General features: G+C 31.9%; 2 protein-coding genes and 2 long non-coding RNA genes across 4 annotated transcripts; 1 reads left to right on the forward strand and 3 right to left on the reverse strand.

The window, feature by feature from the left end:
* Positions 1–734: 734 nt before the first annotated feature.
* LOC127711004 (atrial natriuretic peptide receptor 1-like) lies at positions 735–28,237 on the forward strand. Its single transcript, XM_052216942.1, has 21 exons — positions 735–1,813; positions 2,561–2,743; positions 7,726–7,887; positions 9,133–9,389; positions 10,248–10,332; positions 10,745–10,954; positions 11,473–11,560; positions 12,165–12,312; positions 13,208–13,288; positions 13,824–13,901; positions 14,530–14,634; positions 15,454–15,525; positions 16,075–16,240; positions 16,753–16,905; positions 17,909–18,086; positions 18,494–18,634; positions 19,231–19,354; positions 20,212–20,280; positions 25,381–25,749; positions 26,264–26,340; positions 27,687–28,237. Exons 1-21 carry the CDS (start codon positions 1,540–1,542, stop codon positions 28,105–28,107), a joined length of 3,441 nt encoding a protein of 1,146 aa, XP_052072902.1. The 5' UTR covers positions 735–1,539; the 3' UTR covers positions 28,108–28,237.
* Positions 28,238–33,693: 5,456 nt separating this feature from the next.
* Positions 33,694–65,863, reverse strand: LOC127712666 (serine/threonine-protein kinase Chk2-like). Its single transcript, XM_052219253.1, has 16 exons — positions 65,689–65,863; positions 59,453–59,577; positions 57,024–57,102; positions 54,718–54,783; positions 53,630–53,720; positions 52,733–52,841; positions 51,788–51,841; positions 51,126–51,190; positions 49,747–49,846; positions 48,204–48,242; positions 45,878–45,925; positions 42,552–42,715; positions 41,874–41,989; positions 40,645–40,730; positions 37,681–37,755; positions 33,694–35,504 (listed from the first exon to the last, which is right to left on the reverse strand). The coding sequence occupies exons 1-16, from the start codon at positions 65,804–65,806 to the stop codon at positions 35,403–35,405; spliced, it is 1,437 nt and encodes a 478-aa protein (XP_052075213.1). The 5' UTR covers positions 65,807–65,863; the 3' UTR covers positions 33,694–35,402.
* An 11,162-nt stretch (positions 65,864–77,025) lies between these two features.
* Positions 77,026–87,947, reverse strand: LOC127712668 (uncharacterized). The gene is made up of 5 exons (XR_007987235.1): positions 87,892–87,947; positions 82,777–83,264; positions 81,766–81,941; positions 78,977–79,064; positions 77,026–77,530 (listed from the first exon to the last, which is right to left on the reverse strand). It is a non-coding gene; the product is annotated as an uncharacterized LOC127712668 (long non-coding RNA).
* A 19,675-nt stretch (positions 87,948–107,622) lies between these two features.
* Positions 107,623–114,405, reverse strand: LOC127712667 (uncharacterized). Its single transcript, XR_007987234.1, has 4 exons — positions 113,173–114,405; positions 111,701–111,848; positions 110,706–110,790; positions 107,623–107,662 (listed from the first exon to the last, which is right to left on the reverse strand). It is a non-coding gene; the product is annotated as an uncharacterized LOC127712667 (long non-coding RNA).
* Between the last annotated feature and the right edge of the window lie 29,774 nt (positions 114,406–144,179).

The raw sequence follows: 144,179 nt of genomic DNA on the forward strand, positions 1-144,179 counted from the left end.
GTTTTTAAAGAAGAGACAGGGGAAAGTTTCGAAACTTCCGCATTATACGAGATTAATGTTGCAAATAATCTTTTTGCAAGCTTACTATTTGAACTTGTATCAAGTTAAAGATTCACTGAGAATATAATAATACGTGGTAACAGTTGAACATTAAGAATGAGTATCCGGACAAGAGAAATATCACTACTCGTTGTAATACAAATCTTTAATTTCGACACTTTAACTTCTAGAGCCTTATCTACGGATCCATATAAACAACGAGATCTATTCTAACCTTTTTGACCATGATAATTCATTTAAAAGTTAAATAGTTTAATCAATAATAAATAAAAATGTTACACAGAAGTTCGATAAGTTAACAGTATCACTGACATTATAATAATTTAATTACCACACATTTATTTTATTTAAATGTCCTACTTCTTCGAACGAGAAAGTGAAAGATTGGATAACAAGATTCGCTATTTCATATTTAGTATAATAACATATCTACATGTATATGTATTTAAAATGAATGATAATTGTTGGATTAAGAACAAAATCGATGATGTGTTTTTTTCTACGCTGCTAAGTAATAAAATTTTATTCTTAAAAAGATAAAAGGATTTTGAATTTTCGCACATTGCTTAACTACCACAATGGGATCAAAGTTCAGCTAAATCTACATCAAAGAAACGAATATTTGTTTCTAAATATACAAAAGTGTCGTTGTTAATTTTTGTATATAATGAGGACAGAGGCATTTTAAAGTGTTGCGATAAAATATCTAACAATACTGTTGTTGTGGTCATTGGAATGTTTTATATTTATATACAACTGGTCAACGTGATATGACTACAGATACACCAAACTTATTAAAACACGAGAAGTGACAAGAGAACTGATAATAGAACCAAGGCTGACTTTTGTGAAGACAAATATTTTATCAAATATTAAAGGAAAACATGCAATACCTTTGTTGACTTGAGTAAACAATTGGGCATTGTTTATCGTTAAGTATCCTTATACGTAGCCAATTTTGGTAATCATAGATTAAATTTAACACGCGAGAAGATGTAGTGCGTACAGATTGACATTACTGGTATCCTGCTCAGCATGGATTCCAGGTTATGATGTAAAAGCCAACATGACTTGACGTGGAATCCGTGTAAATAAAAAAGGGATATAAAAGATTATCTGCTTTGCCCATGGAATACACAAATTCATTTTAAATTGACTGATTTTGCGATTTTGTTTATTCTTTATAGTGTCAATGGAATTTAATAGAGAAGTAGGGGGAAATTGGATTATTTTATTTTAACCGTTTAAAACTTATTGTAATAATTCGTAGTTTGCAATTGAAGTTGCCGTGGCAGGAATTTTTACAAATATATTGCAATTGAAAAAAAATTGTTTCGGCTGCCTTTTAAATATTTGTGAAAATATCTTGCTAGAGGGAATTACAGCAGATTTATTAAGTGAAGAATTTGGGCTTATATTTAAAACCATCACGAAATTATCAATTGTGGCACTAATTGCACATTTTAGTGGATATTAGCAATGAACTTATCGCTTCAAAACTTTTATTATGTTCTGTGTCTCATATCCATTACACGTGGATTTAATATAGGATTTCTTATTCCGAAAAATTCGACAAATATCAGTCTTCCAAGTTTTAAAACTTCAGGAAAAGCTTTTTTGTTAGCTGTTACACAAACTAGTGCGAAATATGAATGGCGAGACAGCAGATGTAATGATGCTGAGGCACTGAATCAGTTCATCAATCTCAATACAAGTAATATGGACATTATTGTGGGGCCTGTATGTCAAGGCGGTAAGTACATATTACAGGAGTATCGTTTGTGTGGGTGCGGGGGTGGGGAGGGGGAGGGGCAATATTCTTAGGTGGAGGAGACAGGCTTATGCAAGTGAAAACATGTAGTAATCATTGGGGCTGTGATACATTACTTTTTCTCATGTTTATAATTTTGCAATGCAAATATTGATTTCATAAAAAAATAAATTTAATACAATTTCAATTTCAGTTTTATAAATAAACTCAATTGCGATCATACACGACGGATGATGAGACAAAAACAATGGTACTGATCTTGGACATATTGTGACGTCGAAAGCCTGAACAACTTTTAAACCATGAAATTAAAAAAAAAAAAGTTCGAAGTGGACATTTTGGCTGGAAGCTTTGGGCTAACACTAGTCTTGTCTCTTTATTACATTTTGTTTTACCAGTTATGGTAGTCATTCAGTTTATGAGCGACCAACTGTTATGACAAAGTAATTGGTTGATTGGTAGTTATTTTCAATTCCAGTGACAAATATTTCAAACATAATCAGGACGAGTACAATAGAACAAAAAAATAAGCAGTGTTCGATTATCTTAAAAGTGGGTTTAATGAGAAAGAAATGTCGGAAATTTGAACTGCCACAGGAAAAAGACGATACATTTTGGATACGGTGAGATTTTTTTTTCTTAAGCATAGTTTCTCTTTTAACAATTTTTAAAACTCAGATCAAATTACATAGTTGTTATATTTTCGCCATATTTTTGTTTGCTTTGTAGCAATCACTTTTGTGGAAAAAATGGCAACTCTGTGGAATATACCATTTCTAACATGGACCCCAACAGATGAAGCCCTTCATACAGCTTCCAAGAACTCCTCGTTAATCAGTACATTTGGTACTTATCAGGACCTAACCAAAGTACTGGCTACTGTTCTAAAGTACCATCAGTGGAACAATATAGGTTAGTAAAATAATAAGCAAAACAACTCATCAATCATAGACAAAACTAAAGGACTGATGTAGGTTTTATGTTGGTTAGAAAGCGACCTTTGGCTAGAAATCTTAATTAATGGAACACAGTGAAAGTGATTGTAATTAGATTCGTGAAGGTGTAAGATTGTTTAAAAGGCATGCAATACTTTTTATTCTAAACATAAATAGATATAGGAAGATGTGGTATGAGTGCCAATGAGACAACTCTCCATCCAAGTTACAATTTATAAAAGTAAACCATTATAGGTCAAGGTACGGCCTTCAACACGGAGCATTGGCTCACACCGAACAGCAAGCTATAAAGGGCCCCAAAATTACTAGTGTAAAACCATTCAAACGGAAAAGACTAACTTATAAATTTGCTTCAATTTACGTTAATTACAGGAAATGTAAAATCTATTTGAACGGGGTTAAGTTTCGAAGTACAAATTCATTGTGCTGCTACCGACAATGCAAATATATATATATTATTTCATAATGTGAGCAGCGTCGGATAGAAATCGACCTTATGCAAATGAATATCATTACATCTGTCAACCTATTTCCGTTTGAAAAAATCTCTACTGTAACTGTTCGAAAATTGAGTTGTTATAAGAAGCCTACAAAACAGACCAACATTCATCTTTTATTTCGTATTTAAATGCTCCAAAATCAACCAAAGTCTTATACATGTACATGTATATGTGCACTTGCATAAGGTCGGTTTCTAGCCGACACAGCTCATGTCATTTAACATTGGATTTCTTGATTGTTTTCTTCGATCCTTAAAGATATTGACATCACGTTCACGCAGACCACGCAGAGCCAAAAGGGCTAAAACATGAACGGCGATTTTAACGTTACTCCCATAGAAGCAGGATACTGTGACCGCGAAAAAACTTATTCAAATCTGGTTTTTTATCTGATATAGGACATGAAGACTTGTAGTTTATTTATTTTAGAAATTTTCCATAATTCATACTTAATATTTTCTGACAGTTTAGTTTAGAATTCGAATTCGATATTCGATGTTTTTTTAAGAACTTTCTTATATTTCATTTTTATTTTTTTATGATTGAGTAATTCACTATCTGTTTCTAAAATGTGTGAAAAAACAACTTCAAGGGGATACTGTTTAATCCAACCAATTCAGTTCATTTCTTGCTTTAATCCATAAATGATTTTTTTCGTTTATTGACAATCCTTTCAATATCCCTTTTTCATCAGATCTTGTCAAGGACATGTATTATATATAATTACAATGACATTAATCCGGTTTTTTTCAATCATAGTTGATTATTACTCTTTAAATGTTCTGTTTTGTAAACTTTCTCACTTTTATTGCCACATAATCTTATTTCTTTGTTATATCATTATCTTTCTTTATAGTTGGCATTAAGTTAAGTCTTCAGTCCGTGGGATCAGCCTTTCGATCTGACACCATTCGTTATCATTTTGAAAGTGAAAATAAAATTCCATACTGAAACTCATTGTTTGTAATCGCTCTACCAGTCCGTAAGTTAGTTCCGCCAATGTGTTTGTGTTATATAGGCAGGAAACCATGCGGTCGTCGGTCCGTGCCTTGTGTTTCGGCATCTTTGCCTGTTTCCTCAACATAACCTGTTGCAGACTCATCTGTGGCGCTCGAAAATATTTTTTAAAGGTCAAATAAAGTGGGACGATGAAGAGCATTCGGACCAAAAATTTCGAAAGGTTTTTCCAAATACATCTATGGTAATCTATTCCTGGGGTAGAAAATCCTAAGTATTTCGAAAATTTCTATGTTTTGTAAACAGTTGATTTATAATTATGATCATATCAATAATAATGCATGAATTCAGATGGAATACAACAGATTTTGATGTATGTAAAGATTTACACAGGTTTAACATTTTTCAAAACCTATACGCATTAGAAAACAATGGGTTTTAATTGAATTTCATTGAAATATTTGAAGTCCCGTTTTAAACACTTATGCTGGTACATGTTTACTCCCCGATGGTTTCACCAGCACAGAAGTGATGCTTCTGTGTTGACATGAATTATTAACTGTTAACAATAGAACGGAAGCACTGACTACTGAGTTGATTATACCCTCAGAGACTAACAGTCCACCAGCAGTGGTATCAACCCAGTGATAGTAAATGAAAATAACATAAATTTCGTGCGTTCTAAGTGCTATTCTGGATTTACTTTCATCAGGAACACTCGAACCCAAACATTGGAAAGCCTGAAATTGAGAATGGACTGGGGAATGTGTCAAAGAGACAACAACCCAACCAAAGAGCAGAAAACAGCACAAGGCAACCAATGGGTCTTCAACACAGCGAGAAAATCCCGCACCCGGAGGCGGGCTTCAGCTTGCCCCTAAATAAAAATGTGTACTAGTTCAGTGAAAATGGACGTGACACTAAACTCCGAAACATATAAATGAACAAAAATAAAAAATAAAAAAAAATAACAAAGGCATATATAGGACCTAAACACTTGAAGAGATATTTGACCAAAAGGTATCAAATTCATCTAAGGTCAACTTTGCCTGAGGGAGTTGGAACCTTAATTTATTGATTATTTCTTAATTCATAAACTGAAAAATTACGAAAACTTTTTAATAAATCATTTTAGTAGTACCGAAGCAATAACCATAACTTCACTAATGTAAACAGCTGGTCCCATATAGAAATAAGGAGATGTGGTATGATTGCCAATGAGATAACTATCACCAAAGTAAAAATGAAGTGGATGTAAGCAATTATAGGCAACCGTACGGCCTTCAAACAATGAGAAAAACCTATACCGTATAGTCGGCTATAAAAGGCCCCGACATAAAAAAAATATGAAACAATTCGATTGAGAAAACTAACGGCCTGATTTATTACAAAACAATTTACGGAAAACAAATATGACAAACATGAACCAAAGACAACAACTGAACTACAGGCTCTTGACTTGGGACAGGCACATATAGAATGTGGCGGGGTTAAGCATGTTTGAAGGCGCCAACCCTCCCCTAACCTGGGACAACGGTGTAACGGCACAACACAAGAACAAACTATGCAAAACAATAAACGAATAACAAATATGAATTACAGAAAAACACGACAACCACTGAATTACGCGGCTCCTGGCTTGGGACAGGCACATTTAGAATGTGACGGGGTTTAACAAGTTTGAAGGCGCCAACCCCTCCCCCTTAAACCTTGGACAGTGGTGTAACAGTACAACATAAGAACAAAATATAAAAATCAGTTAAATAGGGCTTAACTCATCAGATCGATACAAAACAGAAAAACATCTAACAAAAACACAGTCCGGACAAGGCAGATATGTATTCATCCTAAAAAAACAAAAAAGAAACAAAGTACATATCTGAGAGTACTCGCAGCTTGTTCAAAAAGCAACTAATAAACAAATCATGTTTCTAATACCATACCCGGTTTAACAGGAGAAGTGGAGTAATTATTTTTTTTTAAATTGATTGGCGCAATCGTATACATGTACTTCATTTTTTTGTGCAAATGATTCTAGGTATATTTTAAAAGTAGTGGCGCAAATGAGTTGTGGTGCAAAAGGACGCATTTTTGTCGCAAACGAATTTCTCCTAAATATTGGACTTACCAATGTAGTCATAAAACGTGGATTTTATAAAATGTACAATATTGTAAAATGTTATATCAGTTCTATGACAGGATCTTGCAATGCATTATCTGTGATTATCATAAGTGAAGATCATGTTGTTGTATTTTCTACATTTTTAGTGTGTTGAAATTTGATGTCTATTTTTGTGTTTGATAAATTTAGTTTAAACATTCTAAATTTAATTTCTAACATTTGGTTGAATTTTTAAAAGTTGGAGGCCTTCCAAAAAACTACACAGCTTATCCCCAACATTTATCAATTTCAGTCATTTAAAAATTAAACAACGTCAATCAAACATGGCTATGACTTTGAAACTGATCAGGTTGAAATTGATTAGGTGATAAAATGTAAATATACAATATGTCACAATTGTTTTGATATTGATAATGAAAATTAAACATTTCTTGTCTTTTTCAAGTATCTTTGTGAATCAGTGATGATAAGACGTAAGGGTAACCAGAGTAGAATAAATTAGTTACCAAGTTTATGAAGTACGGAGAATTAGATTATATTATAAACTTTCCTGACGCACCAAATCTGTTTATATTACTTTGATGGAAGACATTCCAGGGGCGGATACTGCTATTTTTAAAAGGGGGTTTCTACCCAGGATAAGGGGGGGGGGGGGGGGGGGGGGGGGCTCCAACCATATGTCCCCATTCAAAAGCATTGATCGTCAAAAAAAAGGGGGGTTTCAACCCCCAGAACCCCCCCCCCCCCCTGGATCCACCTCTGCATTCCTTTTGAAAGTCAAGTCTTAAATAGTTTTGTTTTAATATATATAACAAGAGACATGATGTATGCACCAATGAGACAGCAACCCCATGACAAAAATAAGCAAATGAAATCTAGAGGGCAACATGCAGTCTTCAACAATAGACAAGTGCCAAGCTCCTTATATAGAAGAATAAGAATAAGAATAAGAATAAGAATAAGAATAAGAATAAGAATAAGAATAAGAATAAGAATTTTATACAATGTGGCAAGCTCTTGATCGTCCCGAGTCTTAAAAAAGTTTCCAAATAAATTAAACAGAAACAACCAAACCCCTAGCTGCGTCATCAACATAAAATTCTACAACAAGAAAAATTAAGGTATGATTTTTTAAATATTAGATTTTTTTTAAATCCTGTATAAAACGGCGAAGTTTGTTCCAGTTGTCAACTCGTGTCATTGGATGCTAACCTTAAAGGTTAGTGAAATTACAATATTTACCTATATAGCGGTTATTCTTTGACCCCACTAGAATTGCTTCTCCAAATACTATATTTTCATATTTTATTAATGTACAGTCCAACACGAAATTCAAAAAAAGCTTTTTACTATTTGTAGGAATCATAAGCAGTTCCGATGAAATTAGACAAACTTTCTCCAAGGTGATGAATTCAACATTTCCAATGTCCAATATTAACATAAGACGGGAAAAAGTTATTACGCGTTTCACAAGAGGAGACATGGAGAGTGCTATCTACGATTTAAAGAGCCAAATAAGAGGTATAACTAAGTCAGACATGCATGATAATTCCGGATTTTTTTACCGTTTTGATTTTGCATTTGTAAAAGGAATTTCCGTTTTGTATGTTTCTTGTTTGAGGATTTTTGCTGCTCAGCAAGTTTTACTGAAAACTTCCTTCCGTTTTTTTCTCAAGTATAAATAATCTCCAATATTTTAACATACAAAATGATTCAAATACTTGTTATTTTCTAAGGTTTTTTTTGTAAGTGTAATTTTTTCCATAGGTACTTGGGGGCAGGACAATTTTTTTTTAGCCCTCCCCCTTTTTTCCAAAATCCGTTATTTTTTTGTTTTCCATTAATTTATATCAGTGACAGCTGTGGATAGAAAACTTGGAATTGATAGTAAATAGCAAATACAAGTTATTTCTAGTATATTTATGTACATATTATACAGAAAAACATGAAAATAATGGAAATTAATGGAAAACAAAAAAAATAACGAAAAAAAGGGGGAGGGCTAAAAAATAATTTTCCTGTCCCTAAGTACCTATGTTTTTTTTCCTGCTGTGTACTCCCATTGGTATTTCATTAACAAAAATTCAACATGCCGGAATGAAAAAAAAGGAATTTTAAATTCTTTTTTGTTTTTCATAGAATTTAATGTGATTTCTTCCTCTACATTTCTATATGAAAAGTCGAGAGAATTCTATCTTAGGACTCTTGAGATTATTCTAAGTTCTCTCATCATAAATGGGGCTCCAGTAGGGTACCCCTCTTAAGTAACAAGGTCACATTTAAAAATTGCCTCAGGCCACCTAAGCAAACTATACAGATGTTCTAAACTGATGTGGTTTTGAACACTTTTTGAAGTTCACAGGTCCTTTTAGATTAAAAGCCACGTTGCAGTTTAGATTTGACTATCATGGTGAAGCATCATATATGTATATATATATAGACAATTTCTTGGATTACAAAGCTGCATCAATCCCCCTCCCCTTAAATTAAGTCCCCCTAAATGAAGCAGAGAATGGGAATAAATGTGTATGAAACAACACCCCATCAACAGCTAATTAAAAAATTCAGGCATCTACTGATTTAGGAGTCAACACTTTATATATTTCAAGCTATATGAAATAAATTGTGCTGTAATTTAAATAGAAATTACCAAAGTTATGTCATAGACTCCATATTTCATACATACATAGATCGAAAAAACATGATGAAAAATATGCCAGTAATGTTATGTTAAAGTTAATTCAGTTTCTTATTGTTTTTTTCCAGTTTTCATTCTATCTTTTCCTGAAAAATACATAGATGATTTTATGAAGGTGGCCTTTGATAAAGGACTGACCAGTAGTGGAAAGTACATTTTCATCCATCTGACATTTGGAGCAGGACTTAATCATACCAGTAGCCAGGATGATATCTTTAGCTCTTTGTTAGAAGTTGGCCCTGTTTCAACAACATATTCAAAGTTTGAGAATGACTGTAAAAATTTTTTGAAACCATCAAATCTGTCTGTACCTCTCAGTAACCAGGTATACTCCTGTTAATGTTGAATTTATATTTATTTATAATTTACCCCTCCAAAAATACAGTAAATAAGTATATCTAATACCAGACAAATTATTTTGAATTTGCAAAAAATAAAAACCCATGTAGATTAACCTATAGAGTGTTTTTGACTGGTATATGACTGTAATCAGCGTTGTGAGTTTTATCAGGGTGAAATAAAAAAAGCAACATTGGATTCAAATTTGCTTTAAATAATGAAAGGTCTAATTGAATTTTCAAATGAAAAGGCCCTCCTTTAAAATCAAAAGTTCTGTATAAAGCACCAGTGTATTTTAAGAATGGGAGGTCCTGGACTTTTGGAATTGAAAAATGAAAAGCCCTTTCCAAAAAAAAAAATGGGTTTAGGACCTCGGACCCACCCTAATTTGAACCCCTGAGCAAACATTGTTATTTTACAATTATTAAGACATTGTGACAAAAAGATTAATGTGTACTTCTAAATTCAGAATTTAGAAATCCATTAATTTATTTGCCATACCTGTTTATAATATTTTTTTATTTTAATAGCTAGTTTTTATAAGACTTAGTATAAGATGTACTTGAGAATTTAGGGAACAAAAATTGTAACATAAAATAGTCGTAAGAAAATCTATAAAACAAAAAGATGTGCTGTCTATCATTTAATAGTTTTGATATGCTATAACAAAAAATAAAAAAAAGTATTCAAATTACAAACTTACTAATTATGTTGAATCATAACTGAATTTAAGGTAAGTGAGTTGTTGGTTTTTTTTTTTGCAATTTAATCTATATTCTGTACTAAATATTATGTATGTCTCCTCTTGCAAACATTAGATAAAGTGTTTTTTTGTATTTTACAGATAGATGATTTTTCTGCTTATTTATATGATGCCATTGATATGTTTAGCCATCACAATCCAGTCACAAACAGCAAAAACTATACAGGTAGATTAGCTTGTTTGAATATTGTGCTTTTTGTTTAATTTACTGCTTTTTAAGTTTTAACTTTCTATATAAGAATAAGAAGATGTGGTTTACGATTATTGCCAATGAGACAAACCTCCACTAGAGAGCAAATGACGTAGAAATAATCAACTAGCATAGTACACGTGTATATACTATGATTATATCTCAGTGAAGTGTATAAATATGTCTGCCTTAAAGCACATGATAAAACTTTTCTTTGGATGGAGATTTGTGTGACCTTTTACATGCATAAGTCAGGAGCCTGTAATTCACTGGTTGTCATTTGTTGCTGTATATCATATTTGTTTTGTACATAAATCAAGCTGTTAGTTTTCTCGTTTACTCATCCACACTGAGAAGTATTTTCATCCTCACTTGATATTTGTTTCAGGTTATTCCGGTTTTATAGAGAGATTTGTTGATAACAAAGCCATCAGACAGTATCATGTGACCCATTTTCAACACAGTAGTCATCAGATAGTTGCAAATATAACTAACTTGACAGATTATCGGGAGAATATTGCCGTAGTCTGGACTGGTGGAGAGAGACCCTCGGATACACCACATTGTGGATTTTCTGGAGATCACTGCACAAAGGAAAGTATGTATTGTATAATTATATATGTGTTACTGTTACAGTTTATCTGAAAAATACAGCTATTTTACTATACAATACTACATATGTTTTGCTTCCAATAATTATTATCATTTACACTTTCATTCATTGGCTTGTTCATGGTTTGTTTATTCCTTTGTTCCTTTGTTCCTTGGCTCATTCCTTTGTTTGTTAGTTCGTTCATCCATCGTCGGACTGTCAGAAAAAGACTAGTTTATGCTATTCTGCATGAATCATTAATTCATGTTACACCGCCACATTTTCTGGTACCATATATACTGTGTACTCATGCTAATTGCAGTTTTCATTCTTTAACATGCACGTTAAACATACTTGTGATGTCTTTAACTTCTTCCCTATTTTCAGGTAAGTACATTTAATTTTGTGGGTCTTCCATCAAATTCCAAGGAAACTTCAGGTTAGTTGGTTTGCAACATATAATTGTCACAATATCTATGCCCTATTTCGAACAACCCATTAACCCTGTGACCTATTTATTTCAGAAGATGATAGGACAGCAGTCATAGCCGGTTCCTGTGTTGGTGTGATTCTAGTCCTGACTATCTTAATCACAGTTTTCATATTGTATAGGTATAGTAAAACAATTTTGATACTTATGATAACCATTGAGATATTCCATGTTTTATACAAAATAGCACTTTTAATAAACAAAGAACTGCTGGACCAATAATGCCTCCTAAATTTTGTGCTGGTAGAGTTCCCTTAACTGGATACCAGATGGTATGCAGTGTTGTCAGATCAAAATATCAAATACGACTAAATTGACAATAATACTTAAGTAAACTGCGAAACATGTCGACCAATATAAGTTGCAGTTTACTTATTAAATTAAGTGTTGTTGTTGATTTAGCGGAAAATAGCATTAAGTTAAATTAACACTTTTTGTGAATGTACTACTTGGATTCATTATTATTATTGGGATAATTGTGGATTTCTTGGGTAAAGGGTTAATCACGAATTTAAATGTTCAATGGAGTAAAAACTTTCTGTAAGCTTGTATGCAGACTTTGACAAAACCACGAAATCAAATATGCTTGAAAATGCAAATTTTCCTCAATCCACGAAAGTTAGTGTCAACGAAAATAAATGAATCCACAATAACTACAATTTTCAAATATTTGCAGTCCCGCAAAAAGCAGTTAATGAATATCATCATGTATTTGAATATTTGTAGAAAATTCCGCTTTGAAAAGGAACTTATGGGAATGTTATGGAAAGTAAATAAAAATGAAATCAAACTTAGAAAGAAAAATGGAACAGCGACTGTAGTCCCTGCACAAGTCAAAGGTCAAATTCATCCAAAGAAAAAACTTGTTAGAATGGTAATTATAGTATTAAGCTTCTTGACAAATGATAATTTAAAGTTTTTAACACCTTTATTGAGTAGGTAAATTAATGTTTAGCACTTTTTTTCAAGCTATTGTACTGTGGAAAAGTCAAAGTATTAATAAGGCCACTTCAAATTGATTCTTAGTTTTATGGATTCACACACTCCAAAATGTTGGAAACTTAAAAAAAGATTCTTTGGAGACTTTTTGAATAATTGCTTCATTTAAATGAACCCACAACTTCTATTTTAAAATGTCTTTGCTTGTCCCACAATTCTCAGTTCATTTACAAAATTTCTGGTATTGCTTGCTAAAATATTTATTTCAGAAAGAAACAAAATAGTACATTAAAGTCCAATGAACAAGCATGTAATTTGGAGTGGCCTTAAAAGGAAAATAATTGCTGTATATTACACACAAAAGACTATAAATGAATAATAATGATTAGTAAGGCATTTCAAAACAGATTACTAAATTTATTTTGTATACTCTTCAAATTTTCATGAATTAAACCATGAGTGAATGATATACATATTTTGAATTTCCAACCTAGTTGTGGTAATTCTTTACTAACATATAAATATGTTCATATTAATTTGAGAATCGTTACCATAAAACTTGAGTTTTAACCCTTGAAAATAATTTCTGATAAAAATGATTTCAGAAATATGTGATGAGCTATGGATGAGTTTGCTTTTGATATGAAATTGAAATGTTTAACAAGTATTTTTGCCTACATTTTTATCGTAATTAAGATTTCAGAATATATTTTGACCTTTTTTGTGTTACTTTTATTCATTTTGGAATTTTGGAATTGCAGAAAACCTTGCAGCATCAAACAAAATTTTTTGCACATAAAATTATAGCAAACCTATATTGTGTTTTATAGGAAACAAGGAATACTTTAGGTTTTGGATCATCTGTGAGTTTAGACAGAAATTTACTATATACACCTATAGGTAATTACAAGGTAAGTCAAATGGAATTCGATAAATTCTGAAAGTTTAAAAATATTTTCATTATAGCTCAAATAGCAACAGGATAGGTTTTGCAAAAGTGAAAATTCCCATTTAATTTTGATAGCAGTATTTGTAGGCACCATTGAGATAGAGCTACAAAATTTTGAAAAAAAAGGGGGCAAGAGGGGGGGGGGGGGGGCAACAACAATCAAATAAAGATTGAAAGGTTCAATATGAATACTATTCTCCATGATAAATGCTGTATGGTAATATTTTATTTTAATTTGAGTAAATTTGTGTTTATTTGTAAGCTGTCCAACAGATTGTTGATGGCCCTATGGTGACCTATCGCTGTTTACATCCTTGTTCACTGAACCTAGAAATGTGATATGTGCGAGCAGGGCATGATGTCTTCTAAATACATATTCTTGTGACCGCTTTATTTCTAAAAATTTCAATGAATTTCTAGCAACTTGAAAAGTAGATATAGATTACATGGAAATAGATATTTACTAAAATTTGCTGATGTATCTTATTTCCACATAGGGAACAGTTGTTGCGGTAAAAAGTATACAGAGAAGATCTATAAGACTGACTAGAGAAGTTCTTCGAGATTTAAAAACTGTAAGTTGACATATGTACAGTTTTGAGACCGAAACTGTTGGATTTTCAATCTTTTTTATATGCCCGTTTACAGGACGTATTATGGTATACCGTTGTCCGTCCGTCATCAACATGTCAGACAATAACTCACAAATGCTTTAACCAGTTTGCATGAAACTTTGGTGAATTGTTTATATCTATTGACGTCAGCTCCCTTCCAATTTTTATATATTTAGATTTTAAGTTTCAAAGTAGTAAGATTTTATTCATAAAAAAGGGGGATTTTTCAGTTTTCTGACAATAACTCAAAAGTGCTTTCAGCAGTTTTCATGAAACTTTGGTGACTGGTTTATATCTATTAAAATAACCTCCCTTTAGTTTTTCATAGATTTCTGAAATGACATTAAGGAGTTATGGAACTTTATTCGTTGAAAAAGCGACGGGTGTATCATGCACTCATGGTGCAGCTGTTTATTAATAATGGTACTTGGAATATTTTTTCACTTGATTTATGGAAATGTTAAACTTTTATATTACCATTTATACATGTGTGCTTTAATATATTTAACACTTTAAAGATTCAGCTATTAACATGAAGACAAACATTAAAAAAAAATTAATGTTATAATTATTGAATTTTCATTTTCAGTTAAGAGAATTGCAACATGACAACTTGAATCCCTTCGTAGGAGCAAGCCTAGAGCCAAACAATAGTTATATACTTACAAGATACTGTGCCAAAGGAAGCCTACAGGTACAAAATATTCTTTATGAAATATATAACACCTATTTTTATGCTGTTAATACTAAGTTTTAATGGTCTGAAAATTCACGACAATATTAGGCCTATAACCCCACCACATTCTGTATGTGCCTGTCCCATTAGTCAGGAGCCTGTGATTCAGTGGTTGTTGTTTGTTGCTGTGTAAAATTTTTGTTTTTCGTTTATTACTAAAATTGTACATAAATAAGGCCATTATTTTTCTCGTTTAAACTGTTTTACATTTGTCAATTCAGGGCCTTTTATAGCTGACTATGTGATATGGGCTGTGCTCATTGTTGAAGGCCTTACGGTGACCTATAGTTGTTAATTTCTGTGTCATTTGGTCTCTGGTGGAGAGTAATGTCTCATTGACAATCATACCACATCTTCTTTTATTTTTCTATATATGTAACTATGGATGATTGGTTTTTGATTTTATCTGATGTCATACAATTGTTCAAAAGCCAACAGCAGTCTGGTATAAGTGAAGAATTTTGCAGGCATAATAGAGTTTGTGTTTTACCATTACTTCCAAAAGGTGTCCAATGAATGAGGATATTACCCTATTAAAGGTTGATGTTAAAGTCGTGTGTTATTATATTTATAAATATATTGAAAATAAAATAATATTTCTTAACCTCCAGTCTTCATTCAGCTTACAATTGTTCAGTGTGACAGTGGTTTTTTTTACTGTTAACCTGGTTTAAAACCAGGATCCAAGTTGATTTCGAACTGTTGGACATTATTAAGTATAGCAAAGATTCAAAATGTATAAACACTGTAAGAATTTAATTGTTTTTTCCTTTTTAGGATATTTTAGAAAATGATGACATAAAGTTGGATTGGATGTTCAAAATGTCTTTTGCGATAGATTTAGCCAAGGTTTGTATCCTTGTGATATTCGATTATCTCCCCTTTTTAAAAATCTTGACAAAAAATAATTTAAGAGTTAGGGCTGTTCCAGAATTGATTGTATGAGGGTAGGATGGTACTACTTTGAAAATTTGATGGGTGTTTTTTTTAATTTTTGAAAGATATCTTTACCAATTATCAGAAATAATCAGTTAAAATTTTATGCATGGCTTGGTAAAAAAAAAAATCTCTTCTGTCCCCCATACATATATTTCTGGAACAGACCTTACATTTATACACATCAATCACATATGCAACTACACAATCAAAAAAAAAAACGACTTAGTTGATGGAAAACCATATAGCTTTTTAGTTACTCTACAACTTTAATAGTACAAAATTGAAATTTTCAAGAAGCAAAAATTGATGTTATGTGCTCTGGGAAGATTATAGACATATCTACATTGATAAAAGATTTTTCTGGATCTATAATTATTTGATAGTTTGCAAAGTTTGAATAAAGTATTTTAACTTATTTTTTGAAGGTTTAGATAATTCTTATTATTGTTTTACTCACAGGGATTGGAATTTTTGCACAAAAGCCATTTGCGTTCCCATGGCAACTTGAAGTCCAGTAACTGTGTTATTGATAGTAGATGGGTGCTGAAAATAACTGATTTTGGTGCAATAACTTCTCAACCTGAGGAACCAAGTGAAGAGATAGGGGAACATGAATTCTATAACAGTAAATCTCAGTAGTAGTGATCATAGAAACAAATTTTAGATTTTGTATAATTTTATGTCATTAAAGATAACCGAAAAATGCTTATCTAGGACTTTATTAAATTTGATATATTGTAAATCCCAAAAATGTTGTGTTATTTATGTTATTGCAAAATTTGCAATGGAAAAGGTGAAGCAAGATTCAAAAATCTCATTTTAAATTCTGATAGCATTATTTGTATGGAGGATTTACTGAAATTACAATGGCAAATCTTACATTTTTGTTCATTTTTCAAAATTAGCAATAATATTAAAATGCCCACACAAATTTCTGAATTTACAGTACATATAATTTATTTTATTTTTTATTGTGATCAGAGTCTTCGAAATATAATATTTCTTTGTTTTATCATCCTTAAAAAGAACATTTATTTTGAAATTAAAACATAAATTTTTGAAATTGCTACAAAGTTGGCCAGGTAACGAAAATGGAAATTGAAAACCTAATTACCGTATTTTATTTTTTTCCTCCAGGAATGCTTTGGACAGCACCAGAACTATTAAGGCAACATAAACAAGACACTAAAGGAACACAGAAAGGAGATGTATACAGCTTTGGAATTATTATTCAAGAAATACTGCTTAGGTGTACCCCATATTATTTCAATAATGTGAGCTCATCTAAAGGTAAGGGAGACAATTAACTCACATGTTTAAAAAAAATAATGAATTGTGTCCCATGACAAGGGATTGTTAACTGAAACATTTGAATGGATAATCATAGTAAGGATGTTCGCTCCTCTTGATTTTGAATTTTTACCAGATATTCGGAATCCTCTGGTTTTATCCATGCAGTGCCATAATTTTGCCCTCAAACCCCTACTTTTCTTTTCATGTCTTTATAACATATAGTTTAAAAAGCCATATTTAAAAATCTTATAAAATCCTTGTTATTTTTCCATAGCTTTTGAAAGAAAAAAGGGGCCAATGTTAAGTGTATGAAAAATCTAGAGAGAATCACTTCCCGCCAAATTTTCAATGGCTTATATCTTGAAAACAAGCACACGGACCCTTCATTTTTTTCTGCTTTTTTAGTTCCTTTATTCATATATTTTCAATTTATAACAGTCTTTTAAAAAGCTTGTTATTTTGAAACGGAGTATCGAACATCCTTAAGATTTGTTTCAAGTACAAACTTATATAGTATAAATGTTATCCTATTCACTCTATGTCAAATATCATTTCCTTCTGAAAAAGTTTGCTATATGTAGTAAATGTCATCAGTTAAAACACAAAAAATCTATAACTGGATGATTGATTGATTGTTGGTTGCTTAACATCCAGTGGCATATAATTGGATGAATAAGTGAAAACATAGAGTTTTTCCTGCTGTGTTGAAGACCCTTCGGCTGTTGTCTGCTCTTTGGTCGGGTTGTTGTCTCTTTGACATATTCCCCATTTCCATTCTCAATTTTATTACCTTTTCATAAAATTATTTTGTCACTAAGGGAATTTTAATAATTTTGAAAAACATAGATTAACTTTCGGTCTCAGTATTTTTGATCAAAGGATTGGAGAAAGTCGGTTGTGTCAAGTTTATCCCCAAGCACTGATTATGTACAAATGTAATATGATTTCTTAAAAGGATGTTGTATATAGAATAAGCTGAAAACAACTTAATTATTTACAGAGATAATAAATCGTGTGAGGAAAGGTGAGGATCCTCCATATCGGCCACTCATACCAGATAATAGTAACATCCCAGACAAGGCTTACAATCTAATGACGAGTTGTTGGAATGAGAATCCTGACTTCAGACCAGAATTTAGTAATATCAGAAAGAAACTCATAGATCTCAATGGTGGCAAGTAAGACATCATGCAGTTTTATACAATAAAAAAGTTTGATTTTTATTCCTTGCAATTTTTCTTAATGTATAAAATTTTAGTTGAAGAAACATTCATCATCTATTTTAAAAACATTGTTTTTAACAAACCTTCTTATATTTTCAGGTTCACAGATTGTTATTATTTTTTTCTAACTGCTAGTTTAGTATTTATACTGCAAAAGATGAGAAATAATGATAGACTGTGGAAACAAGTTTCCTTTTGTCTTTTTGGATTATCAATTTTATTAAACCTATGATTACTTTGTATTGGAAAGAATGAACAAAAAGGAATAATGGTTCTTTTGATGAGTACAATTTGGAATGTAAGTCGCAAATACAATTGAACAGTTGAACTTCAAATATTGTTTATATTTATATCTCTCCTAGGAAAACCAATATAATGGACAATATGATTCACATGTTAGAAGCCTATAGTAACAACTTAGAGGCCTTGGTATCTGAGAGAACAGAGGAACTGGCCAGAGAGAAACAGAAAACTGATTTATTATTGTATCAAATGTTACCTCCGTAAGTTGAATTAAAAATTTTGAAATTACCAATTAACACCTTTCCTTACCAGTTGTTTGTTAATTAATTATGGAAAATAAATTGTATTGTTAGAGCTTGTTTTTGATACATGAGGTGTTTTATGCCATTATGACAGCAGGATAAAAGTGATGATACCTAATCATATCACAATATATATTTTTTTGTTTACATTAAAAGGACATTCATGTTTGACTTCATGCATGATGTAAAAAGAGCGAGAAGTTACCAATGGGGCCTTCAAAAACATCATGTAGGCCAAAAACAAAATCAATTGTCTTCAAAACACTACAGAACATAAAGATTTCAACACGAACCCTATCAAAAACAAGGGGTGAAGTCAGTGAAGGTGTTCTTGCTCCACTAGGGGCACCTGCCATGTTACTCATTACAATTAGAAACATGGTGATAATGTCACATCAAGTAATGTTACAATCCAGGAAAAGAGGAGGTGGATTGTATCAACTGATTATTCAAAATCATATTGTGGATAATTACATTTTAAAAATCTTTTTCTATTCATAACTTGATTTATGTCAGCTACATGTAATTATTCAGTTCATGTCACTTACTTATAGGTCTGTTGCTGAGCAGCTGAAGAAAGGGGAGTCAGTTTTACCAGAAACTTATGAAGAAGTTTCTATATTCTTCTCTGATATTGTGGGGTTCACCACTATCTCGAGTACTAGTGAGCCATTAGAGGTATGTATTATTGGTACATTTTGCATGTTCTCAGTGAGGATATAAAATAAAACTTTTTTCCACACGATACATGTAATAAAATGAAACTATGCAAAACCAATGAGATATTGAGAGAAGTGGAAGATAGCAAAGGGATATTTAAACTCGTATGTCAAAAATAAACTTACAAATTTATAATATGAAGATGTGGCAGGATTGCCAATGAGACAACTCCCCACAAGAGACCAAGTGACACAGAAATTAACAACTATAGGTCACCGTACGGCCTTCAACAATGATTAAAACCCATACGGTATAGTCAGCTATATAAAAGGCCCCGAACTGACAAATGTAAAACAATTCAAACGTCAACCACTGAATTACAGGCTCCTGACCTGGGACAGGCACATACAGAATGTGACGGTGTTAAACAAGTTTGCTGGTGCCAAACCCTCCCCATAACCTGGGACAGTGGTGTAACGGCACAATACAAAACAAACTATGCAAAACAATAAACAAAAAACAAATATGAGAAACAACAAAAACAACAACCACTCAGTAACAGGCTACGAATTTGCATGTATACTCAGGGGAGTGGGGTAGATAAGGTTCAATCTTTTCTTCGATGTAAAATGAAATGATGCAAACCCCTAATGAGATAAGCACCCAGAATTCTTCACTGTCAGTGGGAGGAATGTTTCAAGTCATATTTTTATTACCTTTCTTAAAAAAACCATTTCATACACTTTACAGTAGTAATTACAGTGCTTTAGATGTATAGTGCTTGTTTATTTTACCTACTCTACACACTGTTTAATGCAGCTAAGTATTAATGTATAAGAACTCTGACATTACCAAATGTAATATATCTTTTCTAGGTTGTTGACCTTTTGAATGATCTGTATACAACCTTTGATGAGATTATAGCCAAACATGATGTCTACAAGGTATTATTCTACACACTTGCTATTGTGGATTCTATACACCTTATCGCTATTTGTCCGCCATTACTGGACATCACAAAAGTTCCTGTATAGTTTTGACGTCATAATAGAAAATATCTGATGCCACAATGGAAAAGTGATTGTTGTATGACGTCAAAAGTTCAAGCGGAACAGATTTCCAAATGGCGATAAGGTGTATTTATTTCATTAGAATCACATTTGGTGGTTGTATAAAAATTTGCAATTTTAAGGGTACTGGGGATTCATTTATTTTCATGAATACCAAATTTTAGTGGAATGAGAAAAAAATGCATTTTCGTGGATATTTGATTTCACGGTTTTACCAAAGTCCTCTGTTGTTTCACAACATGCTTGTATATTTTTTATGCCCCCGTAGCAGCAAAGGGGCATTAAGAGTTACCCTTGTCCGCTGTACGTACGTACGTCCCGAAATTGGTTTCTGTTCTCGACCAAATGTTATGAAACTCATACACAATGCTTATGACCATAACTAACAGATCAAGTTTGAATTTCGGGGGGCTTCACTTTTACCGTTCTTAAGTTATGTCCCTTTATAACATTATATGCAATCAGGGGCATCATCTTTGTCCCATTCACCATTTATTTTATTTTTTAAATAACAAAATGCACTTATTAGTATAATCAGGTGTGTGTTTGTCTGGAAAAAAAGGAAAAAGTCTACTAGTAAACATTAAAAAACAAATGTTACTCCACAAAGATAAAGATGAAGACCAAGAATAAAATCATTTTGAGTTTAAAAGCAATAAATACTTTAAGAATTGTGTTACTTTAAATCTATCAATTGTGCATATGACCGACAAGGATTGCAAGATTCATAGACAAAGTTTAAACTAAAGGTGCTGTGGGGTTACATGTCTTTGAGACAGTAGACCAACAACACAAAAAACCAGAAACAACACCTAGAGGTCAACATATAGTGTTATTTAACATTAGATAATTACCACAAATCAAGCTGTGAATCCCTTTGTCTAGTCAAAATATCAAAAAATTTAACAAAGACCACTAAAGACCTGCAATATTATAAACACCAACTTGTCAAAAGGAAAGAAATACTAATAACTATATAGGTTGCATTTCTGTAAATATTGACAATGCAATTTCCCATAGGAACTCCTTTTACGGCTAAAACTGTACCACTTTTACTATGAAGTTTTGAACAAAATCTTATCCTAGAATTGAAAGTTCATATGCACTACAATTTTTTTCAAAGGTCAAAATAAAGGGCTGTGCGGCATATTTTCAACGTTTATATGCCCTGAACTTTTCAGAGTTTAAACTAACACTAATTTTCTTAACTACCCCTACCTCGAATGAAGGGTTACCACAGATTTCAATGTAAACAATATGCACATGTATATTTACTGGTAACATTCCCAAGTTATGTCTCTATGAGATGGAACACAGAGAGCATAGATGGGAACCAGTATGTAAACAAAATTTATTTTCTATGAATATTCTAAATCTCCCCAAAAGAGGCGTGGTTTGAGAAACAGCTGTATTTACAAAGTGCAACCTATACAAACATTTATTCAAATAGAAAACTCTCTAAAATCAGTTTTTCTCACATTAATACTCATTTATAAGAATTATAGCCCGAAAGAAATCACTGTGTATACTCTAAGTTTTTTTTTACTGAACATTTTATACCCCTCCCCTGTTTCAATTTTTAAAAGAATTTGAAAACAAGACTTTAATTATTGCCAGCTTACCCTATTTGCATATTTTCTGATATAAAATGCCTAGAACCTGTTTAAAACTGTTTTGATAACATATTGAAAGCATATCAGAATACTATAAATGTTATGTTTAGCAGTCTATCATTACAACATTCAAGATTATATAAAATATCTAATCCTGCCTCTGTCTCCAGTCCACATCTTACTGTATGCCTATTTGTCAATTAAAGTTCACATTTTCTACCTCAAATGGTCAATTTAGAATTCTTGTCACAACAGTATCATCTGTAACCATATATCTGACACAATTTACCTAATAAATATACTAGAAGTGTTCAAACAAAGCCTGGATGATATTTGCAATAGTTGTATGTATGCAGATACCAGTCTGAGATATAAATTCACTTAAAATGTTATAGAGATGACTGCTAACATCTAATTTTTGCATAACTTCCAAGCATAGTTATTGTTTTCTATATCAAGAACTTAAAAATCATAAAATCATAGCATTTACAAGTTAAATTATCTGTTTTATGACCCAGGGGGTAGGCAATTTTCTCTGTTTTTTGCCCCTGAGGCCTCAAATTTCCTAAATTATTCTGCTGTTTCTAGCAATTTGGAATATTTAGTACATATTCAGGATAGAACACACTATTGTAAGTTTTGTTGAGATATTTTTGTATTTCTAGCTTGTATTTTTTATGCCGTGGTGACAAAAAAGCAGATTTAGGTGTTACGGCTTACTTTTGGGTTAATGACAGGACACAAACATCGCATAAATAATATTCAGGAAGGATCGATGAGTTTCAATGACTGCGAAGAGTAAATATAAGCACTTCTTAACAATTTAATTTACAAACATGCAAATATTATGAATTAATTTTGTATTCAGGACTTTAAGTAAACTATGCATACTGTAAACTGTGAATTTATGCTGAGTCATCATATCTAAGGCCCAGGATTCTATCAATCTTCATGAAATATTTATAAAACTTCATATTTGAGTTAATTTCTTTAAAATCTGTGAGATAAAGCAAATTTGTTTAAATTCTGAATGTTCTCTTTTTTCACCCTATATAGGTTGCATTTCTGTAAATATTGACAATGCAATTTCCCATAGGAACTCCTTTTACGGCTAAAACTGTACCACTTTTACTATGAAGTTTTGAACAAAATCTTATCCTAGAATTGAAAGTTCATATGCACTACAATTTTTTTCAAAGGTCAAAATATAGGGCTGTGCGGCATATTTTCAACGTTTATATGCCCTGAACTTTTCAGAGTTTAAACTAACACTAATTTTCTTAACTACCCCTACCTCGAATGAAGGGTTACCACAGATTTCAATGTAAACAATATGCACATGTATATTTACTGGTAACATTCCCAAGTTATGTCTCTATGAGATGGAACACAGAGAGCATAACTGGGAACCAGTATGTAAACAAAATTTATTTTCTATGAATATTCTAAATCTCCCCAAAAGAGGCGTGGTTTGAGAAACAGCTGTATTTACAAAGTGCAACCTATACAAACATTTATTCAAATAGAAAACTCTCTAAAATCAGTTTTTCTCACATTAATACTCATTTATAAGAATTATAGCCCGAAAGAAATCACTGTGTATACTCTAAGTTTTTTTTTACTGAACATTTTATACCCCTCCCCTGTTTCAATTTTTAAAAGAATTTGAAAACAAGACTTTAATTATTGCCAGCTTACCCTATTTGCATATTTTCTGATATAAAATGCCTAGAACCTGTTTAAAACTGTTTTGATAACATATTGAAAGCATATCAGAATACTATAAATGTTATGTTTAGCAGTCTATCATTACAACATTCAAGATTATATAAAATATCTAATCCTGCCTCTGTCTCCAGTCCACATCTTACTGTATGCCTATTTGTCAATTAAAGTTCACATTTTCTACCTCAAATGGTCAATTTAGAATTCTTGTCACAACAGTATCATCTGTAACCATATATCTGACACAATTTACCTAATAAATATACTAGAAGTGTTCAAACAAAGCCATATTTGCAATAGTTGTATGTATGCAGATACCAGTCTGAGATATAAATTCACTTAAAATGTTATAGAGATGACTGCTAACATCTAATTTTTGCATAACTTCCAAGCATAGTTATTGTTTTCTATATCAAGAACTTAAAAATCATAAAATCATAGCATTTACAAGTTAAATTATCTGTTTTATGACCCAGGGGGTAGGCAATTTTCTCTGTTTTTTGCCCCTGAGGCCTCAAATTTCCTAAATTATTCTGCTGTTTCTAGCAATTTGGAATATTTAGTACATATTCAGGATAGAACACACTATTGTAAGTTTTGTTGAGATATTTTTGTATTTCTAGCTTGTATTTTTTATGCCGTGGTGACAAAAAAGCAGATTTAGGTGTTACGGCTTACTTTTGGGTTAATGACAGGACACAAACATCGCATAAATAATATTCAGGAAGGATCGATGAGTTTCAATGACTGCGAAGAGTAAATATAAGCACTTCTTAACAATTTAATTTACAAACATGCAAATATTATGAATTAATTTTGTATTCAGGACTTTAAGTAAACTATGCATACTGTAAACTGTGAATTTATGCTGAGTCATCATATCTAAGGCCCAGGATTCTATCAATCTTCATGAAATATTTATAAAACTTCATATTTGAGTTAATTTCTTTAAAATCTGTGAGATAAAGCAAATTTGTTTAAATTCTGAATGTTCTCTTTTTTCACCCTATATAGGTTGCATTTCTGTAAATATTGACAATGCAATTTCCCATAGGAACTCCTTTTACGGCTAAAACTGTACCACTTTTACTATGAAGTTTTGAACAAAATCTTATCCTAGAATTGAAAGTTCATATGCACTACAATTTTTTTCAAAGGTCAAAATATAGGGCTGTGCGGCATATTTTCAACGTTTATATGCCCTGAACTTTTCAGAGTTTAAACTAACACTAATTTTCTTAACTACCCCTACCTCGAATGAAGGGTTACCACAGATTTCAATGTAAACAATATGCACATGTATATTTACTGGTAACATTCCCAAGTTATGTCTCTATGAGATGGAACACAGAGAGCATAACTGGGAACCAGTATGTAAACAAAATTTATTTTCTATGAATATTCTAAATCTCCCCAAAAGAGGCGTGGTTTGAGAAACAGCTGTATTTACAAAGTGCAACCTATAAACAGACGACTACTGACAAATTTACAAATTTGGGACAGATACATTATAATGTGTTTCAGTTAAATCAGTTTTTGAGTACTGAAACTTCCCCTTTATTTATCTTGATAAAATGAAGTTACAAGATAATGCACAATAAAAAACATTTAAGTACATTGCATGATATAACAACAGGTTGAGACAATTGGAGATGCTTACATGGTAGCCAGTGGCCTGCCTAGAAGGAATGGAAAAAGACATTCAGGAGAAATAGCAAACATGGCATTAGATCTCGTCAGTGGAATCACAAATTTTAGTATTCGCCACATTCCAAATGATAAATTACAATTACGTATTGGTCTCCACATGGGACCATGTGCTGCTGGAGTTGTGGGCCTTACCATGCCTCGCTACTGCCTGTTTGGGGACACTGTTAATATGGCTTCCAGAATGGAATCTACGGGAAAAGCACTACACATTCATACGAGTGCTGCCATGTATACAGCATTAGAGGAATTGAACTGGGGTTTCATGATGGTGGAGAGAGGGATTGTTGAAGTGAAGGTTTGTACATAGCTTCTTTCTCTGTATATTTATTGCTTTTTCAAGAAAAAACAATGTTTAAAGTTCATAGAATTATGTGAATTGAAAAGAGTGATTTATAAAAAGGTTTAAATGGACAAATTTTATGGTGTTTGAAATAACCTATCTGTATCATCCAGTATGTCTACACAAGTCTTGTACATTTAATGAAGAACTAACCAGTAAAACTCATCAGTAGCTAGTTATCCATAGCTGCTATTATACCTACACTAGTTTTCATAGATTTACCTTGTGACCAGTATTCAGCATATACGAATTCATATCAAAGAAAAACACTGTTACCCACAAATAGAAAAATTTACACAAAGTGAATCTTAAAAAAGCATTGTCACTAAAGTTGATTGTTGGTGTTTAACCCCACTTTAAGCACTCTTGGCAATGACTTAAAGTAGCCAATTTTTATAGAGAACCACCAACCTTTGGCTAACACTGAGAAGAAAGTTGTTTATGTAACTTGTATAATTTCCATCTACAGGGTAAAGGTTTACAGAAAACTTATTGGTTGATAGGGAAGACTGGGTATAACAAACCTGTACCAAAGACCATTAGAAGGTAAGTACTGTAGAAGGGGGTCTGGAGGTATAACAAACCTGTACCAAAGACCATTAGAAGGTAAGTACCGTAGAAGGGGGTCTGGAGGTATAACAAACCTGTACCAAAGACCATTAGAAGGTAAGTACTGTAGAAGGGGGTCTGGAGGTATAACAAACCTGTACCAAAGACCATTAGAAGGTAAGTACCGTAGAAGGGGGTCTGGAGGTATAACAAACCTGTACCAAAGACATTAGAAGGTAAGTACCGTAGAAGGGGGTCTGGAGGTATAACAAACCTGTACCAAAGACCATTAGAAGGTAAGTACTGTAGAAGGGGGTCTGGCGGTATAACAAACCTGTACCAAAGACCATTAGAAGGTAAGTACCGTAGAAGGGGGTCTGGAGGTATAACAAACCTGTACCAAAGACCATTAGAAGGTAAGTACCGTAGAAGGGGGTCTCGAGGTATAACAAACCTGTACCAAAGACATTAGAAGGTAAGAACTGTAGAAGGGGGTCTGGAGGTATAACAAACCTGTACCAAAGACCATTAGAAGGTAAGTACTGTAGAAGGGGGTCTGGCGGTATAACAAACCTGTACCAAAGACCATTAGAAGGTAAGTACTGTAGAAGGGGGTCTGGCGGTATAACAAACCTGTACCAAAGACATTAGAAGGTAAGAACTGTAGAAGGGGGTCTGGAGGTATAACAAACCTGTACCAAAGACCATTAGAAGGTAAGTACTGTAGAAGGGGGTCTGGCGGTATAACAAACCTGTACCAAAGACCATTAGAAGGTAAGTACTGTAGAAGGGGGTCTGGAGGTATAACAAACCTGTACCAAAGACCATTAGAAGGTAATTACCATAGAAGAGGGTCTAGACAGGGTCTACCAAATAGAGAATAACTGGCAACAAAAATAAATGGAGAAAATTGACCAAAAATTTAACTAATAGAAAATTAGGAGTTCTGATATATAGCAAATAGAGAATAATGGGCAAAAAAGAAATAAAGAATTGAGAAAATGCATAAAAAGATAAAACATATAGAAATGAAGACTCCTTGGTAGAGAGCTTTGTTGAAAATTTCAAAAAAGACTCAAATGTGGATTCAAAAAATTATTTAGTCAAAATTTTTTAAAAAGAGTAAAAAAAAAGGGCCAAATACCTCTGCTTTTTAGTTGGTTTACCTACATGTCTTATCTGTGTACTTGAAATAGAATTGTCAAAAAGACAAAATTGTCAACAGATGAAAAAAAAAAAAAAGAACATTCAAATAATACAAGAATATATTTATGTTGTGGAGCATTTTGTATAATTTCATGAGTTATACTACAGAACAGTCCACTGTGACTTTAATTTTTCAGATTGCAAGCAAAGTACAAGAAAGCGCTAGCTGAAGGTCGTCCAGCTTCCCCTACAGAATCACATATCTCAGCAGGGGACCAGAGTGATAGCATGTATGGCAGTGCTTTCCGTAAAACTTCTTTAGCTGTACGCTTTATCAGGGCCCTTTCTACAGAAAGTATTCCAGGTGAATCAAGGTCAATGTCAGAGTTAACTGTGAGAGACCTTAATTTATCATGTGATAGTATGGAGGATCCAACTAGTCCTGACCGGTTAAGTCCAGTTTTGTGGAAACCATTAAAACGAGTTAAGAAAGACAATGAAAAGTCCTCTAAATCAGAAAAGATAGAAAATGGTGCTAAAAATGGAAGTGATAGCGATTCACCAAGAGACAGGACAAGAAAATATGCATTTGTTATACCAAAAATAGAAATAACATGATAGTGATTAAGTTGTGTATGAACAAATTTTAAATCCGTCCATACAATTATAATGGCATCAGTTGAAATATCATAATGGGAAATCATTGTTAATATATTTATCTGTAAATGTCCATTTAAATTTTATATAATTTTTATATGTTACATGATTTTTTGCTACAAAATGAAGAACATTTCATATTAGATATACTTAAAAAAAAACAGTTGTATCATGTTTATTAGCCTTTGTAGCATGACAGCTATCCATCTGTATTATAATCAAGTATCCCAATCAGTCAAAAGCAGGATTTGTTATAAATATAAAAAGAAAATATGGTATGATTGCCAATGAGACAATTCTCCACAAGAGACCAAATGACACAGAAATTAGCAACTATAGGTCACCATACGGCCTTCAACAATGAGCAAAGTCCATACCGCATAGTCAGCTAGCTATAAAAGGCCCTGAAATGACAAATGTAAAACAATTCAAACGAGAAAACTAACAGCATAATTTATGTACAAAATAATATAAGCTTATATCTAAATTCTTTACAATCCTTGGTTAAAATTTGTACGTTTTTGACAAGGCAGAACACTGCTTTTCATACATGTACATTGATATAATTTCATGGCAGTCAGGAATTTACCGGTACTATGAGATCTCGTTGGGAGGTTGTGAGTTATGTCTGCTGCACTGCTGCAGGTCAGAACTTAAGATGGGTATTTTTTACTGCTAAAAACACACACTTTTGCAATTAAATTATCTGTTGATAAATTAAGGTCAATGAAGAGTAAATAGGCTATGTCACAGGTTTTACTAAAATTTTACATACAACCTAAGACAGCTCGTTGAACTATAACTTGAAATCGAAAAAATAATGCATTTATCTCTTTTATTATCTGAAATATTACTGATTGAATTCTTTCAAAATAGGTGAACATTTGTATAGAAAGCACATAAAATTGGCGAAAAACTTTCATAAATTTGTCTTAAAATCATCAAATCTTTAATTTCCAATACATAGATTTTTCTTAAAAAACTATATGTTGTTGATACATAAATTTCTGTTTTAATGATATAAAATAATCATATGGTCACCTACTTCATTTTTTGTCTAATAACCAATCTGTTACCTAGTGGGTAGTGAAAAACGTCAAACATTAATGTTTCCTGGCCTGCAACGCGGTGACATTACAATTATTTCTACATTTTGTGGTATTTTTTCACATAGAACACCACTTTGAACGATGTATACTGTAAAATCAAAGTTAGTGACCCTATCATTATTTTACATCATTCAAACAGAAATTTATGTATCAACAACATATAGTTTTTTTATGAAAAATCTATGTATTAGAAATAAGAGATTTGATGATTTTAAAACAAATTTAAGAAGGTTTAAAGCCGATTTATGTGCTTTCCATCTAAATGTTCACCTTTTTTGAAAGAATTCAATCATTAATATTTCAGATGATAAAAGAGATAAATGTATTATTTTTTTCGATTTTCAGTTATAGTTCAATGAGCCAGAGTTTTATGCAAAATTTAAGCAAAATCTGTGATATAGCCCATCTACTGTAACTTGACCTTAAGGTTCAAACTCCCACAAGCAAAGTTGACCTTAGATGGATTTGGTAATTCTTTTAGACCCATTTTGATCCTATAGAATTTTTCTTGTTAAAATAGTTACACATCTTTGGCTTTCAATTTTTTTGGAGTATGAGCCTTCCAGAAAAGCGCTTCAGACGCAACATATTTATTAACTGCTAAAAATGCAGCATCTATCATCTTTATGAGTAAGAAAATGCATTGGAGTAAAGTGACCAGTCTTCTTGCAGACTTTTACCTTGATAGCTACCGATTAAAAATCCATTTCAGTATATCTGTGTAGTACAAATCATAAAATTGAGAATGGAAATGGGTAATGTGTCAAAGAGACAACAATCCGACCAAAGAGCAGAAAACAGCCCAAGGCCACATACACATGTACTACAATATTTTTTGTGTTGATTAAGCAAGTAATATTTCATACTGAACACAAAGAAGCCATCAGTCATGGCTGACAGTTTTGATAGTGGAGAAGAAGAGTATACCTGAAACTTTTGAAGTATGGGAACCATATTTGAATGTCCTAATCGAAGAATTGAAGCTAAATACATTAACTGTACCTAGAATTCTATACAAGTTGCTACCCTTCTGGGAATAAGTACTGGTTCCCTGCAATGAAGAGCAAGGGATGGTAACTTCCAACAAAATCAATATAATGTTTTACAATTTCAGGACTTCTGACATTGTTCATACTTCTCCAGGAAGAGGATTTATTAACATGATGTTTAGCAAATGATTTTCTGGACTGCACTGATCACAAACATAACACAGGTCTAATAAAGTCACTGTACCATGAAAAATTAAGCCAATGACAAACAAAATAAATGGTTTACGTCTTCTTACTTTTCCACGTAATATTGCAAATTCAATTCATCTCGGAACAGTCTGACAGTCCCATACAGAACAAAACTACAGTTTTTACTTTCAATCTTTACTTTGTACTAATATTTCATAGAACAATTTACAACACAACCACTTAAACAATAAAGTGAATAATACCTAACTGTTATATCTTTGCACATTTACCTAATGTATACAAAATTATGAAAAACGATAGTCATATATCCACCCCCCTCATTCTACATAAATTTCATCACCAATTTTAATTAAAAGCAATTTTAAACATATTTTGAGATTTCTTATCAATTTTTCCTTTTCCATTTTTTCCTAATAATTTTAACCTTAATAGCCATCAAATATAAGCAATAATAGTCTTGTTCTCTTGTTGAAAAATGACAATATACGAATAGATTCAGTCAAACCAGTAAATAAAGGCCACCCTCAAAACTATAGAAAACTGACCTATTAAGAGAGGTGACCTTTCAACTGAGGTTCAAAATGCAAAAGTATAATATCACTACAGGAGGAAAAGAAGAATTATAGGAACAGGAACAGTCAAAAATGGTTTCTAAATGACCATATTTGCTATGCTAAACTGAAAACTGTTTATTCTGATAACAACTGACTGTTGTGGAGACTTTCCAAAGACATTGGTATATAAAACTTGTTTCAAAAAATAAAATTATAGTACTAAGTTAAAGAGAAATACTTGTAACATGTCTATAATTGTTTACATGATAGCTAACATGCATGTTAAGTAAAAGTATATCCTCTTTGACTAAACAAAGAAGGCAGTGATAAAACCAGTCTCTGTAGATGTCTTTCATATAATCATATTTTGCATATTTCATGAATTCTTTCCTTCAAAAATAACTTTCATTTAAGACTAAAAATATGTACAAATAGTTTGAAAAAGAATTTCAGATTTAAATTTATATACAAAAAAAAAACATCCAGTGTATAAAAAAAGTTTTTCATAAAAAATAAATAAACTAAACTTGATGTTTTGTATCTATCATTATTTTTTTAAACACTCAATTTTGTTGAAATTTTGAAGTTCAATGTAAAAATAGAAGAAATTCAAAGTTTGTAACTCAAAATTAACTCCATTTGAATTCAAATAAATCTTCATTAGCATATTTGTATAAATATGTGGAGAGTGTCTGCATAAAGTTCATAATAAGGTGTAATTTTCCCAGCATAGTATTTTTTACACATCTAAAGTTTTAACTTTTACTGACTTGACGCAGTTTAATATAGAAATGCCCATTCCACACACAATATTTCGTTATTGGTAATCTATATAACTTTTTTTTAATCTAGGGACTATTCAGATGTACTTAGATAAAGATTTTAGTACATTTAAATGATCAATACCATATAATGCTCTTCTGTAGATTCAATTTTTTTTCTCACTTTATCAGGGACAAAAACAAACATTAAGCATTATAAAATGAACAGTAGTAAAGGTCAATCATAACACATTCATAATATTAGATTCATTTTTATCTCACATACCTTTCCAAAGTATTTTCTAATAAGAGCAGCATAAAAATATTTACAAAATCTACATAAATGCCATAAATCTGTATGTATCAATACAAATTCTGAGGTCACACTTCAATCTATAAAAATCTGATAAAAAAACATGTACACATACAAATTTTAACACTATATATAGCTATACAGGTTTGAGGAAAGATAATTTTTGTAAATTAGAAAAATTTCATCATAATACTTGTATAACCATTGTCAAATTTTACCAGAGTTATCTCCCATTATTGTGTAGATTTCTCATACAGAACAATTTTTAACATTTATTTCAGGTGCATTTCATTAACAAAATTTGTCATATTTTTATTATTTAAATAGAATATTTCTTTTAATAAAAGCTTCACTACTGTGGAATTTTAACTATTACTCAAAATGGAGATAACCCCTTATTGATGACAGTAGAAAAAAATACATTTTTCTTTCATTTTAAACTCACTATGAGTTATTTCCCTTTCTGAACAGGTACCTTCTTGAAGCTTATAAATCAAATTTTGAACTTGAATTATTTCAATAACTGTGTAGACATTAAATAAACAAACAGATACAATTTGGATTTCAGATCTTCGTACAATAATGACAATTTTGCTAATTTAGAAATTTTCTGGAAAAATTGGACGCTGCTATATCATGACATATGGGACTCCAAAACTGATGATCAGCTGAAAAATATTTATAATAATAGGCTGTGCTAAATATTTGCCAAGATATAAATTGACTGACAGTCATGTTATAAATTCTGTAGTTTAATCCATGTATTTTTTTAAATGGTCAATTACAGTATGGAATCCTCTTTTCTTTTTTAATATTTCTTAAATATTTCTCATCTTTATTATTAATATTATATGCAAATTTTAAGAAAAGAATTCAAGGAAAACTCTTTGAATGACATAACAATTTGGTTTTTTACAACAATCTTTATCTTAAGGATCATACAAATTTTCAATAAACACACAACAAAGTATGCATTAGAACTAGCATCTAGATTAAGGTATTCAGGCAGTGTTTAAAAATAATGCCAATAAATGTTAAACATGTTCAACAAAAGTTTTTTTTGGCTACTGACTTTTATCTAACAGTTTTTTTTTTTATATGATAAAAAAGTTATTGTGTTTCAAAACAAACAAAAAACAATGAATTGTAAACTCTATTAATAGTCACATGCTCAATAACTAGCAAATTCAGAAAATGGACAAAATGTTTTCTAAAATATTGGAAATTATAAACCATGACAACCGGAGATTATGCTCTTGATAACATTAAATGCAGCTACAATTTAGGAGTTGTGGGGATGTGTCAATGAGACTGCAGTCATTTTCATGTTCTTTTTTTAACTAAAGGAATGCTTTTTAACATCATTTATCAATAAGAAGCTAGTATCTAAAAGTTAAAGTAAAAGTACGTAAGTGATCTGTTTATACAAACATTAAACCATTCTATCAATACACAATCAAAATCTGTTTGTATCAGTTTACCAAGATTTTTTATTTTTTTAAATTTATGCAATATAAATATTTTTATAAATTCAAGCGTTGACAAAATCTACCTTGAGAATAAACGTATGACATATATGAATAATACGTCCCGTAAACGGGCGTATAAAAATAATATCTTTACTAAATTGTAACAAACATTAAAAATCAACTATAATAGGCCCGATAACACAATTAATATAAAAAAAACAGCACCTGCGCTTTCTCAATAATATTTTCAGTCTGGTGTATTACTTTTCGAGACAAATTATAACACAATTATAGAAAACCTCATCAGCTCTAACTCAAAATATGAACAATTTTATGTTCGGGGGTCTTGAATTTAATTTAACAACTTCTCATATACTAATTTTTGACCTTTTTCAAATGGAACAAATCACTTCTTTACTTTAAAATACATATCCCAAATTTCTTAAGTGTAATTACAACCCCTTACATGCTATTTGAGGCATAAAACATGAAGAAATCAATTTAGGAAGGTGTATGAAAAATGTTTGAAAGTAATACACTGTCCACACTAGGGACTGTATTTGTAGACAAAGAAAATCAAAGGGCTATAATTGTGTCATTGGGCCAATCGCTATCACAAACTTTTATAAAAAGTAAGCAATTTCTATCTACTACTTGGATTTACAAACTAGACAACTCTGCTTCAAACAAAAAAAGCTGCCTTAAACAAACAATTAAAAACATGGCAATATACAGGTTGTAGTAAAAATTCCCTTCTAACAAATTAAAAGGAGTAACTCATTACATTGAAACAACAATTTTACTATTTGATATCTAAACTTTGTAATCATTAACAAGTACATGTAATATAGATCGATACTAAATAATAATGATACAGGATATAAAAATGAATTCCTGTAATAACAGCATTCAAAAAAAGTTTCTTGGACCAAAATGACCAAAACTACAAAAGTCTTTTAGCATTTTAGTGAATAAACATTCAATCTTCATAAACATGATAAAAGAGAAGATAAAATCAAATATCAGAAATATATAGCCTAACAGTGCAAGTGAAAGATAAGTATGTCCTGAGAAATATAATTCAATTTTAATCAATCACACAAATTATACTGAATTCCACAGTGAACACCCCACCCTCCCCAAAAGTGCTCAAGAAAATTCAAAGATGGGCCATTTTAAAAGGCAGAAAGTTCATCATACTGTTCCGTTTGAATTGACATGTCTGAGTGGGCACTTGAAAAATACTCAGATCACTAAGGACTGAATAAATCTCAGTTTGAAAAAAAACCCAAACTCAAAACAAACAAATTAAAATATGCTGCCACACTTTAAATGACAATTTAAATATCCATTATTCATAGGTGTTCCATTAAATCATACATCTTTAGTCAGGGAAGGCACTGAAAATGTGGTTACCATCCACTGAGGCAAATTTAGGATTTGTTTTCCATTTTCAATGTCTTTAACACCCATCCATAACTGAGACTTGTAAGTGCCTTCCCTAGGTCATATGTATGCTTTTATGGAACGGCCCTAGGGACGTGAAGTAAGCATTGGTGGTCTATCAAGCTTTTCTACTTTGGATTAAGACGTCGACTTAAATTGGGGAGAGGATTTTGAATAGCACATAATGTTATAATTATGTGTTCATGGGAGGTTGTCTCCAATGAAATATTTAAAAAGAAACATAACATTTATAAGTACAGTCTACTAAGTGGTCTCATGTTCAGTATCTTGGTCCGACCGAATATCAAACTGAACTAAAATGAGTGGACATTATTTTCTGCATCTATGTCATCATTTCATAGTGAATGATGACTGTCGACACTATTTGATGATTTCATTGGTTGTTCATGGAGTAGGCGTTTCTGGAGGTGTGATTGTCTCTGTGGATATTGTTCTTTTGGGGCAAGGGACTTCTGCTTCCTCTAGACCACGCTTTTTCTGACCAGGCTGAAAAAGTTCATAAAACATTGTATTACTACTAGACTAAGTTTGAAATCATAGTTACAATTAAAAGTATATTAATAAAGGCAGAATTTTCTTGGGCTGATATTTCTTTTTTGTTGTAGCCACAATACTGTTTTCTTTTCCTTTATTGTGACATCACAAAATGAGACTTATCACCAAAATCATAGTTACTGTGAGGAGCATGATGGGTGCACCATGTGAAGTGGGATCTGCCTACCCTTCAGGAGCATCTGAGATCTCCCCAAGTTTCAAGTGGGGTTTGTGTTGCTTAGACTTGTTTTCTGTGATGTGTTTTGTAGACCGTCGTTATACTTTTAGACACTTTTGTTTTTAGGTGTGGTTTCGTTGGTTTCTCTTTGATTTATAAACTTTGATTGTCCCATTTGGTACTTTCTGGCTCTTTTTTGACATAAAATTGAGAAATATATTAGTTGCCTATCCCGCAGTTACTATGGAATAGATATTCCTGTCTCTTGGATGAAACAATATACATATCCCGTTTTCAAAGGTTTTTAAAACTTTTTCCAAAAAATTATTTGAATGTTAAGAAAAAAACATCAGACACCAACCAGAATGTAAGACTAGAAAATCTAAGGAACCATCAAGTAAAACTTCCCAGGGATTAAAAAGTCCACTAGCCCGACGCCCGGGACCATAGCATTTAGGCCTCGGGCAACCAAAACTTGTAACCCAATATGCCCGACGGACTAGTAACAAAAAATTCTTGGTGTTTCCAAAATAGAAAGTGGAAAATCCCCTCATCACTATTCTATCTTAGCCAATCAGATTCAACTACGTCGTCCAGGATTCCCAGAATTTGAATTGATTTTGTACAAGTTTTAAAAATAGAACAAATAACTCTGGGTTGATCCCGTACTTTCAATATCAATTTGTCAGTACAGGGGGTATTGTACATTGCTTATGAAACCAAAGAAATATAATGTAAGCTGATTGTACCTCCTTCTGAATAATTTATTGCAATATAAATGTGAATCCCTTTTGACAGGAGAAACCTGACTTTTGTCAGATATAAATTTATAAATTTATAAATTTGTAACATGTGCATGATCACATGTTATGGACGCCATTTTGTTTTTGTTAACATACCGTGAAGAAGCCTCCAGAACCATGACCTAAACATTAACAGTCTTCAGAAAACTTAAACTTGATGCAATAATATTTCATCAATCATGATGTATAAATCTTCATTGATATTCAAATAAATTTGATTTCTAAAGAAATAAAATTTATAACTAATATAATTTCAGTTTAGAGACTGTACTCAGTTTGTAATCTATTTATAGCCCACAATTAGCTTTCCTGTTAAAAATGTAAATATGGACATTACTTCGTTTATAAAACAATTATAAAAGTCACAAACTATTGATGGTTGATATTTATTTTTAATAAATAGGATTTTAAAACTGAAAACAAATATGAGCATTACATATAACCAGCTGATAATTCTTTTACACAAACGTGATGATGTATCTGATAAAAATCCTTTTATATAACCATGTATAACAGTGGTCAAGACTTGTACCATCTCAGGATTTGGTCAACTCATTATTGCAGAATATTCAATGAATATACAATTATCGGTTAATTGAATATATCGGCTAATGGGATATTTTTTTGCTGACATAAGTTTTGGGTATATATCCGATTTGCCAAAATCTACTGTACCACGGATAAAAATTGTTAAGTTTATAGAATTCATTGTATTATGCAGCAAACTCTGAATTTGTAAGACATACTCGGGCTAGCAGGTCAGTTTTGATGGGCTTGTAGTTCTTCCAACAGGGCTAGTAAAATCCTGCTACCAATTAGCCCTGGGCTATTGAGCTGTAACAAAATTTCTTAACCCCTGCTTCCAGATTGGAAATTAAGACTTGGGTGTCGAGATTTCCAGTCTCTTAATTTGTAATTTTTTAATGTCTAATCATTATATGATATTATACCTCAAAACTCTTACTCCAGTTAATAGAAAAATAATAAGTAATTTGGTTCTCTTATAACAAAAGTAATTCTTATCAAGAAAAACCAAAAAAGGTTTATTAGTTCCACAGATTTCTTAAAAAGGGCTCAAAGGCAAAGTCAAGAAGTAACACAAAGCCCATTGATTTGAAAATACAGTAGAATATACTGTTATACTTACAGTGCCAATAGGAGGAATCATCCCATCAGAATCTGGATACATTAAATCTCTTGCTTTACTCATCATCTCTTCATCCTGTTCAATAAAATCTTACCAGTTATTCAATAATTGTAATATGCAATATCATAAACAAGAGGCTCTCAAGAGCCTGAATCACTCACCTGTATTTCAGAGGAGAAGATTTTTAAATGTTAGCAAACTTGATGAACAAATTGTGTAAAATTGTCTTTAAAGGGCAATAACTCCTTAAAGGGTCAATTGACAATTATGGTCATATTAACTTTTTTGTAGATCTTACTTTGCTGAACATTATTGCTGCTTACAGTTTATATATATCTATAATAATATTCAAAATAATAACAAATAAAATGCTTCGCTGGGCGCAGCTTGATACGACCGCAGAGGTCGAACCCTGAACAGTTGGGGCAAGTATGGACACAACATTCAAGCTTGATACAGCTCTGAATTTGGATTGTGATTAAATATTTGACACAGCATAGGTTTCTGACACAGAAAGAATGTGGTCTAAGAACTTCAATTTTTTTAATTTACCTATTATGATCCAATGTCAAAAATCAAAATACATGGTTAGATTCAGCATATCAAAGAACCCCATATATTCAATTTTTGTTGAAATCAAACAAAGTTTAATTTTGGACCCCAACTTGGACCAACTTGAAAACTGGTCCCATAATCAAAAATCTAAACACATGTTTAGATTCAGCATATCAAAGAACCCCAAGAATTCAATTTTTGTTAAAATCAAACTAAGTTTAATTTTGGACCCTTTGGACCTTAATGTAGACCAATTAAAAAAAACGGGACCCAAAATTAAAAATCTAAATACACGGTTAGATTTGGAATATCAAAGAACCCCAATAATTAAATTTTTGATGAAATCAAACAAAGTTTAATTTTGGACCCTTTTGACCTCAATATGAACCAATTTGATAGCGGGCCCACAAATAAAAAATCTAAATACATGTTTAGATTCAGCATATCAAAGAACCCCATATATTCAATTTTTGTTAAAATCAAACAAAGTTTAATTTTGGACCCTTTGGACCTTACTGTAGACCAATTTGAAAACTGGACCCAAAATTAAAAATCTAAATACACGGTTAGATTCGGCATAACAAATAAATAAATGTGGTCAAAGATTTTACAAATCTAATGCGCCATACTGGTCTTCCTTTATAAATATGCATTTCTTTAAACATAATTTAAAAGCAGTGTAAGGGAAGTAACCAAGTAACCAAAACGTTGTATTCTGATTACCTCCCTTACACTGTTTTAAATTATCTTAATTGTTCATTAACCATTACTTTATACATAATTTAAAGCAGTGTAAGGGAGATAATTTCAATGATGTATTTGATTTATCTCCCTTACACTGCTTTAAATTATGTTTTGTACTAAAGTATTTGTCCATTAATGAGGACAACCTTGTTTTTCCCCCTTTTTTGCCCCTAATTCTTAAACGGTTTGAGCAATAACCCCCCAAAAGCAAATCCTAACCATCCCTTTGTGGTATGGAAACTTGTAGTATAATTTCAGAGAGATCCATACACCGTTCCACAGTTATTGTCTGGAATCTAGAAAATGCTTATTTTTGGCCCCTTTTTGGCCCCTAATTCCTTAACTATCTGTACCATAACCCCCAAAATCAATCCCCACCTTCCTTTTGTGGTATTGAACCTTATGGTAAAATTTCATAGAGATCCATTCACTTAAACTAAAGTTAGAGTGCGAAAACTAATGCGTCTTCGGACGACGACGCCGGACGACGACGCCAATGTCATACCAATATACGACCACAAAAATTTTTTTGCGGTCGTATAAAAACTGCAAAATTTTGTTATAACTACCAATTCGGTGGCAGCAACCCAACAATGGGTTGTTCGATTCGTCTGAAAATTTCAGAGCTGATAGATCTTGACCAATTGAAGAAATTTACCCCATGTCAGATTTGCTCTAAAAGTTTTAGTTTTTGAGATATAAGCCAAAAACTGCATTTGACCCTTTGTTCTATTTTTAGCCATGGCGGCCATGTTTGTCGATGGATCAAAACTTCGGATACAATTTATAAACTAGATACCCTAAGGAACATTTAGTTAAAGTTTGAAGGTATTTGGCCCAGTAGTTTCAGGAGAAGATTTTTGAAATAGTTTACGACGACAGACGACGACGACAGAAGACGGACACCAAGTGATGGCATAAGTTCACATAGGGCCCTTCGGGCCACGGTGAGCTAAAAATTATGTTAAATTCAGAACAATGAAAAACGAAAATTTTAGAATTGGATATGTCCATATCGAAATATTTCAGAAACTTACAGAATGAAAATAAAAATGAATCACATATGAACTATAGAAAAGTAATTTTTGCTATTTAAAAGACATTTAATTTCCAAAGTACTAACCTTAAAGGGTTTTAGGTTGTTACGGAATATAAACACTAAATACATGTTAAGATAAAAAGTCATCAGAATTACCTCCCCTTATAATTCAAATCTTTACATTTTTTTGAATCAATAAGTTACAACCATATGACAAAATCTTATAAATATCTTCATTTAAAATGAAAAGTCCAACTACTAAATTGCTTTCCTGCATCAAACTTCATTAATTTAAGTCAAAATCTTTACTGATAATTTACAATTATCTGTGATCTAAGATGGTGGGATATGTCCATGTTACTCTTTTTGATAACAAATTTGTTTGTTGGTTTTTCAGAGATAAATATAAATTGTAACCATAAAATTGAGTTCAGAAAATTAATTTTTGGTGACCTTGTGTAGTTCTGATCTTTGTTTACATCTGTTATTTATGTATTTGGTTTTAAAGAGTTATGACATCTAATTCCTAAAATTTACCATTCATGAATATTGTTCGTTTTACAAGATCTAAATCAATTACAAGGTTCAAACACTTAAGGCTATTTTTTTCTGTTTTCTTAACTTACTTTGAACCATGGGTGACTTATTGCATCACTTAAGACAATTCTTTTCTTGACATCTACAGTCATTAGTTTCTTGATTAAATCAATTGCTGAAAGGAAGAAAAAATCATAAATCAGACAATTTTACAGCTCCCATATAGAGATTTGTAGACTAAGTAAATGAAAGAACCAGTATGCAAAAACAATCATTGTTTGGATAGTTGTCTCATTGGCAATCATACCACATCTCCTTATTTTTGTATAGCCTTCTACATAAATTAAGATTCCCGCCCACAGTGTTAAAGAGTAATGTGGATTTCATTTATCAGTTAAGTTATGAAAAATTAAAATAAAAGAAGAATATGTCGGAGGACACATATGCCCTCCCTCATGTTTTGAAACGAAAATAAGACAGACAGACAGAACGGAAAGACCAAAGGAATGAAAAACAGATGGTCAAGGGTAACACTTAATGCCCCAATCGCCTACAACGGGGGCATAAAAATTTAAACATTTTTCTTCACATGCTATTTCTTGATCTTAAAAAGCTTCTGTTCAACTTTCATAACATTCAATGCCGGTTAAACTGAGTCACCGATGTTGAAAAATGTTCATCCTGGACTGAATGTATATGTAAACTACAAAAAATTCAGTCCATCTATCAGTAAAATACTGAAAAATGTCAAAAATATATTTTCAAAATTTTGCTGAAATTTCATAAAATTCAAATAGATTTGAAAAGCTTCTGTCAAAGTTTCTGTAATTTCCATTATATTTTGACAAATTTGTTGACGTTAGAAAAACAATGACCTTAGACTGTAGCTTAATGTTGCTATAAACTAAAAAAAAATAAAGTCCATTTATCAGTTTAATAGGGAAACAAATATTTTCTATTTCAGTTGAAATGTACATGATCATTGTAACAAAAGGATTAACTTACATCCATTACATTTGAACTTTGATGGATAATTGTCTCATTGGCAATCATACTACATCTCCTTATTTTCATATTATCAGATAAAAGAAGAATGTGTCTGAGGACACGAATGCCCCCTCTCAAGCTTCAAACAAACGAAAATGGGACGGACGAAAGGAAAGACAGATGGACGGAAAGACCAAAGGATGGACGGTCAAGGGTAACACTTAATGCCCCTGTCGCCTACAGTGGGCGCATAAAAAAAGTAGAAAAATATTTTACTTGTGACCAAACAATGCTGAGGATTTTAATGTGATTAAATTAAGATTCAAATTACCATCTTCTGATATATTGCTCCAGTACTGTTTTGGGAATGTGAAGTGTCCACCAAGAATTTGTTTTGGTAGTTCCATGTCTTTTCTTTCATCAGAAAATGGAGGGTACCCTGATAAACTGAAAAATATTATAATACAACTAAATTTAAAATTCATCGTTTAGTTTATGAAAAGTTTAATTTTGAAAACACATCACATGGTAAAACATGCTCTCATTCAGCTTTTTACATGTTGTGGATTCTTTTATTTTCATGGGTACCAATTTTTGTGGTCTAATTAAAAACTGTTTTTTTCGTTGATTTTTGATTTTGTGGTTTTACCAGTCTGCATACAAGCCTATTGAAAATTCATACTTTGTTGAACATTTGAATTGGTGGAACCATTAATTATCAATGAACATTTGAATTGGTGGAACCATTAATCATCAATAAGTTTTTAAGAGTTGTGATTCATGGTTAACTTCCATGATTAAAAACTTGACATGTAACAGACAGTCTCACAGATCAAAAAACATAATGCCATACTGCTATCATAAGTGTGGTATAACATTAAGATTAAGCCTTACTTTATTTGGCCTTTTTAAAACTTTTTTAATTCAAGTGTCACTGATGCATCTCTTGTAGACAGACGAAAAGTGTGTTTGGCGTACAAAATTATACCTGGTATATTTTTTCACTTACCATATAAATAATATAACTCCTAAGCTCCAACAGTCTATAGCTTTTGTATACTGTCCACTTCCTGCTGTGATAAGAATTTCTGGAGCTAAATATGTAGGTGTTCCACAAAATGTCTTCATGATAGACCCTGCATCAACAAACTTTGATAAACCAAAATCTGTAACCTGTAATATATATAGGTATATCAATCTAAAATGACTACTGCAGAACAAAATCAATGTAAGATTCACTTCCATATTTTCATTTTTTTCTTCCAGCAGGTTTTATGAAATTAATTTCATATCTTTTTTTTATCAGTTTGTATCAATTTAGGATATTATATTTTTTTTCAAAATTTCATTTTAATACATTTTAACTGCTCATGATACTCAGATTGTAATGTTCATATAATGTTTATCTTACAGCCGTTATCCTAATGCTAGCAAGTTAAAGGTTTGGTTGGCTTGCTTGCTTTGCTTGTATTAAACTTTGCTCAAGCATTGTAATTAAGATTGACATCTGCAAACAATATAAGTAGGTGGTGTTAAACCTGTATATAGGTAAATTTGATTATTTGATAATGTCCAATCAAATTTAAATATAATGTATACAAGTTTAACTCTGCCTTTTTATATTGTTTTCATATGTCAATCTTAATTACAATGCTTCAGCAAACATTAATACAAACAAAGCAAGCAAGCCAAACCTTTAACTTGCTAGCATTAGGATAACAGCTGTAATAATAAGAATTTTTTAAAACAGTTAGAATAAAATATTCCATTTTCTTCTGACAGGGAATCCTGTGAAAAATATTTTGTGCGGACATTTGTCTCCTTGAAAATCGTACCACACCTTCTTGTTTTTATTTTGTGTGTTATTTAATATATATTTTCAGACTTGTGCTCATACAAATTACTGACAAGCTTTTTTTCAAAGGCACATAAAATTTTGTGGTTTAAATCAACCAATAAAATTCGTATTGTGGTTCACACAGCTTGTAGACAGACCCATCCTATATATTATGATTGTTTATGATCTGTCTTTATTATCATACATTGATCTAATGAAAAATAAAAGAAGAATGTGTCCCATACAGATGTCCCCACTTGTAAATACGCAATGTACAAATTCAAACCTATTGACATTTTGTTTTCTTTGAAACTTAATGACATCTGTTTCTGTATGTTGAGTGTGGAAATACCGTAGAAAGGCTTGTATAGTTCGCAGTGGTACATAGTCCGCACCCCCTTCTCCCCACGAAATTTTAGGTAAAAAAACTTTTTGTAACTGTTAGAAAAGGTCTAATGAAACTCCGGTAATTTCAAATCCTGTGCGGTCGTTTGCGGTATTTTCTTGGAAAAACTTGTTTTCCATCATCAAACAGAAGCTGAAACTGCTTGTTAATGATTCTAGAACGCTTCATGATTGTAAAAATAAGTTTAATTCACTTAAAAAACAATTTAGAAACTTGTGTATGTTTAAACAGGAAGTTTAAAAAGCACGTGTAAAAGAAGAAATTAACCGGTGAGAGTCGAAATCCGTACATAACAGATATCACTATAATACGACTTTGAAAGTAAAACAGTTCCATCCTTTTGTAAAACAGTCTTTAATATATCTATCACATTAATGTTTGAAGGGTCTTAAGCTAATACAAACCATATTAGTCAGTATGAAACACCAAAACGGAACGAACAATAACCGATTTCGTTTTGTAGTTTACAAATTCTAAGCTGGTTTACGGTTGTCTTTTTCACTATGTTTGTATCGTTTCAATCGAGCAGATACCAGTTTATTTCAACCAATGCATTGAAAAGAAACGAGAAATTTGTAATGAAAGGTTTAGTTTTTATATTTATCAGTATTAATTTGATATTGAATAGAAATAACTTATTAATATGGATGAGTTAAAATTATTAGTTTGAAAAATGATAAGAGCGCCCTCTACAATAGAAATAACAAAGATGGCGGAACGTAAACAAACCACCTCGACCGCGAAATTGAAATTTTTCTCTTATTTCTTGCTTATTGTACTCTATAGTCCGCACCCCGTCTGGAAGGTCCAATTTTGGAGAATAAAACCGCGGACTATACAAGCCTTTCTACGGTATCTTATTCACCAATTTTTCCAATTATAAAAGAGACATTACTCAAGAACAGTGAAAGTGGCAACATCCAAATTCGAACTTGATCTCTGTTTAATGATAATCTGCATTGTATATTATAAAGTTTAATAACATTTAGTTATAGCAAAGTAAAGTAAGAGAACAGAAACCAATTTCTAGCTTGCATTTCCTTTTATGATTTTCTTGATAGAGGTTTGCTGCTTACTAGCTTAAGGAAGCAAATGATTTAAGGGTTCCTACATGTCCTAGTTGTATATATAGTTGTAAAGTTGAAGTCATCGCTTTAAAAGTTAAACAGTCACCAACGTGATTTGGTTGACCATTATTGATATTCTGTGTTACAGAGGACACCCAAAATGTTCCAATATTGTTTCCACAACAAGCCTGTTCTTTTATCTTCTATTGTGACATCACCAAACTAGACTTGAAGCTGAGTTTGTAATTACCATGAGCAACACAATGGGTGCCTTATGTGGAGCAGCATCTGATAACCCTTCCAGAGCAAATAGGATCACCCCCAGTTTTTGGTGGGGTTAGTGTTGCTCAGTCTTTTGTTTTCTATGTTGTGTTTTCTATGTAGTGTTTTCTATGTGGTGTTTTCTATGTAGTGTTTTCTATGTGGTGTTTTCTAGATTGTTGTTATGAATTTTACCCGTCCCTTTGGTATATCCTGTCTCTTTTTCAGCCTGGTTGCACAGGAATATATGCAACTGAATATTAGGCAAACAACAAGCAATCTTTGTTTGATTTAATGATGTACTTAGGTCAGGTTTAGGAATTTTTGTCAGATGTTCGGACTCCTTGGTTTTTTTCCCCAAGATACAGGGTAAAATATTTTGCCCCATAACACCCATTTTTCTTTTCATATAAGTATAAGACTTCAATAGCTCATAAAAAGTCATTTACCAAAATTTAAGCAGATTCTAGATTTCTTTTCTTTCGATTTGAGACCCAAATAATACCAATGCAAATATAAGGTAAAAGTCTGAGTCACCTTTTTCCGCCATTTTTTAAAAATTAAATATCTCGAAAAGGAGCTCCATAACCTATCAATATTTTAAGCTTATTATGTTCCTCAACTAAGGCTCTTCTGACTTTTTGTATCAATTTTAAATTCTAGATTTTTTTAATTTCACCAAACTACATCCTTTACCAGTACAGTAATAGCTCTCTTTATCAGAGATCTAATAATAGTTTCAGTCTGACTTCTCTGATACTCACCTTGATCAATGTTTCATTTGCATCTGTCGCTAGTAATATGTTCTCTGGCTACAACAAAAGTAAAATATTACTTAAATACTATCACTGATGTGTGCATAGAGAACAGTTTTGTATAATGCCTATCTTAGATTAAATAGGAAATATATAATTTGTAAAAATTTCAAAAAGTCATGAACCACTGCATATTTTCATAGTGTTTAGCTGAATTTGAGACAACATCATTATAAATAAACTTAATGTTTTTTTGCATCTTTTTATCTATTTGTTTGTATTATGAATAATGGGAAGACAGAAGTCTTTAGGTCGATATATATGGTCTTGCATCATTTTCAGAACAATTTCTACTAAAATTGTGGATTACAAGTTTTCATTGAAATAAAACAACTGATGTGGTAGCTGTTGAGCAGACACAGTATAGCACTGGATAGTTAAGTGTACAAAAAGACAAACATGAAATACATGATGTATATGACACCAGAATAATGCATAAACAAACAAAGACCTCCTCATTCAAGACAGAAAACATGCATGCACGTTCATGTGCCAATCCAAAGTCAGGATCCTTGTCAGGGTTTATTTTTTTTAATTTCTTAATTTTTTTATGTTTTTTGCCATTAGGGCCATAAAAACATATATGGGACCCAGGGAAGGCAACTTAAATTTGCTACTACGGGTGGGTGTGAAATATTGTGTTGAACAGGTTTTAAATTATGCAGGACTCTAAAATCGCTTCTATGGGTGGTCACTCTGTTTTCAAAGTACCTTCCCTGGGTACCATGTATGTTTTAATGAAACAGCCCTTAGAGGAATTGGTTATGAGGACATATCTTTGTTGGTTATGAGGACATATCTTTGTTGGTTAATTATGAGGACATATCTTTGTTGGTTATGAGGACATATCTTTGTTGGTTATGAGGACACATCTTTGTTGGTTATGAGGACACATCTTTGTTGGTTATGAGGACATATCTTTGTTGGTTAATTATGAGGACATATCTTTGTTGGTTATGAGGACATATCTTTGTTGGTTATAGGACATATCTTTGTTGGTTATGAGGACATATCTTTGTTGGTTATGAGGACATATCTTTGTTTGGTTATGAGGACACATCTTTGTTGGTTATGAGGACATATCTTTGTTGGTTATGAGGACATATCTTTGTTAGTTAATTATGAGGACATATCTTTGTTGGTTAATTATGAGGACATATCTTTGATGGTCATGAGGACATATCTTTGTTGGTTATGAGGACACATCTTTGTTGGTTATGAGACATATCTTTGTTGGTTATGAGGACATATCTTTGTTGGTTATGAGGACACATCTTTGTTGGTTATGAGGACATATCTTTGTTGGTTATGAGGACATATCTTTGTTGGTTATGAGGACATATCTTTGTTGGTTAATTATGAGGACATATCTTTGTTGGTTATGAGGACATATCTTTGTTGGTTATGAGGACATATCTTTGTTGGTTATGAGGACACATCTTTGTTGGTTATGAGACACATCTTTGTTGGTTATGAGACATATCTTTGTTGGTTATGAGGACATATCTTTGTTGGTTATGAGGACATATCTTTGTTGGTTATGAGGACATATCTTTGTTTATTATGAGGACACATCTTTGTTGGTTATGAGGACATATCTTTGTTGGTTATGAGGACATATCTTTGTTGGTTATGAGGACACATCTTTGTTGGTTATGAGACACATCTTTGTTGGTTATGAGGACATATCTTTGATAGCCCCTGTTACTGTGGATTTCCTAGGTATAGGTGAACCACGAATGTCAATGTATAACCAAGTACAACAGACCTTGCCAAAACCACAAAATCAAAAAACTTCTAAAATACGAGCCTCTCCAATCCACAAAAATTGGTATCCACAAAATAAACGAATCCACAGTATATTGTTTTACAACTTACAAAAGCTTAACATTTTGTTTAAATACTAGTCTACTATTGAATATAAAAATAAGAAGATGTGGTATGATTGCCAATGAGACAGTTCTCCACCAGAGACAAAATGACATAGAAGTAAACAACTATAGGTTTCAATATGGCCTTCAACAATGAGCAAACCCATACCGCAGAGTCAGCTATAAAAGGCCTCGAAGATTGTATGTTGATAGGTCGATTCCTTTGTTTTTTCTCTTTGACAGTATACCAGAAATCTTGTATTAAGAAAGGCAAATGAAAACCAAACATTATCTATACATTTTTAAAGGACTGGTCGACTTGGTGTAGGAAGAAAATGTGGAAAAGTTATTCAAGTTCCCTTCTTTATATGCAAATTTCTCTTCTGCTTTCAATAAATGAATACCTTTAAATCTCTATGGGTTATTCCTTGATCATGTAGATACTGTAAAAATGAGAAAAAAGTATTTTATAAATAATCTAAACATTCAATTATTTACCAATACATAAATCTTTTATAAATCTGTGTCATAAACATTAGTTTTGTTTGCTTTAAAACTGATCTTTTAGGGGAAAGGAGCAAATTGACAATAAATATGTATAACATGAAATTTAAAATTCATTCATGGAAAAAGTTTAATGTCCTTCAATTTGTCTGTCAGATATCCTCATCAATATCTGTATACTTTGTCTCATAATTCTGCTTCGGCATGTTTATAGGTTATCAAACTTTTTGCATTTAATGATAAATTTCTAAAACTGCTAAAATAGTGTCATTTGTATTGAGATATTAACCACAATCTTACCAATAAACATATTTTGCTACAAAATATTGTATATAAAGATGTTGATATGAGTCAAATATGTTTGTGGGTAAGGTTGTGGCTCAAATTGTATTTTCCAAAACTATAAGTAATTTGAAAATTCTATGCTAAATATGTGAACTTCTACATGTTTATGACATCACAAATGACATTTCTGCACTAAAGGTTATACCATCCTATTCTGTTCTATATATTTACATAACTATCATAATTTTTAAAGGATAAAAGAATTATACCACATTTCCAATTTCAAGGACCAGATAATGGTTCATATATACTTCCTTTGCAAAATCAAATTTTGAATCAACAAATTTATTTTATTGAATGTATTCATTTTTGATAGTTTAAACATCAATGAATTTATAATTATTTGAGTAAAATAGAAACACTTAATCCAGACTGTTTGATGAACACATGCACAAAACAGCCTTGATTAATTTTTCATGAAGGGGCCTTTTATAGCTGACTATACAGTATGGGTTTTTCTCATTGTTAAAGGCCATACAGTAACCTATAATTGCTTTTATCTTCATTATTTGAACTCTAATGGATAATTGTCTCTTTAGCAATCATACCACATCTAGAAAATTGACAAAGAAGGTTGGTTGAAAACGAAACTTTACGACAAAAGAGATGATTTCAGCTTCCCAATTGTGTGAACTTTCCATTTCCTACCGAATAAGATATATCGCCGGATTTGTAATTGCATGAACAAAACGACAGGTGCCACATGTGGATCAGGCTCAGCTTACCCTTCAGGAGCACCTAAGTTCATCCCAGGTTTTTGGTGGGGTTCGTGTTGCTCAGTCTTTAGTCTTCAATGTTGTGTTTTATGTACTGTTGTTTGTCTGTTTATCCCTTTTTTTTGCCATGGCGTTGTCAGTTTATTTTCGACTTATGAGCTTGAATGTCCCTTTGGTATCTTTCGCCTCTCTCTTATTAATTTTATAATGTAAGGTATTTTGTAATTATCTACTCTGTGGTGAAAATTGTTTAATGAGACTCTTGTGCTGCATAATAACTGTATTTCTCTTTTCAATGGCAAGTTTTTGCTAAATCTAATTTCCATTAAGATGTCCCTTTAATTACATTACATAAGATTGAAATACTAAACAAATAACTCACCTTTACAGCACAAATAATCTGATAAAATAATAATTTAGCCGTAGGTTCATCATACTGTCCTATACTAACAACTTTATCAAATAATTCACCACCTTCTACTCTGTAAGAGAAAACAGAATAAATATATACTATAAAATAACTTCTAATGAATAATCAATATACAAAAGACATTCAGACGTGAATAATAGGAATATCAATATACTAGTAAAGATCCTTTTCTCTATTCATTATTTTTGTCCACTTCTACTAATGCTGCGTTCACACGTAATTCGAATTCGATTCGCATTAACTGATTCGAATTAGTTTAATTCGCATTCGAATCGTTTTACGTCCAAACGTTAATTCTAATTCGAATTGCAATACGCGTCAAATTTGCTTTACTGTCCGAACGACGTTAACTTTTAATTCGTATCAACAAAAACGGATTTCTAATGCGATTTGGTTAATGCGAATTAGCCAATTCGAATCAATTCGAATTAAAAAGGAAGAGTGTGTGAACGCAATTAGCGAATTCGATTCTCATTCGATTTGAATTCAATTCGAATTAAATGTACGTGTGAACTAGGCATAATACTAATAAACTGATAAAACTACATCAAGTATACATTCATAATGCATGATCTTCATTCTAAACTTAGAAAGAATGATGTATTTACCTTTATCTAATTCTTTGGCAATTTAACCCTTTCCAGACCCATTGTATAATAAATCTAATTAACGTGTGGTTGCTGATGATGTCAAAAGATGATTGGGTGAGTTTAAGGGTCATAACATTTATCAGCTCACTTGATTAATCAAACTGTGCTAACATGTGTTAATGAAATTGACAACTTTGTGGAATGTGGAAGGCACTCGAAGGGGATTTTCGTTTTTTTCATTTGAAAATTTATTTGATAATCATTAGTGAAACAGATTCTTACATAGTTACTTGTGGATTATCAGATTTATCCAATCTCGATAGTTAAATTATCAATTTTAAAATAAATTTGATAATCCACTGGTACCAATGTAAGAATCTATATGTCTTTTAGAGTGGAAATAAGCTTGAAGTTTATTGCACTCTGACACAAGCATGTCGGAGAAAATAGTATTGTACATTGTACGGTAAAACTTTAGAAATGACAAGAACACTTCGGGTATCTGCTGTTTGGTCATCATTATAGAGAGATGCTCCTACATTGTGTACTTCTTACGTAACATGAGTTGAATAGAAGCAGCAAATACACAAAATGACTTAACTCAGCTTACTAAATGGAAATTAGCCATTCAAGGAATTTTAGGAACAAAGACATGACTATCTATAATATAAGATTGGTATGATTTTTAATAATATATAATATATATGTGTAAATTTATTAAGAATTTTGAAATATACATACAATTCTAAAACTATATATAATACATCTGGCAGGTCTATTACATCTTCTATACCAATTATACATGGCTGAAAATCACATATCAATAATAAATGTATTTTTAATATTCAAATTTTACAAAATGTTTTGAAAAATTTGTTTGAATATTGAGCAAACAAACAATGTCCAAACAAAAGTTGTTATAAATTTGAAACAAAAATTAGACCCTAAGTAAATTGATGTATGCATCTTATGCACTAAATATCTAAACTTGCACCTCAATATTCTGCAAACCACATAGAGCTTTTAACTGCATTGTAAATATGTCAAATACAAAAGACAACTTGGGTTCAGATAATATGCTTTAATACATTTATAAGGGACTCCCATGGCGATACATATATTTAGCATCAGACGACATTAAGCAGTTATCAATCAACCTAAAACAGAAAATGTCAACAAAATAGCAATTTCTTACAACAGAAATTCATCTACAGTTTACCATGATTTTTACAACAAAAGGTTTAAGACTCTTAATGAAAAAAACTTGTGTCATTGGATCACTGTCTCGTTGATGTTTAACCAACATCTTCTAAATAAAAATTGTGAAGATTTTTGATTTGCTAGCATAAATTGATTGATTGTTATTTGCAGGTATTAAATGTTTCAATATTCTTAGTACTTACATGTCGTAATGCTTTCAGTATTTTCACCTCTGTCATAACTTGATTACTCAGATTCTATAACAAAATATATGATCCTGTTAATGTTGTTTCATAATTTTTTCAATGACATATTATTTCATGGGCTTTTAAAGTATAGTGATGAAATTTTGAGAGATCAAAAGAAAAAAAAAACCAAGCAACCTTAGAAAATCATTTTTTTAGCAAGATCAAACATTTCGCTTTGATATAATTTGCTTATATGACATGTATGAGTAAATCTGCCAATAAGCAAAAAGATAGTTTTTACTGTGGTATAACAATGTTTGAAGGCTTTTACAACAGGCTGTCAAAATGACAGCAAAAAGGCTTAAACCTATCAAGGGTCATCACCGAACAAAAAAAATGAAAATCGTAAAGATCAAACTTGACATATTAAAATTTGAAAACCATTGCATGGTTCCTAAATCAACATTATAATATTTTGTCCCAAAACAAACTTCATTGTTGAAAGCCGTACGTTTACCTATAATTGCTTACATTCACTTTATTTGAACTTTGGTGGATAGTTGTCTCATTGGCAATCATACCTCGTCTCCTTATTTTTATGTTCAGTTGTTCTTAGGCATTTATTTAGAAAATAAATATACTTTTATGAACAAAGAACTTTGCAATGGCAAAGGTTGCATACATATAAAAATTTATAAGTACTACCTTTTGAATGGAACCAAACATTACATACACATGTTAAAAGGTCTGGTAAGAGCCAACTTGATTAATTGAATGATGTGCTAGGACAAAAAACTTTTTGACAAATATTAAGCATACAATTCTTTTAAAACTGTATGCATGGGCAGATGTAAACCATTAAATGCTTCTTTACAGAAGAATAACTATAAGTTCAAGGGAACCAGGATTATTCTGTAGTGATAAGGCTCAATTGTATTTAATTTCCGTAAATGAACTTACAACTTGGTGTTTGCCACCTATGGAAAATTTTTTCTTTGATATAATTTTTACTGCAAACTTTTCACATGTTCCCTTTTTAAATGCTAACTTGACTTCTCCACATGCACCCCTGTAAAAAAATCATAGAAACATTCAATTAATGAAGAATAAACCTACAACCAGCATTAAAATATGTTGTCTGTTTTATACATACATTTATACATCAAATTATTACTTTAAAATTCAACAATGAAAAACCCTAACATTAGATTGTACTAACCATTGCTAACATTACTAAAGAGTTATCAATTTGTGTGTTTTAAATGTGTTTTGTTATTTGGAGAACTTCAGGTGGATAGTAAATCTTTGATAGTTTTGGCTTAATTTTTTAATTACTTCAAACTTTAAACAATTGATTGCTGAACATTTTCTATTAACACCTATTTATTGTTGCAGACGATTGTATGTTCACCTCTAGATATTTTTTGGCGGTTTTTCATCTCATCACAAATATTGGCTAAGACTACTTAAGAAGGCCACGGATTTTATATGTAAAAAAAGATATGCCTCCCTTCCAGAGCATCTGTACAACGTATTGGTTTTTATAGCATTTTGCGTTGCTCAATCTGTGATTTTGATTGAAGGCGGTCATAACATTTGTCTTTGTGAACATCTGCTAGTCTTAACAGCCTTTCAAAGCCAACTATGCGGTATGGGTTTTTCATTATTGAAGGTAGTACGATGACCTATAATTGCTTATATCCACTTCATTCGCATATAGATAGTTATCAATCATACAACATCTCCTTATTTTTGTATTAACCTTTGTCTTTAATTGTGTGTATGGGATGTCTTTGTTTATCATTTTCTTTACATAACAGGCCTACTTTACTAATCCTCTCATCTTTTAATACATACCTGCCTAGTGTTTTTGTTAATGTATATTTTTCTTTAATTTGATCAGGAAGTCCGGCTTCTTCATCTATACTCAGATCAAGATACATGAATGCTAAAATAGAACAAATAAAATACTACAACAATGTTTGTTACGTTAAATATATAACAGCAGAATTTATATAATAATTCATACCATTTACTGTAATCTTTAATTTTATCATCATTATTAAAAGATAAACCAGGTCTACTTTCTGAAATATAACAAAGTTTCCAACAAAATATCCTCTGTATTCTGAGGTCCATATACAGTATCAATTGTATACTAGAGCATTTCTATCAACATTAACAGGAATACTATGTATTCAATACAAAATGGATGTGACAATAAATGGGGAATGTGTCCATGGGACATAGATGATGCCCCCGCTTTCTTATAACTTTATAAAGGGACATAATTCAAGAACAGTGATAGTGACACTACCCAAATTCAAACTTGATCTGAGTTTTGTGGTAATAAGCATTGTGTATAAGTTTCATAACATTTGGTTGAGACAAACTTAAGCTAGAGAACGGAAACAAAAAATTCAGCAATTTTTCCATTTGTAAAGGGGCATAACTCTAGAATGGTAAACGTGACGCAACCGAAATCCATACTTGATCTGTGTTTTGTGGTAATAAGCATTGTGTATAAATTTCATAACATTTGGTTGAGGCAAACTAAAGTTAGAGAACGGAAACGAAAAATTTCAGCAATTTTTCCATTTGTAAAGGAGCATAACTCTAGAACAGTAAAAGTGACGCTACCAAAATTCAATCTTGATCTGTGTTTTACAGTAATTAGCATTGTGTTTAAGTTTCATAACATTTAGTTGAGGCAAACTAAAGTTAGAGAATGGAAACCAATTTCGGGACGTACAGATGGACTTACAAGACGGACAAGGGTAAAACTTAATGCCCCCTCCACTATAAATAAAATTGGAAATTTATATATCTTAAATCACAATTTTTTAAGTTTTTTTTATGGACAAATTATGTCTGTTCAGTACATTGATTCTATATTGGTAAAAGAGGTGATAAAAAGTAAATTGACCCTAGGTACATGTGTATACCTTTATTGTTTTTCAATGCCAATGCTATTTCATCATTGTTGGATAAAACCTGCTTGTTCCCTTTACCTGAAATTAAATAGATAACATTTGAAAGATTGTGAAATTTTCTAAATACTAATCAATATGTATGCTTGCAGTAAGGTAAACAACCACTCTGAAATATGATATGTACAGCTTATCTAAAAATTGAAATAAGAACATAATACATACAATCAGGGGTAATACTTATACAAGTCATGTTTATTTACTTGAAGATGTAATATTAACTTGTATAAGCAAATTTGTAAGATTTTAATTTTCTTTTCATGCTTTGAATAATCTCCCCTTAATCTTCTCCAAAAAAATTACTTATACAAGTGATTTAATCTTAAATTTTAAGTTTTGGGTTGTCAAAAGATGATGGACTAAGGACCCCAAGTAATGAGAAAAGCTCACTTGGCCTTTTAGGCCAGGTAAGCTAAAAAAAAATGCTTCTATGATAATCAGTCATCAATGATGAAGACATACTTTGAAAAGAAATGCAAAGTTATTTCAAAATAAAATGCTCCGCTGGGTGCAGCTTGATACGACCGCAGAGGTCGAACCCTGCTTGATACAGCACTGAATTTGGATTGTGATTAAATATTTGACACAGCATAGGTTTCTGACACAGAATGAATGTGGTCTAACTTAAATTTTTTTAATTTACCTATTCAAACCATATCATTATTATTTGCTTTTATATATAAATCAGAAATAACCAATTTAAAATGGAAAATTTTAAAGAAAAAAAATGAAAAAAAAAATCCCCCCTCAAATTTTTTGAACCCCCTTATGATTCATCACCCCAAACTCAATCCCAGCCTTCCCTTTGTGTTACAATGTATGGTGCCTTGCAGTACAATTTCAGAGAGATCCCTACACTTGAACACAAGTTATTGTCTGGAAACTAGAAAAATGCTTGTTTTTTTGCCCCTTTTTGGCCCCAAATTCCTAAACGTTTAGGGCAATTACCCCCAAAATCAAACCCAGCTTTCCCTTTGTGATATGGAACCTTGTTGTACAATTTCAGAAAGATCCATACACTTACACACAAATTATTGTCCTGAAACTAGAAAAATGCTTGTTTTTTTGCCCCTTTTTTGCCCCTTATTCCTAAAATTTTGAGGCAATTACCCCCAAAATCAATCCCAGGATTCCCTTTGTGGTATGGTACCTTGCAGTACAATTTCAGAGAGATCCATAAATTTGAACACAAGTTATTGTCTGGAAACTAGAAAAATGCTTATTTTTGGCCCCTTATTCCTAAACGTTTTGAGCAATTACCCCCAAACTCAATTCCAGCTTTCCCTTTGTGATATGGAACCTTGTAGTACAATTTCAGAAAGATCCATACACTTACACACAAGTTATTGTCCTGAAACTAGAAAAATGCTTGTTGTTTTTTGCCCCTTTTTTGCCCCTAATTCCTAATATTTTGAGGCAATTACCCCCAAAATCAATCCCAGCCTTTCCTTTAGTGGTATGGTACCTTGCAGTACAATTTCAGAGAGATTCATACACTTGAACACAAGTTATTGTCTGGAAACTAGAAAAATGCTTATTTTTGGCCCCCTTTTGGCCCCTTATTCCTAAACGTTTTGGGCAATTACCCCCAAACTCAATTCCAGCTTTCCCTTTGTGATATGGAACCTTGTAGTACAATTTCAGAAAGATCCATACACTTACACACAAGTTATTGTCATGAAACTAGAAAAATGCTTGTTTTTGGCCCCCTTTTGGGCCCCTAATTCCTAAAATTTTGAGGCAATTACCCCAAAATCAATCCCAACATTCCTTTTGTGATATGGAACCTTATGGTACAATGTCAGAGATCCATACACTAACACACAAGTTATGTCTGGAAGTTACAAATATGCTTATTTTTGGCCCCTAATTCCTTAACTGTTGGTACCATAACCCCCAAAATCAATCCCAACCTTCCTTTTGTGGTATTGAACCTTGTGATAAAATTTCATAGAGATCCATTCACTTAAACTAAAGTTAGAGTGCGAAAACCAATGTGTCTTCGGACAACGACGACGACGCCGCCAACGTCATACCAATATACGATCACAAAATTATTTTTGCGGTCGTGTAAAAATTGCTTTGAATTCTTTTTTGCAAAAATATGTTGCTGAACTTGGATTTTTTTTTTAAATAAATGAACTATAACAAACCAAACCTTACAACTTTCAGGTTAATACCCAGCAACGTAGAACATATATTTGTTTTTGCCTTTTTTGCCTTATAAAATATGAGGCCATTGGGTGTGTTAAATGTCTTACCAACTTTTTCTCCATTCACAAAAGTACCGTTACTGCTTGAATCTTCCAAGAACACATGAACACCAGTACTGGTATTTTTCTACAATGTATATAAATAAATCAACAACTTAAACACAGTACAAACAAGAGGTACATAAAATCATAATTAATCCAAGAATTTTGTACTGTTTGACATTTTAAATAAACAAATTTTAACTAAAAAAAATAACTTCTTACAATGTCTTATGGTATTCAAAATGATCGTAATGACAAAAATAGTGTTTCCTGCAGGAGGACTTGGCATGGTATGGTGTCCTGTCGTGTTTTCTTGACGCCCTGCCCTTTTTAGGAAAAAAAATTGGCGCCATGCCCCTTTTCTGTCGTATTTTAAAATGCCCCGCTGTATTTTAATATCGGTTCTGCAATTCATCTTTTAGCAAGACCATTTCGAGTTATTTCCCTTGAAAGGAAATAAAATTTTTAATGGTCGACATTTTATTGAATTTCGTAATTCTGTTTGAACAGTTTTGAAGCGACATAGTACAAATACGATTCATGATTGAATCTAATAAGGACAATATTGATTTGTACCTCTACGAATTTAAAATGAAGACAATTTAAAAGGGAACCAGGCGATAATTTGAGTTATAATTTTACGTTGCATGGGATGAACATTACCACTGATTACGTAAACAATATGATGTTTGTTTATATTTTATATTTATACTATTCGGTTGGTTGAGACGTCATATTGGGTGTAAATTTACCATGGCTTTCATACTGTTGTTATCTTAATAAAATTAAAGTTAAGAATGTAGCTGATATAGTTTTGAATAGTACAAAAAACCAACAACGTTTCAATAAAAAAAATAACACAAAAAAGCACAGATGGAAAAAAAGAATATGTATAGTAAGTCTTGCTATACAAATCTTTGAATATCCTAAAACTACTTATGAGCTAAGGTAGCTTTGACTGGTATAAACATGTGAGATCCAAAATGTATTTGGCACTTCCTTTGTGCATCTAAAAAGCAATGCATTGCATATGCTCTTGGTCATACAAAGTCCACTTTCAAAACACATCCTTAGACAGCCAGTCTCAGTGATCCAGTATTAAAGTTTATAATTGGAGTTATTGATTGAAATGAGGCAGTTGCACAATGAACATGATCAAGATTCTATTAGCTGAGTCTAGAAGTGATAATTTTATTACAAAAAGGAATTAAATTAACAACCTTTTATACATATCTTTATTTCTTACCAATAAATATGAAACAATGGTATATTCGATTAAATCCCTATCCATTACAGTGCTTCATATCTATGTAAAGAGTGCCCTAAATGTGTAGTCCTCTGCGCAAAGGGTGCCCTCCAAGTGTAGCCAAACACTCTAAGAGTGCCCTCTGAGAAAAAATTACCCTGCCCTTTTCAAAATCTGCAGGACACACTACAAGAACCATATTTATTTTCTTTGTTTTGATTTTGGCACTAGACATTTGGACTGGTGAATGACCAATATTTACCAAAATCTCAATCAGTTTAAAATGTGCTTTACAATAGGCCCAGAAACACTGGCGTTCTTCTTTATCCAAATCAGTGTAAAATATACTTTACTTTAGGGTTGGAAACATTGTTTTTATCCAAATCAGTTTAAAATGTACCTCTCTAGTTTTTGTCTCTTTGACACATTCCCCGTTTCCATTCTCAATTTTAATTACTTTAGATCTGGAAACACTGGTGTATTTTTTTTATCTGAACCAGTTTAAAATGTACTTTAATTTCGGCCTAGAAACACTGGTGTTTCTTACTTGAATCTGTTTAAAATGTACAATACTATAGGACTGGAAACACTGGTGTTTTTTTCATCTGAATCAGTTTAAAATGTACTTTACTTTAGGCCTGGAAACATAGGTGTTTCTTATCCTAATCAGTCATGTTAGTTTAAAATGTAGTTTCTTATAGGCCTGGAAACATTGGTGTTTCTTACATGTCTTACCCGAATCACTTTAAAATGCACTTTACTTTAGGCCTGGAAACATTGGTGTTTCTTACATGTCTTACCCGAATCACTTTAAAATGCACTTTACTTTAGGCTTGGAATATTGGTGTTTCTTACATGTCTTACCCGAATCACTTTAAAATGCACTTTACTTTAGGCCTGGAAACATTGGTGTTTCTTACATGTCTTACCCGAATCACTTTAAAATGCACTTTACTTTAGGCTTGGAATATTGGTGTTTCTTACACGAATCAGTTTAAAATGTTAGGCCATTATTTCTCACCCAAATCAGTTTGAAATGTACTTTACTATAGGCCTGGAAACATTGGTGTTTCTTACCCGAATCAGTTTAAAATGTACTTTACTATAGGCCTAGAAACATTAAAGTTTCTTACCCTAATCAGTTTAAAATGTACTTTACTATAGGCCTGGAAACATTGGTGTTTCTTACCCGAATCAGTTTAAAATGAACTTTACTGTAGGCCTGGAAACACTGGTGTTTCTTAGCAGTTGCTGTGTTAAATGGAATATCACAGTTCTCTCCACGTCCAAAGCAGTATTCCTCTTTTGTTAAATCTGAAAAATAGACAAAATTACAATTTTTTTCTATTTGGACTAATCAAATTGGAAAAAGTGGTACAAACAAGTCTGACAAGAGATCATTACTAGACCATAATGATGAATTAAACCAGACTTAAAATAAATGGAGAATGTGTCCCCATGGACACAGATGATGCCGCCGCTTGCATACAACATTATAAAGGGACATAACTCTAAAACAATAAAAGTGACGCTACCCAAATTCGTACTTGATCTGAGTTTTGTGGTAATAAGTATTGTGTATAGGTTTCATAATGTTTGGTTCGGGCAAACTTAAGTTACAGAACGGAACTAAAAATTTTGCAATTTTTGATTTATAAAGTGGCATAACTCGATAATGTGACGCCACCAAAATTCAACTTGATCTGTGTTTTGTGGTAATGAGCATTGTGTATAAGTTTCATAGCATTTGGTTGAGGCAACTTAAGTTAGAGAACGGAAACTAAATATTTTGCATTTTTTTTCCATTTATAAAGGGGCATAACTCAAAATGGTTAAAGTGACACCACCAAAATTCAAACTTGATCTGTATTTTGTGGTAATAAGCATTGTGTATAAGTTTCATAACATTTGGTTGAGGCAAACTTAAGTTAGAGAACGGAAACTAAAAATTTTGCAATTTTTCAATTTATAAAGGGGCATAACTCTAGAACAGTTAAAGGGGCGCCACCAAAATTAAAACTTGATCCGTGTTTTGTCGTAATAAGCATTGTGTATAAGTTTCATAACATTTGGTAGAGGCAAACTTAAGTTATAGAACGGAAACTAAAAAATTTGTAATTTTTTAATTTATAAAGGGGCATAACTCTAGAACGGTTAGAGTGACGCTACCAAATTCAAACTTGATCTGTATTTTGTGATTATAAGCATTGTGTATAAGTTTCATAACATTTGGTTGAGGCAAACTTAAGTTAGAGAACGGAAACTAAAAATTTTGCAATTTTTCAATTTATAAAGGGGCATAACTCTAGAACAGTTAAAGTGGCGCCACCAAAATTAAAACTTGATCCGTGTTTTGTCGTAATAAGCATTGTGTATAAGTTTCATAACATTTGGTTGAGGCAAACTTAAGTTAGAGAACGGAAACTAAAAATTTTGCCATTTTTCCATTAATAAAGGGGCATAACTCTAGAATGGTTAAAGTGATGCCACCAAAATTCAAACTTGAGCTGTGTTTTGTGGTAATAAGCATTGTGCATAAGTTTCATAACATTTGATTGAGGCAAACTCAAGTTAGAGAACGGAAACCAATTTTGGGACGTACGTACGTACGTACAGACGGACAAGGGTAAAACTTAATGCCCCCTCTCCGCTACCGCTGGGGAATAAAAATCAAAACTCTCTAGAAAACCACTTTTTCTAGTGGTCACTATAACAAGTTTAATTTAGTAGATTTATGAAGGAATTTGTGCACCTAGATCTCTAAAATGGCGACAAAAGGGAAGAAATTCTTACTCAAATTGCTTCAATCGAAATCTATCAATATACATGATATAGAATTATAAGAGAAAAGTTAAAAAAATATTTATTATCCTCTGAAAAGAACTCAATGTTTTTTCTGTATCAAACGTATATATTTAGTCATAATACATGTAATATGGAGACAATTCCCCAATAACATGAATAACAGTCAGAAAATCAATAAACTTAAAATCGGGTGTACACAACAATTTCCCAAGAACTCCAAAAAATATCAATATTAACCCGAGAACCGAAAATTCTATTTTATATGATGTAATACTGCTTTCATTGATAATAAAGACGATTAATTTGAGATATATGTCATTTTTACTTAATAAAAGTTCAACTGAATTTCAGGAACTTGATTTGTGTGTCTTAAGCTTGTATGCAAGTTCCTTGTAAAACAATATATCAGACATAATTATTCAAAAGGTAGATAACTCTATCTATTTTTTAAAATAGTACTGAAAGATTTGTTTCTTTAACAATTGGAATTTGAAGAGTAAATACATTATTTGGAAAACTTGAATTTAAAAAAATGATTAAAAGTGCTTTTTATGCTTTGATTTAGAAAGAATTATCTACCTTTAGAAATATGAAATATTATGTTCCCAAGGGACCTAAATACAAGACATACACATCGATTCCATGAAGTTCAATTGTATATTTATTTAGTAAAAATGACATACATCTCAAAATTTTAGACTTTATTATCATGATTATGTATAAAAGCAGTACTTTTTTAATTTGAATAATTCTTTATTATGAAAAAAAACCTCACTGTTACCTGAACATTCAGGGGACTTACTTAAATGAATGATTTCTAAATCACTGATTCAAGTAACATTTTGTCCACAAATGTTGGAAGTAAGAGTTGTCTTTCTTTAATAATCACCTATTTAAGTACAATGTAGTACAAATAAATCACTAGACTAAGTGTCTAATTTTATTGTAGCTTTAAATATACAATACTAATGATCCAGGGACTAATTATGTTGCTAAAATTATCAGAACCCACATCTGTGTTGATAGGATGAACGGTCATGTCAGGTGATGACCTTGTACTGAATCTGGGATAATGACATGAAAATCACTTGTTTAAGTATCATACCTCTATTTTCTTCCAAAAAATCACTTCTTTAAGTATTATTACTTTAATTACCCCCACTAATTTCAACACCCCCGAACAGTGAAATTTTGATCGTGAACAGTAACATTTTATTACATAATCTGTAAGATGAAACCTTGAATTTTACAGGAAAAATACTCCCACTGCTGGGAAAAATCTGTGAAGAAAGTATCAGTTCATTATGTAAAGCCTTCATTACAGCATTTTTTCAACAAATATAGAATTTACAGCTAAATGATTGCATCAAAAGCATAAACCTTGCTATTTAAAAGAAGCAAAAGGTTCTTTTTTTCAATTTTACTAATTATAAGATATAATCTAAACCTATATGTTTAAAATTTTGGTAAAACTACAAAATCACAATTTGTGACAAAATTTCCAATTTGCTACTTAAATTTATATATAAGTGATTTTATAAATCACTTATTTCAGTAATTTCCCTGACTGCTGAAGCAGATATAGCATGCATTTGAGATGATAGTGTTTTTTGTTTACATTGAAAATGATGTTATAAATAAAATTCATAACAACAGAACCGATATCGAATAGGTTTCTGTATTTCAGTGACTTATTTAGCAATTTGTTAAAGAGGTATTTATTATCAAGTTTTCTGTCATTAAGACAATGATGAAGGGTATCTCAAAAGTTACCATGGTTATGGATGGTTTTTAAATTATAGTGATTTTTTTTATATGTCTAAATGTCATACTGTAAATTCAGAAATTATTGCGAGGTTTTTATTAATGCGAATAATGCGACTGGGTGAGTATCGCAATAATAAGAACTCGCATTTTGATATCTGATACATATATCTGTATGCAGATTTTCCTTAAATCGCAATAATTAATCTCGCATTTTTGTCCATTTTTAAAAAATCGCAATAATAAATGCACGCAATAATTTCTGAATTTACAGTAATTGTAAAATTAAAAAAAACAATCTTGATGACCTTAGTACATTTTTCCAGAGTTTTAAATAATTATACCAAAAAGTTCGGTATTGAAAGAATAACTTTAATACTTCTTCCTCTTTCACAAGTTACACCTGCCTCATATTACTATGATACTACATGTCTTTCTTTATACTATTCTTGTAAAATCATATTTAGTGTTCCCGCCTGCCCTAAATAGAAGGGTGACCCGCTCTTGGTGCCCTTACCCCCGCCCTTCTGCCCTCCAAAGTGAAAGAATGCACCCCTCTGCCTTTTCAAAAAATAAAATTTCCAAATTTCATGACTACCGGGGTTTCCGGTAAAATTGTTACCTGATTGTGTAACACTAATTAACTGACAATGGGATTAAGTTAAATACCTAATGCTTTGGCAGTTTTATCACCTTTGTTAATGATTGTTTACTGCTAATTAGTGGATTTAAGATAACTGAACAAATACTAGATATTTAATACAGAATGAAATGTCCACATGTTATCCATTTGTAATGTTTATGTACAGCATGTACACCTGAAAAAAATTATTTAAGTAGGCATAACATAAAAAATAAAATAATAAACAATTTTAAAGGCATACATAGTTTTGACTCAATTGGTAAAAAATGTTTTGTTTCATAATCATGAGTTTGAAATTTAAAGAAGAATCAAAGAAATTTGTACTTTGAACATAACAAGATTCACTTCCTGTTTTACTTCTTGTATTTTATAATCCTCCTGACATAGGAGCACTCAACAAATTTATTTTTAACAATGATGGAGAAAAAAGTAACTGTTTATACCTTCTGCAATATATTATTGCATCAATATAATATAATCATCTCCTGTCTCACCTGTTATATTTATAAAAATCCTTACTGAGGAGCACTTTGGTGTGCACTTAAAAATACTTTTTTGTAACAATTCAAATGATAATAAATAACTCTCAATAACATATATACTATATATGTTTGAACAAGTAATTTAAATGTCAATTAAAATGTAGATAATTTAATTACATTAAACATTCAATTTTGCATGTATTACTCCATCTTTCAAAACTACTTGTTTATTTTTATAGACTGGTATAAGTTATAAAACATTGAAATTTCTGATGATTATTTTCCTTACCAAACAGTCAAGGGTCTAACTTAAATAAGTTATTAGAGAAAAATAACATACATTTGTTATTAAGGGCTAAAAAATCAAAAATCTGTAATAACATATGTATTTTACATGTTTCAAAGGGGCATTATACATCCTTAATTTTGTTAAATTGTGTACTAGTTCTATTGATATTATAATTGTCTTTATGTATATTAAACTTTAGAAAGATATAACAGCCCATAGTTTGCCAATCATGCATAACACACCCATGTTATCACAGAAAAAATATGCCTGTAATAACTAAAGGGTGTTATTACAGCTTCTCTACATCTCTTCAAAGCCTTTTCTCCTACATATATCACAATGTATTTTAATTTATTGTAATAAATAATGATAAGAGCATGTAATGAGGTTCTGCGCAAGCTTCCTAGTCATTCCCAAGTGTCTCATGTAATAAGTTAAATGCCTGTAATAACTAAGCCTTGTTATTACAGCTAAGTTATCACTTAAAAGCCTTGTCTCATTGATTTACCATGGCTGATCAAAAATGTATTAATTGAATTGGAAAATTAGTTTTCAAAGTTATGTATTAAGGTACTGCGCAAGTTTCAAGAATTCCCAAGTGCCCACTGAAAATAAAAAAAATTATGGTACATTTAACTGATAACAAACATATGTTACTACAGATTAAGAGAAAGTATCCGTAATAACACATGTATGTTATTTTTCTCTAATAACTTATTCAAGTTACACCCTTGACCAAATGTACAAGTTTGTTTAGATTAACATCAAAATGATATGCTTTGCTTCATGGTATGATCATTTGATAAAAAAAAATTCTTACTGGACCAGGAACCAACATCAAGAACACATTAATTTCTGAATATGGTTTAAATACAACTAATGTTCTCCAGCTGAGCCTAGCAATATTCAAGGTAATTTTTACACTGTCCAACAATGCCCTTAAAATCTGGGTTATAACGCTAAAGTGCCCTTTCAGACAACTAGCACCCTTCTACTCTGAGATTCAAGCTGGAACATTGATATTGCCCATTTCTGGGTGAATAATTGCCAAGCACAGGCACTGGGTTTTCCCACCCCGAGGCAACCCTTTGTCAACCAAAAGCCAATGATTTTGCACCATCCTTTTTCATTCCAGTACAACCCCTGAATACACTATGTCACTGACTTGCTCTTTGAACTAACTTTTAACTAATCTGTTAAGCAAAAAGAGGTGCTTGTTTGGGGACAATTAGCTAAATGGTTTGTTTAATCAGCCATTACAAAATGCATTAGGGTTAATGCTGGCAGTTATAATGTGTAAAAACCAAGCATTTAAGATAACTTGGAATCATTTTAAGAGATGTAAACACAATCATTTTTGTCCATTTCTTATAATGAACCATATACCAAAGTAAACTAAAAAAAAACATGACTGTACGATAATTTTGTATGCATGTTTTTACCGACTGCAACAAAACTTGATCCAAGAGGAAACATTCTTCCCCACACTTCCTCTGTGTCTTCATTTTCTTCGCTGTCAGGTCCATCAATGAAATCTGAAGGGACTGTTTGCATATCCATCGTCTTAAAATTTTCTGTTTACAGTAAGCACAAGCAGGCCGGCAACACACATGCGCATTATCTGAATCATTAGAGTGCTTTAAGAAGAAAAATAATATAATATAAGAGTCGTATATCGAGTCAATTGAATTCTGGATTTTTTATTTTTTTTAAAAGAAATTTAAAATCAAACAATTTATGAAAAAGAAAATGTCCCCACATATGATGAATTGCCAAAGCCTTAAAATTTTCCTTTAAAAAGAAGTTTTAGAAGAAGAAGACCTTTAACATGTTTAAGCAGCAGTTATGATTTATTTTTACACACAATTATTGGGCTCAAACTACTCTTTTAAATATGAATATTGCGGATACTCCAATATCAGATTTCGAAAATAATACCAAAAAAAGAAATAATAAATTAAATCACGAATTTTTGGGATTAGATTTGGTATAAACTTTAAGTACTCGCAAAGCATTTTTTTTATTCGTACCGGCCGATAAAGCTAAGCAGCCATGTGGTATATGTATGCAAGGATTTGTATACTATACAAATCCTTGATGTATGCTATAAATATTTCACGAAAGTTCATAATGAAATTATAAAATATTCTACATTCAAGGCCGATCGTTCCACATATATTAAAAAAAAGAAGACGATCACATCACATCTCAACTTAATCCGTCTATTATGTATATGTGTAGTTCCCCTCTCTATAAATACTGGCTACATAAACCTGGGACATTATTTATTGACTTTATATATAGTATACTATTCCCAGCATAAACTACACAAAAATACCGTGAAATATCGTTAAATTTTGGCTTCTTGTAAGTTTTTCAGAAACATTTGTTCTCAGTCCTTGTTACTGGTTGTCATATAAAGGTAACCATGATAAAGGACGATAACTAGTCATCAACCAGTATATATCTGTCTTAAGTAATTTAACAGAAATAAAAAGCAGCATATCATTAGTTAGTACCGAAAATATCAAAAGGTCTTCTTTACTGTTGCTAAACGTGAACCAGGATATAGAATGTTTAGTAATTAAGAGATGTTAATACTCTTAAAGATCAGACCGAAAAACAAGTGTTAGAAAAAGAGAGGGGAAAGATACCAGAGGAACATTCAAACTCATAAGTCGAAAATAAACTGACAACGCCATGCCTAAAAAAGAAAAAGACCAACAGACACATAATAGTACACAAAACACAACACAGAAAACTAAAGACTGAGCAACACAAACCCCACCAAAAACTGGGGAGTGATCTCAGGTTCTCCGGGAGGGTAAGCAGATCCTGCTCCACATGTGACACCCGTCGTGTTGCTCATGTTAGTACAAACCCGGTAATAAGTCTAATTCGGTAGGTCACATTCAGAAAAAGGGGACTGAGAAATGAGATACAAGTTTTGCCTTAATATTTTCAGCAATTATAGTAGATAAGCCAGATAATGCATCTGATTAGCTAACTAGAATTGAGAAACTTAACTCACGGAGTTAATTCATGAGCTAATCCAGTGTTTTTGTAGAACCCGATTTATCATTTGAACAAACGTAGTTATCCACCCATAAAATAGATTCCGGGGAAAACGCTTGAAAGAATCAAGTACTAGTGCTTGAATTGGTCAGCCCAAATTTACTAATTACAAAGAAAAACGAGACTCCCTGGTTCTTTTGACGTTCTGTTTAGATTTAAGGGTACTGAACTAAGTTACTAGACAATATGCATACCCTCTTCATATATCAAGCGACGCATGTGAAACTCTCAAAGGTTCTTTTTAGTTCCATGTGGTTGATATTCAAATTGGGTACTGACAACAAACAAAGAGTTCAGGGCGATGCCCATTGGTTGAGTCAAATTGGGTGTAGCTTTTAAATGGCAATGATAAAATTTAGTGAAAGTTTTGACAAATTTGTAATATCGAAAACCCTGGTGTGATAATTTTTCAGTAATACAGATATTTCTTTTGTTAAAATTAAATTCGATGTAACATACACGAGCAAATCGAACAAGTTGAGATATATAAACACCATACAATGGTGCCAAAGAAACGACACGGTGACCATCTTATAAAACGGATAATTAACAATAGGAAATGAAAATTTTCTCTTTCATTGAAAATTTTAGTATTCAGCTTCCCGTTAGAGATATATAGATATCAATATCCAGGAAAGGGCAGTGATCATTGTGAGTATTAGCTCTATTTATAGTAATCTGAACAGGATAACTCTCTTTAGTGTACATACTGAAGTCGTCATCATTGAGAACTAACATATAATCCGTTATTTAATTTTTGTATCAGATGTTGTATCGGTGGGTCTTAGCTGATTTTAGACATAAATTGTGACTCGTAATAACACAGAACTATCACTTAGCATGATTTGACTACCATTGTGGTTAAAAAAGTAATGAAAAACTTTCATATATAAGTACAGAGGTACCAAAATAACATGCATGCACTTTGTCAAACTATTATACTATTGTTGAAAGCTGTTGCAACATGTAAAGGCATAACAAATGCAGATATAATTAAAAACCAATTGTTCAGAGAACAATTGAAGGTCTTTCCACCAGTAAGGATCTATTTTGATATGAAATATTAAAATTTGGTTTTAAATGTCAATTCCAGAGTCAAATGACAGCTTATTGTACGCTGATTCCAAAAATATATGGTTTCTATACAAAAAGATATAAATAAGGGAGATAATTTTTTACTTCCGGTTTGAAAAATGTCACTTCTGGTATTGTTTGATAGTTAACTTGACACTGATTCCAAAAATATATGGTTCTATATACTTTTACATTAATTTAATACAAGAAATAGCTACTTCCGATTTACAAAAGGTCACTTCCGGTTAGCTTTTTCAAGTTCAAATGTCTTGCAACCTAATGCAAAAAGTCCAATGGCTTTATCATGTATACTTATGAGGTAAAAGCAAAGGTCAACATCTAGAACGTTAAATTTACCTATGACCTTGAGCTCAATTTCAAGGTCATAAACCAAGGACCTCAAATCAAAAGACCCTTGGTCTTAATTATATATGATAAATGAGTTATATCACCATACGTGTAATTTTAAATATAATAGGGGAGAAAACTCCCATTAAATGTCTCCGTACCCTTTCAACTCAAATTTACCTGTTACGACATATCGCAACTAACAATTCTGTAAAATATTTTGTCGATATCTTATAAGATTTTTGAAAATTAGTGATAACAAGCCAAAATCAAAATTTTGAACATGACCTTGACCTTTGACTTTGACCTCATTTTCATTTTTATGGACCAAGGACCTCAAATCAAAAGTCCCTAGGCCTCTATCACTTATGGTTTTCCAGTTAAAAATACATTTCACTTATATTAAATACAAAAGGGGAAATAACTCTCATATGGAATCTCTATACCGCTACGGTCAAAATAAAACAGAACATCCTGAGAATATAACGAGCAATTTGGAAAAATAAATTTGTCGGTTTCTTTTACGGTTGCGAAGCCTTAGAAATAACAAGAAAAACAGTGATCGGGGAGATAACTCTTATATGGGAAAGTATTCGGTTAAGCGGTGTCAGTTTCAAAAGCGTATAAACTGTTCGATATCATATTCCAAATATCTAAGCGACATCTTGCGAAACAAAAAAACAGCGAAGGAAAAAAATTAGGCGGAAGAAAAAAAAAAAATTAAAAACCAATTGTTCAGAGAACAATTGCAGGTCTTTCCACCAGTAAGGATCTATTTTGATATGAAAATATTAAATTTTGTTTTGAATGTCAATTTCCGCGTCAAATGACAGCTTATTGTACGCTGATTCCAAAGATATATGGTTTCTATACAAAAAGATATAAATAAGGGAGATAATTTTTTACTTCCGGTTTGAAAGATGTTACTTCCGCATTGTTTGATAGTTTACTTGACACTGATTCCAAAAATATATGGTTCTATATACTTTTACATTAATTTAGTAAAAAAAAAAGCTACTTCCGGTTTACAAAAGGTCACTTCCGGTTGACTTTTTCAAGGTCACATTGCTTGCAACCTAATGCAAAAAGTCCCTTGGCTTTATCATGTATACATATGAGGTAAAAGGAAAGGTCAAAATCTAGAACGTTAAATTTACCTATGACCTTGAGCTCAATTTCAAGGTCATAAACCAAGGACCTCAAATCAAAAGATTCTAGGCCTCTACTTTATATTGTTAATGAGTTATATTACCATACGACTAATATTAGATATAAATGGGGGGAAAACTCGCATCAAATGTCTACGTACCCTTTCAACTAAAATTTATGTGTTACGACATGTCGCAACTAACAATTGTGTGAAAATATTTTGTCGATATCTTATATGATTTCTAAAAATAAGAGATAACAAGCCAAAATCTAAATTTTGAACATGACCCTGACCTTTGACCTTGACCTCATTTTCATTTTTTTGGACCAAGGACCTCATATCAAAAGACCCTAGGCCTCTATCACTTATGGTTTTCGAGTTAAAAATACATTTCACTTATATCAAATACAAAAGGGGAAATAACTCTCATATGGAATCTCTATACGGCTTCTGTCAAAATAAAACAGAACATCCTGAGGATATAACGAGCAATTTGGAAAAATAAATTTGTCGGTTTCTTATACCATGTATACGGTTGCGAAGCCTTAGAAATAACAAGAAAAACAATGATCGGGGAGATAACTCTTATATGGGAAAGTATTCGGTTAAGCAGTGTCAGTTTCATAAGCGTATAAACTGTTCAATATCATATTCCAAATATCTAAGCGACATCTTGCGAAACAAAAAAACAGCGAAGGAAAAAAATTAGGCGGAAGAAAAAAAAAAAATAATAATCAGAAGAAAACCAATAGGTCTTTCCACGGAAAAGTGGAAAGACCTAATAAATACAAGGAACTGCTAAAATGAACAATGTTGATAAACTGAGGTTGTGTAGTGTTGTAAAAAATATCATGCCAAGAAATCCTCGCTAAAAACTCCGGTCGACCTCCTACGGCACCCATTAGTAGTTTAAGATTTGATTTCATTCAACAAATTAATTTATGACCTTCATGTACGTGTCGCTTAGAACATGGCCATATACCAAATGGTCAATACTAATCATCCATGTAATTTGCTCTATGGGATGTTTGCAGAATTTCAACGGAGTCAATTTCTTGGCATGGGAGAAAGAAAGAAAGACCATTCACAATTTGTCTTACGTTTGTTTTTCTCTCTTTTAATTAAATAAAAAAAAATGAACCTTTCAAATGAAGAGTTCATAAGATAAAAATATCTATAATTTATTAGTGTCTCAATAAAACAACTGAGATGTTTATTACAAATTAATCGGACAAGAGATGGAAAAAAAATCAATCACTCAAAAGATATCATAACGACTTATTAACTTGACGTAGCAGTGAGTGCAGGCATTCCACTACTATTGTTGTTGTTGGTACCTTATACACAAAATGGGTAAGGAACAGATTGATATATTTTGAATAATATGGATGTATATTTTATGCGGAATGCTATTCGATGAGATTTTACCATACATTTTTTAACCTTTTAAAATGGTGTTAAAACATACAGTGTTTTACCAATATAGATATGAGTTATGCCTCTTTGTCCGACGATTATTACTTTAAACAACAAAAGCTGTCAGAAAAAGAAAAATCACACAAGTTTTAAGCCTCAACCCGCCTCTATACATATCTTTACAAAATTTATAAGACTGTTAGAATATGATACAGCATTTATCATGAACGATCGATGCTTCTCTTTGCTTCTCTTTGCGAGCTGCATAGGAAAACACTCAAAATTTAAACCAAACACATGCGAATCTATTAAAAGGTTAGATACAATTATCTAATGGAAATAAACTCATCATAGATATGAATGTCTAGTGAATAGAACTATTAGATGACTTTTCAATATTTGTAATGTTTCTAATGATTTTAAGCTGGCGTGTGTAGAAGAAGACGTTTATCCTGTCGACGCACCCAGTCTCGTTCCTGTTGTAGCACATACAATATCCTCAGTTACGCTGTCTCACACCGGTATACAACCTACTGTTGTTTCTAATTGATGCATCAAAACATAGTTACAAAAGCGTCATATGTCAACGTAAGAGGTTAAACATTGAGTGGTCTCAAGAACAATTGATATTTAGTCTTTTCTGTGTCAATTTGAGATTCATTATGATATTGTGGCAGTAAGAAAAATAAAATGAAAAGTTCTTGATTTGTCTAATGTTTAGACATTTGTGAAATATGCTAAACTTTCTGTCATTATATTTAGCTTGTTTAAGCCTAATATCGACAAATTCGTGGTAATATAAATTTTCTGTTTAAAATGTAATAGTTCATTTGTGGAACTGTTTTGTTGATAATGTTTGTTTCATTTCAGTTCTTCAGCTAAATTATTTTTAGCCATAGAAATATGATAAATATAAAAATAAGAAGATGTGGTATGATTGCTAATGAGACAACTCTTCACCAAAAATAAGGAAATTGCACGAACTCCAAGCCGAGCATAGCCGGATGTGTACGTCGAAATGGGAAACGTAAAGTGGAGCCACACAAAGTCAGAATTCACAATTGGGGAAAAACACAATAGGTACAGAAACGACTATTCTGGTAGCCAAGATCGAAGAATACATGTCGTTTGTGAGTTGGGACACACATACAATAGGTTGGTCTAGCAATTCGTCATGGTGACCGAAAAAGCTTAAGCAAGTATCGATTTAAGTTGTTCTTCTTCATAATCCTGCTATATCAGCTTTAACATGTTTAATGCAAGGAACTCAACTCTTCTATAAATAGAATCAGTATAATGTGACAATGCACGCGCAGTTGAATAAGATGACATAAATCATCCATATATCAAAAAATAAATCTTTAGATTTGTTGCGAGGACGTCGAGTTCGGCATATGATATATTTCGATTACCGTATAAATGTCCGTACGTCAACAGTTCGGTTTCCAGACACAATCTTTCAAGACCTTAGACATATGTAGTTAAAACGGAAAGAGGAAGACCCTTATTGAATATTAAAATGAGAAAGACTTTTTATTAACGGGAAGAGGAAGACCCTTAATAAATTAGGAAAATATATCATACACAAATCCGGAATAAAACCCTGAGGAAATGGCATGAACTCCAAATTAAATAGATGTCAATTGGAAATAGATTCAAATATCTTGTTTTAGGGAGGGAACAAACGATACCACAGTTACAGTTGAGTCTGCTTTATATCATGACTCATATCTCGAAATTGGCAATGAATTCTGTAAAACATAAATTTTACTACAAAAGAGATGACATCAGCTGCCCAATTGTAATAGAAGGTTGCTCCTTCCAAAGGTTCAAATTGGTGAAGTTATCACTTCGAAACTTCCACGGACGCTATCACGAATTGGTTGACCATTATCTGTTTAACAGATGACACCGGAAATGGCCCAATTTTCGTTACCACAATCTTGTCCATTTTTCGGTTTTGGTTTGGTTCGTGTTGATTAGTTTTCTATGTAGTGGATATCGCTCATTGGAATAAACTTACTAGTATTCTATATATAAGGCTACCAAAAATGTTCATTATAGTATGATCCTTGCATATTGACTTTATTAGTATTTGCATTGACTTTAGTTCAATAGTTTCACGCATAACTAAACATGCATTACTGTCCAAATGCAAAATATATAAGATAATAAAAAAACATTGTCGCCAATTTCCTTCATTAAAATCGATCAAAACCAAAAGGTTCGGAAAGCCATTATACAAAACACAAACAAAACAAATCATCACAACTTAAGAGTCGAAAATAGGGCATTTGAGTGTTTAAAACCAAACCAAGCAAAACCGTCTTTAAAGAGACGTGAGAGATATTAAAGGGACATTCAAATTCATTAGTGGAAAACAAAAGTGACCATGCCATGACAAAAAAAAAAAAGAAAAAGAAAAAGGACCAAAAGACACATGTAAATCTACTGTACATAAAGAAGTAGTACCATTAGTTTTAAAAAATTAAACTCGTAAGTTATAATTCAATTTTTATGAAATTATGACATTTCTTAAAAACGGAGATACATTACCTGACGTTTGTTTGCATTTTGTTAGAACTGACATGTTGGAACCATATCATATCACAAGAACGCTAACAGATACCAGTAATGTCACGTGGTAACAGTTTGTTGTTTTGTACTCAAAAGTATATCTTCATATAACATTTTTTATTATTGATCAGACTGATGGCAACGAAAGAAATAAACGCGTTATCTCTAAAAGGCAAAACAGGAAAATTCCACAACTTTACGCTCGTCCGCTGAAATGATCACCAGCTGTGTCTATTAATTGTAGCCATTACCGCAAACCATTATTAATGTATCAATTTTCACAAGAAATATCGATGATACCTTTATTCCTGTAGGGGCCTGTTGCTTGAATTAGGAAACAAATGCCTTTTGACACCCGTGAGGAAAAATTCATGTATATGATTTTAATTACTTGTTTCAATAGTAATATGTTTCTGATGCAAAGTTAAAAATCGTCTGTTATATCTGATGAAATATATAACCAACTGATAAAGAATTTGGACAAGTTAGAGCCTAAAATATAGTAAAGATATCTATCCAACCCATTAGTGTACTCTTTGTTATCTTTGAGTGTTACGAACACTGTCAGGTTGATACTATATGCCTGTGTCTGATTTGAGATCTTTACCGATTGTTTCCTAATCCCGATTGTGACATTTAAAGTGAGTGTGAATTTGCATGGCGGGTGATGCATACATAACAGAAGACACTTACTCTATCGACGTATCCATTCTTGCTCCTTTTTGAGTTTATGTGTTCTACTTCTTTTAAGTTTTCTTTTGATTTGTATGTTCCCAACTGATTTATGAGATTTTAATATTAGTTGAATAATGCTACCCTTTTCTATCATGTGTTAATTTGTGGCTACGTGAGCTGATGCATAATCTTGAGTTTTCGAGGTATAATAATCAATCAACTTCTCATTAGTCAACAATCTATAATATATCTGAAACATGTCCTCATATCATTCATTATAACTGAAATATTACAATGTAGTACAAATTTGTCCATGTTCAACCTGATATATTTTATCCTACCCACTTTTAACAACATAGAAACTAATCTAACACCACCACCCCTTTTTTTGATTTTGTAATGATAAATAAACTACTTAATTTATTCTTAGATTCAAAATTAAAGTTTTCTGTAATTAACATAGATTGTTGCAGTAAGGACAAAATATATCATTTATATCGTTTGCTTTTTTGTATTTTGGTGTTTCACGCTAATTTCAGCGACATTGGCAATATCATGGTGGCCAGTCTGAATTGATAGAAGAAGCCGCGGTACCTAAGGAGAACAGCAAATCTTTGGCAATGCTTATCAATTAAGATAGGAGTCGAGCACACCTCGTTCAAATGTACTTGAAAAGAAGGTCTACAATTTTAAATGTAGTTAATGCAACATACAAGATTGGACTATTTATATATTAACTGAAAGGCTAGATGAAATTAGATAAGAGAGACAACTCGACCTTTCACATGAAACAAATATACAACTTAAACAAGCATCACTTGTAATAACATGCATTTCTTATATTAAAGATGTATGTTTTGTTTTAAGCACTTAAATGACAGTAAAATATGACATTTCAACCCCTGAGACTGGTAATACTTATTCCTATCTTAAGTAGTTGAAGACAATTTTAAAGAATTAATCAAAATTTTAATTTAAACAAAAGAATGCATGAATAAACTCACCATAGATACACGGATTAAAATTTTGTACGCCAGACGCACGTTTTGTCTACCAAAAACGGTTTAATCAAAACATGTTAAAAATGTCAACGCAATTCGCTAAAGGGATGAAGTTTTCTAACGGAAAAAATAAAGCTTGACAACTGCGTTGATCGCATATCGCACCAAACTTTAAATAAAGGATGGCATGCAAATCATCTTCATATTTTTGAATTACATCTACAACTTGACAATGAGGGTCGGTTAATACATAAATTTTACGAATAGACATTATTATAGTTTTTCCCTTTGAGAAGATTCCATTTCTCAGTAACACCACTCCTACAGCGTTTGCATATAGAATATATTTGTATACGAGTACATCAATCAAGTGCAAGTGTTTCATATTATGTTTTCCATAAAATCTACAAAGATAGGCGGAAGATACGAAAGGAATATTAAAACTCATCATTCGAGAACAAACCGACAATGCTATTGCAAACAAACCAACAAAAACGACCAAAAGACAAACAATAGTCTACAGAACACAACATATAAAACTAAAGACTAAGCAACACAAACTCCATCAAAACCCCGGGTTATCCAATGTGTTCTGGAAGGGTAAGCACATTACAAGAAAGTTATTAAACATAGTGTTCAAAATGGTAAAGATGAAGACACCCTTCGAAAGTTTAACGAACGTCATCTTTATTTGGTTGACCGTTATCGAAAATCGGAGTCATACATGACCACGAGTATGTTTCACCTGTTGTAGCCACAGTCTTGTCTTCATTTTTCGATAGCGACATCGCAGTTATAAATACAATTGTTTTATATCTAATTTTTGATATATGTACTACGCTTGTTCCATTGTTTTTTTTTTACAACAGACACTCGGCCTTCCTATGAAAACAAACTCGGTCTTTCTCACAGGTTTGTGCCTTTATTGGTATGGGGTAGACTTTCATGAAATCATGTGTCCGTATAGAAACATCAATGGAAGAAAGTTTTACATTTTAACCCCACGTTTCCCTATATAGAAGCTATCATTTCAGGGCAATACGAATTTGATAACTATGAGGAACAATCTATCATATGGGAACCATATGTTCCCGTACTTCTTCTTTCCCATTGTTAACGTCATCTTCCGCCGAAGTGTAGTTTCAAGACGTTGAATCTGTTTTTGGAGATTGAAATATAAAACTAAGAAGATAATGGACCTATTTGGAAGCTGGAAGTAAACATTTAATTTTAGAAAAGGTAAAAAGCACTCTATTACACTTTTGCATGTTAATTCCCGCAACAAGTATTTAAAAATACACGTAGTCCTATTTATAGAACGAATTTTCCATATTTCAAATGACTATTGTATATTCATTTGTAGTATTGTATATTTAGCATTGTATGTATACGTTCACAACAGGGCCCCTCCCCTTTTCAAGATACTGTATCCACGCTTGGTGCTCAAATGAGAAAAAAAGACAAAACTGAAAACGAAAGTCGGAAACAACAATTTGTATCAAATTAATTGCTTCAACACTAATCATTTATGTTAATTTAAAATAGTTTGATTGTCCAATAGTCGTGACATACTTATAATCCTTTACATGTCACTCTCTGTTATTCTGTTATAAGATAGGAGAACCAGATGCGAAGGTATTGAATCAATCCTATCATTATCGTCTACTACAAATTCAATTTCGCCCGTAGCTTTTCCTTCAACAGACATGCCTACACTGTCTAAATTGTACTCTCCTGATGACATTGTTAGCTTTTCAACTTTTTCAATCATTTCATTAGCCATTATGTCCAAGTCATTTCTGTAATAGCTGTGACGGATTATAAATATCGCCGGGATCCAAGTGAGAGAAACTTTTGCTACCATCGAACAGAAAAGATAGATGTTATGAGAATATGAATGGTAGTCAACTCCAGCTAAATCCATGATAAGACATACCACATACGGAAACCAAGTAAATATAAAGGCCCCTGAAATAGATAATATTCAATCTGTTGTTACTAAAAGGACAGATAGTTGATATTTGCTCAATATACAATCTACAAAGTTCATCTAAATTGCTTGATATGTGAACTATTTCCACACTCCAGATGTATAAATGAAAATAACAAAAATACAGAACTCCAAGAAAAATTCAATACGGTAAGTCCTTTATCGAATGGCAGAATCAAAGCTCAACACATCAAGCGAATGGATAATATCTAAATTATCTCATAAGACGAATTATGTAGCTAACCATGTACAGTCTTACTTATATATATATTTTAAAAACTGAATAATAAAAATATTCTTGATTCTTATAACTTAGAATTTTTGTATTTACGTTGTCAATGGTTGTATAATTACATTTACAAAAATCTTACACAATAACCAGTAATATAAATATAAAGAGGATATACAATGGTCTGTACAAAATGCCATTTTTTGATTCAGGCCCGAACAATAAACTAACCAGCAATACTGAATTTACTCCGATGTTGGTTATGCTAATTGGCATTTTATTTATGATGTAATTTTCTATGTAAACATAATGTTGTTTTATGTGTGACGTCTTTTTAATCAGTGTTAACAAAATTCTGCATTATAAATCAGGTGAGTTTTCCTATAACTCATTTTGAATTTTATTTCCTATCTTATAAATCATATGTTGCATTTAAGACTCTTTTTGATGCAAACGACCAGAAGAAATTCAAATTATTGGTCCTTTAAATAAGTAAAACCTGCCTGAAGATTGTTGTCGGTAATAAGATATAATCAATTGCGGGAAATTGTACTCTATTTTTATTGTCAAATCGATTAGAAAATTTCAGAAAATAGTATTCATCTTGTTGAGGAAAAATCAAGAGCAAATCCGAACAGGAACGGATTTCTCTAAATAAGAAAGTAAAAAAAAAAACAATTTACTTTTATATTGACTTTTACATTGATTTTTATATTGTTTTCTTATTATTATTGATTATTCTACTGTAATGAGGACTTCGTCTTCTATTAGAAGTACGCATTAGATATTTGCAACCCGAAGAAAACCTATATTTCAATTCCAAAAAATAGTTTTATCTCTCTCATTTTATTGACAGTCAGTCAATTCCAAAAAGATTCAGTTAACATTTACTAACAATAAGAACAATTGATAGCATAGCTTCACTATGCAGATAAATTATTGACATTCATTTTTACATAGCGAAATTCTACTTTAAAAGAAAAATTCCTGAAAATGCCTGCTGTACTCAGGATACTTAAGATAAAAGAAAAGGCATAAAACGCATCATTGGATCTTAAGTCAAATATGTGGAAAATACTTGAATGTCATACAAATAAAGTTGACCATGAATCGATCTTGACGGCGAAAATTATCGGATGGAAGACTTTTTTTATTTTACTAACGAGTTTTGAATTATCAGTAAAACTAAAATTACCTGTTATAATAATGAAAGTCTTTAACATAAACAGTTGACGATGTCTATTTCTTGTTGAAGTAAAAGATCTGGAAGAGGAATCCTTGGTCTGAAATGGTAGAATTAATTAATTATCAATTAGAAATATACAATCCTCACAACTGTGGATTCATTATTATTTAAGCAATAACATTTTTTGTGCATTTCGTAGTTTCAACGAATTTAAAACTTTCTATAGACTTATATGCAGAATTTGGCTAAACCACAAAATCAAATATCCACGAAAATGCAAATTTTACTCAATCCACATGAATAAATGAATCTACAGTACACCAAACAAACACGAAAGATTATGACTATATATCTACACCTTTAATAAAGAAAACATATGGATTTTGATTGGTTGAAAATCAAATCGGAATGGTTCGTACTTTATCTACATATTTTAGAGTCTTTAATCAAACATGATTAACTGATGGGATCCGAATACCCACAAAGAAAATTAATATCTGACGGAAGCAACAATACCTTTAAATGTTACCAATTTTACAACCAGATGATATTATTTGTAGATAGAAGAATCAATATTCGCTTTTATCAAACATATATATATATATGTGTGTGTTTTGTATGAGTAAATGCTAAAATTATTTGTTTCTGGACCCAATTTATCTTCCCTTATGGTTGGAAAATTTACCATCTTTCGACTGGTATTTTTTTCGGCAATAAGCTTTATTAGCATTATGTATCGTTCATACAACTTAGGATTATTATTGTTTATAACAGTGTATGTAGCTAATTACCTATAATATACAATCAAAAGATAAATAATTTCCAAGGGTAATAATTGTAAATTTCTTAACTTTGTCCGAATTAACAAACTATTATATCCGAAAAATCACTTCTGCAAAGATTTTTAAGTCATAACCACGTAAAACACGGAATAAATTCGCTATTTGTGACATATAGTTAGTGTACGCTTCGCCAAATACCTCTAGTCATTCCTATGAGGAATAAAACAACTAATTCATAGCCCCGTTTGCTTTCTATGTTAAATTCTTCGATTTTAAGTGTTCATAGCTTTTTGTCTTAAGTTCAAATAAAGTGACAGGCATTTCGTGTCAAAACTATACCTTATCCTGATTTGTGCGGAAACATTCAACATACTTCTTTAATTGCTTATAAGAGCGCATTGGTTCAGGGAAGTTTTATTAGTACAAATGCAGGTACTTCTGATCTGAGCAACAGGGCAAACATGCCCTTCTATTCAGTTTTATTATATTTTTGTATTATTCAAAGAAAATTTTCAACAAAATTTTTACAGTGATCCAAATCCTAAAGTTTTGATTTGATACCAAAATTACTCAAATGTGTTACTTATTGACAAAGTTACAGCTATGAGTAGGAACTATTTTGTTTTAAATATGTACAACTTTCTTCTATTTTTTTTCTGACTGGGCTCGAATAAAGGGTTTTATACCATAAACACCCAATAGTCAGTATATAGCATACAAGATCCAGCCTCTCACAAAAATCTTGCTATTTCAGTGGATGACATCACCAAAATATTTGACCATATTATTTTATCATTTAATGATCATTCGTCATATCTTTGATCCGTGGTCAAATAAACCATGTTAATGTATCAAATATTAATCAGAAGTTAATGTTTCATAGATAAAACATCCGTGAAAATCCAACCTGGATGAATTAACTGTAAACCAAAATGGTATATTGTGGAATATATTGGTGTGGCTCTGTATGTGACAATGTTATTTTTTATATGTGGAGATGTGATATGGTAGTTTGAGTTAACATTTGTTCCTGTTCTTGGGTTTTATTATGTTTCTGTGCAGCTGGTAGTAATTTTGCGAAGTTTTGATTCATAGTTGTATAGTTCAATTTACGGACGAGTTGTCTTATGACGTTTTTTTTTTTAAGAGGGAGAGTATATAAAATTAAATATATTCAAAATCACCCACTAATTGTATGTGTGCACTTCTACTGATACCAAACTTGTCTTATCTATGTAAATATAAAACAATATATTTGAGATCGAGTATCATGTTTGCCTTATGTATTGTTCTGTAAAAAAGTATAACAAAAAATACCGAACTCCAAGGCAAATAATTTGGCAAATTTTGAATACATTGTGCAATAACTCTACTAATTATATTTCCAGGCAATCATGTCCGGGAAAAACTAAATAGAAAATGTTACTTGACACTGAGCTATATTTGATATCGCATTCTATCTGTTTTGATACAAGAGCCACTGATAAAATTTATGTATACTTAATGAACGTCAGGCGTACCGACTTATATACCTAGTAGCTTTGATGACATTTTACTGCATTTTCGGATAGCTAGATTTTTACTTGTGACAATTGGAAGCATAATTTCCAGTACCGTTCAGTTTATAAGGATATATTAAGGATATATAATATTATATCCTTCTATATCATAGTCTTCATATGATATACAAAGACTATGATATGAAAAAATGCTATTTCTGTAACTTTCCGCTAAAAATTGACATTGACTGGTTCAATGTACCCTGCATTCATTATTATACGTGGGGTACCAATTGTCGTTGATTTCATGGCGATAGGTAAACCACAAATTAGAAGGTTCAACTAAATACACATTTTCTATAGGCTTGTTTGCATACTTTTGCAGAAACACGAAATCAAATATCCACGAAAATAAAATTGTTCCTTTATCCATAAAAATTGGTACCCACGAAATTAAATGAATCCACAGTATTTCATAAAATGTAAAAGCACAAACGACAACAACCAAAGTACTAACCTTGAAATAGATAACAGTGTATGAGACTGAAATCAAGACGGTTGGGATCACATAGAATAGTATCAGAAGACTTATATAATAAACTATATCAATTTGGTTACAAGGTATCCATCTCATATGGCATAGCGAAGGTCTTCGGTAAGGTTTATACGCAGCTATTCCAAATAGCGGAAAAGCTACAAACACAAGTAAACGGTTTTTTGAACATGTTGAATTATACAATGGCATACTAACATCCGCTGATGCAGAATCATGAGGACAGTAGGAAATTTTCACAGTAAATATCAAATAGTGGAAAAGCTACAAAACAAGTTAACGTTTTTGTCACATGTTAAATTAAACAATGTCATACTAACATTCGCTGTTTCAGAATCTAAACGACCATTGGTAGTTTCACTGGTCGTACTTCAATTTGAAAATAACATCAAGCTATTGTTTGAAAATGGTTTTTTTGGATGTTTTCAACCAACCACGGTGTTCTAATAAACGCTTTTGAATCTAATATCCAGAGTATTTCAAGATTCAGTTGTAAGGTTATTGCTGTACATGCATATTATGGAGTTAAATTAACAACTGGCTGACTGTTGTTTGCTCAACACCAGGTGAATGTTAAATTCATAAATGTTTTAAAGCTTCGAATACGAAATAGCCGTTGTTTTTTCGTGCGGTCACATTTTTTTTTAGTTGTTGATATATTTATATATGAACCAAATATAACAGAAAGAGTTATTTTTTACGATTTTGTTCTCTGTTGTTTTTTTTTTCTATAATTTGCAAACAATTTTGTTGTACGATACCATTTTTTCGTTTATGACATCACAATTGTTCAATTTGTATTTGTTTTCTGTTTTCATTGTTTTATTATTTACCTTTGTGTTATCTGTCATTCCTTGACTTATGATTTGTGACTGGTATTTATATCATTTTTATCTCCCCTCCATAACAAACTTTTGTTTTCATTTCCCCGGAAAAACACTATTTGTTGTTTGTTTAAATAGACACCACACTTACCTGAAGCAATTCCACAAAGCAACATGCATCCTCCTAATACTAAAATAAAAGACTTTTTGTCTAATCCAACTTCGATTGAATGAGCAGACACAATCACTCTGTATAATTGGACTATCATTGTGGTTAAAAGGGTAATGTATAACAATCCTATCGAGGTAAAGGTAAATCCATAAAACATGCATACGTTTTCGTCAAAGATAAAACTCCTGTCAAATGCTGTTGCAGCATGTAAAGGCATTAAAAATGCAGATACAATAAAGCCAACAATTGCTAATACTGGAATGAACACAGTCGATGAATTGAGATGGTGTATTTTTGTAAGAACTATTTTCAGCACTGTAATGCTAACAGCTACACCAATAACCGAAAAGAAACAGATAATGATCCCAATAACTTTCTGTGTTGACTCAGCTAAATAATCTTCATTAGCGGTATTAGTCTTAGTATTGTTTACAGTTGTCCAAAAGGTGCTTGTATTCACGGAAAAACTGAAAAAATGACAATAATTTAAAATGGTTAAATCAAAGGTTGTTTTCATTTATCAATTAAACGAAAAAGATAAATCGGTTGATAATTATTTCTTTAACGGTAAAAGTAACGCATGCGTGTTCAGGATAAGAACAAAATAAACAATACATCAAATACGCATTCTTCAAATTAAAAGGAAAAATATAGAAATGAGAAAAGGGGGGGGGGTGCTCTGAGGGCCCTTTCCATAGTTTTCGGCATACCAAAATGAAGTATTAGAAAATTAGGTGATTTTAATTTGAAGAGTTATAGTTAAGTATGTGCATAAATCAACCTGTAATATCTTTAAACCACGATGAATATTTACAGAGATTTTTAAGTCACATCATAGTAAAGTTCCAAATTTTCAAATGTTTGAACATTTGAAAGCAGCATGAATTCACACATTTTTGACTTCTGACCATCTGTTCAATTTAACGAATACTCGATTTTGAATTTTCCTCCTTTAACTAAGTATCTTCTTTCATTTTTCGACTAATACGGGTAAAAACGAATGCATGAAAACTATCTGAGACAGTTTTGTGACTTGACAATTTTCAAATGACGCAGCGCACGCACTTTTTATCTAACATTCGGTGCCCATTGTGTTTTAAATCGTGGAACCGTGGTCCTTTAATATGTTTCTGTCCCACTGTCCCCTTTTTTACAACAAAACAGCACCCTTTTCAAATCACATTTATGGAAATGTTTTTAATAATCTATTCGAGAATTTCTTACTTGAGCACTTTGAGACCGGGTTTAAAGTCACTGAAATGATATCGGTTTATTTTCAAACAACATAATTTGTGATAACGAATCACTTTTTCATAAAGGTGGACACGTTTGAACATTTTTGAAATATGGCAATGATTAGGCGTTTATGAAAAGGAAACTTTTCAGAGTCCTTCACCAACTAGACATGTTTGGGCGTATAGTGACGTCATACGGACACGTTGAGGGGATTGGACACGTTTGTGGGTGGTCATATTCACTGGGCCAAAAACAGTTATACCATGTCACCTTATTTGATATTATGTATTAAGTTCGTAGTGCGAAACAAATATTGTACATTTTAGATGTCCATCGACATCTCAATAAAAATAATGATTATCAAATGAGAGACTGTAAAAGCAATTTCCAGTGTATAGCCTTAAGTAAAGAAAAATGTCTTTGTTAAGAATCAGCGTATTTAATTTTATAGACGTCTTCCGTTTTTACACTGTTACTTCTTTAAAAACATACATTTAGACCTTTTTTTATAACGATATTATTGTTTATATTTCATAATTACAAAAGTTTTGTTTTTTTCCAATTTGAAAAATTCAATAATACACGCAAAGGAAAACATGTATTACCAAAAAGTTTGAACTGCACGACGGACTTAACCTCGCACCCCCCCAAAAAAACCACTCGCGCACAACCAATAACAAACACTGACTGATTCAGACAGCCTAACTTCGTACATAAGCGAACTGTAGCTGGGTTTTAACTAGTTTAAGGTTATCACAGAACACCCCTCTGTTTAACTAGACGAAAGTCGCAAAGTAAAACACACAATATAAAACAAGCACAGACCAGATAACTTAACTATTAACAAAACTGAAACAAGCAAAAATAATAGAGAACTATATGTGGAAAGTACGGCTAATGAGATGAAAAGATTTGATATATGTTTTTCTCTAATTCTTCGCCAATTTATCCCTTTCTGCACCCATTGTATAAAAAAAATTTAATCAACGTGCGGTTCGTTTGATCTCAGTTCTTCATTGGTTAAAATCCGATTATGACGTCGAATTTTCTTGCTTTCCTCTCAATTTCCTATTGTGACGGCATGAAAAAAGGCGACCATGCCTGATAACGTCACATAGAAAGAACACATCTTTTTGCAGATCATTCAAAAAGAAGGAATACGTTTGCCTGCATATTCTTTGAAAATCATTAGAGAAACAGATTCCACCACCAAATCTCGTGTAATACGATATTTATCCACTCTCGACAGTTAAATTTTAAATATTTAAAACGCTCGGCGAGCCTCGTGTTTTAAATTTGAAAATTTAACTGTCTCGAGTGGATAAATATCGTATCACACTCGATGCAGTGGTAGAATCTATATTTATCCATATGAAACATTTAGTTGTGAATAACCGTTACCTGGCAGATAAAAGACAAAAAATGTTGAAAACCAAAAATAAACAACAACAAAAACAAAAACAAAAAATCAAAGAACAAAAAGGAAAATAACAACAAATGAAAGAAAAATTAAGTAATTATTAAATAGATAATAAAACATTTGAGAGGATGCCTTTAAGCAACAGTAGTTTTCAAAGTCAAAACATAAAATACACAGAGGACACCTGAGGAAACCAGATTAACCTAACTCGTCTAGCACCTGCCGTTATAACCTTGGCTGAAGAAAACTTAACAATTTAGTTATGATAAACCAAAAACTACAAAGATGAATTTTATCGATATAAATTGATAAAAAATAAAGAAGAGAAAAGAACATAATTATATTTACCTGTTATTTTTTTGCATCTTATAAAATTTTTCTGTACGACTGTGTGATGTCCCAGAATTTATACCAGCTGTTGACACCTATTACGTTCTTTCATTAGCACATTTGTATTTACCAACATTGTTGATCGATTTAGAAGTATTTACTTATAAGGTAAACATATATCCAATAATAGCATATGTTTATTGTTAAATTTTGCAAAGTTCTATGTTAATTTGCCAATGTTTATTTTGAGGATTTACTTATACGGTAAGCATTAGTCTGACTAGAGTTTAAAGGTAACAAAGGCTAATTTCGTCACTTAATGCCGGACTGTTTTCTTCTCAAAAATCGTTTCAATTCCATCACCGCCTTAATTATAAGGTCTGGATTTAGCAGCGGTCAGTTAAAGTGTATCTTAGTCCATAAACTTGCACAGGTGCTACATATGCCCCTTCCATTGTGAAAGGGACAGCTGTTTGAATTTGGAAAATGATACCTTTTTACACCTATGAGAAATTATGTTATATGACTATTCTTCTACGTCTTTTCTTGCAAAAGGTGACTTATCTTCATCTTGAGAGGTATGTTTTCGTTTTTCCGGACGAGATATATTGAGATCTGAAAATTTGTTTTGACAGGATTTTTGCCATTTTGCCTTGTGATTCTGGAGTGTTTCTGCAATTCCGTTGCCTTCATTCAAGTGTTCCAAAGTTGTGTGATGGGTGAAACCAACTGAATGCCCACACTTGTGTATGCAAGTATAAAGTATCAAAGAATTGATAACCAGCTGTTATGTCTATGTCTATTCTTTTGTTATTTACTGGGCATTTTAAATCCTCACGTGTCCTCTCTTGGCACATTGCACATTAGTCGAACACAAACTGAGAATTCCATGGCAAAAAACTAATAATATCAAAAGACATCCAGTATACAAAACACAACACAGAAAACCAAAGACTGATGTGAATAACAACAATCGCCGCAAAAATCGGGGATGATCTCAGGTGCTCCGGGAGGGTAAGCATATCCTGCTCCACATATGGCACCCGTCGTGTTGCTTATATAAGACAAACCCGGTGATAAATCTAATACGTTAAGTCATATTCGATAAAAGGAGGACGTGATTATGGCTACGACAATTGGAATATATCTGTCATGTGTGAAACCGATGTTCCATAAAAGTCAACCAACTCGTAAAATTTTTAAAGGGATGATTTCATCTTTACCACTTGGAACTCTTGGTGTTATAACTTTCTTGTAAGCAGCAACTATTTATCAATGAAATGCAGCTCTGGAATATCGTATCAACTGGGATACATATCCATAAGTTTTTGTTATTTCATTATTCAATGCGTTTTATTAGGCTTTGACATCTTGTTTACCTGATTCTATGCATATAACCGTGATTCAGTGGAAGTATTTATTTCAAACACAATATTTAGTCATGAATCACTTGATTAATTAAGGCAACAGTAGTTTTCCATTAAACATCAAAAAGAAGAATACGATTTCCCGCAATTTTTATTTATTTGACCTTAAAGGAACATACAAATTCTCGCAATATTCTTAATCTTATTACCAAAAAGTAATGTAGGGCTGGTGGTACTTGTTTAAAAGACGAACATTTTGTCTGTCTGTATGTTCCAGTCAGGAGCCTGTAATTCAATGCTATCTATCATATTATTTATTCGTTAATTGTTTTGTACATACATCTGCCAATTGGGTTTCTCATTTGAATTGGTAAAGATTATGTCATGTCGGAGCCTTTTTTAGCTTTTTTTACGATACAAATTTTGATAATTGTTAAAGACCATACGAACCAATAGTTTCGAAAACCTTCATTTGGTATTTGGTGGATAGTTGTTTCATTGATAACCACACCCTTCGTCTAATTTCTATATTGAATTTGGTAAGTTTAGTTTTATTGCTACTACGATGATTAATATCCTTTAATAAACTATTCAAATGATTAAAAGGAAATCATGTATTCGAATGCAGGGGCAAGTTAAATTCAGTTTTCGTTTAAAAATAACATAGTTCATTGAACCACAATTTAAATTATCTATTAGTCATTAATCCTAGTTCTGCAAGGTTATAAATGTAATACTTACATAAATATTCAAATTGCCGGTGTTAAGCAATATCCTCATGATATAAGTAATAAACAAGTTTCATAACCGATTCAGTATAAGTATTCCATAGTTATGTATGATATTACCATATATGGTATGATCAAAATCCACGTAAGTTAGATTTCATTAACGTAAACATCTACATCTTATATGCACATAGTGCTTTACACATACACACGTGTTTGTATTAATATAAAGATCAAAACTAAGTGTCTATATCAGTTGATAATACAGTCAATGTTACAATTTCACACCGTGCAACCGAACTGTTCCATTTTTTTAACACAATACGATAATGCTTAATCGCCTATTATCTGCATTTCTGGACACGATTTCATACCACATGTAACATAAATTGAAAAATTGAATTGAAATTAAACTTACAAACTGTGTTTGAATAAAATATGCTAGCATGAATCAAAATACGTATTGACTTGTTGTCAATGCAGAGACTTTTATAATCCTGCAATTTGTAAAATTTGGTTGGAAAAGGATATCACATAAGTATATAGTACATCTCATTTTTTTCAAGTATGTATACCACATATCTCATTTTATTCATAAAAGAAACAAAACAATTGGTATTGAATATGTATGATAAACATAACGTTTAAAAGAACACAAACGCATCTATATCTCTTCTGCATGTTCTGCAGACCAAAGGAATTCAAATGATTGATTTACCAACTTTTAGAACAAAATTCACTTATATCATTTTTTTTTATAAAATTTCAGCCACTTAAAACCATCCAGAAACAAGGCCAATCACAAACACAATTTAAAAATTCCTATACTAGGACAATTTTCAGATTATTTCATGTTTGATTGAATGTTTTTATTTGACGTTCTAACAGCATTTTTGCGTATGCCTGGACATGTAATCAACATTTCAATTCTTAACTATGGCTCAAGCTACAGGTTCAGTATATTTTAAAAAGAAATTATTGCACATTAATATATATGGAAAGTCTTTTTATCTTTTTAAACAAATGATTTCATGATTGTTAATGATCTTCACCATTGCAAACGTAACAAACAAATATAATATATCCGATATTATACCAAAACTATCTACTACAAAAGTGTTTATCGCTAAATAAATGATTTTATGGATACGAATTATGTTCAATTTGTACCAAATGTCTCATTATTGCAGTATGTTAAAGAGTTAAATCTTACCACTCCGTTTATGACAGTAGCCATACCCTCTGCATAATCGTTTGTCGTTTAGCTATCTTGGTTGATACGTTACAATATTGCATGTTCATTATATGAACTTTAATCACAGGAGTACGCTCTTGACACAGAAATACTCGGAACAAAGAAGCGAGGAAGAACGATTGATTCGACACTTAATGATTTTTACGGTCAACATCACGAATTGTATTTGATTTCGTTGACTGATACGATTTGTCTGTGGCTCAAATCACTGGCGACATTTTTCTTGCGGTTTAAGATCTTTTGATACTAGAATAATCTTCTGTTCTGTAGATTATCCGAAGGTGTCTTATTCCCGATTTTGACTTTTTGACCGATTGTGTATTCGCATGACGGGTAATATATGCACAGAAGGAGAAACTTACTCTGCCGACGCACACGATCTCTCTCATTTTAGGAATTCATAGCATTCCCTCGGTTCTTTTTTCTTAATTTGATTTGTATGTTCTGAATGAATTTATGAAAATGTTTTTTCCTTCAAAATCAATTTCATTCTTTAACTTAAAATTGTAAAATTACTCAGAAATCTTTTTGATCAAAAGGGACTTATAAATTAGCCAAATACATATAGTAAACTTTGTATGAGGATTTACACCTTGATTACTTAATAAGATTAAATTTGTCAACAGGGAATAAATGAAACGTATGTTATAAATCTTGCCAGTACGGAAGCACTTACTACTGAGTTGATAATTGAGGATTGACAATTTGTTGAAAGGTAACACTATATGTGTTATATAAGAGTTTCACCCTCGCATTGATATTTTAAAGTGCTGACATTTTAACAGGAAATATAATATTTTGAGGTACTAATTGGAGTCAACAGTTTTTTACTGGAGTAAAAAATATACACTGTACGAATTGTATTGACACAAAAATGACTGAATACTCAGTGTTTTATTAAAACAGTCAATGTTTAACCTCTTACGTTGAAATATGACGCATTTGTTAACTATGTTTTGAGTCATCAATTAGGAGCAACGGTAGTTTACCGATGTAAGACACTTAAACTGAGGATATTGTATGAACAACAAAAGGAACGAGACAGGGTGCGTGACAGAGTTCGTGTCTCCTGATATACATGCTAGTTTAAAATCAGTATAAATATTTCAGATATTGAAAAATCATCTAAAATGTCCATACATCAATTTAACAAGTCGTCATGATATATTTTGAGTGATCGATTTTTTCCCCATATTTTTGTCTATTCAATCTTTTTTTAAACATCTTAGTAAGTAAATTAATTTTAGTCATAGAATTACAATACGTCCACTTGTCTTGCCCTTGAGATTGAATATGAAAAGAATTTTTATAAATATATCTGATAAAATCCTTTTGATAGTCTCAAATTAGAAGCATCAGTAGTTAACCCAATCAAATGTTCAATCTCGTTAAACCGTTAAAAATGTACTATTACACGATTTAGGAAAATTGCATGAATTCCGAGCGGAGCGAGATCGGATGCGTCGTAATGATAAATGTAAGGTAAATCAATACTCAGTCTGATTTTGTCAGTTGTTATGGACTTACCCTTTTTGAAATAACATTGGAGTTCGGTAATTTTGTTAATATTTTTTTTTCAGAGTGTCAGAACTGGGAATAGGACGAAATCTGCAAAGGTACAGAAACGAAACTACTGGTAGCAAGATCTAAGACTACGAACACTTGTTGCTAGTGAGTTTAGATACACATACGTCGGGTCAGTCCTACCAATTCCTCATGGTTATCGTAAAACTTAAATAAGTGTCGATTTAAGTCGATTGTCTTCATAACCATGCTAGATCAGCTTTAATGTAGGGAACACAACACTGCTAATGCACTAAGTATATTGTAAAAATGCCAGCGCAAAACGTATCAATTGAATTCCATGACATAAATCACCCATATATGAAAATAAAATAACGTTGAACTCGACTTATGATATAAAATGATTGCCGTATGGATACACGTAAATCAATTTTTCAGTTTCCAGACAAAATCTTTCAATCGATAATACAAATGTAATGCCAACTGGATGACGATTAACATGAGAAATATATAATGCCCAACGGAAAGAGGAAGACCATTATCAGATTATAAAAATGTATTATATACAAATAAAAAAAATTGAAGAAATCACACGAACTTCAAACAAAGAGAAAAGGTTTCAATCTGAAACATAATCTTAAATCTGGATTAGGAGGGGTCAAATCATACTTTATAAAATACCACTTTGATTCAGGCAAAACATTCTATGATAGAACTGATAATGTTAATATGCTTGATTTCATGATTGATTTGATATTTGTTATATTTGAAGGACTTGTTTTGAACAAACAATCGGACTTCCTAAGGCAACGAAATGTGCTCTTCTTCTGCCGACTTGTTCTTTTATTCAATCGAGGCAGACTTCATACAAGAGTTTCTTAGGAGGAATGAAAAGAAGCTAACATTATCCTTTTAACTTCATGTTTCGATGTAAAGATGATATCCTTTCAATAAATAATTAAAATCTTGGTGACTATGTTGAATGCATATATCCAATCGAAACAAAGTATAACACAGATACATTTATGTTTGCTTCATAACTTGACTCACATCTAGAAATTGACAATGAGGGTCGATTGCGAACAAAATCTTACGACAAAAAGAGCTGTTTCAGCTGTTCAATTCAGAAATGTTCATTTTCTATGTAGCAACATAACATCGGCGCCTCGATGTGGAGCATATCTCTCCAAGTTGATACTATATTCTAGAGTGTGCGTTTTTTATCATGATTTCTTCAATAGAAAATTGCTGCTTACAAGGAAACTATAAAACCAATGATTCAAGGTGGTAAAGTTGAAGTCATCTTCTCGAATTTTTTACGTACGCCACCACAGGTTCGTTGATCATTATGGAATATCTGTTACACAGATGACGACGGATTTGATCGATTGTCATAACCACAGTTCCGTCCTTTTTTCTTCGAATGTGACATCCCCGAATTAGACATACGACTTAATTTTAATTTATAAAACATTACGACGGGAGCCACATGTGGAGCAGGATATGTTTCACCTTCCGGCGCACCTAGGATCACCTTGTTTTTTTGGTTGCTATTATTTTTATGTAGATTTTTGTGGACTTCATTTTTGTGCCGCGACTGTGAGAGTTTCTCATCGAAAAATCAGTTTTGAATGTCCCCTTGGTATCTTTTGCCTCTTTTATTGTATCGGAAAGGTGTCGTTGAAAAAAAATAAGACTATACAATTTGAATTTCTGATATTTCTACAGTATCCGGCTCATTCCGGTTGACATCCAGTCATATAGACTAAGATTTGGGAAAACGTTTTTTTCCAACTAGTTGACTGACTCTACAGACTTCGTTGTACTCAATGTTCAATATTTCAGTGTTTTTAGTGAAGTTTTAGATTTATGAAAAATTTCTATGATAAACACGTCTTACTGGTAAGTATTAAGTCAGACATATAATTTAAATCTTAAACTAACTTCTCTCAAATATACAATGTTTGGCCTTGCAGTTTGGCTGCACTTTTATAAATATCATTTTAAGAAATATCGCTCATAAGAATAAACTTATTCTGTAAGGATATAAAATATATTCATCGTAGTAAAATCTAGGGCAGAAATAAAAGTAATGACCATGGGAAGGTGAAGTTTAATTGAGAGGGGTACAGTACATATTTAGAATTATTACCCACGCAGAATATACATTTTCAGAAACACAAAGTTTTATTGGTATAAAATTAAGTGCAGCCCGGTGTTATATGGTATTTTAAACCCCATTTAAAATTGACCCCGGGGTCAAAATACCGCTATGGTAAATTGAACCCCTCTGTATGGAAAATTGACCCCCATGGTAAATTGAACCCCCCTGTTTTTTTTCATTCTAGATAATTATTAGAATATTATACATTTTTTAAAGCTTATTATAGATTGAAGATCAGACAAACAAAAAGGTGAGGTCAATTTTCCATGGTAGGTAATAAAAATACCATGGCGTGGTACAAGTGCTTTGAAGTCTTTACCAACAAAATTTCATTCAAAATACTTATTGAAGCATTATAAATAAACCATGTAGCTTGAATGCTTTGATTATTTGAAATCCTAACATATAAAGGGAGTTAAATTTTCCATGGTAAAAAAGGGGGAGGGGGTCAAATTACCTGGCTCAGTTTAATAGTCAAAACATTTTTACAATATGTTTTATACGTACCATATATTTATTAGAGTATAAAATCTTTGAAAAGTAGTTTGAAATAATTTGAATTTGAAATTGGAGGTGTATAGACAAGGGGTTCAATTTACCATGGCAGGGGAGTCAAAATACCATGGCTAATAAAAATTGTTTTCCAACATGTTTCATATATACCAAATACTAGTTACAGCATTACAACTACAGTCAAACCTCGTTGTGTAGAAAACTCGGATGAGTCGAAGTAATTACTCAGTCCCGGTGAAATTCCCATTTGATCAATGCATAATTACCTCTGATGAGTCAAACTCGGTTGATTCGAATATTCGGTTAAGTCGAGTAAATTTTGTAGTCCCGTCGATGTATAATTAATGTAAATTGACCCCGATGTCTCGGAGTTCGAAAGTAAGAATTTTCGAAAGATTCAGACCTAATGATAAAAATTCAAGTCGAATGTATTTCTTATGTAACCTAATCATTTTCAAAAGAGATTAAAGCTGAGTAAACATACTTGTTTGTATAACAGTTAAAATTACATGTTTATGTTGACTGGTAATTAACACCTTTGTTGATCGTCCAAGCGGAACTTTAGTGTGTTGAACATATTTCACCTGATATAAAAACGAAACGAATTTAAATGACCCAATCCGAGATTAAATGAATCGTTAGATTTAAAATTCATAAGTTACAATAATTAAAGTTATGACAATTATGATCAATTTATAATAATTTAATGTAAAACAGACGACCTCATCAGAGACCGTTTAGATCTTGTTTTGTTCCGCGAGTGATTTCATAACTTATAGTGACTGACCTTTGTAAATACTTATGTTTACTAACGATTTTTTTTTGTGTGCATGAATTGTATCTGTACTTGTGTGTTTAATTATTATGAAGGACCAAACATATGGAAATTGTATAAACAATCATAAAGTGTCATATCGAAAAAAGGCACACTGTTCAAATTATCTAGTTTACACAAATCTCATACCGTATTTCATGCATTCCAAATTTATGACGACACACTCGACCTCGGATGAGTCGAACTTCGGATAAATTGAATTCTTTGGTCCGGTCCCTTCGACTTCGACTAACGAGGCTCGACTGTATGTAAAATAGTTTGAATAGATATGATTTTTGAAATTTGAGCTGTATAGTAGGGGGTTCAAAAGATCATGGCAGGAGGGTGGGGGTCAAAATACCATGGCTAAGTAAAATTTTCCAAACTTCTTTTCCAGCATGTTAAATACATATCGACTACTTATTATATTTTTATTACTATGTAAAGGACTGAGAATAGCTAAGTTTTTTTACATTGGATGTGTATTAGGGGGGGGGGGGGGGGGGGGGGGGGTTCAATTTACCATGGCAAGGGGATCAAAATACCATGGCTAAGTAAAATTTCTTTTCCAACAAGTTTAATACATTCCACCTACTTATTGGAGTATTATTACTATATAAAGGAGTTGCATAAACTATAATTTTTGAAATTGGAGGTCTATAGTAGGGGATTCAAAATACCATGGCTAAAATTTTCAATATTTTCAAAATATCTTTTCCAGCATGCTTAATACTTATCAACAACTTATAGGAGTATAACAACTATCTAAAGGAGTTAGAATAGCTAGAACTTTTGAAATTGGAGGTATATACCCTGGCATGGGGGGGGGGGGGGGAGTCAAAATACCATGGCTAAGTAAAATTTTCCAAAAAAAAATCTTTTCCATGTTAAATACATATCAACTACTTATAGGAGTATATTTACCATGTAAAGGATTTAGAATAGCTAGAATATGGAAAATTTGAGGTGTATAGCATGTATAGGGGGAGGGTCAATATACCATGGCAGGGGGGGGGGGGTCAAAATACCATGGCTAAGTAAAATTTTCAAAACACCTTTTCCAGCATGTTAAATACATATCAACTACTTATTTGAGTATTATTACTATGTAAAGGAGTTAAAACAGCTAGAATTTTTGAAATTGGAGGTCTATAGTAGTGGGTTCAATATACCATGGCAGGGGGTTCAAAATTCCAAGGCTAAGTAAAATTTTCAAATATATTTTCCAGCATATGAAATATATATCAACCACGTGTTTGAGTATTATTACTATGTAAAGGAGTTAGAATAGCTATATTTTTTTCAATTAGAGGTGATTTTACTTAGCCATGGTATTTGACCCCCCTGTCATGGTATATTGAATCCCCTCCTATACACCTCCAATTTAAAAAATTCTAGCTATTCTTACTCCTTTACATAGTAATAATACTCAAATAAGTAGTTAATATGTATTTAACATGCTGGAAAAGATATGTGAAAATTTTACTTAGCCATGCTATTTGGACCCTCCTGCCATGGTATATTGAGCCACTTACTAAAGACCTCCAATTTCAAAAATTAAAGCTATTGCAACTGCTTTACATAGTAATAATACTCTAATAAGTAGTTGATATGTATAAAACATGCTGGAAAAGATGTTTGAAAATTTTTATTTAGCCATGGTATACTGACCCCCCTGCCATGGTATATTGAACCCCCTACAATGCACCTCTAATTTAAAAAATTCTAGCTGTTATCTAGCTCCTTTACATAGTTATAGTACTCCAATAAGTAGTTGTATTTAACATGCTGGAAAAGATATTTTGGAAACTTTTACTAAGCCATGGAATTTTGCCCCCCTCCTCCCATGCCATGGTATATTGAACCCCCCTATACACCTCCAATTTCAGAAATTCTAGCTATTCTAAATCCTTTACATAGTAATAATACTGCAATAAGTAGTTGAAATGTATTTTACATGCTGGAAAAGATGTTTGAAAAATTTGACTTAGCCATGGAATCTTAAACCCCTGCCATGGTATATTGTGACCCCCCCCCCCCCCCCCCAATAACCACACCCCTTACAAATGTATACACCTCCAATTTAAAAAATTCTAGCTATTTTTACTTGTTTACATAGTGATAATATTCCAATAAGTAGTTGATATGTATTTAACATGCTGATAAAGATATTTGGTAAATTTTACTTAGCCATTGTATTTTGACCCCCTGCCATGGTATATTGAACCCCCTCCTCTACACCTCCAATTTCAAATATTATAGCTATTCTATCTCCTTTACATAGTAATAATACTCTAATAAGTAGGTGGAATGTTTTTAACTGGTGGAAAAGATGTTTGGAAAACTTTACCTAGCCATGGTATTTTGACCCCACTGCCATAGTATATTGAACCCTCTACTATAGTCCTCCAATTTAAAAATTATAGATATTCTATCTCCTTTACATAGTAATAATACTTCAATAAGTAGGTGGAATGTATTTAACATGTTTGAAATGATGTTTGGAAAATTTTACTTAGCCATGGTATTTTGACCACCCTGCCATGATATTATGAACCCCTACACCTCCAATTTCAAAAATCTTAACTATTCTAAGTCCTTAAAATAGTAATAATACTCCAATAGGTAGTTGTTAATATGTATTTAACATGCTGGAAAAGAGGAAAAGATGTTTGGAAAATTTTATTTAGCCATGGTATTTTGACCCCTCTGCCATGGTATATTGACCCCCCCCCACCTTATATGCCTCCAATTTCAAAATGTCTAGCTATTCTAACTCCCTTACATAGTAATAATACTCCAATAAATAGTTGATATGTATTTAACATGTTAAAAATGATATTTGGAAAATTTTACTCAGCCATGGTATTTTGACACCCCCACCCCCTGTCATGGTATATTGAACCCCCTCCTATATACCTCCAATTTAAACATTCTAGCTATTCTAACTCCTTTACATAGTTATTATACTCCAATAAGTAGTTGTTATGTATTTAACATGCTGGAAAAGATGTTTGGAAAATTTTACCAAGCCATGGTATTTTGACCCCCCTACCATGGTATATTGAACCCCCTCCTAAACACCTTTAATTAAAAAAAAACATAGCCAACATATTGTACATTAGATAATCTGCAATACTACTTATCTAAAGCATGGGGTTCAATTTTCCATGGTGGGGTTCAAAATACCATATGGGAAAAATGACCCCGGGGTCAAAATACCATGCGGTAAAATGACCCTTGGGTCAATTTTCCATATGGTATCTTGACCCCGGGTTCACTTTTCAGGGGGTTGAAAATACCATATGACACCGGAACTTTTGATATCGTTTATGATAAGTTCGTTCAAAACTCTAGACCCTTTTCTTTTTTCTCAACCAGATGGATTTCAATTCTGTTTCTGTACGTAAGAAACACGTGTCCTCTGCAGCTCAGATCGGAATTCTTTGCCATAATGTAGTGCTTAATAAAAGGACGATATTGTTTTAGGGAACAGGGGGAGGGGTGTAGCGACGAAATTTGTTAAGATTGGGATTTGTTTTGATTTGTTGATTGTAAATAATTTGATGCAGATGTAAATGAACAACTTGATTACGTCAAATGCTTTTAACCCTGAAAACTTTTGCCAGTAAAGGAGGTCTCAGAAAGAAATAAAAAGTCGTACACCATACATAAACTGCAAATTCAGAAACTAATATGAGGTTTTTATTAATGTGAATAATACGAAGGGGTGAGTATCGCAATTATAAGAACTCGCATTCTTTGTACATATATCATGTATATCTGTAAGTAGATTTTCCTTAACTCGCAATAACTTATCTCGCATTTTTGTCCATTGTTCAAAAATCGCAACAAAAAATGCACTCAACAATTTCTGATAATGAGGATTCGTTATTTTTCCATAGATACCAATTTTCGTGGGTTTCGTGTGTGCAGTTGAACCACAAATTCAAATGTTCAACGAATTGCAAATTTTCTATAGGCTTTGAATGCAGAGATTGGCAAAACCACGAATTCAAATATCCACGAAAGTGCAAGTTTTCCCGAATCCACGAGAGTTGATACCCACGAAAATAAATGAAATCACAGGACACAATTATCAATAGTATGGTACAAAAAATGAAGAAGAAACAAAATGTGGATTTAGTATCATGAATCTCGGTTTTGTGGCCAAAAGGCTTATTTTGTTTTGCACTGAAGTTCTTTTATTTTCAATAGTATCAATTGAATTTCAACGTCTTGCTTATGCATAGTCAATATACGTCTTCTACAGCTTAAATCGTATTTCCTTGTAGCAATATTTCGATAAATAAATTCACTACAATGAGATTGTTTGTGGGAAAAGGATTCACTCAGCATTATCTTGTATTCGATACACTGCAAAATATAAACAGGTATCGTTCTAAGCTCACCTGGCGCTCAGCTCGGACATGTGAGCTATTGCTGTCACTTGATGACTCTCGTCGTTGTAAATAAAAGCAAATATGTTTCTGAATCTATTTGGCTAAATGTTACAAAACTTATTTTTCTTATGGATTTTAGATTATATAAATATTCGGGGATTTTGTAGAAATATCTTTCGTTGTAAAACTGTAGTCTTCAGTTTGTATGCAAATTTGAATCAGTTAGAGGAAAACTTACTTATTAAAAAAAAATCAAACAATCTTTCTATCTTTGAATTTTCAAAAAATGCAGAATTTCATATACTTCGATCAGCAAAAACTACCAGCAAGAAAAAATCTACAAATAAGTTAATATCGCCATAATAATAGGAGTTACTGCTCTTGAATTGGCGATTTTTTCAAATCTATAACATTTTTTATTATAAAATTGAGAATGGAAATGGGGAATGTGTCAAAGAGACAACAACCCGACCACAGAACAGACAACAGCAGAAGGCCACCAACAGGTCTTCAATGCAGCGAGAAATTCCCGCACCCGGAGGCGTCCTTCAGCTGGCCCCTAAACAAATATATACACTAGTTCAGTGATAATGAACTATATAACTACATTAGATAGTTAGAAAACTCTACAGTAATTGTTTTTCCTAAATAACGATTCAATCCAATTATTTCATTATTATCTCTGAAAATATGATTCATGTACAGGTGCTAGGTCTACAAACTTTATCGGCAATACAATATTTTGACCCACACAATTTCTTTTTAAATTGAATCGTTTTAAATGCAAAAACACGTGTTGAGCATTTAAACGGGCATTGGCTGTCAAATTCATGTTCACGGATTTGACTCAAATTCTCATATTTGATTTATGACATACTAAAACATATAACAAAATTACAAAAAGGTTAGAATAAACAATTAACAATACATGGACTCAAAAATATGTATTAACATTTTGTGTGTATTTTTGTCTAGACGTCATACAATAAGCCATCAAGATAACCTCCAAAGACTGCCGACGGTCATATAACCCGATATAAACATAAATACAAATATAAAAATATAGCACCACATGCAAATGGGTTTTCCTATGTCTGTTTGAGTTCATATTGTAGGTTTTAAAATATGTTTATGATCGTTGTTACCTGTTTAAGAATGATTTTTTGTGGATCGAATCAGTCAACCAAATGGTTCATCCCTGTTTTACTTTTATAGTTGACATTCTTTTCCTTTTAATAACTGAATATATGCGTAACCCATGTCTAGTCTAGCTAAGGGGTAAATTGAAGGGCACATGAATACGGATTCAATAACATTCACTTGCAAGTGAATAATTCATCAACAATGTTGCTTGACTTATTTTGACAAAATTGAACCACATTGCCTGCTAAAAACAAATTTTATTTCAATATTTCACTTTCATCCATGATTGAAAAAAACATCTCGTAACTAATGCCCCTTTAAATTTGTCAATGTATCAAAATTTATTGTCTATTCTATATAGGAATACATGAAAGGTAGCTGGCTGTGAATTGTATGACATCTCAAATAAACACTAAACATAGAAATAGACAGAATTGCAACCTCAACATGATCGACATTTCAAGTAATCATTTGCTTTGGTTGTATTCTAATGTTTCGCATTTTAGTTTTTATCCAAACATATTTGCACAAAAGTATGAATAAATCATAATAGAACTTTTAAACCTAAAAATTTCAAATAAAAGGTAACAACCGGTACTAGGTTTTCCCGTCAACCATAAATATGACATTTGATTTCAGTGAAAAAGATGGAAATGTAAAAGTTTACAGACGATAAGTGCATAGGATATCAATTGCCGACGTGGTGCTTTAGGCCAAAAGTATAGCCACAGAATGAATGAAAGTCCATGAGAAATTCTTATACGATTGTGTTGAGGAACTTACCACTTATTGTAACCTGAACACTTTTGACATTTTAGTGCACCACAAGAGGTTTAAAGTCTTGTACCAAGAAATGTAACACATGTCTGATGTATGCATGCTTTTAACATTAGATGACCAAGGCTATTATATTTGATAATATAAAACCGTATATTCCATTGTTGACGAGTTGTACAACCAAAAAGGATCATGTGTCGAACAAAGAAATCAAGTTGAACGGTGAGCTTCTGCAAACTAATGATAATCCCCATATGAGAATTCTATTAACATGAAAGTAAAGAGCAATGAAAGTGAAATGCATCACACAGTATATCATGCACACAGAATGTTGATACTTAATTTAAGGGTGCTCTGATACCTAGTTTCTTTTACCCAGTCATTATGTGTAAGAATATAAGTATTCCGTAAGAGAGTTGATGAGCAATGAAAGTGAAAAAGCATCATAGGGTATAGTATGCTCATATAAAGCTCGATACCAAATTTCTGGAAGCTATTATAATTTCTAATCTTTTAGTATAATGTGATGGAAATGTCATGGGAATGACACATGGGCAAATAAACAATACATTATGAGAACCTACTGTGAGGTATGATTTACAATAAATACTCTCTTTTTTTAGACAAATGACTGGTTATTTTACCTACTATTGGTTAAAACTGACACAGTGTTCTCTCCCATTCCAGACATATGACTGGTTATCTACCATTGGCTAAAACTGACACAGTGTTCTCTCCCTTTCCAGACATATGACTGGTTACCTACCATTGGCTAAAACTGACACAGTGTTCTCTCCAATTCCAGACATATGACGGGGTTAACTACCATTGGCTAAAACTGACACAGTGTTCTCTCCCATTCCAGACATATGACTGGTTACTATCATTGGCTAAAACTGACACAGTGTTCTCTCCCGTTCCAGACATATGACTGGTTACCTACCATTGGCTAAAACTGACACAGTGTTCTCTCCCATTCCAAACATATGACTGTTTACCTACCATTGGCTAAAACTGACACAGTGTTCTCTCCCATTCAAGACAAATGACTGGTTAACTACCATTGGCTCAAACTGACATAATGTTCTTTCCCATTCCAGACATATGACTGGTTACCTACCATTGGCTAAAACTGACACAGTGTTCTCTCCTATTCCAGACATATGACTGGTTACCTACCATTGGCTAAAACTGACACAGAGTTCTCTTCCATTCCAGACATATGACTGGTTACCTACCTTTGGCTAAAACTAACACAACTCTCCCATTCCAGACATATTACTAGCTACACTAGATATACTATTTTGTCGTTGTACAATATGGCCACTGGAACTTTTCCTGGTTCCAAGAAACAAGGATAAATTACTCTGTACTGTTTCAACTGGAAATAAACATAGATATTAAAAAAATAGTGTTTACTCAAACCAGCCAACAATCTAAGGACACATAAGAAAGACCTGTAGAGCAGGACTTCCAAAAAGTATTTGAGTCAGCCAGATATTGTTTGTCTTATCCCGATTTTAATCCCTTCAGACTTAGTAACAAAAGGCAACCATGGTAATCAGTTGAGCATCATATCAACAATGATTGACATAAAAACGATATTAATTTTGACTTTTGATATAAAATTAATGTTCTGACGTAAACTGTTAAATTGACAGTGCATCATTCTAAGTGTGCAACATCAGCGTACAAATATCTGTCTTTGACTCTTTACCAGTGCAAAATTATGCTGTCAAAAACATTTTCCTAATACACGATGTTGACTTGGCAATGGTAAAACACAGACCTGAGATGGATATGTACTACCTTTTTAAATTTTTCATCAAATCATATTTAAATACATATATTTGACTAAATTATTTAGATGCAATCTGCTGAATTTTTAGAAAATAACTTATTTAAATTGCTCGATCAATGTCCAGTACAAAATAGTTTACCTGTCGCCTGAACAGGTAAATTTCAGCTGTCAGACAACTAATTTACCTTGATTTTAATGAGGGTGTATTGACGTTTGGTTTGTTTTGATAGTACAAAAATTTACCTATACATCATGCCACTTTTATGACCGGAAATGTGTGGCTGTTTAAGGCAAAAGGATCGCATAAACTTCAATTTTTTTCTGAATTATTTTTAAAATGGCAAACCAATTTATTTTGGGTGTAAAATGTACCTCCTTTCGACTTGTATCTTACGGCAATAAGTTTCCTCAACGTTATATATACATTTTGTACGTTCATACATCTTCGGAATATTTTAATTTGTAACAGTGTATGTAATCAATTATTTTTATATACAATCAAAAGATAAATAACTGCTAAGGCTATTTATTGTACATTTCCTAACTTTGTTCGGTTGCAGGAACTATTATATCCGAGTAATCATTTTTGCCAAGATTTTTAAGTCATGACCACAACAATTATATCATATATTCAAGAAATCACACAAACAGTGTATTTGTGTACTGCCTACTGATATTAAGCTATTGTATGCAAATATAAAACAATATATTTGAGATCGAGTATCATGTTTACCTTACGATCTGGTTCGACATATTTAGTAGTGTTGGTATATACCAACACTTGCATTAATTGTTCGAAATTAGAGGGAAATGTATATATATACATTGCCGTCTAATTTCGAACAATTAATGCAATTACTGGAACCAGCACTACTAAATACATGCCCAGTTAAGCATGTCACTGAAAATTCATTCAAATGCTTAAAAATAAGCAGAAAATATTAATTGAAATAGAGCTTATTTAATCTTGCATTCCATCTATTTTGAAACAAGCGCTAGTTATGAATTTAATGTAGACAAAACGCACGTCAGACGTACCAACTTACATTCCAAGTATCTTTGGTGACATTTAACTACAATTTCCGATATCTAGATTTCTAATTGTGACTATTTGAATAATGATTTCCCGACCGTTCAGTTTATTGAACAGTATAAAAACTATGATACATGTATCAAGAATACTATTCCTGTAGCTGTTAGTTTTTTTTAAAATTAACACATAATTCATTAAATAAAATACACAGACACAAGCAACAACAACTGCAGAAGTAACCTTGAAATAGATATTAGTATATGAAGCTGATATCAAGACGGTTGGGCGCACAAAAAATAGTATCAGAAGACTTATATAATAAACTTTATCAATTTGGTCACAAGGTATCCATCTCATATGGCATAGCGAAGGACTTCGGTAAGGTTCATACGCAGCAATTCCAAATAGCGACAAAGCTACAAAAACAAGGTTACGTCATATAATGTTATACTGACTTTCGCTGTTTTAGAATCAAAAGGACTAGTGGTAATTTCACTGTTTGTACCCAATAAGTCACATCATTTATTGAATATAGATAAGTTGGAACGTATTTAAAGAATCACGACGTTTTAATTTACGCGTTTGAAAATTATATCCAGAGAACATTACATTCTAAAAAGGCGAATTAATAATATCATACGTTTCCAATCTGACAGAGATACAATTGAGGTGTCGTTTTCTATTAAATGGGTTTGTGTAAGGTAACTGCTGTACATGCATTCCATATCATGTACTTAAAGAAAGGACTGATTAATTGTTGTTTGCTTAACGTCCAGTGAATATTAAATACATATTTGTTTTAAAGCTCCGAATACGAATTAGCATTTGTTTTTTTCGTCCCATGATATTTCAATTTTTGTTGATATGATCATATGTTTTACCAACTATAACAGCAAGAGTTGATTTTTTTACGATCGAGCCCTTTTCTGTTATTCTTCAATTTGCCAACAGTTGTGTTGTATGATATCATTTTGTTACGTTAATGACATGACATGAGTTGTTCAGTTTGTATTTCTTTTCTCTGTTCATTGTTTTACTTTTCAGTCTTTGTGTAGTATGCCTTTCTTTGGCGTATAATTTGTGACTGCCCTTTGGTATTTACATTTTTGTTATCTACTATCCAAAACAAACTTTGTTATTATTTTCCAAACAACAATAAAATAATGTGTTGGTCTAAATAGACACACTTACCTGAAACAATTCCACAAAACAGAATGCATTCTTCTTACACTAAAATAAAACACCTTTTGTCTAATCTAACTTCGGTTGAATGAGCCGTCACGACCACTCTGTATAGATGGAATACCATTGCGGTTAAAAGAGTAATGAACAACAGTCTTATTGATCGAAGTAAACTTAAATCCATAAAACATGCATACGTTTTCGCCAAAGATAACACTCTTGTCAAATGCTGTCGCAGCGTGTAAAGGCATTAAAATGCAGATACAATAAAACCAACTATTGCTAATACTCGAGAAACTAAACGAAAAATTACAGACCGTTTTCCACATTGACAGGACTGATAACGACGTTCAAATTAAAGATAAATTGGTTGATTATTGTTTATTTAACGTCAGACATTAAAAATATTGTGCATATTCAGGATGAGAACAAACTAAACATTACATAAAATACGTATTCAGCAACTTAAAGGTAAAAGGGTGTAGGCGAGAGAAGGGGGAGTTTCGCTTAGGGTCCTATTCCATTGTTTTCTACTACAGAAATGAAGTATTATAAAACTAGGTGATTTAATCTTAAAAATTAATCATTAAGTATGTGCAAATTTTAAACAGCCCTATCTATAATGTATATATTTAAAGACGAATGATAGCAAAATTCCCAATTTTCTACAAAATATGCATATTTCAGAGAGATATATTCAACACATGCAAGTACCACACAAATATGTGCAGCAAATGTGTTGTTCATAAAGACAAACACCATGCTAAATCATTTATTTGATATTTGCATTTGCTCTTTATTTGAAACACTCTCAAACGTGTCTATCCAACCAACGTGTCCGTCTCGTCGATTTCCTTCAAAAGTAACATAAAAATCACAAAGCGTCCAAAAGTGTCCAATATGTTATCTGCGTCAACTGATTTTCAGCTCGCCAAAACATGTCCGACAATTTCTATCCGCAAAAACGTGTCCACTTTAAAAGAGGTGCGAAAGATACCAAAGGGACATTCAAACCCATAAGTCAAAAATAAACTGACAACGCTATGGCTAAAAAACAAAAAATAAACAACAGACAAACAATAGTGAAAAAACACAACATGGAAAACTAAAAACTGGGCAACACAAAACCCCACCAAAAATTGAGGGTTATCAGGTGCTCTGGAAGGGTAAGCAGATCCTGCTCAACATGTGGCACCCGTCGTATTGCTAATGTTAATAAGTCTGATAGGTAGGTCACATTCGGGGGAAAGGGGACGGGATTGTAGTAACGACATTTGGAACATATCTGTTATCATCTGTGAAACCGATATTCCATAATCGTCAACCAACTCGTGATGGCGTCCGTAAAATTTACGAAGGAATGATTTCAACTTCACCACATTGAACTCTTGGTTTAACAGTTTCCTTGAGAGCAGCAACCCTCTATCAAGGAAATCATGATAGAAAATACAAGCCCTTGAATATCGTATCAACTGGAAGATATACTCCGTATGCAGGCGCTGCTGGAATGTTGCTACATAAAAATTGAAGGTTCACAATTAGGAAGCTGAAATCATATCTTTTGTCTTTTCAACCTACCCTCACTGTCAATTTCTAGATGCAAGTCAAGAAATGAGGCAAATTTAACTGTATCTATTGTATCCTTTATCTCAAGTTCGATGGGATAGATGCCTTCAACATAGTCACCAAATTTTGAACTATTTAGTGAGAGAACATCATCTATATAACGGAAAGTAAAGTTAAAGGATAATGCTAACTTCTTTTCTTTTTTCCTCAGAAGTTGTATGACGTCAGCTTCATGTGAATAAAGGAACAAGTCGGCAAGAAGAGGGGCACAGTTGGTTTCCATGGGAATGCCGATTGTTTCTTGAAAAACACGTCCTCCAAGCTTAACAAATATGTTGTCAATCAAGAAATCAAGCATCTTGATAACGTCAGTTTCAGAGAATTTTTTGTTTGAATCAGTGTGATTTTTTACAAAGTTGGATTTATCCCTCCCTAAAACAAGATACTTGTATCTACGTTGGCTATTCTTTTTTATGAAACAAAGCAGGACAAACTCTTTCAATTTTTCTTATAGTTTGGAACGGGGAATACACAGGCAATTTTTTCCAACGTGATTTTAACATGGGAATCACGTGATATTCACGTTGTCCACACCACGTGAGTACAACGTGAAACGAGCAGAAACGTAATATTCACGTTGTGAGCACAACGTGAAATAAACGTTCGTCACACGTGATATTCACGTTGTATATAAATCCACATAATATCAACGTGATAATACAACGTGATATTCACGTTTAATATAAAGCCACGTGATATAAACGTGATAATACAAAAAGACTTTTATGTGAAGCAGCCACTAGGAAAAATGAAATATTGTCTTTGTTGCACTCATTGACATATCATTTTTTGTTCTTGGTCATCTCTATTTGAAGATGTTTCTCTGGTTCTTTATGGTAAAAGTACTGTAAAAGTGAGTTATACATCAATAAATTGTCTTATATTGATTATCAGTTACCTCATATGCATGTTTTATTAACCTGTTATCATCCTGAATATGTATGTAATATTTGTGGCTGGATGTTTAGCATCCATTAAAACTTATATATATATATATATAAATCCAAATCTTATTTAAACCATGAGACTATTTCTACATGTTTGAAACCTTTCGAATCTTCCTGTTAGTATTTCTTTTTTTTGTTTGTTTGAAATTCTTGCTTTATAATTTGTTTGTTTGACAATTCATAAAAAATCTAAAAGTATGAATACCAATGTCAAAGTCAGCTACATTTTAAATTTATACAATTTTTGAAAAGAAGTCGAATTCGAAATTGCACAACAAATAATGCAAAACCAAATGTATACCAAACAACAATTCAATACAGACTAGCTATTTTACAATGTTCATTCTACAAGAGTTGTGTCCCTTGCAGGTTTACCATGACAAATCTAAAAATAATCAGCTTATGATTAAAAAATTGTCCCTAACAGAGGCATATGTTACCAAATGTTAAAAAAAACAAAATACTTTCCACATTAAATTCAATTATATTTATATTTAAGAATATTCTAAACAGTTAACATTTGAAAAGTTACTGAAATAGTAACAAATAATATTTGATTGTTCCGTCTTCTAAATGCTCCTCTCTTTTAAAAGTTTCTTCATCTGAAAGGATAAAAAAAAGAATTTTATTTACTGTTATAATATTATCTTATTTAAGCATACATAATGAAAGCTTTATTTTACTTCTAATATGAGTGATGCTTTTGCTTTGTAAACAACAATGTGATAAAATTCTCAATATATCTATAGTTTACAACCCTAGTAAACATTATTATTATATACATATGCACTTTCATGGATCTACAATCTGTCATTTCCTGTATCTTGGCATTGCACCAGGTCATGTTTTTCTCTGATTGTTTATGATGTCATTACACTAAATCCATTAGATGTTGGATGTGTACTGATTGATAATTTATTCTTAGATGCATTTTTTTTAAGTTGTTATTGGCTTTGAACTAGCTGTCAGTATCTGCACTCTCAGATTTGTACTAAGTGTCTTTTTGTTGTTGGGATGTACAAGTACCCATCCACGTCCACTCTGTGTTTTTGTTGTATGTATTTCTATTTGTATCCATCTGTTGAGTTCAGCCTTTTTCAACTGATTTTTTTAGTTCGTTCTAATGTTGTGCTGTTACACCGCTGTCCCAGATAAGGGGAGGGTTGAGATCCCACCAACATGTTTAACCCTGCCACATTCTGTATGGATGTGCCTGTCCCAAGTCAGGAGCCTGTAGTTAAGTGGTTGTTTGTTGTTACATATTTGTTTTTTTCGTTAATTTTTTTGTACATTAATCAGGCCGTTAGTTTTCTCGTTTGAATTGTTTTACATTTGTGATTTATAGGTGACTATGCAGTATGGGCTTTGGTCATTGTTGAAGGCCGTACAGTGACCTATAGCTCTTAATTTCTGTGGCATTTGGTTTCTTGTGGAGGGTTGTCTCATTGGCAATCATACCACATCTTTTTTATATGTATCATAACTAATGTGGTGATTTGCCTGTGTAAAATTGAAATGAAAACTAGACAAAGTGACTCCACTCTGAAGTAACTGTATTATAACAAAATCAATGTAGGACTTTCTTTGAGATATTATTGTGTCTGGGAGACACAATTGATGCCCCCGCAGATGCAAAGTGTTATTTTAAAATAACTATAACATTTATACACTTACACCCAAAAAATGACAAAAGTTCAACTATCTCTCAAAAGAGAAAGTATTAATAAAAATCAAAACCCTGACCACATGCACACCTTCAATGTATGTACAAACAGCCAGCAAAGTGAAAAATTCCTAGCATTCAAACTGTAGGAGGAGTTATCTGGAAACGCTCTCTTATGAAAGTAAATACTCCAAAAATTGACAAAGTTCAACTATCTCCCAAAAGAGCAAATATTAATAAAAATCAAAACCCTGACCACATGCACACCTTCAATATATGTACAAACAGACAGCAAAGTATAAAACTTCCTAGGATTCAAACTGTAGGAGGAGTTATGCTGATTAACTATATACCCATAATGGGACGGACGGACAGGGGTAAAACAATATGCCCCCCAACTTTCAGTTGCGGGGGCATAAAAAAAACATGACTAAATGTACAGGGCCAAATAATCTCCATGGAAATGTGATGTGCCAATACTAATACAACTGAATACCAAATATCATTGGCCCATCACTAAAGGTTCCCCTTAAACTGACAAACATTTTTGGGGCCCTTTATAGATTGCTGTTCGGTGTGAGCTCAGGCTCTGTGTTAAAGACCATACTTTGACCTATAATGGTTTACTTTTACAAATTGTGACTTTGATGGAGATTTGTCTCATTGGCACTCATACCACATCTTCTTACATCTAATCACAAACTTATATGCTAAGTGACTTTAGTATTTCATTGTCCGTATCATTTCACGGTATGTATAAAACTTTCTTCTTTTTTTTTACATTCCTTTTGTTGTGTGATATCTAATAAATTTTGTATATATATTCATTATATCTCAATTTCCCTTTAAATGACCTAATCACAAACTTATACATTGTTGAAACAGCACCCCTAGATCTAGCTTTTTCATGGCAAGACAAAAATAATGAAAAAGAGGAGACAAAATTTTGTTCTTTATGTTTCTTAATTTTTCAATGTCTGTGTTGTTTTTACTGTACCGGTACTGTCTTGTCTATCCTTTTCATTAAAAATTTGCAAATTTCAAAACTTCACATTAGGTCAAGATTTATTGATTAATTGTTAAAAATTTACATTACCGGGGTACTGATGGTTGATGAAGATGGTGATATCTTAGTGTTAGATTAAGAGTCAATAACCAATCTGCTAGTTGCCTGATGCCTAATGACTTAGTATAACTTGGCAAAGATATTTTTTTGGAATAACACGATAGGTTTCACATGTGGAGCAGGATTAGCTAACCCTTCTGCATTATCTGAGATCACCAAGATTTTTAGTGCCGTTGTGGTGCTCAGTCTTTAGTTTTCTACATTGTGTATGCAGTTGCTTGTCTTTTAGTCGTTTTTTGTTTTGTTTTATGGCGTTTGTCAGTTTGTAAATCGACCTTTGAGTTTGAATATATCCCATTGGTATCTTCTACCCATCTCGATTATTAAAATCTACTATTCAAATGTCATTTAATTGCATCAACATGATAATCCGTGATAAAGGTTTCATATATTGATAAATAAAAAAAAACTTTAACCAAAGACTGAACTTTAAATATAGCGGACTATACATTATGGATTTTTCTCATTGTTAAAGGCTCTATGGTTGCCCATTATTGCTTACATCCACTTTCTTTGAACTTTGGTGGATAGTTGTCTCATTGGCAATATCATACCTCATCTCCTAATTTTAATATTTCTATTATCACCAGTTTAATTCGCCCTTTCAGACTCTAAATAAATGCATTCTGTTCTGGGTAATATTTTCGAAAGCGTACACCAAAACGTTGTGATTGGTTTAAAAAGTTCTAAACAATAGAAATTCAACCAATGAGGTAATGTTATTTTCATTTTGGTGTACGAACAATTAGATTACCCATAATCCTTTAGATTCTGAAAAAGGCGAATTATTTCTTAATTATTCTTCCTTTGTTTAATTTGTACAATATACAAATAAGATATTAATGTATTTACTTACATCTTCAGCTATCAATAAAAAAGGCTTCCTTTTAAAGTCTGACTTGAATAGTGAAGGTGTAGCCTAGATCTGTTTTACTATGAAGCTGTAAATTAAAAAAAAAATAACATCATTATGTCAATATGTGCTTAGGAACAGGATCAAACAAAGCAATAACGAGAAGAAAGGCATACATACATCTGGAAGTCTTAAAGATTTTTTTTAGATCTCAATCCTTTGAGCCTTCTATTTAAATCTGGGTCAATGAATTAAGAAATACTCAAATAGTTCATAAAATGAAAATAAGCCAAGAAAATGTTTTACTAAGAGCTATCAAAAAGTATAGTATACAGTTTTTATAAACAAAATGAAATTCTAGATATTCCTCAAGGTTCTGAGCATCAGTTTCAGATTACTGTTCAATTTTTATGTCAAAATCTTTAAAGCTATTGTTGCTGTCAACATGGTCAAATCTACAATTACCAGACCCTCATAACTTTATATTTTAATTTGAATGAGCTGTCAATAAGACAATATATGAATTACTGAAACTCTAATATTCAATTATTATAATATAATTGACAATATATTATAATCTACTTGAAAAGTAATGTTTGAAGAGATTATAATCTTAATTTCAGGCATGCAAGTATAGAAATAATAGTTGGTTATGTTTTGTAACATCATTTTTGAACAATAAAGCCAAAAAATGTATACACTTATTTGCTGTCTCCTGGCAGAAAGATAGGGTAAATAGATAAAATAATTGTATTTTTTATTTTTATTTTATCTAAATTATTAATATACTATATAAACAACATGTTCTGAACTTAAATGGTGCTTTACCAAACAAATTTTGACTTTTACCAATACTTTACAAAAAAAAGCCAGAAAATATGTAAGTAAATCGAAAGGGAGACAAAAAAAAAAGAACTTTATCATATTCTGACCTAAACATCAAACTTTATTTTAGTATACTTGAATAGGAAACATTTCTTGTTTTACTATTAAATTACCTTCAGCTTAATAACTTGATTACAACCAAAATACTACAAACTTCTGTAACCAAATGTGATTCTCTGAAGCACTGCTAAAGTATCATGTCCTTTATCCATCTTATGTATATACATGACAGTATATATTTGCCTCAAATTCAGATTTTTTCTGGAAAAATAAATATTCAAATAAATGTACATGAACATGAACTTTAGTCCACATATTATGCCTCTATCTACTGACTGACAAACAAATGTCACATAATCATCTTTAGTAATGTTAATAATATGAACAGTATATACATGTAATATGTTATCATTAAAATTTAACATCATTGCATAGGGATTTTATGCTGAGTGACTTAAATATTTCTTTGTGTGTATGTATAAAACTTTCTTTTTTTCTTTCTTTATTTTACATTCCTTTTGTTGTGTGATATTTAATTAATTTTGTATATATATATTTATTATATCTCGATTATATGGGGCCAACTTGGACGAGTAGTCTTAAGTAGTCGAACTTCTGTATCACCAGCCAGCAGCCAGTCAACACTAAGGTTGTGAGTTCAAATCCTGCACGTGGCAAGTGAACTTAACTCCAATCTTAATTGTCATGGTTTTCACCAGCTTCCTCCATCAATAAAAACTGGATGCCACAAAATAGCACCATAGTGTTAAAAGTGGCGCTAAACATTAATCATTCAATATCTCAATTATGAGAAAATAAAGACATCAATGAATCAATAAATGTCCATTAGTTTTTTTTTTTTTATTATTAGCATTAACAGTAGTTTTTTTGGTATAATGATTCCAATTATGCAATCTAATTGTACAGTGTGTTAAAAATTTAATAAACAGCTGCGAAAGGACTGCACGATTACAAGCCCTCCAAATTCATATCAAATTTGTTTAAAGTATAAAATGAAATGTTGTAGAATCAGACATGATTTTATAAGTCATTTTTTATTTTTATTTTTTTAAAGGTAACAATGACAAATGAATGAGTTGCATCTGATGTCATGCCAAGTAGTCATATTATATTGGGGTGGTTGTAATTTCCTTAGAATTTCTTTAGAAACATACTTCATTAAGTAAAATAAATTTGTATATTACGGGTGGTTGGTGTAAAAAAAGACCCTGTTAGATAATTCCTGAAAAGCTCCAAGATATATCTATTGTTCATGTTGTTTAGTCACTTCTTAGGTACATTTGTATATGTACCGTATATATAGTTACACATTTAAATGATTATTCGACTCTTATCACCTTTTACAGTTGACTTATCAATTTTTGAATGCATTACATAACGTCCTTCAGTTGTCCAGCAGCAAATATTTAATGCTAACATTCAGAACATTGTAGCATTAATGTACAACAAATTATATCTATTCTTCCTCTGCACATATGCTGCAAGCCAAAAGGCATGTTGTTCTTTTTAAAGCACACTGTTTTGTTAAATGCATTACATTTCATAGAATGGAAATAGTGCATACATATCTGTTGGAACTTTGCTGAATTGTCCTGGTAACGTTGAACTGGACATCTCTCCCTGTCATTTTCTTTCTCATGTCTTGAATTTTCAAACAGATCCTCCATACTTCGTTCATGCCCTGCTTATTATCTGTCATATAGAAAAAAGAAATGCATAAATTTTAAGTATTTTTTTTACACATACAGTTATTGTCATAGTCTGTCAAACTTTAAATTGGGAACATTACAGTGAACTACCAAAATTGTGTGGTAAATATTAATAAGTGGAACAATGAAAGGTAATTGCCTGATAATTAACTCAAGTGTCATTCTATGATCATGAACAATCTTGACATATATTTAACTGGTGAAATAAAATGAGTTGTGTGGTGTATGTCTATGAGACATGTGAAGTTTATATACCACTCCAGACAGATAAGTGTAAGTGATCAATACATGTAGGTCCTCAGTACCTGCAGCTGAATGTTAAAAAGTCCCTATTTATTTATTGAAGTCTTGTAAAAATCAAAACCCACATATATTTATGTCTAAGGATGTTCGTTCCTCATGTTTTTGAGTTTTTGCCAGATATTCAGAATCCTCTGGCTTTATCCATGATATTCTGACATTAAAAATAATCCCAATAATCTCTACTTTTCTTTTCATAATTTTATTTTGAATAGATATATAAATATAAAATAATTTATCTATAAATACTAACTTTAGTTCTCTTTTATACTGGTGAAGTAAATCAGAGACATTATATATGATGTCTCTGAGTCAGTCTGAGTAAAATTGAGAATGGAAATGGGGAATATGTCAAAGAGACAACAACCCAACAAAGAGCAGATAACAGCCGAAGGCCATCAATGGGTCTTTAACGAAGCCAGAAAATCCTGCACCCCGAGGTGGGCCTCAGCTGGCCCCTCCATAATAATGTGTACAAATTGAGTAATTCAGTGAAAATGGACGTCACACTTAACTCCAAAACATATAAATGAACTAAAATTTAAAAACATACAAGACTAACAAAGGTAAGAGGCTCCTGACTTCGGAGAGGCAAAAAAATGTGGTGGGGTTAAACATGTTTTGTGAGATCTCACCCCTCCCCCTATACCTCTAGCCAATGTAGAATAAAGAAACACACAGCAATACGCACAGTAAAATTCAGTTTAAAACTTAAAAGAAGATATTTATTTTTTACAGAGATTAAATTATATACAAAATGCTAGTGCCTGTGGTAATTTCTTTCAAAAGTTGGGTATTAGCCTTTCCATTGCCACTACTGTGGTGTCAAAATTGGTGTCGTCCAAATGTGTCGTCTGAGACGCTCGTTTCTGTGAACCGTACGGGACAATTCTCTGAGAGACGAAGCACATCAATTCTCATTTAAACTGAATTTACCGATTGTATTTCATGTTTAAATATTCAAAAAATTAATAAAACTAAATATTTAAATTATATTAAGCTACCAGCTGGATAACAAAACAATGTTAATAAATTGATTCCGCTTCTGGGTTACACACCGATTCCGAAATGTTTCAAGGTGTGCGGTATTTCCCGCGGTTATTTTTGGCAAGCAATCTCCTTGTCAATGTGATAACAGTCCATATGAAACTGACAGACTGAGAGCCTGTGTACTGTATAATGACGGAACTGTAGAAGTAAAAAAAAGTTCTGTCTCGGGTCTACTGTACTGTGTATACTTGTGACTTTAAAAATATGCATGCAGTGTAGGTAAGTTCGATAAAATTACAGTTTTTTTTCTGATTTTTTTTACCCTAAGGCTACACTTAAGTTTAGTTAAAACATATATTTTATTTAAATAACAACACAAATTCGATAAGACACAAGTCAAACCGATTTATGAACTCTTTTTCCATATTCAGTGGTGGATCCATAAATGACATAAATTTTAATAAAAGGGGGTGGGGGATATGGCATTGATTGTCTAAGGTAAATCCCACAAAAGGGGGGCATTGACTGCCTAAGGTTAAGCCAACAAAAGGGGGCATTGACTGCCTAAGGTAAAGCCCACAAAATGGGGGGGGGGGGGGGGGGGAGGCTGCGCATTAAATCTGTCTCTGATATTAGTACAGGTGAACATTTGGGGAATGACACGCTTTGGGTTGTGGGATATCGAGGTTAAAAAAAAAGGGAATTTTTCATATTGGGGTGAAAAAGTGGGGATGTGGGATTTAGTTGGATTCTTCAATCTTTGTCTTGATGACAGGATAATTCTCTTCTCTTGTTAAACGATATTTTCAGTTGTAATTTCTCCTTAATTTGTACTTCAGGGGGTTAAATCTAATTGATGATATCATGTCAGTCAGCTTTGAACAGCTATCTTTTATTTTATGTTTACACATTTATGACATTACTACAAACTTATGCTATATGTAAAATTGAAAATGAAAAACATTTTCTTTTACATTGTGAAAAATACTCAACTAAAAGGGCCATATTATACCAAAAAGTTTCAAATATAAACGTTGATCCTACAAAATTTCAAAAAAATGAAAATAATGTAATCTTTTTATTAAATAATAATTCATACACAATCCTAAAATTGACTTCCTCTTTCATTTCAGACAGTCTGAACCTGCGTAAAGCAGAACAAACTCTATAAAAATTGTCAATATGTCTAATTCTTAATCATTGTTTATAAAATAACATATTAATATAGTCATTATTTGCAATACTTATTATGTATGATCAACTATGTAATTAATATACCATGAGCCTTAACCATTTATTGTTGATGAGTTTGTGCTAATAAAATATTTTTTTTTTTTTGTAAACAAATATTTAAGAGTAATATTTCTATTGTGTAATAAATAATACCATTATAAAAATGAAAGATTTTTTTCCATCAATTGAATAATTTGATATGTTTTTAGGGATACAGCAAGTTCCCAAGTTCTTAATTAATGAACAGAGAAAATTGTTGAGGAGCTCATTGGAGGAAAAAAAGAAATTAGCAAAGATAATGTACTTTTTCAATAAGGAGAAGAAGTAAAAGCAGCAGGTATTATATACTTATTTTATACTTGATTAACTTGGCTGTAACGGTCAAACGATTGAGATAAATAAATGAAAAGAAATGTCGTCTATATTTCAATGAATCAGCACCCGAACAAACAACAAAACAAGTAGAGGCATCTTTTGGTTAAAACAAAAGACTTCAATATACATTGTAAGTGTCAATACAAATGTAAAATAAATATGATGTGGTAAGATTGCCAATGAGACACTCTCTCCAAGAGACCAAATGATACAGACATTAACAACTATAGGTCACTGTATGGCCTTCAACAATGAGTAAAACCTATACTGCATAGACAGCTATAAAAGGCTACTAAATGACAAATGTAAAACAATTCAAATTTGATTGTCTCTGCTCGTGAATATTATGTACCGGGTACATGTATCCGAGATTACCAAAGAATGGTCTTAGGCAGATATCCTGAAATGACTAAAAGGTTAAAGATATAAATAAAGGCTATATATTAGCTTGTCCATGCAGCCTCATTATCTAAGCAGACCAAGAGAACTCGTATTATTGTTTTTGTCCCTTCAATCTGACCGTCACAAAATTTTCTTCAGTATTACTGTAAACTTTGTATCAGGCATGCATTGAGTTTTGTCATTCTTCAGTGTTACTGTAAACTTTGTATTGAGTCTTGTCATTGTACATATATATTTAAATATATAAATGTCTAAGCAGTTTCTTATTTCATTGGGTATGGTAATATATCTTGGATTCAACCTTCAAAACTTCAATTTTCATCCTCATTTGCTTTTTCATCACTTCTTCCTTCAAATCCCATAAATGTAGTTTTTATTGTCGAGCCTGCGGAAAATAACCAACAAAAAAGTAGAATAAGTTAATATTTAATAATAAAAAAAAAAAAACGTTTAACAGGATAAACAAAGGCAATTGTAGTCTCGAAAGCCAACATCAAATACACAGAGAAATACACAGCTTGAGGGCATATGATACAGTTACTTGGTAGGTACAATGTAATGATGTTGCTAACGTCAATTTTTTTTTTTCGTGACGCCAAACTGTAACATATCGGGAAAAGATGCATTTTCCGACTTATTTTGATCATTAGCTTGAAAACGAGTACATTGACCCACCTTTTATTTAAATCACTGAAGGTTTGATTATGTATGAAGACTATTTCTACCATTTTTTTTATGAAAAAATCACCAATGAATTTCTTTGGAATTAGACAAATATACAGCAAAAACTGCCGTTTTTTTTTAAATCGTGCAACTTTGATAAAAATGAATTATTTCCACTAATCTAGAATATACTTGTGTAAAAAAGATTTTCCAAATGTTTTTACAAAAATATGCTTGTGTTAAAAAGTTAGATATGTCTATTCAAAGGAGAGAAACGTCCAAAAAACCGAAATGTTGAGTAAATATCTAAAATTTTGACTCCATTTATCTTTACATGTAACACATGCAGGTGTATTTTTTATTACATATTTTAATTGACTAGGTGAAAAATAGCTTGTATGCAACTATTCGTAAAAAAACTGTTCCGTATCCCCTAAAATCGTCTAACACCAGCATATCCTTTCATTTTCTATTGATTCTAGAGTTTGTCTCTAGTGCTGTGTGGAGGCAGTAGAACGTTTCCCCGTGCTTGAGGTACAGTACTACCTGTGACATTCTCTTATTAATGGTGGCCATAAAAAATATGGTCACCATGATGGCCCTAAATGTCCATCATTATACCTCCTGTTGCTTAATTAATACACAAGGTATTAATCAAAAACTGGTCAAGGATGAAGGGAAATCATGAATGCACTGAAGTGTTAAAATTATATAACTTACAGGTAAAGTGTCTCAGGTAAAATATATGTGTTTGTCAAATTCAACAACTGTGATTATTACAAGAAAATTTTAAAATAAAATGAAATAATAAAACTAGTTGAACATATAGCTTCCTAACTTTTTTTTTGTAAACATTTTCTCATGACTATTTGTTTTGATGTTATACCTTTTAAATAATTCTATCAATGTTAAGTTATTTTTTACATGTATTTTTTGGCAAATGAAAAATAAATGAATATCATCTTCTAATATAATGCAAACTTTCACAACGCCTGCCTTTTTCCTTTGAAAAGGTGTTTTTCCAATTAATTTTCTAAAATCAAAATTGTTTATACTTAGGAGCATTACTTAAACAAGTAACAATTAGAATTACCTATACAAGTAAAGTTGAAAACGAGGCTATTTTAAATATTACTTATATAAGTAACTTTTCTGAATATTATCTATATAGGTGTCCAAAAATACAGATTTTACTAGCTTTAACAAATTTTCAGAGTCATCTGGTTATTTTTCTCATGAAATATAAAATCTAATTCATCTGAAACACTAATTAACTTTCTGACGCACTTAGCTTTCATACCCTTTCATACCGAAGCTTCTGGGTAAAAGATTGATCTCTGAGGACTATTAAATTATCATTTTCCTCCAAAATCTTGAAGGTAAACTGATGTAAATAGATGGATACTTTTGAAATAATTAAGACTTGAAGTTATTTATAATTTGTAACCCAAATCAATTGCATTTGTTCCTTAAATAAGATTAATTACTATTTTTTTTTAAAATGTATAAAATAACTTATTCAAGTAATATTTTTGTCATAAATATTAAAGTAACCCTTTATCTCTATACTCCTCTCAAATCAAACAAATTCTTTATTTTATGATATAAAATGTTGTAAAAATTCAGGAAAACTACATTAAGTCTATGTTTCTATTGAAAATTAAAATAACTCTATTAAGTAATTTTATTATTTTTAAAAACAAAAATTACTTATATAAGTAACTTAAAAAAAAAACTTGTTTAAGTAACGCCCCTGCATTTAACATTTTTTGATATTTGAAAAATTTAAAAGATAAACAAAAAGTTTGTTCCTATACAATTTAGTTGTAGTATTCCTGAATAATAATCATGATAATAGATTGTACAACTTTGTTAACAAAATCTATTGTAAAAGGATTGATATTCATGATATTGATAATTTTAATTTGTTAAGAAACAGGCTTGTTAAATTACTTGCTTCATGGTTCCTTTAAACATATCATTTGCATGATTAAAAGTTATTATTAATAATAATTCATTTAATAATGCAAATGAACAATTGAATACCATGTACATCATGTATAATAAGATATTTTTTAAAGTAATGCTTTGAGACAAAGTAATAAAAGAATTAAATTGAACATTTTACTGAAAAAATAATTATTTAAAGGATTCTCTGTTTTGTTTTCAAATGCTAGTCAATAACTTATCTTTGAATTTTTTTTCATTTCTACTCAAGATTCTTTCCAAGAAGAAATTAAAAGAATAAGAAGCAAAAAAACAAAAAAAAAACAAATGAAAAATAAAAAATAACATAAAAAATAAAAACATTAGAGAAAAACAAGAAAAAGGAAAATATGTAAAGTTAAAGACAGAAAAATCAACAAATGATATGAATTCACAAAGACTAAAACAATATTCTATTCTACATTTTCAAGAAAAGGTGAAATGTCAATTTGAGAAAAACCTGAGTTACCTGTACAGGTAAATTTTAATGAAACATACAAGCTGAAAACTTCAACCCTGATTGATTTCAACAGGTAACATAATTAAATAAATCATCAACCTATGTTTTATGACCCCAATAAATGGCCAACATTTCAAGATTGAATACCCCAATAGATGGCCACCATTCGAAGGTGACCATACAAGAGGGTGGACATAACTAAGAGGAAGTCACAGATTGTACTGTATATGCTCTTATAATATTTACAGTTATGCTGTGCTTGTTCATGTGAGAATTTCTCATATCAATACACCGTCAAAATTTCATGTTTGGTTTTCTTCAAAATACTTGTCTGGTCATCTGTTTTGTATATTGCCCTTTCATACTATATTAAACTGCTAGGTTTTCATACATATATTTCGATGTGCCCCGTGCTGTCTATCATTTATTTTTTAGTTTTATATGTATTGTCTATCATTTGTTGTTTCGAAATTATTGGTCTTTTGTTGGGCAATGCATGACAAATAAATGTTGAAAAACCTCGCCCGTAATTATACATTATGTAATTCATTGACCGCTCCCGACATGTTTAACTTCAAGGCATATTTTAGCGGCGATCGATGTCTTTCAAAATTACTGCACTTTTTTTGTATCCCTGGTACTTTCGACTGAAGAACCGTCGTACACAATCATCGCACAAGTTGGCACTCCGAGACGGGTGGGGAGCAAGAAGGTGATCTGTGGTTTATTTTTATCAATAGTACCGCTAAAGTTGACGCTAGGGGCCGTCTTGATTTTGTTGTAGGGTATGAATGATTCTTTCATTGTTGAAGATCCTACATCAACTGTCATGATGAAGAACAGGAATAAAAGCCCTGTTCATTGATAATTTTCTATGTTTTCTATGAATTGTGTGCGATTTTGTCCTATGTTCATTTACTCCATATCCTTTCATTTTCTATTGATTCTAGAGTTTGTCTCTAGTGCTGTGTGGAGGCAGTAGAACTTTTCCCCGTGCTTGAGGTGTATGCTCTTATAATATTTACAGTTATGGTGTGCTTGCTCATGTGAGAATTTCTCATAATAATACACCGTCAAAATTTCATGTTTGGTTTTCTTCAAAATACTGGTCTGGTCATCTGTTTTGTATATTGCCCTTTCATACTATTTTAAACTGCTAGGTTTTCATACATATATTTCGATGTGCCCCGTGCTGTCTATCATTTGTTTTTTAGTTTTATATGTATTGTCTATCATTTATTGTTTCGAAATTATTGGTCTTTTGTTGGGCAATGTATGACAAATAAATGTTGATAAACCTCGCCCGTAGTTATAAATTATGTAATTCATTGACCGCTCCCGACATGTGTAACTTCAAGGCATATTTTAGCGGCGATGGATGTCTTTCAAAATTACTGCACTTTTCTTGTACCCTGATGCTTTCGACTGGAGAACCGTCGTAAACAAGCATCGCACAAGTTGGCACTCCGAGGCGGATGGGGAGCAAGAAGGTGAACTGTGGTTTATTTTTATCAATAGTACCGCTTAAGTCGACGCTAGGGGCCGTCTTGACCTTGTTGTAGTGTATGAATGATTCGTTCATTGTTGAAGACCCTGCATCAACTGTCAAGATGAAGAACAGGAATAAAAGCCCTGTTCATTGATAATTTTTCTATGTTTTCTATGTATTGTGTGCGATGATTTTGTCCCATGTACATTTACTCCATATCCTTTCATTTTCAATTACCTGATAGAGTTATTACTTTAGCTTCACAAAGCTTTAAGCTTCGGTTAGGATAAGCTAAAAATGAAGACAGCGTTATCTAAGATGAGTTTTTTCGATAAAAGCAAACATTAGTTGTTTTATTTTCTAAAGCTCCTTGTTTTTTGTCATTGTTTAATAATTTATTATGCTGATTTACTTATATGGTTAGAATTTATCTGAATAGAGCTCAAAGGCAACATATGCTTATTCCGACACTTGAAGCCGGATTGTTTTTTTTTTTTTTTTTAAATTATTTCACTTATACCACCATAATTATAAGGTCCAGATTTTATCGCATTCAGTTTAAGTGTATATTAGTGCATCAATTTCAGCAGGTGCTATATATGTCCCTTCCAATCAGCAAGTCACCAACTGTTTGAATTTTGAAAATGATGCGTTTTGGCACCATTTTAAATAATGATATATGACTCTTCTTCTTCGTCTTGGCATTTCAAATATTTGGTGCTGAGAGCATAACTATAAAATTTATATTACATTTCAAATCTCGGCCAATTCAGAGCTTGACATATGATGCATGTTACTTTTCTGACCCATTTTACTGAGTTTAGCTTTACTTTGCTCTTTGAGTTTTATTGTGTTGCCGTCTCCTGTGTGTGTTCATATTCTAGATCTCTAGTCATTTATTTAATCTTTTTTCTTCCTTTAGAGTTGTGTATCCGATACGCCATTCAATTCTAAATATTTTAAGATGGCATTTTTATTATTTTTTCCATAACTTGCATAACTGTTTAAAATTTGAAATGACTTCTGCAAGTGCAAATATTGAAAAAATAACCATATTATTTTCTGTACCTTCAACTCGCGTTATATTTCCCAAAATATTATTGAAAACATACATAAAACCGACATTTTCCTATAAACAGAGTGTGTTTTGTTCGTCCTAAAATAAGATATAAGAGTCTTGCAGATATTTATAATGGGGTTCTAAGTTAAGCTCATCGTTTTTAGTATTTAATTCACTAATTGTTTAATTTTTTTACATGAGCAACACGGTGGTTGCAACATGTGGAGCAAGATCAACTTTCGCTTCAGGAGCACATGAGATTAAACCCGGTTTTTGACGGTGGTCGTATTGCTCAGTCTTTAGTTTTGTATGTTGTGTTTTGTGTACTGTTAATTGTCTTTTGGTCTTTTTCTTTTTTTGCCATGGTGTTGTCAGGTTTTTCTTTACTTATGAGTTTGAATGTCCCTTTGGTATCTTTCGCCTCTCTTTTATCAAGAGTTGAATTTAGAATTATATGATAATTCCTCATAGGTATCAAGTAGAATTCAAGCAAATGTATAATGCATAGAAAGTTATTATGAAAAAATTTTTGTAACCTAGTGACACGAATTAATTGACAGAAGAATGAGTATAAAACACAGATTAAAAAATGGGTCAGTGTGTTTAGATAGCTCGACGTAACGAAAAAGCAGTATTTATTATCTTATAGATGTATACATCCATCTATTGCAAAAGAACTATAATGTAGAAATAATGGCTTAATGAAAATACCTTTAAGGTAAGTTTTTGGCTCAGCTTCCGTTCTTTCATTATTCAATGCGTTTTATGTTGGCTTGAAATATCTTGTTGACATTATTTCTTAAAAAAAACCGTAAATATTTATTTCAAACACCATATTCAGTCATGAATTATATGATTACTGAAGGCAACAATAGTTTTCCCTAAAACATCAAACAGAGGAATACGATTTCCCGGAATTATGATCTGATTTGACCACAAAGGAGCAAATGACTTCCTACAATATGTTATATCTTATTCCCAACAAGTAATGTGAAGCTATTGATAAGACGAAAAGTTTGACTGGTATCTGTTTGAAGTCTTGAATGCTGATAGCTCTAAGTTGACCTTAGATGGATTTAGCTAATCTTATTTTAGATCCACTATGGTATTATAGCTCTTCAACTGTTTCGGCTCTTGTACATCCTTGGCTTTAAAATATTCGGCTTTGAGCGTTCCTGGTGAAGGTAAATCCAGAAAAGCGCTTTGGACGCATACAACTTATAACGTATTGTTTTCATTCTGTACAATTTTATAAGATGGAAACAAAAGGCAAAATATAGAGTACAGTTGTTTAGCGTTGTTCAAATCTCATAAAAAAATCAAGGTGACAAACACAAACTCTGGAATTCGAATGAACTCCACAAGGAGCGCGACCATGTGCGTTGACATGCTTAACATATTTCATTTCTATGACTGTTTCACTTTAACATTAGAGTCAACCTTCACACTACGAAAGTGAAAAAAACATACAAACCTTATTATTTATAAGATTATCAATGTAACGATTAATGCTTTAATGTTCATCTGACGAAAGATATCTACAAAATATATTAGAGTTTGTCACGTGTAGCTGTTCTACGTTTTGGAAGAAAAAAAATGTGTTCATGCACAGATAATTTCTCATATTTAAAGATATCTCTTTTCCTTGATGACGATTTTGGATATTCATAATAATGTGTTAATTTGCATGTTCACTTTTCTTCATATCCATTGGATACCATAATAAACTTAATCCAAAATTCAAGTTAGATGATTTTAAACCAACTCCCTTTTCTTTTATTGTGTTTTGTTTACTTAGATAAAATATACAAATAAGCCTGATTAGCTTTTGTTTTTCGTTGTTAAAGGAATTGATGCTCTGTTTCTCTTTTCCCTTCCTAAAGGTTTATGTATATGTTCTTGTTTCAATATGATATTATTCAGTTAACCTTGAATAACAATGTTTTTCCCTAAATCAGTATTTTTTAACACTTTATCCTTAAAACAAATGTGGACTCTCTGGTTTTATTCATGTTCCCAAAGTTTCTTCAATCATTTGAGGGACAAATGAAATGCTGAAAGCTGCAAATCAAAAACGTTATTTTACAGTTATGTTGTTTATAATACCCATATATTTAGATGCGATCTTAGTAAACTTATCGATTCTTTGAATGGACTTATTCTAAAGAGTTATACATTTAACAATGTAATACTATCTTTGAATATCATTTTGTTGGTACTAGCATTGATTTTGTTATTTATACACTATTTTATCAACAATTATAAATTTAACAATATGATATACATGCAAATCAACATAAACAAAAGTAATTGAAACCTCTCGTTGCATTTCGAACAATGTCATACTACCTTTATCATAATAAGAAAATAACAAATAGTAAGTTTGAAGCAACTTCTTGTTACGGATTTATTTGGACAGTATACATATATTTCAACCGGTCAACGAATTCGCATTCATCGATAATATATCGCTAATGTCCAAGATGAAAACATTGAAAGGCAACCAGCATATGTGTATTAAAACGGCAACTGGGCTAACAAACACCAACTGAGATGAATTCCGCCATTTAACAGAAACAAATTTATACAGGTCACATTATATCCAATCCATGACAGTTCTTTTGTCAATATCTGAAAATAGATTAACAAATATTCTCAAGGGTGGGATAAGGTGGGTTTTGTATAGTTCAAATCACGAAAAGCATGCAATTTAATGACAAATGAAAGCGGGAACGCGGCTTATAAAATAGAAAAAAAATATTATGTAGCAAAAGTAAGGCGGTCATGACATTAACAAATTAAAGAAAAGTTAATATATATAAGAAGATGTGGTATGAGTGCCAATGAGACAACTCTCCATCCAAGTCAAAATTTATAAAAGTAAACCATTATAGGTCACAGTACGGTCTTCAACACGGAGCCTTGGCTCACACCGAACAGTAAGCTATAAAGGGCCCCCAAAATTACTAGTGTAAAACCATTCAAACGGGAAAACCAACGGTCTAATCTATATAAAAACTCTTGTTTAGCTATAAAAAAAAACTTTCATAAAAGTGGGAGGTTTAGCTAGCTATTAAACCAGGTGTAACCCACCATTTTCGTCGAAAAATGCATGTACCAAATCAGGAATATGGCAGTTGTTTTTCACTTGTCCGGTGATTGATAGCGTTTGATTTTCTAAGTTTTTATGACTTACCCTTTTTTAAGTTCAGTATTTTTGTTATAGTTTGTTTAATTTGATTAAATGTTAAATGATTACTAAAAGACTAATTATGTATTCCTATGCAATTATTAACACTTGCGGCCTAACATTGTTACGTTACTAATTTGTTGGCATTGCACAAGGTCATGTCTTTCTCAGTCAGTTTATGACGTCTTTAGACTAAATCTGTTGGGTGTGTGCTGGTTGATATTTCGGTCTGGGAAATATGATTTATTCATTAATTGTTACTGGCTTTTACCTAAGTGTCAGTATCTGCGTGTAGTAACATTTTAGTACTTCGTGCCATTAATCGTTTTGTTAGTTCTCGTTTGTGTTTGCTTTCAACATTGATGAGTCAATATAGACATAAGAAGATATGGTATGATTACCAATGAGATAGCTCTCCACCAGAGATCAAATATCGTAGAAGTTAGCAACTATATGCCACCGTACTTCGTGAAACAATGAGCAAAAGTTATACCGCATAAAAAGCTATAAAAGGCCCCGAAATGACAAATGTTAAACAATTCCAATGAGAAAACTAACGGTCTTTTTTAATTGAATTTTACAGTTTGTTCTTGTGTTGTGCTGTTACAATCTGTCATAGGTTAAGGGAAGGATTAAGTTATGGAAAATATGGTTAACTTCGCAATATTGGTATGTGCTACCAAGTCAGGATCTACATTCCGTTCCAGATTATAGATGGAGGATTAAGTGCTATCAAACATGGTTAACCTCGCAATATCGGTATGTCCCCTTCCAAAGTCAGAAAATTCATTCTGTCTCAGGTTAGGAGGCGATTAAGTGCTCGCAAACATAGTTAACAACGCAAAATCAGTTTGTGTTAATCCCAAGTCAGGAACTACAATCTGTTCCACATGTTCCAGGTAAGAGGAGGATTAAGGGCTCGCAAACATGGTTAACATCACAATATCGGTATGTTCATTTCCAAAGGCAGGAACCTGTGATGAAATAGTTATTGTTAGTTGCTGTCTATCATATTCGTTATTCGTTTATTGTGTTGTAAATAAATCTGGCCGTTAGTTTTACAATTTGTCATGTCGAGGACTTTTACAAGTTACTATACGATATGGGTTTTGGTTAATGTTGAAGGCCGCACGATAACCTTAAGTTGCTTAAGTAATCTTTATCTGATATAATTCCTCTTATTGTTATACCGAATCAGGTACACTAAGATTGCTAGCTACTGAGAGTATTCGTATCCTTTAATAAATCTAAGGGGGTAAGCTAAATTTAGTTTCCTAGTAAAAAACGTATTTTATTAAAACACATTTTTAATTATCTAGTAGTCATCAATGTATTTTTTACAAAGATTTAAATATCATACTTACAAAAATATTCAAATAAATATATCCGGTGTTAAACAATCTCCTCAAGTTACAAGTAGTAAACAAGTTTCATAACCGATTCAGTATAAGTAGTCCAATGGTATCTATGATATTACCATACATGGTCTGATAAAAAAAAAAACACGTAAGTTAGATCTCAATGACGTAAACGTATACATCTTCTTTTATGGAATAGTGCTTTCCACACACGTGTACGTAATCCTAAAGGTTAAATCCTCTGAATCAGTGCTAATTTTCATCAACCAATTGTTGTTAATTAGTCCAAGGTTACTTCTTCACATCGTATAGACAAACTGTTTCATTTTTCTCAAAAAACAATATGATAAAGCACTGCTGTGTACTTAAATGTCCTGCCAGGAAGTCGGTGTTTGATTTATTTCATATTCTTTCAAGGACAAATACGTTTAAATTCAACGCAGTTTTTGATCTGATCGTTCACCGATAATTTTACATTTTAAAATAAATAGTTTACGAGTTGATATTGAACTCTAGAAATTCTACAATTGTTTATTGTTTGATACAACATTTATAAAAACTGTCAAAGAAACAATAAAATAAACCGCAGTATAAAATAGAGATAACCTGAATCAATTGGACTGCTTTTATATATTCAATGTACGATATATGAGCAACTTTTCTTAGAAATATTATTGCCAGAAATCAGTGGTAAAACAATGTCCTTTTTATATTAAGAAAGTAACATGTAAGTTGGAATAGGTTTGGTAAATGTAATGAAAACAAAATACGAAGAAAATATACAAACCACAGGAACTCTTGAACATATCGACCACACGAAATCAAAATTAGATTTTTTTTTGTAAAGGAATATATAAGAGGCTGTTATATAAGGTCAAAATGCTATCGGTTGAACGATCTTAAAAATATTAATCCTTTATTTAGAAAATATGATCTTGTTAACAAAATATTACAAAGACTAGTTCATAAAGAGGGATTTTGTATCATTACATGTACTTAAGAACATCTATGAATGGAAACCGAAAACTATAAAAAAAATATCTCTATTCAAGAAAAGAAACAATAGAAAATATTGATCGTAATAATAAAATTGCAAACTAGATGTTTCAAAGTTAATAAATAAAATCTGAGATGCTAAATATTGATTAAATATGAAATTAATGACAGCTTTTCATAAATAGAAATCACAACATGTATACCGATGGGTGATAAACCATGACAGTATATAACAACTGTCAACCTATGAGTTTCTTAAACACAATTTTCATTCAGGCAAATTGACCATTATGTGGATTAGGCTATAATTTTTAAGGTCCTTTTTGGTCATATAGTTCTTCAACTATTTCGGTTCTTATACAACATTAGCTTTCAAATATTTGGCTATGAGAGTAACTGATGAAGATATATCCCAAAAAGCGTTTCTGACGTATAATATCTACAGTGTTGTTTTAATTTTTTTTTAACATGATGGATCATCACAATTTTTGAAAGCATCCTTTTGTGCTTCTCTGGATAAATTTTTGTATAGATCTAATCGAAATTGAAAACAAATAAACTACAAACCTGATATAAAAGAGATTGAAAATATAATTTGAATCTACGGTACAAACATCTATCATTAATACATAGTTCTAATAGGACAATTATTAAAATTTTTACGGATAAATTATAAGTCTTCAATAGAGAAAAAATACCAAATAAAGAACCAAAGGGATTTCAACACAATCACACTGTACAGGAAGTCTGAAAATCATTAATATTGAAAATTAAATACTAGAAGGATTTGTAATTAAAATGGATGAAAAAGTTACAGAGAAATTAATTCAAAAGTGTTAAACACGTTCCTTTGTCGGGACAATGAATATTATTGAAATTCAATTTCTATGTTCAATCAAAGTTGAAATGCCATGTATAGAGAAATATTTGAAATAATTTTCTTAGATCTTTTGATATCAGTTTAGTCGTCTGATCTGTAATTTTAACGATTGTTTCCTAATCCCGTATGTGTCATTTTTACTTAGTGTGAATTCGAATGGCGGGGGATGCACACTTAGCAGAAAACGCTTACGCTGTCAATGCACCCGGTCTCGCCCCTTTTGGAATTCATGCGATTCCATCAGTTTCTGTTTTTTACCTTAATTTGTCACTTCGAAATCTATTTACGAAACCTGGACATATGTAATCTATTGTCGCTGTAATATTTATGATGAAATAGGACCAAAATGATGTTTGGTTAACTAATATGATGTTGGATGAATCTTGGCATTTCAAGACGTTTGATAAATTAAGTTCAATGTAATTTATTATATTACCATTAATAGTCCGACAAATAAAACACGTAAGTGGAATCTCATTGACATAAGGCTCAACATCTTTTTTTGCTTATAGTCATATACACACACTTGTATGTGTTTATATTCAGGTGAACAATTATGTTTTAGTACTGCGTTTCATAACCAGTCGATGATTAATCAAAAGGTAACTGTTTCATTTTTTTCAGAACAAAACTCGATACGATCATGCACTGCTGTATACTTGAAGTGTGTATCAAAAAGTCAGTATGTATTTCATTTAATTGAATATTCATGAATTGACCGATGTTCCACTTTATTTTTAATTTAATAGACAGGTGTAGGGATTGAAAATAATGTTTTCCTCATTTATTATCCAAACACTAAGGATTATATATTTTGGGTCCATAATGCGCTTCATATTCGTACTTTATTTGTCCTTTTTCACTTTTTTGATTCGAGCGTCACTGATGTGTCTTCTGTAGACAAAACGTGCGTCTGGTGTACACAATTTTTATCCTGGTAACTATGTTGAGTTTATATTCATCTACAAGTAAATAATCATTAAAATAGAAGTAATTTTCTATGATATTTGTGCTATAAAAGCTGACAATAATTTGATAAATGGACATTTCAGTTTAAATAACCAATTTTTTTCATATCTGTTTAGATGCATACAAACACGAGACTTAAGATATATCATGTACCATTGTATTTACGAACGATCCACGATTAATTAATAGATTATTAAATGATAACTAATTGCCTTGCCATAACGAAACTTGAAAGTGCAAGCTATGTTATGTTTCCGTATATATTTATAATTATCTTGTTATAAATTTATGTTGTGCAAGGTTTTAATTATCATACTAGCATTCATTTCATTAGAAATTCAATATTAATTGTCCAATGGAATTGATGATATTACCAAATATGACACGATTAAATGAAAGTAAGATCTTATTGCATGACGTGAACCTCAACATCTTCTTTCATTGACACAGCGCTTAACACAAACGTGTATATATCTATATAAAGATCAACACTTCTTAAACAGAGCTATGTTTCATAACCAGTTTGTAATAAATTGAAGGTTGCTACTTTACACCGTACAGTTGAACTGTTTAATATTTTCAAAACCCGATACGAGCTAGCTATGCTGTATACCTGACGAATTTGCCAGGAAGTTTTTTTTAAAAGACTAAGAACATGAAGCAGCAGATAGTTATTCATCGATAGTTTATTATTTTTAAATCAGTGGTTTTTATGCTGGGAGGAGTCTCTGGAAGTTTAACAGTATTTTGTTGAATGAAACAACAGATATTCATAATAATGAAAATACTATTTTTTTTATTCAACTAAAGTAACTCATTTAACAATACCATGTGGCCCCCAAAAACAATTGAAACTGTCACAGAAACAATAGAAACATTACATTTATATACATTCACGGTACTACATTTTGTAGATAATTATATTTTGGCATACCACATCTTCTTATATTGATATTAAGTGTAAAATAGAAATATCATGAACCAATTGGACTGCTTTAATATTCAATGTACAATAAATGAGAAACTTTGCTTAAAAACATTATTATTGGCATTTCATGACTTTTGATAAATTTACAAACGTGTATGATTTCATAACAATAAACCTTGCATGAACTCAGGTGGAAGCTAATTGATTTATTCGTGTACATTTTAACACATTCAAAAATAATATTTTGTCATCAATTTATTTTGTGCCATATTTTTTATGTCATACTAACATTTATATTTGCAGCTCCCTCGTTATACAATATCCTCAAGATTTAAGATGTATACAAGTTTCATAACAGATTCAATGTAAGTAGTTCAATGTAGTTTATGATAGTACAATATATGGCCCGATAAATAAACACGTAAGTTGGATCTCATTGACCTCAACACCTTTTTAAGCACCTGATATACACACACGAGTATGTATTTATATTAAGGTGAACAATTCTGTATCAATACCGAATATCATAATCAGTGGATGATAAATAAAGGGTAACTGTTTCATTTTTTCAAAACAAAATTCGATATGATCATGTAGCACTGTATACCTGATGCGTATTAAGAAGTCAGTAGGTTTTTCATTTTATTATCTCTTAAATTTTCACGAATTGCTTAATGGTCTTTTTTTTTATTTAAGTTTGAGTAGACTGGTGTAGCATTTGAATATCAGGCGTTTTTCCAGGTTTTTCAATAGAAGCGATTTTTTCTGATGAAATTCTTCCAATACATTTCAGTTGAAATTGGGCTATACTAGTTAAATTAATGGACAGTTAACTTTAGTTTTCAAAATTGCACAGCTTTTTTATTGACTTTTTTGTATTCAGTATTAATTTATCAGTTTAATAATCATAATAAATCCATATTAATTATTTTGAAAGAAAATTAAAAAGACGTTATGTTCAAAATTCCAAATAATCAGTAAACAATGCACCATTTACTGTGTTGAGTTATGTCGAAAATATTGATTACACTGGAACAATTAACGGCCTACTTCATTTAAGAGGTGAAGAAATTAAAAGAAAAACATAAAACATGCAAAACTTTCTGCTTTCGGTGATTCGTGATAGTGTCAGACCGTATCCGTCAGATTTCCACCAAATTTATAAGTAACGGTTTTACGGTGTAGATTCGTAAATATAGATCATGAAAAATTACCAATGCAAATCTGTGAACTAAAAGATCCAAATATCGAATAGTTATAGGATAGAACAGGTCTATAGTAACATACATAACATTCATTGAAACGTGAATATGACGATACTGGGGACAATTCAATAACATCGTGAAATTGACAAATTGATGGTATCAATTGATAATCATAATTATTATTACATTAAAGTATTGGTTATTAATTCGAAACGTTGCATAGTATTTTCAAAATGTGTATTTGTTTTATAAAGAGTGCGTATTCGATATAGCTTGAATTTAGCCTGATTTTAAAAATGCCAATGCAATAATAATCTATCGTAAGGCGATGTTATTATTATTGTAATTGAAATATAAAAACGAGAGTTTACAAGCGATATAAAATGCCAAACCATGACAAAATGTTAAACAATTCAAATTTCAAACCGTCTGAATGATGTACAAAACAAAAAACAAATATTACTTACGACAACCACTGAAGCATAGGCTACTGGCTATGGACAGGCGTATGCATACAGATGGATACAGTCTTACCTGTACAGCTAGCAGACGTGGTCTTGGGACTTTTCTATGACTGCCCGAAAAGTTCACTTTATGATAAATCCAATATTGAAGTTAACTCTGGACAAAGTTTTCTTTGCCAATAACAGTACTACACACAAGTTAACTTGTGACCAGATCTGCTATTGGTCTAGTCTACTCCAAGATAAAGTTCACATGATCCAAATTCAACAAGTAAACACGACCGCTTTGGTTGATAAATAGCATTTGAGTATCAACTTCCGATCAATGAAAATATAGGACCGATTAAAAAGCAGATATGTCTCCATGACTGACATGACTGGTTTGTCAAAAGGCAGATTTGTCCACATGACACTTAAACAGCAGACCTGTTCACAGGTCTGGTCTGGTCAAACTGACCTGTCCACAGGTCCGGTCTGGTCTGGTCAAGCTGGCCTGTCCTCAGGTTTGGTCTGGTGAACCTGGTTAAACATGTTTGCAAGCACTACCCTTACCATTGGAAATAAGTTTAACCCCACAACGTAAGAACTCACAAAAATCAATAAAACCTAATCATGATATTTCCGTTATGGTCAGACAGTTTGTGGATGTAGTATTTAAAGGAATAATACAAGAACAATTAGAAATACACCTATTACATCAAGAAATTGGAACAAAATGGTGTTTGGCTGATAAATAGTATGTGCGATCAATCTTGTAAATTCATGACTTTGGATTCTTAAATGATTACTAATTGCCTTGCCCGAACAAAGTTGCAAGTTAAGTGATTCAAACACATTTATTTAAATATCTTGTCATAAATCAATTTTGTTTAAGGTATTAGATATCATACTTGCATTATTTCATTACATATTCAATAGTATTTGCCCAATGGAAATAATGATATAACCAAATATGACTCGATTAAACGAAAGTTAGATCTTATTGACGTAACTTTAACATCTTCTGTTATGCTCACAGTGCTTCACACAAACATTTGTATATGTAGATAAAGGTCAATACCTTTTTACCACAGCTATGTTTTATAACCAGTTGATAATAAATTCATGGTTGCAACTTCACGCCGTACAGTTGAACTGTTTCATATTTTCAAAACCAGATACGATTATGTCTGTTTGTTTTGTTCACACATTGTTGTCAATAAAATGGAATTTTATGCGACTGTCATAAGTGAGAGGTTTAGCTAGCTATAAATCAAGGTTTAATGCCCCATTTTCTACATCAGGAAATGCCTGTACCAAGTCAGGAATATGAACGCGGCCCGTTTAGAGTTCAAGCAATTACCTGAGGGTTTTTTTAAAGTTGATTATGTATTTTCTTACTTAATTGACGAGACTTGAACTTCGTTAAACTACCATTTTCTACATAATTAAATGCCTGTACCAATTCAGGAATATGACAGTTGTTTTCCATTTATTTGATGTATTTGAGCTTTTAATTTTGCAATTTGATAAGGGACTTTCCGTTTTGAATTTGCCTTGGAAGTCGGGATTTTTGTTAATTTACTTTTTGTCATAGAAGAGTGTCTACCTCGTTATAACACGTAAGAGCCAATCCGCAAGAAAACCATGCAAAATCCAAAATATTGTCCAAATGACCTCCGCAACCACTATAGGGTTTATTGTGAAAGTTGTATGAGATACTAATGAAATATTTTAGTTGTATTAAACTAGTTAGTCATATAATATAATTACAACATATTATTACCAATAAAACAGTTACATGTTGCTAAACACTGGTATTTGTTAGCTTAAAACTGCTGAAATTGGCTTATTTTTCAGCTTTATTTTGACCATAAATAGCTATTCATAGATGGCGCTCCATAAAGAGAGTAGCATTGAATATTTTTAAAAAAAATATTTTGCACAGAAAGTAGTTGCTATGAAGGTATCATGTATGCAAAATTTTAGGTCAATATAACAACATTCCATTTGGAACCTATTGCATGGTTTTATGGCAGATTGGCTCTTTTAAAGAGCTGACATTTTAACAGGAAGTATAATAACGACAATAACACCAAAACATTAGCTATTGGAGATATTGACGTACGATATTGAATTATTCCGAACGACACGTGTCACCAAGAATGAGGAAAGTGTATGTACATGTTCAATGTTCAATACATCGAAAAAAATAATTAACAAAAACACCGAACTCCAAGGTAATATTCAAAACGAAGAAGTCCATAAACACTGACAACATTGAAACGTTAGACTTATCAACCAACGGAACGAATGGAAAACCACTGTCCTATTCCTGACTTGATAATGCATTTTCCGAACAAAATGGTTGGATTAAACCTGTTTTTATAGCTAGCTAAACCTCCCACTTGAATGATAGTTGGTAATAATTCCATTATATTGAAATAATTGGATGAGCAACCCCAACAGATGGTTAATGTGACAAAACTTGCGATCCAGCATCCAACGCTGTGTAAACATACATCGCAGACATACAACACAACTGACTAAAAATATCACACAAACTTACAAACCACATTTGTCAAAGCTGTATGAAGGATTCTAGAGTAGCTTGTTGCAAGACTTAATTTACTACACCCACCCTACCATTCATTTATTGGCAGTAATTGTTTTCTTCCTTCATCTTGGTCGACCAAATTAACAGTAACTACATAAAACAATTTGTTTTATTTTGCACTTGTCCTAAATATTCTTGAAATATATTCTACTTAACGTTTAACAAATTACAATCAACCAAACAGCAAAACATTTTAATTCAGAGAAGCCACAAAGGCATTAAATAGCAGCCCTAAAATCATGATGCACAACTGTGGCGGAAAAACAACTAAAGTTTTAAGTCAATTGCATATTAAGTTATTAAATGAATGTGTACTAACAAATTGTATCATTTAAATAATCCCAGTTCAGACGCACAGATTGCCAATACTTATTAACCAAACATTTCCAATTAGAATGATTTTAGTCTATAAATGTTCCGTCAACTGCAACCTTTTTATTTAAGTAGTGATTTATTATTCAATTATGAATAAAGTTGGTAACACGCAAAATATGTGAGTCACTTAGCTGTAAATGTATTCATTGTTATTCGTTTAGTCTCTTTGTAAGAAATTAGTTGAACTGGCCCTGCATCTCTTTATTTTTTTATTATCAATTAAGGTATTTTTTAGTTCAACTTCTATGGCGACAGCACCATGCACATTACTGTTTATACCGTCTAAAGTATACTCTGCTGATGAAGTTGTCGTTCTTTTGATTCTGTCAATCACGTCAGCAGCGATAATTTCCAATTCTCTCTTGAATTTTCTATGCTGCATCAAAAGTAATACTGGAATCAAAGTGAAAGAAAGTCACCATAGACGATATGAGATACACGTTATAAGAACGGTAGTCGACTCTGAATAAATCCAATAAGTCACATATAACGTAGGGAGTCCATGCCAATATAAAAGTGCCTGAAAAAAAATCACTTTTTTCATATGTTATTAAACCAGGTAATACTTATATGAATATAAGTGATGATTAATTTATGCATAATAGAAGAATTGGGAATATATATTTAATGAAAGTTATTTACTTTCATTATTAGTCACAATATGATATTTTCATTCCTATCACTTTAAAATTTGTATATTGATACCCTTAAACATCGCTATATATATAAAGGAGCGAATAGAGAAAGAACGTTTGCGAATTTTGTCAAGTTATTTATTTGATTTTGTATACAATATCCCTTATTTGTAATACATTCACGGTACCAGTTTGTCTGCACCAGATGCGCATTCAACAATAAATGTCTCTTCAGTGATGCTCGAGGACAAAATATTTAAAAATCCATCACTTATTAAAAAGTTTAAAAGCTGCTAAACCAAAAAGGAAAACTGTTAACAAATTATAATTTCTGTGTCTAAGGTTTTGAGTATCAAGGTTGTGAAATACATAAATATAACATACCGCTTGAGCATGTACATTAATCCTTTACGTGATCTAGTTGAATTGTAACATTTTACAGACGAGTCTTTTGCCTGAAAAACCATTTATGAAAATGGGGAGATGTAGTATGATTGCCAAATGAGACTACTATCCAACAAAATTCACACGAAGTAGATATAAGCAATCATAGGCAACCGTACGGCCTTCTAAAAAGATGCTACATGTGAAAGCATCTATGTTTCCTATTTAAGAAATAAACACATTGCATGTTATTAGAACTGAAAGTTGTGTTAAATCAATATGTCATGTGCAAAAGAAATTGCTTACTCTTCCAGAGCACCTGTAATCTTCCATGGTTATTTGGTAGGTTGCTCGGTCTATATTTTTTTCATGTAGTATTTTGTGAACTTGTTTTAGTTTCGCTGTTTTTTATTCTTTATTTTTCCATGGCATTTTCAATGTGATTTCAACATATATTTTCTTGGTATTGTCTTACATTGAAAAGAAAAAAGGTAGAAATAGTAATTGAAGGAAACTGAGTTCCGTGAGGAGTCAATTAACGGGTTATGTCGTGCTGACTTGTTTGCTGTACAGTTTTACTAGTTAAATTCCAAATCGGCAAAAATAATCAACATAACTATTCTAGGACGACAATATCTTTGAAGGAGTCTATGAGAAGTTGTAAAGTCCTACGAATCTAGTCCGGATTGTCAATTGCAGAAAAGTTTAGATCGAAATCAGCCACGTCTTTTTCAACTAAAGACTGTAAACAATTTTTTAATGATTTAAAAAGGGAGTTATTCTTATAATAAGCTTGTCTTGAAATTGAAGAATTATTTGTAATTGAGGTCTGTAACTTTCAAACAGATAATGTCAAGTTACTTAAAAAAAACAAAGCCTTGTGTAAAAGCTCTAAATATTGAATAAACTAAACCTTCTTGATTTTGCATGATATAACGTATTATAGGGAAGGTATGAATAAGCAATTGTCATCAACCTAATTTCTAAAAATCATACATTTGTCTCTTAGAAAAACTAAATTTTGTAGTTATACATTTTATGTTATTGAACTTCATGTCAATTTTCCTAATTTGAGCAACCGTCAAAATACATTGAACCATCATCAATAATTGTTGTAGGGGTTTATAAGTCATTTTTACATGATGTTTTTCAAATCATGTTTATACATATTCTTCGTTAATTTACCCCATTTTTCTAAAATAGTCATAATGGTTGGTCAGTGAGAAAATCAGGCCGATTTTCGAACGACATACTATAAAAATATTAAGGTATATTTACCTTGTGAAATAATTAAAGAGTAGAACTTTAAAGACGTCGACTAAATAAAGGCAACAGTAGTATACCGCTGTTTAATAGTCATAATTCGATAAAGCAAAAAAAAAAATCCGGGTAACAAACTTAAACCGAGGGAAACACATCAACAATAAGAGGAAAACAACGGAACAACAGAAACACTGAATTACAACAAAAGCAAACGCCAACATCGACTAAGACTGACGCTAAACGATATCTATCAATTGCCTTTTAATCTGGCGAGCTTACTTAACAGTATGAAAAGTTCCCCTCTTAATTGGAGCAATACATTTTGTTCCCGCAATTATCTGTATTTGGGCACCTACATACACGTATATCGTCACTATAGATGGGTGCAGAACAAGCATAACATGTCAACGTCTGGAAAAAGTGCACTCTATCAAAACGCCACGTTTACTTCCGTTAATCTCAAAATTTTATTAGACACATAAAGGAAAAGGGATTTGTAGGAAATCCTTAGTTTTAAGAGACAGACAGGCGGATCACTGAATTACGATTATATTGATTATTTACTACCTTGTACAAGCAACTGCTATAAGCAAATACACATTCCAGAAACGTACATTTAGATATATGATGGCGTATATAGATGTAACAACAATTGAAGGTACCACGAAGAACAATATTATTATACTTATATAATAAACGGTTTTAATCAGGCTGTCTGGTGTCCATCTCATATGACACAGAGATGGTCTTTTATAAGGTTCATATTCAGCTAGTCCGAACAGTGGAAATGCTATAAATATTAAAAGTTATTTATTAGATTAGAACATTTGTCAATTTTGGTCTGCATACAATATAGAGAAAAGTATGTTGGCAGAAGTGTTAGTATGAATTGCAAAGCAACTTAGTCCAGAGTATCACATAATAATGTCGATCAAATAACTGAACGACTTACCTTCATTATGTTAGTCATTGTCTCTCAAAACGAAATCATAATTTATTTGTTACAACAGTCAATAAGCATATATTCCAAAGATCATCCTACATTAGGTGACACTAGCGTGCATCGTACAAAAACGAAAGGATATTCATACTAAGTTAACATACATTTAAGTCTGTGTCTGACTGTAAGCATATTTATTATTTATAAACAAATTTCTCTAAAATGAAATTACTGACCATCTTTGTCACAGTGTTTAACCTAGACACCAATTGTTGCTCAGTCTTTAGTTTTCTATGTTGTGTTTTGTGTTCTATTGTTTGTATGTTGGTCTTTTTTTTTTTTAGCCATGACGTTGTCAGTTTATTTTCGACTTATGAGTTTAAATGTCCCTTTGGTATCTTTCGCCTCTCTTTTTTAATATTCGTGAAACATTCAGATTTGCATGAATTGAAAGGCAATGCAAATGATTTATATGTTAAAATGAATCTACATATAGTTTAATTTGCTATCGATAAAAAGAGATGATTACAGCTTCCAAATTGTGAATTTTCCATTTCTATGTAGCAATATTCCAGCAGCGCCTGAATATGGAGACTATACCTCCCAGTTGCTAGCTACGATATTCCAGAGCTTGCATTTATATCATGATTTCCTTGATAGAGGGTTCCTGCCTTCAAGTAAGCTATTGAACCAAGAGTTCCATGTCGTGAAGTTATATCCAATCCTTCGAAAATTTTACGAATACCATTACTAGTTGGTTGACCCTTATGGAATATCTGTTTCACAGATGACGACGAATTTGTTCCAATTGTCGTAACCCACAATCCGTTCTCTTTTCCTCGAATGTGACCTACAGAACTAGACTTATCACTGGGTTTGTACTTGCATGAGCAACACGACGAGTGCCACATGTGAAGCAGGATCTGGCTACTCTTCCGGGGCATTTGAGAGCACCCCGGTTTTGGCCATACTATTGTCATTTTATTTTCGACTTATGAGTTTGAATATCCCTTTGGTATCTTCCGCCTTTCTGGTAAATATTACAGAACCGAAAAACCGAAAAGCCGCGTGAATACCTCAAATGAAAGGCCCAACGAATCTTGCCGTCTAGGCTGTTTAGCAAATTATAATAATAAATCGCTTATCTTAAGTTCATTCAATGCATTTAGCCAAATCATTGCAGTACCACCTGAAGCATAAAGCAAATACATAAGATGAATTTGATTCAAGATTGTAATAGGTTGTTTCGATTTATTTATTCAAAAATTACTTTTAACAATATCCCATTAAAACTGACATTTTGACACGAAAGGAAATAAATATAAATACCAACCAACAAATTTCGAAACATATAACGAGTTAAAAATACTCTACATGCAGCAATACCGCAAAGTAAAATACATCTTATCAACATCTTGAAAAAAATCCTTTTTGTCAGACCTAACTTCCGGTGAAGGTGCAGAAATTATTATTTTGTATGACTGTACTGTACTAGCTGTCATAGTTGATATGAACATAAATCCGATCCTGGTTATAGCAAACCCATAAAGCTTACATTCCGTTTCATCTAGAATGACATTCTTGTTGAAGGCTGTTGCTATATTGAAAGGCATTATAAATGCAGATACAATAAATCCAAGAACTAACAGTGCTGGGATGAACATAGAAGACGTATTGAGGAAAGTTCGTTTTGATAGAACATTTTTTTTGCAATATAATACTACACATTACACCCAATTTGGAAAAGAAACAAACAACAATTCCTATAGCTGTTTGAATTTCAACAGATAACGAATCATTCTGGTATATTGCATAACTTGAGATATTAATAGCTACTGACTCGTTGCCTATTGTTGTGGAACAGGAGTTGACACCTGCCAAAAAGCTAAAAAAGAATGATTGAATATAGATAAAATTTCCCGATGATTTGCAATGTTTGCTTTGTTAACAGGTCCTCATTTCAATATAGTAAAATATACATTCAATACAAACCAGTAAATGTCTGAAATGGCAATATCTGTTCTACTGTACTTATTTTGTATAAGTATGAAATTTGCTTGAAATAACCTGACGCTTATCTTGACTGTACTATCTTGTACTCAACCCTAATTCGGATCAATATGATCTAGATGAGGGTCGAGTTAAAAACAACTGAACCAGTACTCAACAAAACGTAAACGGTTTTGACAAATTATCCTATACTAAACTTGTTTTAATTTGTTTAAAAAGTCTGAATTATACTCGATCACAGATTTGAACCATACTCAATTCTTAATCATACCCTGGGCAGTTTATTTATTTTTTGTTTCAATTTTAAAAGTACAACTTACTGCAAATAATTCAGCAATGCAGAGTTTTCATTTGCCCTATGTTTCGTTATAAACAAAATGGAATAAATATGACTACATTCAAACACATTTTGAATAGTACATGATGTTCATTATATGAATAGATAACAATGCAAGAAAATAACTGATAATAAAAAATGATAACAAATGACAATATTAAGACATTTATGCAGGACCTTATATAAAACGGGAAACTAAGCCAGTATAAATGCTAATGATAAAACTATCCACTAAAATAAAAGATCGTCAACAATGAGCAAAGTTCTTACCGTATAGTAAGCTACGAAAGGCCCCGGAATGACAATATATTACACACTTCAATTCAAAATCAACGACATGCTTGATGCAAAATCCATTAGCAAAAACAAAATACTGCAGACGGCCGTCAACGACAGCCATAAAATTACTACTGACTGGGAACATGCACATAGAGAACTGACCGTGGTTAAACATGCACACCAAACATCATTCTAAAATGTAGCAAACTGAGCAAAACATCACGTAGTTTTTGGGACTTCATATCACCTAAGTATTCAAAATAGAAATATAAGGCGATGTGGTATGATTGCCATTAGGACAATCAGAGAACGTGGATGTCAACAACTAAAGGTAAATTTCAGCTATTACGTTTTTCCAGTTATTTAGTTGTTCAGTTCAGTTTGAATTTTAAGAATTATTATCAGTTACTCTAGATATTAAATACCTGCAATTGGTTAAGATATCCATCTCCATGAAGACCGTCCAGAAACATGAATATATATAGTGTATTGTAATGGAATTAACACATTTAAAGGAATTTCCTGTTTGTTATTGCCGCCCCTTTATGTGATAATTGGATCTACGATAAGTGATATGTCATCCTTCCATGGTGTCTGCACCCGTACATGTATTTACTTATATGGTAAACACTTAGCCATACTTATCATTAAGATGATGAATACTAGATTTTGTGATGTAGACTAATCTTGCCTTAAAACGGTCAAATTTACCGTATATGATCAACAATAGGCATATCGGACATATTTTAACTTGATATACTCAATGATGCGTTTTTGCCTACGGAGATATGCATCACATTAGTTCCATGATTGTCTTGAAAATAATATTTTTTTGAAAAATCTGTCAATTTTTCGAAGTCTCTCTAGATATTTAATACAAGAATTTCCTATTTTGATATAATTTTTTGGGAGAATGTTTCATTTTTTTTTTTTTTTTTTGCTCTAATGATAAAAAAAAATCTGGACTGGTCTGGTGTCCAGTTTGGAAGTCAGTTGAAATACTATATTGAGTGCTTGATTGGTTTTTTACGCCACTTTAAGCACTATTGTTTTATTTCGTGGCGGTCAGTTTTTATTGGTTTTAGGAAGTCTGAGTGCCCGGAGAAAACCAACGACATTCTGTTGGAATACTGACAATCCTAGTCGATTATGATTGGAGTCGAGCACACCTGACACGTGTAGTATTCGAACTCACTAGCCTGTCACACTAGTTTGACTACTTAGACCACTCGGCTACCGAAGTCCCTGAAATATTCTACAAATGCGTATAAATAGAAAGGTAAAAGGAAAACAAGCTTTTAAAATACAGGATAAACTTATATTTTAAAGTTAATTTATTTTAGAACAACAATTTTCAAAAGTTAAACTTTTATATATCTAAAGTATACGAATTCGTTTTTAAACTCAATGTTGTCGTTGTGGACCAATTTCTATAATTACAGGCAACTTAGAATTTCTGTTTTAGCGCACACGCTTTTTTGCCTGCGGAGATATGTATTACATTAATTCAATGATTTTCTTGAAAATAATATTTTGTTTAAAGATCTGTAAATTTTTCCAAGTCTCTCAAGCATTTGCTACTTTAATATTATTTTTTGGGAGAATTTATCATATTTTTGTGTTACTGATAAAGAATTAACCTGGACTGGTCAGCTTGGAAGTCATTCGAAATACTATATTGATTTATTGATTTTTTTAACGCAACTTTTAGCGCTATTATGTTGTTTCGTGGCGGACAGTTTTTATTGGAAGCCAGAGTGCCCGGAGAGAACCAACGACTTCTGATTGAAAAACGGACAGTCCTAGTCAAATTAAGATTATAGAGTCGAGCACACCTGACACGTGCGGTATTCGAACTCACAATATCAGTGTTGACAGGATAGTGATACAGTAGTTTGACTACTTAGACCATCCAGCCACCGAGCTCCCTGAAATACTATACAAATGCGTATCAATGGAAAGGTAAATTATAATCTGTTTCCAGAAAACACGCTTTTAAAATACTGGATTAACTTATATTTCAAAAGTTTATCATTTTTAGAACAACAATTTTCAAAAAGTTACTATGATATATTGAGTATACACATTCGTTTATCATATTCAAAAAGAAAAGCAGTGATTTATTTACAACAAATGTACATTTTAATGTACTTACGTGAAATAAAATGCTATAAATGTATCATGACCTAGAGATGTGATTTTTTTTCATTTTTTAATTAAAGACATTAACTTCCGAGTTTATACTTAAAATCCTTGCCCTTATAAATAATTAATGTAGCGTTGACGTTCTAACATAACACTGGCACGTTGACGTTATACACCAAATCCAAAAAAAACCCATTATCTGTGATCCTTCACGGATTGAAACATTATATTTGGTATGATGTTGGGTCAGCATCTCTAGTGGTGCATTTATTTTTGTAGATTTAAACTAAGTTGGAACCAGGTATCATTTTTTTGTAATTAATTAGATTGTTTTTCATCTAATAAAGGTAAAGGTTTTCTGTTTTGTATAAAACAAGGGATACTGTATACTGTTGTTTCTCTTTTGGTCTTTTGGTCTTTTTTTTTCCAATGGCGTTGTCGGTTTTTTTTTTCGAATCATGAGTTTGAATGTGCCTTTGGTATCTTTCGCCTCTCTTTTACACCCTTTGCGATCCTGTTGCATTCCTTGAAATCAAATGATTACTTACAATTAACAAATTCATATTTCTCCCGTTACGCATTAAATAATACCAGTGTTTACACTCTTCGTGTCGACACAGTTTTACAAAATCTACATTCACCGACAATGTTTATCCCATCTTATACAAAATACTAATGATAACTGATTGGTGACAGACTTTAGGGTTTGACAAAATGTTAATACATTCGACACACATCTTTTATTCACTGTTTTCAGGGAATTGTTTTTTATAGTGGTTGGGTTGTTCAGTCTTTAATACAAAAAGGATACCCGGAATCACTTATATACTGACAAGTACAACATACCACATCAACCACCAATATCGATGCTTTCGTTATAATTATAGACATTACAAAGACGAACAACAACAATCAACCCACGGGCTTGTTTTCTCTGCTCCAATTTGTAG

Source organism: Mytilus californianus, unplaced genomic scaffold (assembly GCF_021869535.1).
Source record: "Mytilus californianus isolate M0D057914Y unplaced genomic scaffold, xbMytCali1.0.p SCAF_8, whole genome shotgun sequence".
Classification (NCBI taxonomy): domain Eukaryota; kingdom Metazoa; phylum Mollusca; class Bivalvia; order Mytilida; family Mytilidae; genus Mytilus; species Mytilus californianus.

Excerpts from the sequence above, each read along its gene's own strand:
- LOC127711004 (XM_052216942.1), top strand. The coding sequence starts at position 1,540 with ATGAACTTATCGCTTCAAAACTTTTATTATGTTCTGTGTCTCATATCC. Across the intron at positions 11,561-12,164 it reads ACAGTTTTCATATTGTATAG|AAAATTCCGCTTTGAAAAGG; the intron begins GTATAGTAAAAC and ends GAATATTTGTAG. Across the intron at positions 15,526-16,074 it reads TTGCGATAGATTTAGCCAAG|GGATTGGAATTTTTGCACAA; the intron begins GTTTGTATCCTT and ends TTTTACTCACAG.
- LOC127712666 (XM_052219253.1), bottom strand. The coding sequence starts at position 65,806 with ATGGATATGCAAACAGTCCCTTCAGATTTCATTGATGGACCTGACAGC. Across the intron at positions 52,842-53,629 it reads TTAACAAAAACACTAGGCAG|GGGTGCATGTGGAGAAGTCA; the intron begins GTATGTATTAAA and ends ATTTTTTTACAG. Across the intron at positions 40,731-41,873 it reads GAGCAATATATCAGAAGATG|CAATTGATTTAATCAAGAAA; the intron begins GTAATTTGAATC and ends TCTTCCTTTCAG.